The 138,510-nt window shown below is 41.5% G+C and overlaps 8 protein-coding genes, 3 long non-coding RNA genes and 2 pseudogenes across 40 annotated transcripts in view; 5 read left to right on the top strand and 8 right to left on the bottom strand.

The window, feature by feature from the left end:
- Nucleotides 1-24,333, top strand: part of tjp1b (tight junction protein 1b) — a 72,415-nt gene extending 48,082 nt beyond the window's left edge. For 8 of the 17 annotated variants that reach the window (XM_085166310.1, XM_085166314.1, XM_085166306.1 and 5 more), the window contains 27 exons: nt 614-670; nt 1,174-1,298; nt 1,419-1,521; nt 1,741-2,056; nt 2,410-2,516; nt 2,894-3,062; nt 3,171-3,315; nt 5,479-5,609; nt 6,164-6,269; nt 6,965-7,115; nt 7,729-7,837; nt 7,922-8,141; nt 8,293-8,477; nt 8,567-8,662; nt 8,744-8,826; nt 8,932-9,142; nt 9,253-9,353; nt 9,433-9,783; nt 10,118-10,348; nt 11,384-12,250; nt 12,705-12,796; nt 13,094-13,309; nt 13,418-13,554; nt 14,283-14,754; nt 14,938-15,155; nt 16,145-16,288; nt 20,558-24,333. In XM_085166310.1, coding sequence (XP_085022436.1) covers nt 614-670; nt 1,174-1,298; nt 1,419-1,521; nt 1,741-2,056; nt 2,410-2,516; nt 2,894-3,062; nt 3,171-3,315; nt 5,479-5,609; nt 6,164-6,269; nt 6,965-7,115; nt 7,729-7,837; nt 7,922-8,141; nt 8,293-8,477; nt 8,567-8,662; nt 8,744-8,826; nt 8,932-9,142; nt 9,253-9,353; nt 9,433-9,783; nt 10,118-10,348; nt 11,384-12,250; nt 12,705-12,796; nt 13,094-13,309; nt 13,418-13,554; nt 14,283-14,754; nt 14,938-15,155; nt 16,145-16,288; nt 20,558-20,652 — 5,238 coding nt within the window. In that variant the 3' untranslated portion in view covers nt 20,653-24,333. Of the gene's footprint in view, nt 1-613; nt 671-1,173; nt 1,299-1,418; nt 1,522-1,740; nt 2,057-2,409; nt 2,517-2,893; nt 3,063-3,170; nt 3,316-5,478; nt 5,610-6,163; nt 6,270-6,964; nt 7,116-7,728; nt 7,838-7,921; nt 8,142-8,292; nt 8,478-8,566; nt 8,663-8,743; nt 8,827-8,931; nt 9,143-9,252; nt 9,354-9,432; nt 9,784-10,117; nt 10,349-11,383; nt 12,251-12,704; nt 12,797-13,093; nt 13,310-13,417; nt 13,555-14,282; nt 14,755-14,937; nt 15,156-16,144 lie in introns of all 17 variants that reach the window. The other 9 variants (XM_085166311.1, XM_085166307.1, XR_014875086.1 and 6 more) reach the window with 8 other exon arrangements.
- On the bottom strand, nt 20,851-37,319 carry LOC146515350 (long-chain fatty acid transport protein 2-like). Its single transcript, XM_085166359.1, has 10 exons — nt 36,765-37,319; nt 30,591-30,800; nt 28,805-28,963; nt 28,565-28,689; nt 28,281-28,475; nt 27,407-27,497; nt 27,101-27,299; nt 26,763-26,860; nt 26,547-26,677; nt 20,851-25,126 (listed from the first exon to the last, which is right to left on the bottom strand). Exons 1-10 carry the CDS (start codon nt 37,240-37,242, stop codon nt 24,950-24,952), a joined length of 1,863 nt encoding a protein of 620 aa, XP_085022485.1. The 5' UTR covers nt 37,243-37,319; the 3' UTR covers nt 20,851-24,949.
- A 3,881-nt stretch (nt 37,320-41,200) lies between these two features.
- LOC146515349 (long-chain fatty acid transport protein 2-like) lies at nt 41,201-47,248 on the bottom strand. The gene is made up of 10 exons (XM_085166360.1): nt 46,676-47,248; nt 46,323-46,532; nt 46,084-46,239; nt 45,739-45,863; nt 45,448-45,642; nt 45,271-45,361; nt 44,897-45,095; nt 44,727-44,824; nt 43,590-43,720; nt 41,201-43,477 (listed from the first exon to the last, which is right to left on the bottom strand). The coding sequence occupies exons 1-10, from the start codon at nt 47,133-47,135 to the stop codon at nt 43,301-43,303; spliced, it is 1,842 nt and encodes a 613-aa protein (XP_085022486.1). The 5' UTR covers nt 47,136-47,248; the 3' UTR covers nt 41,201-43,300.
- Nucleotides 47,249-52,907: 5,659 nt separating this feature from the next.
- On the bottom strand, nt 52,908-58,787 carry LOC146515348 (long-chain fatty acid transport protein 2-like; annotated as a pseudogene). Its single transcript, XR_014875091.1, has 10 exons — nt 58,203-58,787; nt 57,850-58,059; nt 57,611-57,766; nt 57,270-57,394; nt 56,981-57,175; nt 56,798-56,915; nt 56,425-56,622; nt 56,255-56,352; nt 53,242-53,372; nt 52,908-53,129 (listed from the first exon to the last, which is right to left on the bottom strand). The product of XR_014875091.1 is annotated as a long-chain fatty acid transport protein 2-like (transcript).
- Nucleotides 58,788-62,052: 3,265 nt separating this feature from the next.
- On the bottom strand, nt 62,053-70,166 carry LOC146515346 (long-chain fatty acid transport protein 2-like). Of its 4 annotated transcripts, XM_085166298.1 has the most exons (11): nt 69,627-70,166; nt 69,274-69,483; nt 69,035-69,190; nt 68,689-68,813; nt 68,398-68,592; nt 68,221-68,311; nt 67,847-68,045; nt 67,677-67,774; nt 64,782-64,912; nt 64,448-64,669; nt 62,982-64,302 (listed from the first exon to the last, which is right to left on the bottom strand). In XM_085166298.1, exons 1-10 carry the CDS (start codon nt 70,084-70,086, stop codon nt 64,493-64,495), a joined length of 1,842 nt encoding a protein of 613 aa, XP_085022424.1. In that variant the 5' UTR covers nt 70,087-70,166; the 3' UTR covers nt 62,982-64,302; nt 64,448-64,492. The 4 variants fall into 4 exon arrangements, 3 of the variants coding, with proteins under 3 accessions (XP_085022425.1, XP_085022426.1, XP_085022424.1); XM_085166300.1 differs by lacking the exons at nt 62,982-64,302; nt 64,448-64,669; nt 64,782-64,912 and adding exons at nt 62,115-62,142; nt 62,232-62,307 and having other exon boundaries at nt 69,627-70,165; XM_085166299.1 differs by lacking the exons at nt 62,982-64,302; nt 64,448-64,669; nt 64,782-64,912 and adding an exon at nt 62,053-62,307.
- On the top strand, nt 64,907-68,345 carry LOC146515347 (uncharacterized). Its single transcript, XR_014875085.1, has 2 exons — nt 64,907-65,962; nt 66,800-68,345. It is a non-coding gene; the product is annotated as an uncharacterized LOC146515347 (long non-coding RNA).
- A 3,829-nt stretch (nt 70,167-73,995) lies between the features above and the next one.
- LOC146515344 (long-chain fatty acid transport protein 2-like) lies at nt 73,996-79,782 on the bottom strand. Of its 2 annotated transcripts, XM_085166302.1 has the most exons (10): nt 79,211-79,782; nt 78,858-79,067; nt 78,619-78,774; nt 78,273-78,397; nt 77,984-78,178; nt 77,807-77,897; nt 77,433-77,631; nt 77,263-77,360; nt 74,362-74,492; nt 73,996-74,249 (listed from the first exon to the last, which is right to left on the bottom strand). In XM_085166302.1, the coding sequence occupies exons 1-10, from the start codon at nt 79,668-79,670 to the stop codon at nt 74,073-74,075; spliced, it is 1,842 nt and encodes a 613-aa protein (XP_085022428.1). In that variant the 5' UTR covers nt 79,671-79,782; the 3' UTR covers nt 73,996-74,072. The 2 variants fall into 2 exon arrangements, 1 of the variants encoding a protein (XP_085022428.1); XR_014875081.1 differs by lacking the exon at nt 77,263-77,360 and having other exon boundaries at nt 74,134-74,249; nt 79,211-79,781.
- On the top strand, nt 75,400-77,158 carry LOC146515345 (uncharacterized). The gene is made up of 2 exons (XR_014875084.1): nt 75,400-75,539; nt 76,378-77,158. It is a non-coding gene; the product is annotated as an uncharacterized LOC146515345 (long non-coding RNA).
- A 5,674-nt stretch (nt 79,783-85,456) lies between the features above and the next one.
- LOC146515342 (long-chain fatty acid transport protein 2-like) lies at nt 85,457-91,194 on the bottom strand (annotated as a pseudogene). Its single transcript, XR_014875082.1, has 10 exons — nt 90,638-91,194; nt 90,285-90,494; nt 90,046-90,201; nt 89,705-89,829; nt 89,414-89,608; nt 89,238-89,325; nt 88,864-89,062; nt 88,694-88,791; nt 85,791-85,921; nt 85,457-85,678 (listed from the first exon to the last, which is right to left on the bottom strand). The product of XR_014875082.1 is annotated as a long-chain fatty acid transport protein 2-like (transcript).
- On the top strand, nt 85,916-90,502 carry LOC146515343 (uncharacterized). Its single transcript, XR_014875083.1, has 2 exons — nt 85,916-86,969; nt 87,808-90,502. It is a non-coding gene; the product is annotated as an uncharacterized LOC146515343 (long non-coding RNA).
- A 2,006-nt stretch (nt 91,195-93,200) lies between the features above and the next one.
- cep152 (centrosomal protein 152) lies at nt 93,201-108,557 on the bottom strand. 6 transcript variants are annotated; one of them, XM_085166292.1, is made up of 27 exons: nt 108,008-108,557; nt 107,781-107,898; nt 105,766-105,875; nt 103,848-103,908; nt 103,403-103,702; nt 102,897-103,044; nt 102,456-102,596; nt 101,954-102,093; nt 101,484-101,684; nt 101,201-101,348; nt 101,009-101,100; nt 100,749-100,912; nt 100,440-100,641; nt 100,223-100,327; nt 100,007-100,137; nt 99,785-99,913; nt 99,384-99,684; nt 99,034-99,291; nt 98,357-98,488; nt 97,900-98,278; nt 97,625-97,863; nt 97,320-97,395; nt 97,015-97,182; nt 96,833-96,917; nt 96,073-96,155; nt 95,566-95,913; nt 93,202-95,479 (listed from the first exon to the last, which is right to left on the bottom strand). In XM_085166292.1, exons 2-27 carry the CDS (start codon nt 107,868-107,870, stop codon nt 94,662-94,664), a joined length of 5,049 nt encoding a protein of 1,682 aa, XP_085022418.1. In that variant the 5' UTR covers nt 107,871-107,898; nt 108,008-108,557; the 3' UTR covers nt 93,202-94,661. The 6 variants fall into 6 exon arrangements, with proteins under 6 accessions (XP_085022416.1, XP_085022418.1, XP_085022420.1 ...); XM_085166294.1 differs by having other exon boundaries at nt 93,203-95,479; nt 95,596-95,669; nt 95,757-95,913; nt 97,625-98,278; XM_085166289.1 differs by having other exon boundaries at nt 93,203-95,479; nt 97,625-98,278; nt 108,008-108,170; nt 108,296-108,557.
- Nucleotides 108,558-109,159: 602 nt separating this feature from the next.
- On the top strand, nt 109,160-113,192 carry galk2 (galactokinase 2). The gene is made up of 10 exons (XM_085166303.1): nt 109,160-109,396; nt 109,476-109,564; nt 109,849-109,972; nt 110,112-110,205; nt 110,328-110,474; nt 110,686-110,784; nt 110,902-111,054; nt 111,293-111,503; nt 111,974-112,175; nt 112,686-113,192. Exons 1-10 carry the CDS (start codon nt 109,347-109,349, stop codon nt 112,891-112,893), a joined length of 1,377 nt encoding a protein of 458 aa, XP_085022429.1. The 5' UTR covers nt 109,160-109,346; the 3' UTR covers nt 112,894-113,192.
- On the bottom strand, nt 113,089-134,446 carry atp8b4 (ATPase phospholipid transporting 8B4). 3 transcript variants are annotated; one of them, XM_085166296.1, is made up of 29 exons: nt 134,147-134,446; nt 133,782-133,910; nt 133,392-133,453; nt 129,960-130,018; nt 129,765-129,878; nt 129,578-129,676; nt 129,420-129,481; nt 127,748-127,820; nt 127,476-127,546; nt 127,252-127,331; nt 126,965-127,123; nt 126,733-126,821; nt 126,252-126,448; nt 125,940-126,148; nt 125,069-125,112; nt 124,812-124,977; nt 124,542-124,730; nt 124,244-124,359; nt 123,959-124,123; nt 123,764-123,875; nt 123,578-123,683; nt 123,273-123,414; nt 122,711-122,894; nt 121,756-121,979; nt 120,763-120,846; nt 118,450-118,683; nt 118,199-118,337; nt 117,989-118,119; nt 113,089-115,753 (listed from the first exon to the last, which is right to left on the bottom strand). In XM_085166296.1, exons 3-29 carry the CDS (start codon nt 133,423-133,425, stop codon nt 115,442-115,444), a joined length of 3,594 nt encoding a protein of 1,197 aa, XP_085022422.1. In that variant the 5' UTR covers nt 133,426-133,453; nt 133,782-133,910; nt 134,147-134,446; the 3' UTR covers nt 113,089-115,441. The 3 variants fall into 3 exon arrangements, with proteins under 3 accessions (XP_085022422.1, XP_085022421.1, XP_085022423.1); XM_085166295.1 differs by having other exon boundaries at nt 118,438-118,683; nt 134,147-134,445; XM_085166297.1 differs by lacking the exon at nt 120,763-120,846 and having other exon boundaries at nt 118,438-118,683.
- Between the last annotated feature and the right edge of the window lie 4,064 nt (nt 134,447-138,510).

The following is a 138,510-nucleotide window of genomic DNA, read 5'->3' as shown; positions in this document are numbered from 1 at the left end:
AGTGTGAAACAAACAAGGGTCCTGATGTGTACCCTGTCTTAATTTTTAGTGGTGAAACACTTCCCCCTTCCACTAGGAACCTTGGTAGAGGACAAAAAATAATCAGTGCTATTATTGTGTGTTCAAATATTCTGTTCATCTTTTTAATTTTTTTTTTTACCAAAGTCTCTCAGTGTGCTTTCACAGTCGATTTGCTGTTTATAATCTTTACATCTTTTATTTGCAGTATGAATAATACAATATGAATAATGAAATGTAGCCTTGATTGCCCAAGTGGCTGATGTTGATAAAGCAGCAGTAGTCCAAACCCTTACCCTCTATTTTTTTTTCAGTATAAGTAGCTTTTGCTTCAAAAGTGGTAAATGCTACTCTACACATTATGCAGACATTTAGCTTGGACAGATAACGCCTACTCTGTTCATTAAAAAAACAACACACTTGACCTTTTATGCAGACTTTGTTAAAGGTTAAACACTGAAGGAGACACTGTCAGATGTATTTTGGGAGCCACTCTTCCACCTTTTATCAGTTGGAATAATGAATTACTTTGACTCTTCTTGTCTGAACTCTGGAGCTTATGTGTTAAGCACTGCGCAATTTTTTTGCCTTTCAGAGTGCAGCAATGGAGGAGACAGTCATTTGGGAACAGCACACAGTAACACTACACAGGGTGGGTATCTGTTATCCTTCCTTTACTCTCTATAATTGTCTATGTTGAAATTATGCCCTATCCTAAAAGCTCTCTGCCCTACCTGGTTTACGTTATTTTCCCTCTATCTCCCATCTCAGCATTTTTCTTCCCTGCTATTTTCAGGATCACAGCATGTAGGGAGTTAGCTCACTGTGTAATTAATTGCACGTGGAACAGACAAAACAGCAGAGTTATCACAAAGCTTTTCTTCAACACGATTCCATGTTTTTGGCTGTGGAGCATAAATAATTGGTATAAATGCTGATCTGGCATCTTTGTGCACATTGTTTGCACGCAAACTGCATCGCTTCAAAGTGTTCGACTGCTGTATTCTGTAGAGGTGGTTTTACAAACAATTATTTTGTTGGATTCGTACCAGGAGGTGGTAATTTAAATACATCTGTCTCTACTCATCAGTTAGTGTCTTGGTCCATCCACACATCCTTATCTTTTTTGTGTTTTGTTTTTATTTCTGTGTGCAGGCACCAGGGTTTGGCTTTGGGATAGCCATTTCAGGTGGACGGGATAACCCTCATTTTCAGAGTGGTGAGACCTCCATTGTCATCTCAGATGTGCTGAAAGGAGGCCCCGCAGAAGGCCTATTGCAGTAAGATTAAGTTGTATTATCGGGAACCCAGTCATGCAGCTCATTTTTTAGTATTAAATTACACTGCTTGCTCCATAAAGACTCCACTGTCTGTCTGTTCTTGGTATCTCATTTCTTTAGGGAAAATGACAGAGTCGTTATGGTCAACGCTGTCTCCATGGATAATGTGGAGCACGCGTACGCTGTTCAGCAGCTTCGTAAAAGTGGGAAGCTCGCCAAAATTGTGAGTGTCACATCCCATTATGAAGTCTTCTTTGAAAGCTCAATTTGTAGTCAGACTTAAAAAGTGTTTGTAGCAGAGATATGTATATTGCTAATAATGTTATTTGGGCTCTCTCATATGTTTTCGTAGTTCACTAGCAGAAGAAATGTGCACGATAAGGGGAGTGCTTGGCTCATGTTGGTTGTCAAGCTCATTTCATGTCTTATTCCCTTTGTTTAGACAATCAGGCGCAAGAGGAAGGTGCACGTCCCCATGGGCCGCCTGGGAGAGAGGGAGACTATGTCAGAGCATGACGAGGAGGAGGATAGCTACGACGAAGAGATATATGAAACGAGAAGTGGACGCAGTGGCGCGTACAGCGGTGTGGGCGGCGCTATGGGCAGGCGCAGTGGGCGGAGCGGCGGTCGCAGGGACAGGGAACGTGAACGCAGCGGCTCACGGGAAAGAAGTCTCTCCCCACGCTCAGACCGCCGCTCGCACAACCTGCCCCCACGGCCCGCCAAGGTCACTCTCGTGAAATCCCGCAAAAATGAAGGTGAGGCTCACAAAGTCGGGGATAAAAAGGGAGTCAGAACAGTGGCCAGTGAAGCAGGGAATCTCCTGCCATTTGCTTTACATGACTATTAACAGACAACCATATTCTCTTTTAGAAGAGAATAAAACCTCCAAATCAGCATTGGTTAACTGCCAGAGCAAACAAAACTTGCCAGCCACAGCAAAATCCAAGTAAACTCAAGTAAATCTAAGTAAAAGAGCAATTAATCTTCTTTAATCAGTACTGTTAATCCCAGTGGGAGAAGCAGATGTCAGCAGAATCGCAGTCAGTGTGGTGTTGTCACGTGAACTCTGTGCTAACGTTGTCTTTGTTGCTGTCATTCACTTTGTAAGCAGAATATGGCCTGCGCCTGGCCAGCCACATCTTTGTCAAGGACATTTCCCCTGAGAGCCTGGCAGCCAGGGATGGCAACATCCAGGAGGGGGATGTTGTACTGAAGGTGAGAGGGGAAAGGCAGAGAATCACTAGAAACATAGAAGATAAACTGAAAATGTTTGATCATGTTCTTTATATAATCTAACCTGATTCAGATAGAAGGATGTGCAGTATGTACTACTTTGTCTCATTGTATTAATGTTTTGGGAACATGCTGTGTAGAAGGACACCGTCACATTTAGCAACATGCACATCTTGATCCTTTCTTTTAATGCATAGACTGGTTATGGGGAGGAACATTAATGTGGTCTCATACCATTAAGATAATAACCCCAGACATGTCACCTTTTATATTGTTTCTCTTTTCATTCAAGTTCTGTGGCTGTGTACGAATGTTTACTTCATGTCATTTCTGATGGCTTGTTTTGCTGATTCTTTCAGATTAATGGCACAGTGACAGAGAACCTCTCTTTGATTGATGCCAAGAAGCTGATAGAAAGGTCAAAGGGCAAGCTAAAAATGGTGGTTCAGAGGGATGAGAGAGCGACCCTGCTGAACATCCCTGACCTCGATGACAGTATTCCCTCAGCCAACGCTTCTGACAGAGATGGTGAGAGTGATGTGAATTCAACTCAAATGAGTGGATACAAAGAAAGTCAGACTTGTCAGGGCTACTTTGAGGCTGCGGCCGTTTAACAGTATCTTTATGTTTAACCAGACATTTCAGATATCCATTCTCTGGCATCCGACCATTCCAATCGATCACATGACAGACATCGTAGCAGCCGCTCCCGCTCTCCAGACAGACGATCTGAACCCTCAGACCACTCCCGACATTCACCTCCACAAATCAGCAATGGCAGGTAAAGAACATCAACCCGGCTTTCAGGAAATAAATAAAATCGTGGGATGTAGTTGCAATAAATATTGTTATTTTTGTATGTATATATTCTGATTTTCTTCTCTTCACAACTTTCTCTATGTTTGATGGAATGAAGTTTAGAACAATACCAATTTAAACTTGAACAGCACCATCGATCACCAAAATGTGGGTGGAGTACAAAACCATATTATTGGTCGCTTTGCTTAATGGTAAATTTAAAAAAAAGTCCCTTAGTGTATTTGGAGAAGTCTGAGCTCTCAGGATTAGGGTTAATTTATGATTAATGTAATAATTGATCTGTTCCTCAGTTCTCCAGGCGGTGTTGGGAAATTGTTTGCGTGTGTGTTTGTAGTTTTGTTTTGTTTTTTGGTAGAGACAGACTGGAAATGCAGGAGAATGCAAGGATATAACCACTTTGATACTGGGTTGTCCTAAGCATCATTTCTCTACTGGTTTTTAGACTGTTTTTGATTAATTAAGACAGTAATTTGCAAATGAGTAAAATTAAAATAAGTTCTATGCAACCACTTAGTAAGACTTTAACATCTTTTAAGTAACCACAACTAATGATATTTGCTTCCAAGCTTTAAAACAAGCTTTTTTTCCTTTCCTCCTTTCTGTTTTTCTCATGAAAGGTAGTGTGTGTTAGCACCAACCATTACTCCATTCACCACTTCTTTTGACTCTAACGTTGTTTGAAAGTACCTCATTAATTCTTCATTTAAACTCAATAGAGCACCACAGTTGTTTCCCTTTCACTCTGCTCACTGACCTGAGAAAAAATAAAAGTCAGCTGTTAAGCCGCAAAAGAGTCGGTCTTGGTCAAAATTACAGTTGAAAGCAGATCAAGAGTCTGCTCTGCTGAGCGTAGAAGCTCACTGCTCTTAACTCTTAAACATGGTGCCATAATTCAAAGCTGTTGCTGAATGGGATTTTTCTGCACTTGGTTATTCCTGTTATACTTCAGCAGCTGGAGAAATCCATACGTTTGGTGGTTTGGTATTGAGGATTTAATAAATGAATTATTCGATTTAATGTAGTTCAGTAGAGTTGCTGGGACTTTGACAAACGACTGTATATTCACAGCCCTCAGTCTAAAAGAAGTGATGAATTTGTGTGTTGAAGATCGGTCTTTTGTGTAACAGCAAATTATTAACTGATGGATGTTGCTGTTAATATCAGACATCAATTATTTAGAGACATTTCTTCTCAAGATGAGAGAGTCATTTGAATGTGTCACTGGATCTTCTTCTTTTCAATGTTTTGGTGGACAAAACTGCATGTTCACCACAAAGGAAATCATGACACGCGGTAATAAAAGGCCACCTCCAGCTGCCTGTTTTAAGTCGCTCTCTATTTTTTCCTATTAGGCTCATCATTTCTTGTCATTTTTAATATGCAAAAAGCGAAAATCTCTATAATGTTCTAAACAGTGGCACGGGCACGCTACCTTGTGTATTTTAGTTAACAGGAAGGAGTTCTTGTGACAGGATGCTATTTGATTTGTTTGTTTGAACCTGATCAGTGATCTGGAATCCTTTCTCTCAGCTCGTGAAGTTGGCAGTTAAGTGCAGCCTGGGATGAAAAGTAGTTTGTTCCTGTCCAGCCAGTTCAAGCAGGATCCTTTGTGGTTACTTTGTCACACAGTCTGTGAACAAAGCAGCTCTCTTCCCAAAAAGTTAGCCATGTGACCAGGAGAGCCACAGATCTATGCCACTGGGAAGCCTGTCTTTATCCCTCCTGTTCCTATCACTTGTTAAGAAATCACAATCAGCATCTGAAATTTCTGTTTGTCAAAATGCATGGAAATTTGGACATCATATGTCACTGTATATTAGTTTATACAGTAAGCTGGTCTAAAGCCAGAGCCTCACAGTGAAATTCACCTGGAGGACAGAACCCACTCTGACACCTTGGATAAGCTGCTCTAAAAATAGAGCACAAAAGACTGGAAAGACAAAGTGATGACCTTCAACACTAAGATGCAGGCGTAGAAAGAAGCTATTCTTAGCAAATGCATGTTCTGTTTAAGAGACAGTTTCATGTTGCCTTGCAGCACTACATCTGCAGAATGCATTATTCATGATCTCGTGCCTCATGTTCTAAAGAGAGGTTATACAAAAACATCTTTTTGCATCTTTAGTCACAGAAGTCGTGATGACGAACGGGCCTCAAAACCGGCTTCAACACCAGCGAAGCTAGCGGAAGAGGTACCTCTGCCCAAACCGAAGGAGTCAGGAGGCAGAGAGGAGAAACAGCTCCCACCCCTCCCAGGTCAGATGTAAATCAGTTAGCCAGAAAATTACATGTTGGTTTGTATGTCTAAGAAGAGTCATTTGTAAATCAGTGTGAATCTTGAGAAACGGTGTGTAATGGCCCTGTCTATCGTTTGCAGCAGAAAATTTACATGAATTCATGAACTCTTATTCAAAACAGTTATTTTTGCCCTTTTTTGGTAGTTGCGCTTTTAAAAAGTTAGATCCAGACGCCTGCCGAGCCTGGCTGAGTCAGCCTGGAGCCAAGTGAAAATAAACCATATGAGCTGATCGAGCCTGACGTTCCTCCCCAGCCTCCAGCAGTCTGCTGCCTCTCTCTTTGACTTCCTAGCTCAGGACACTGTGTGCCTTGAGTGTGCGTGTGTGCACACAAGAATGTGTGTGATAATATTTTGCTTATATGTATGCACGCTGTTGTTGTTTTTGTTCTTATTCTCACTCATTTTCTGTCTGTGTGTGGGTATTCCTTTGTTTATGATGATGTACAGCCAGTGTTACATGTTCATCATCTGTCTGCCGTAATAACATGAATCTCTGCACATCTGTATTTAGAACCCAAGCCAGTCTATGCTCAGCCCGGACAGCCAGATGTAGACCTGCCTGTCAGTCCTTCTGATGCTCCTGTGCCAACTACTGCCCATGATGATAGCATCCTACGGTAAAGTTTACAATATAGTAATATCCTACACGCACGCACGCGCACACACACACACACACACACACACACACACACACACACACACACACACACACACACACACACAGTGGGGAAAAAAGTACTTTTGACTACATCAGGAGAGCTGTTATTTAGAAAAATGTTTTAAAATGCTTCCATGCACAGTCTTATCTGTAAAGCGCAGTATCTGCAGGCTTCAGACTGCTCTAAACACTCAGTGGCAGGTTTTTTTTCTCTACTCTTGGGTCTCATTAGCCTCAGATAAAAAGGATACCCTAAATGTGGTCATCTCAGAAGTGTAGGTCTGACTGTGAGCACAGCAGCCCCTCCCACCTGCTGTTCACATGTTTTGTTTTCAAGGTGCAGCCAGTCAGGAGAAAGTACAACAGGGAGGGTGGTCTTGAAGGGAACAGTTAAAAGGGCTTGTGGATTATTTTGAGCTGTGAAGTGTGCTGTAATGAAGATTTGTAGCTGAAAACGAGGGCAACGGGACCCCCATTAATGGTTAGCTGCCAAGTTGAATGAGCAGGACGCGGAGTGATCAGTGGTTGTGTCTGAGAATGTTTACTGTTGTTATTTTTGTTATTAGCAAAAATACTGAAATCTCTGTAGAGAAATCTGGCTGACATTTAAGTCATATCAAAAGAAATGAACTTGGCAATTGTTTTTATTCTCAGGCCAAGCATGAAGTTGGTGAAGTTCAAAAAGGGGGAGAGTGTGGGTCTGCGGCTGGCTGGGGGGAACGACGTGGGCATCTTCGTAGCTGGAGTGCTGGAAGATAGTCCAGCCGCTAAGGAGGGCCTAGAGGAGGGCGACCAAATTCTCAGGGTAAGATTATTTTTAACATAAGCTGATTGTGAAGTGAGACAAACTGCAACACATATGATGTAAAAAAGAACAAGAAAGGGGAGCTGTTTAAGTTTGGGGAGAAAAGGGGAAAAAAGGGATAAGCCATTTTGTTTTAACAGTGGGCACATCATAGTGCGTGTAAACAGTAGTGTTTTATGGGAAATGTTTCTGAAACATTCCCTTATTTATTCATGGTGTTACACTCTGGCTGCTCCAAAATTCCTCTATCTTCAAGCTGGTCTCTTAGCAATAGCCCTGAGGGAGCATACACAAAAACACCGTTTCCTCTCGCTGTGTTTGTCCCATTCCCTCACAGTCGTATATCTCACTGTTTGTTCCTCCTCCTCTATTCTCTGAGTATATTGAGGAATGACTTGACTTCTTGTAGTGCAATAAAACCTGCAGTTACCCAGGCATTTCAGAGAACAGGAAAAGCTATGCGAACCTCTGTTTAAATGGAGATTTACATTTTCTGAGATGTACTCCTTGAACAATAAAAGCTTCTGCTTAAACTTGAAAATCCAAAATAAAATTTTTTTGTATGAAAACCATAAAAACATAAACCAGAAACATGCTTTTTTCCAAATTCTAGGTAAATAATGTTGACTTTGCAAACATAATCCGAGAGGAGGCGGTGCTCTTCCTCCTGGACCTTCCTAAGGGTGAAGAGGTCACCATTCTGGCCCAGAAGAAGAAAGATGGTAAAGGAAGTGAAAAGAGAACTAAGAACTATCTAATAAGCTGATTGGTTTGCTGATACTGACTTAACGCTCTGTACTGTTCAGTATATCGGCGGATTGTGGAATCAGATGTTGGTGACTCTTTCTACATCCGGACACACTTTGAGTATGAGAAGGAATCGCCGTATGGTTTGAGCTTTAACAAGGGCGAGGTGTTCCGTGTGGTGGACACCCTCTACAACGGCAAATTAGGCTCCTGGCTGGCTATTCGCATTGGCAAGAACCATCAGGAGGTGGAGAGGGGCATCATCCCCAACAAAAACAGGTGAAAGCATCCCTTCTCATCTCCTTTCGAGTTGTAGTTAATCTCCATATTTGTGGAGTTTCTTGTTTGTTGTGTGTGTGTGTGTGATGTCTTTGTGTACTGGCAGTGTTGATATTAGTCCTAACGACAGTATCTCTGCTTTTGTCTACAGAGCAGAGCAGCTCTCCAGTGTGCAATACACTCTCCCCAAAACAGCAGGTGGAGACAGGGCTGACTTCTGGAGGTTCCGTGGTCTTCGCAGTTCAAAGAGGAACCTGAGGAAGAGCCGAGAGGATCTTTCTTCACAGCCAGTCCAAACAAAGTTCCCAGCTTATGAAAGAGTTGTGCTGAGAGAGGGTGAGGTGTCTTGACATGTCTGTTAGCCCATTTAAGAGTAACAGCACAGTTTTATAAGTCTGTTAATGGTTTCTTTTCTCCTTGTGCAGCTGGCTTTCTAAGACCGGTTGTAATATTTGGACCTATTGCTGATGTTGCTCGTGAAAAGCTTTCCAGAGAAGAGCCAGATCTTTTTGAGCTTGCAAGTATGTCGGTAAACTGCATAAAACACATTTAGTACTCAAGAAAATGTATTTGTCTTAAAATTGTCTTACCTCGTTTTCTAGAGAGTGAACCGAGAGATGCAGGAACAGACCAGCGTAGTTCAGGAATAATTCGTCTTCACACTATCAAGCAGATCATCGACAGAGTGAGCACACCTCTCTTTATGATACATGCATGGATTTTAAAAATAATATATCATTGTTTGTGTGCGTGTATTTGTTAAAAATAACTCTTTCTTTTCTTAATGAAGGACAAACATGCTGTACTGGACATCACTCCAAATGCTGTGGACAGGCTGAACTATGCTCAGTGGTACCCGATTGTAGTCTTCCTAAATCCCGATAATAAACAGGGTGTGAAGAACATGAGGACCAGGTTGTGTCCAGAGTCCAGGAAGAGTGCCAGGAAGCTCTATGAGCGAGCCATTAAACTGAGGAAGAATAATCACCACCTGTTCACCAGTAAGTGTGAGAGAGTTATAAAAATACCAGTAAATGAAAAATGTAAATTGTCTTTTTTTTAACATGCTTTGTACTTAATGAGCTGCCTGTAATGTAAACTATTCCCTTAGCAACCATCAACTTGAACAATATGAACGATGGTTGGTATGGAGCGCTAAAGGAAACCATCCAGCAACAGCAGAACCAGTTGGTGTGGGTGTCAGAGGGCAAGGTGAGTCTATTCTGCTGTGCTGAACACCATTACTGTGAATAAATGAGCCATCAGGTAACTGTTTCTCTGCTCTATTCAGGCGGATGGTACTACAGAGGATGACTTGGATATCCATGATGACCGCTTGTCCTACCTTTCAGCACCAGGTAGTGAATACTCAATGTATAGCACAGACAGCCGCCACACTTCTGACTATGAGGACACAGACACAGAAGGTGGAGCATACACAGACCAGGAATTAGATGAGACTTTGAATGATGAGGTGGGTCTGCCCACGGAGCCTGCCATCACCCGCTCCTCAGAGCCTGTGCGAGAAGATCCTCCTGTAATTCAGGACACCCCTGGTTACCCTGGATACCAGCACCCCGTGCAGCCTGACCCAGCCAATCGCATAGACCCTGCTGGGTTCAAGATGGCTGCTCCGCAGCAGGTAAAGTTCATATCTGGCATTGCAGACAGGCTTTGCCTTTCAAAGATGGATGCATGGGTGAAATTATATGACTGAAGAGCAGAGGAATTGCTCCTTTGTATTTAGTGATGTGTCCTGACCTTTTTGTTAAGATTAAAAGTTTCTTGACTAAGTAATGAATATTTTTAGAAGCTACTGGTATGTTATCGATTCTAATCACATTTCTGCAAGCGATTTCTCTGGCTGGTGTAAAACTGATTCAGTGTAAGGAAGAAGATCACGGTGTTGGGGTAAGCTGTACTTTCTGTGCCCTTGGCAGGCTGTATTATAAATGTCTCTTAACAATACTTCACAGCAAGGTGAGGCTGCTGTGCCCATGCCCTCGTTGCCTCCGACGTCTGTAGCAACCCCTGCTGCTGAGCAGTCTGTACAGCTAGAGGGTGTGCACCTAGAGGAGCCGCCTGCTGCAGCCGCAGCTCCTCAGGCTGACTCACTTAGCAGCCCCAGCCCTGCCCCTGAGCTTATTCAGCCCCCACCACCACCACATGAACCCCACCCGTCTGGACTGCCTGGTCCAGAACCAAAGGTACCCGCTGTTTCACCAGCCACTCGGACCGGGCCTGGGCCCCAGCCTGCTGTTTTAACTGCCTGTCTTCTCACACATGCTTTCCACTTGCTCTCTGCATGACACGCCCACACTGTGTGACTCACTGAGCCCACTGTGTGCCTCTGGCTTCCAGAGAAAATGTGTGACAGACTAGTCCACATGCACCACAGTGGGCTGGGAGACCAGAAGGACTGGTACATCTGAGTCTTTGACCAGGGTGAAGACATCCACAACCAGCCCTAACTGTTGCCTTACTTCCTTTGCATGGCTCCTAATGTTTTTTGGGTTCCTTTCAGCTTTAACTTTTCTTCTGTAGATGAAAAATAGTGTCACAGTAGCATCGTAGTGGGTAGATGTGTCGTCTGTCGTAGTGCCAGTAGTTTGACATTGCATTATATGCAAACTGAATGTTTTTTGCATGATGAAAGCTAACCTGCAGACAGTACTCTTGGTAATAAATTCCTTTCAATGAGCAATTCTCCCTATGGAAAAACAAACTTGCATCTGCACACTGCATTATGTCTCTCTTGTGTAGTTACGCCCTCTGTATATGCCAACAGATCAACCTTCCATAGGAAGTACTGTAACTAGATTTGCTGTCTACAGGCTACACATCATTTGTTTGAAACGAGGCCTTTCAGAAATGTACAAATTACTTGCTGGTGTGCCATTTATCAAACTTTAAAGATGTAAAATTCACTTGTGTTTATATGGATAACCACCATTCTTGAAAGGCATCTTGTCAAACAGGCATTCAGAACTGTTTTTAAAAATGGGAAAAGGTTTGCCTGAGTAAATGCACTTTGACTTAATCTTGGTTTAATTCATCAGTTGAGAGATTTTCTTTGGTTAATGTTATTGTCAAACTTTTCAAGGTTTTAGTTTATTTCCTGTTAATTAATTTAATCTTAATCTGGTGTTGGGAGAATATTGGCTGCCTTCTGTCCTGCAGCACTGGTTTGTTAAAAGTTTGCAATGGGATGGATGCATTCATTTAGTTCTTTTTCTTCACAGATGTACAAGAAAGATCTTTACAATATGGAGGACCCTGTGCGAATCAACCATAGCCTAAAGCAGTCTGTGAGCTATAGTCACCAGCCGCCGTACCAGGACAAACAGCCATACCGCGAATACGACCACCCGCCTTACGGATATGATGGAGGCGGCTACACGGAACCAAAGCCTCACAACACTGATTCTCACCTGCACTACGACAACCGTGTGCCTCATTACAACGAGCAGTGGCCCCCCTATGACCAGCAGACCTCGTCCTCCCAGCCCGCGGGGTACCAGCCGGGCCACCAGCAACCCATAGGCTACAATCCCCGGTCCCCCTATGAGGATGGACCGGGAAGGGACTACAGCCCCCCTCAGCCACGCTATGATGAGGCCCCACCAGTGGGCTATGATGGCAGACCTCGCCACAGTAAACCTGGACCGATTCGTTACGATGAGCCCCCTCCACCACCTCTCCCTCCGGCAGGCTACGATGCACGTTCCCCATATGAAGCAGAGACCCACAGCTTCCCCATTAACTCCCCTCGATCACCAGAGCCTTCGAAGCAGTATTACGGTGACTCTGGTCTGAGGTCGACCTACATGCCTGGGCCTCCAAACCGGGGTTTTAAGCCAGGGATGCATGATGCTATGAGAAACTCTGAACCCACCATTCCTCCACCTAAACCAGAGGCCCTGCCCTCCCCAGGCGATCCAGCAATCACCCCAGGGTCCAAACCTCCTCCACCTCCACCCCAGGAAGACCCGGATGAGGACCCAGCCATGAAACCACAGTCAGTGCTCAACAGGGTCAAGATGTTTGAGAATAAACGGTCGGTTTCTATGGACAGGGCTAAAGAGGGAGTTGATTCATCAGTACTCCGGGTATGTTTATCTCACCTTAGTTACAATAAGGATTCTGGCTCAGTAACACAACGACGTTAAAAACTTGATGTTAGAACTCTGTATTAACTTCATCGCATTTCAAATATTTGTACTTGTATTGCTAACAGCAAACTGGTTAGAGTCCTAGTTTAAATACAGATAGCTATAATCTTGAATAAAAATCCTATTTTAAAAAACATTTATGTATGATAATAAAATATACAAGGTAGGGTGTAAATGGAGTCCAACAGGATATGGTACGTTGTTATGTTTCATTGATATGTAGTTATCTTGAAAACGCAAGCTTGTTTCTATGAGATTTTTCCTCCTTTTTTTTTTTTTAATCTTTTGTCTGAAGAATTTTACATCTTTCAGGCACAATAATAGATATGTGTGCAAAATCTAAATCTAATTCAAGAATCACTAAAGCAGAGGACCATGTTTGTTTTTTCAGCCTGCAGATATTCCTAAGCCTGTGATAGCACCTGGACCAGTCCTTAAAGCCAATTCCCTCAGCAACCTAGAGCAGGAGAAGTCCTCCTATAGGTATGTAACCCTCGCTGCAAAACCCCAGACTACAGGGTAGGTGAGTGAAGGACAGTCGCTCATAAGATCCTTGAAAAGGAGTCTTAGAATTCATTCGTTGTAGTTTGAGCTCCATCTAGTGGATGCCGCAAGCCCTTTAGGTTAGCCTCAGTGTCATTGGCTGCCTGAGCTGCCCAGCTGTAAAGATTCATATTGATTTAAAAGATATCTGATAAATTAATCTCATAGACTCTACTTTAAGTTAGTGTACAGTTTCTGATTTGCCTCAATCATTCTGCTGTTTGTCTTTTTCTGCAGGGCTCCTGAACCACAGAAGCCCCACACCAAGCCCCTGGATGATGTAGTCCGTTCCAACCACTATGACCCAGATGAGGATGAGGAATACTACAGAAAGCAATTGTCTTACTTTGACCGTCGCAGCTTTGACAGCAAGGCCATGGGCCAGCCCGCTCCTGGCATTAACCGCTTCCATGATGTGCCCAAACCACCTCAGCTATCCTACCCATACAACAGGTATAACAGCTCAGCCTGTGCCAAAAGTGCTGCCTGTTGTACAATATTTCTCAGGTTTTAAGTCGTCGCAGCTGTTGAATAATAATTGTTTGTGCCATCTAACTGCAGAGTTGAGTCTGTGGAGAAAGTGAGTCCAGTGGAAAAAAGATACGATCCTCTGCCACAAATCAGTCCCTCTTCACAGTATGGGCCCCCGGCCTCCGCCATTCCACCCGCCACACTGCCCAAACTCAGTCCTGGCGATGGTAAGCTTCCTAAACTTTCTGCTGGCCTTCAAACCTTCGTCTGTACGTTATTACATGAATAACATACACATGACATGAATTATATCTGTGCCATGACATGCTTTCTCCAATAAGCTTTGCCTTTTTCGGCCACTTTTTTTCTTCTGTTCTCATATACAGTCATATACATATCTTCATATTTCTTTTCCTACTGTTTCCAGTTGCTTCCTCTCACATCTTTTTGTTTGTTCTTAAATTGATTTCTTAAACAAGACCTTGGTTTCCAAACTAGCATTGGTTGTCTAGAATGTTTTGGGGGTTTTTTTTAGCCTTTTTTTGTGCACACATGCATTGTAAAGTAAACATAGTGCCTCCTGCTACTGCTACCTCTTTGTGTTTATGTAATTTTGTAGGACTGTCCCTGAAGTGATAATGGCTTTAAAAAAAAAAAAGACTTTTCTCTCTCTCCCTGTGAGATCAGACTGGCTGCATGGTAGTCAGACCAGAACTGTAAGCAAAACTATCTGTGGCAGGACCTTTTGTGCTTGTTACTGATGAAAGATATCCAAGTGTCAAAGCTCGGCACAGTACTGTAAATCTAGCAAAAAAAAATCTTGATTTTGTTCATTTGTTGGTAGTAGCTAAACTCTTCAGTACATATAGAAAGTGCATAACTGTATATATAATCTCTTGTGTATGTTTAATCAAGACTGTATTTAAATTACTTGATTTATTATATCCTCTTTCAGCTAACTCCGTACCTGAACCATTGACCTCACCCAATCCTAAACCTGAGCTGACAACTCTTAGGCCGACCAGTAGGGATGAACCCACACCGGGCAGTTACCTGCCCCCGAGGGGCCTTCCCGACAAATCCCCGGTCAATGGCACTGATGCAGCACACCCAAAAACCCTGAGCACTCCTGCACCAACTAGCTATAACCGCTACGTCCCGAAGCCTTATACCAGTGCAGCCCGACCCTTTGAGCGCAAGTTTGAGAGCCCCAAGTTCAACCACAATCTGCTGCCCAATGACACACAGGCGAAGACGGACCTCCTCAGCAAGCCCAGTGTGGTGAGCAACAGTAGTGGGAAACCTCAGTTGTCACCGCAGCCCCTTGATCACGACAGTGGCCTAGACACTTTCACACGCACTATAGACAACAGGCCCAAATACCAGCACAATAACATCAACGCCATTCCCAAGGCCATCCCTGTAAGGTAAGACATGTTCTCACCCCTAGTAGCATCGAGTTCTCAGAGAAAGTAATTACGGAGCTGCTGAGAAAGGGAGAGAAACCTGTTTGCGCACAGGGGGTTTGCTCTCGTGCCCTCTGCTGTACATTATTCTCTGCCTACACTGATTTGACTGATGATGTTCTCCTCTCTGCTTCTGTCCCTCAGCCCCAGTGCACTGGATGATGACGATGAAGATGAAGGGCACACGGTGGTGGCCACTGCCCGTGGGATATTCAACTGTAACGGAGGGGTCCTGAGTTCTATTGAGACGGGCGTCAGCATCATCATTCCCCAGGGTGCGATCCCGGAAAGTGTTGAGCAGGAGATTTACTTCAAGGTGTGCCGGGACAACAGCATCCTGCCCCCCCTCGACAAGGAGAAAGGTCAGTTCCTCAGTGCTGGACAGAGATCCTCCCTAACCTAGATTTATCAACTTATGAGATGGTACAGAATCTGAGGAAACTGGTGAAGGTTGTGAAATGTTGACTGTAGTAGTGCAGGGGCTTTGTCTTCCTAGATGAGAATAAAGTTTTTCAAACTATGCATTTTAAGTGATGTAAGGCTTGGTGATGTGTTTGCCCATGGAAGCAAACACATCACACACACTTCTTACCACCTTATGCATCACTAAGAAAACTAGTCTCATGAATTGAAAATTGAAAAATGATTTCTGTATTACTGAATATAGATGTTTTCCTCTAGATCAGATTAGTCTGGAGAGAATGCCTGCCACCTCTGAAAAACTCTCTGGTCCCCAGTGATCAATTACATTACTTAGTGGGTTTGTGTAGAGAGCTGTTTTGGGGTATGTATTTGTTTGTTCTGGTGGTGGTGGGGCCTGGCCCGGATGGCTGGCCAGGCCCCACATGGGGATGTCCTGCCTGTGCTTTGTGATTTCTGGGGTACCTGCAGACAGTTTGAAGGTTGTTCAGTTGAGAGAACACTTGTCACTTGGCTGTGGTGTGGATTGGGAATTGCTTGTGTGGGACTCAGGCAGACTGAGTGGGTGACTGAGACTTCTCTGTGAGGTGCAAACAGTGGGTGCTTCTGTTTGTTTTGAGTACCTGTTTGTATTTTATGTGGTTTTTTTTGTATTTATGTGAGCTGTCCGACATGAAAAGCTTAAAAAACAAAGTTTAAGCTTTGCTTTTCTTGGATAGTTGTAGAAATTCTCTTTGAGTTTCAAAACCAATATAGAAACTACTACAGAAAAAAGACCCTGAACTAGATAGGGAAATAAACAGTGGTTATACTGGTGGTTACGCACTTTTAAACAAGCATATATTTCTTATTTACTACGATGGCCTAATAACAGACTATTAAATTGGGTGTTTGGTTTGTGAAGTTTAACTCTGGTTGTATATCTGTGCAGGAGAAACGCTGCTTAGTCCGCTGGTGATGTGTGGCCCACATGGACTCAAGTTCCTGAAGCCGGTGGAGCTGCGCTTACCTCACTGTGCGTCAATGACCCCTGATGGTTGGTCTTTTGCTCTAAAATCCTCCGACTCCTCGTCGGGTACGCTGTCCTCTCTCTGTCCTTTTGGGGTCTGTGTGCAGACTTTGGTGTTCAGCAAAGCGAGTTCATTGCTTTCTGAATCAGTTTAACACTCACATCTGTTTTCTGTTTTTCCCCCTCACCTTTTTATCATGCATGTGCTGTTTGTTGGTGGTGTTATTTATTTTGGGCTCTCTGTTAGTTCCAATTAGTTATATGAACTATAAACAGACATAAAGAGCTAGTATTTGACAAATATCAAGTATTTTTAATCTTGAAAATCTTACCAGCTGACTCTGAATCAGTTTTCCGACAGAAGCGGTTCCACATCCAGTTTAGTGTGGATGAAGGTGCTGCTGTAGACAAACACCAAGTCTGTGGGTTGGATGACATTATAAAACTATCATTAGACTAGGGCTGCCACGATTAGTCGACTAGTCACGATTACGTCAACTATCAAAATCGTCGACGACTAATTTAATAGTCGACTCGTCGTTTGAAGCTTTGTAAGATCACAAAAGACGCAGGAATAAGTAGTAGGATTTAAGAGTGTAATAACGGACTTAAACAGAAGATGGCAGCACTGCATGTACAAGGATGCCAGCTGCTGTTAAACCCCGAAGAAGAAGAAGCTGCATCCCAGAATTCATAGAATTCAGCTCAGTTGTCAACAATGGTGGCAGCTAGTTAGTTTTAATGTTACTCTTATTATTCTTTCTGGGTCACAAAATAAACGTTTAACATGTTTTCAGGCGAGAATGTAGCTGTGTAAACCTCAAATATCTGCTCAGTTTATCAAGACACCACATATTTTCAAAAGCGCTCCGACGTTTTCGGAGACGTCTGTTACCCACTAGCTCGATAGCTAGCCGGGGGCAAGGCTCACTAGAGCCCGTGAGAACACCGGACTCCCGGCAAATCGTTTTTAAACCCACCGCCGTCTTTCACTACTCAGGTTAAACATATATAAGTCACTTGGATAACTTTAAAATGTTATTGTTTGGCTTTTTTTTTAGTATTTTATTTGTTCCTGAGTAAATCGGTTTGGCTGAGATTAAAGTTATAGTTTTTACACAGCTGAATAAACGTCAAGCAGACAACTGATTATCAGAAGTGTGAGATGCTCGAGAATATACTCCGGTGTCCTGTTTTATTTTAGATAGCAAGGAGCAGACAGCTGAGTTTATTAAACTTCACCGAAACAATCTGCAAATTTCATTCAAATTTAATAAACTATCATCTTGTCTTTATTTTTAGTTAGCACATACCTTAAACACTTCAAGCTGTAAGCTAATGATAGTTATATAAGAGCAGATGCTGCTGGTGCAATAATCTGTACGTTTTACGTCCAATGGATGCATGATCTGATTAGTCGACTAATCGCAAAAGTAATCGGTGACTAGTCGACTATCAAATAATGGTTTGTGGCAGCCTTACATTAGACCAAACGTTAACATTGCTGGCCACAAACAATTCACTTTGATCTTAAGTGGGCCATACCAATAAAACTTACCTCTGTTTAACTACACATTTAATGTCTGTGATGTCCTATTATAATTTTTAAAAATGGTCATTTCAGCAGTATTTCTCAGTTTTTCTACAACATCATAAAAAGCTGCTGCAATAAATGAAAGTAATCTGTTAGCACAACTTTTGCAAAAAATAAATATGTAAAATAACAGTAGTATAAATGTCGATTGGAGAGGTCTTTATCAGTAGGAAGAGCTGTTAAATGTATGAAAAGTTAAAAGTAAAAAATTCATGCCGTCTTTCACATTTTCCAAAGCCGTCTAGTGCACCTCATTGGAGTCTTTGATTCGAGCCCTTATGTTTGAGGCCCCTGGTCTAAACTGTTAGATAAGAAGTGATACCAGTGATACTGGATTTCTATTTGTTTGGAGCCAACACCCAATATACGTCAATTAAAAGGAATTATTAAAGGAGCTGGCATCATTATGTTTGGATGTCTCCATAATTGTGAAAACTGAGAGTTGTATACTATAGAAAATGAGTGCTTTTCTCCTGGTGCTTTTCTCAAAAGTATCATGAGCACGTGTCCGACCATATCAAGCAGATACATACCAAATATGAGCTCACAACCACACATTGAACTTTTCTTTGAGGAAAATTCCAAACAGGACCTCATTCCAGCTGCTTATTTTGGATGGATTTGCTGCTTTTCCTATGGAATATTAAACAGGATTTCTCAGAAATGTTGAAATTTTACAGTTACAGAACAAATGCCCACTTGTTTGATTCTTGGTCTTCATTTGCTGAATTTTTATGTTTAATGTCACAGTTTGTGATGTTTTACATGCCAGATAAGTGTTGTGACCAGTAAAAAGATGTTTTATGAAATGAAAGAAATTTATAGGCATGTTAACTGATAGATCTAGTTTCAGAAACCTTTACATGAGTATCCTATCATCTATACTGTGACTGTACTTAAATTCAGATGTAAGTCAAGATGTAGGAAATAGGGTAATGGTTTATAATCATGGTATAAGATAAGTGCTTGGGAGATCTTGTGTTTAAATATAATCTATTGAGAAGTAGGGCTGTTCGATATATCGGATGACGATATAAAAACATCTATCGTTTCATTTTACGCTATCGTTTGTTTCGTGGTGTCGCAAAATAAACAGTTTACGGCAATATTTTTTCATTATTTTGATGGTCACTGTAGTGGTTATATTAATGTCTTAAACTTCTCTCTTTCTCTTATATGTAATATAACCACACTACAGATGGACAAGCGCCTGTTTTTATGCGTTGTCGTTAGCAACAGCGACGGTAACACCTTCGCGTGACCGCTTGTTTATGTTCCACATAAACCTTTCACAATAAAGCTCAAGGTCCTGTTGAGACTTTTCAAAATAAACTGAATCACGTGAAAGAGCAGATTATTTACGGATGAGAAGTAAAAAAGAGCCGCCAGGTGCTAAAAAACAAACCTTAGACTCAAACGTTAGAACAGGCTTTTCCCCGTAGCACGCTGTGTAATAAATACAAAGAAAACGGCGGCCGTTACAACTTATGTCTAAAAATGTATAGTTTTATGCATCGGTTAAAACACTCGCCTCCAGGTAAAGGACGCGCAGAATTCTTATATCGGGATATGAGATTTTGGTCATATCGCACATTGAGAAGTCACTATGAGTTGTATGTGATTAGTTTGTATATAGTGAATGTCAGCTATGATTTACTTAATACTTAATACATTATTATTGTCACCAAATAAGGTACAATCCAGCTATGTAGAAACCAATTTAAATAATTTCCCCTAGTGATCAATAAAGTATTCTGATTCTGATGCAGCTGTTTAATTTGCCCCATTTCATAGTTATCTGTTTACCATAGTTCCCACAAACCAGGAGGAAATTAAAGATCGATAGTCATCATGTTCCGCATGAACAAGTAAAGGCTCGTCTTCAGTACAGGAAGAAAATGCAGTATAGGACTGAGCTCTGTGGTAAAGATTGAAATAAAATATAAAACTTCCTCCAGAGCTGCGTTAATTCATGGCACAGATTCAACGAGGTGCTGGAAACATTCCTCAGAGATTTAGCTTCATATTGACATAAAGTCTAAAGAGGTTAAAGCAACACTTCTAGTATCTAGAACAACTCGAGTCCTTGACTGATGCAATTCAGTTTGTAGCCTGAAACCACCTCTTGGTTTCTGCTCCATACTGACATGATAGCATTGGATATTTTCTCTTTTTCAGATCATTCCCTGTAAACTTGAGGTGATTGTGCGGTAAAATCTGAGTTGATCAGCAATTTTGCAAAATGCCCAGACCAGCCCCTCACTGAGCAGTTGAACAGGTGCACCTAATGAAGTGGCCAGTTGGTGTATATTTAGACACACACTCAGGGTTCTTGCTTTTAGTAAACTAAAGTAATTAGTTTTTGATTTAAAAATGACAGTAAGGACTTCAGATCACGAGGCAGCACGTAGACGCTAACTTGGCGCTGAATGCTTTTACAAAGGTCAGCCAGGTGTACATGACCTTTCAACTGAAGTCCTGCTAGTTTGGTTGCTTCTAAATTCACGTGTGGAATAAGTATGTTGAAATTCATTAAATGAATTAAGTATTACTTAATTACATTCACTCATCTGAGGAACATAAATTCATGAAACACCCTTCATTAATTTGTGCACTATCATTTGAAATCACCAGCCTTTGCATTTTTATTAAATCGCGTGTTTCGAGTACCTTCAGTTTCAGTTTTCTGTATTTTAAAGCTGCTCTCCATCAGCTGACGTCACGTCTCTTGTTCCCCGCAGGTGATCCCAAAACTTGGCAGAACAAATCTCTCCCCGGAGACCCAAACTACCTGGTGGGTGCAAACTGTGTGTCTGTGCTCATTGACCACTTCTGAAGAGGGCAACAGCTGGCCTGTTACTGAATGTGATAAAGCAGGGGACCCGAGACTCCCCTGCCGTGCCCGCTCCGCGGTGCAAAATGCTCGATGAAGTATGAACTCAAACTCACGTTGTTTACTGTGCCCAAAATTTAAAAAACTTAAAAAAACACACACAAGGAGAGTCAGAGTCCAGCATCCCCAAGGCTGTTCTCGTTCTTTCTTTTCTTTCTTTTTTTTTTGGTTTGGTGCTTACAAGGCTTGCAAAAAATAAAGATGAAAACGTTATTTAAACAAAAGGAACTGGAGTTGGAATGCATGACCAGTGCCACAGACTGAATAATCACATTTTGACATTTTTAGCTAATTTTGTAAAAGTTCAGAGCGGTGGAGGAGGTCAAAACAAAACAAAAGAGGATAATTTTGAAAACTTGTTTAATATTGCAGTGGGATTTTTGCATACTGTAAAAATAAAAACAAAAATAAAACAACAACAACAACTCACAAACAGCAAAGTTTGTATATGCAAAACTTTTGTTTGTGAGTTCTGTGGTCATGCGTTTCACTCATGATGGATCTCTGAGGACTTGAGAAATTACTCAGCGTGACTCATGAAGACGTAGGCATCATCGAGATTTAAACAAAAAAAAAAAAACTAATGAAGAATGAAGGTTAAGTATTAGTATCAGACACCCGCTCGTCCAGCGGGGTTCTCTCTGTTTCAAACGTGTTTTTTGTAGAAATGTTTTACCGTAGATAAATATACTGACTTGATTTTACAAACTCCTGCTGTCTAGAGATCTATGCATGTGCTATGACTCAGGTTCAGAAGCCTGCTACTACTAAGTTCAACACATGAGAAATCCCATCGTACACTGCAAGCAGTGATGCCTTATCTGCATATTAACTTTTCAGTGAAACTTTAAAACATCGGTTCCTTCAGTTGTAGCGATCACTACGGAAGAAGCAGAAGAAGAAGAAAAAGAAGTTGTCGTCGTCGTTGTCTCTGCATTTTCTCCTAAAAACGGTGAACTCGGATTTAGCACACGAGAATAATTGAGACTGATGAAAAAGGTATGCTTTCTTTTACTGCTATGCATATGAAGTCTGAGGAAATACAAAAAAACAAAACAACAACAAGCTAGAAGATGTTTAAGTTGTGGCTGTACATAATGCTAGCATATGGCCTTGGTTCTCTGTAAATGAACTTTTGTACATCTTTGTTATTTTGTATAAAAGAGAAAACGTTTGTTTAAAAAAGAGAAAGCGGTTACATTGGTTATGTTTGTATTCTGGTTATACCCCTGAGCCTTGGAACTGACATAAGCAGTAATAAGTCCGACTTTTCTACCAACGTATACACACACGTACACACATTACAAACATACACACTACTTAAGGCATTTTTAACTGTCAGAAAACTTTTTATTCTTATTTACAAAATAGAGAAGTGCTCGGTTTAAATGATTTTAAAAGACGTATTTGAGGGGGGCTGCTGTGAAGAGTGGTCCCTTCCTTTCTTTGTGATACTGGATGCTGTATTGTGTGCCCTGAAATGTATTTTTGTACTAAGACAATTTATTATGGCACATCAGTACTATTTTTCTTTTGATATGACAACACTGCTTCAACCCGACACTAGTTTTTTGGTTTTTTTCCCCGTGTGGCTGACATTTTTATTTATTTTGATTTTACTTTCATTTGTTTTCCTTTGCAACACATTTCTAAGTATACCACTGTATTACGAAATAAATTCATTTATAAAGTAAACGCTGCCCAGATTCCAGTGTTGTGTTGTTTCCCACGTCTTTTTAGGTAGCGACACAGCAACACCAGTTTATTTTCTGCCAAATGGATCCGAGATAATTCCCGCGAGGGTTCAGGAGTTGGCGGCTGTTTTTGAAATAATTTATTGCTCAGTTTTGAGTTTTCGGCACCTGCCTGCTAAAATGTTCCATCTGTAAATGTAGTGAGACGTTGGGGTGGATTACTGTTCACACAGCGATCTTAACTCCCTGTACTGGATTTTCTGGATTTTTGCATATCAGGAGAAAAATCAATAAGAAGCCAAGTTAAAACATGTTTCTAGAAATGTTTGCATGTTTACTAAATGATTTATAGAAACCCTTTAAGCAGCATTTAACACTGAGCACTGCTGAGCACATCTGCAGCCTTTGGACTGCTGGATTTGAGGAACTTCTCGTCTTCTATTTGACGGGAAGCATCTGTTTACCATCTTCCCCAGCCTAGGTTTTCTTCAAGGACACTTTGACTATCCTTTTCTAAATTATGTACACTCATAGCACCATCCCGCCACCTCCTTATTGAATTATGAGGGTTTTATCAGGAATCCATTGACAAGTGCTGTTGATCAGAGTATTTTTGGAATTCGACTCATAAGATCAAGAATCTGTGTGCTGTGAGTTTGAATGCTGTTTAGTAAACTCAAAGTAGGTTGTCAAACTGAATTCATAATCCATTCCCTTCACATAGGTCTTGAATAATCAGGCACCATTTTATCTTAAAGACCCCATAATACCATACCCACCACTCTAGATCAGTTCACTCAGACTGCGGCCTCAGTTGTTGTTCTTATCATATTTAAAAGTAGAAAAGCAGCGCCTTCAGTTTCCAGGATCCTCTTCTGTGGAACCAGCTCCAAGTTTGGATTCATCAGACAGACACAATCTCTCCTTTTAAGATTGGATTAAACTTTACTTTGTGATAATGTAGATAGTTGGCGCTGGATCAGGTGACCCAGAATCTTGTCTTAGTTACACTGCAATAGGCCTAGGCTGCTCGAGGTTACCCATGATGCAATGAGTGTTCATTCACCTTCTTTTCCCCTCACTGTGTTTTTATACACCTCTGCATTTAATCATTAGTTGTTAATAATCTCTTCCACAGCGTGTCTTTTGTCCCATCTTCCTGGTTCTGCCAGTGGTTTCTTCCTGTTAAAAGGGAGTTTTATCTTCCCACTGTCACCAAACAGCTTGCTCACGGGGGGACATTTGATTGTTGTGGTTTTCGCTCTATTATTGTAAGGTTACCTTACAAAAATGAAGCGCCTTGGTCAACTGTTGTGACTTGGCTCTATACAAATTAAACTTGAACTGAATATTACTCTGAAGGCCTGAGTGATGGAGCTGTGGAGATGGCAGTTTTTTTTCCTGCAGCAGTTTAGCTGCAGTCAGGATGGAGTGAAAGGTTGGTCTCCTCCTCATTCAGTCAGCTTTCTGGATCCATCATAAACAGTAAATGTGGTGCTTTTGCATCGTCCCCCCCACTGAAATTCCTGTCAGGGCTCTACCAAAAACCAGTTCCAGTCTGTGGTGCTCTGTTTTAAACATTTTCTGATCAGAGTATCTGGGTGGAAAAGTTCATTGACCTTCTTAGAATTGCATCATTTAAAATCCATACTCTAGTACTATACAAGTGTAACTATTCCACATAAAATATTTTTGTCATATTGCTGTAGGCCCTGTGATTTGTACAAAATAAAGGTCAATAGGATGGAATAACCAAACTTGATTTTTCCTATATAAATTCGATTGGTTTAACCTTTACTCCGCAGTAGCTCAAGGGAGTCATTTAAGACAAAGTTCAGTGTCAGACAACATTTAGAAATATCTTATCAGAGTTCACTGATCTCTGCCTGTTTGTCAAGTTATGTTTTTTTTTAAAAAACAAACAAACAACTGAGTGTGACAGAGTTTGTCTGATTTATGTCAAAGGTTGTGCAGGTTAGTCACCCCGCAAGCCTGCCTGGAGGTTCCTCTTATTGTGCACAAACGTGATTATAAGGGCACAACGGCAGCTGCTACATTAACACTTCAGCACTTCAGGGCAGTGTTATGCAATAAAACAGTGTGTGTCATCAGTACACAAACAGATAACGCAGTGTCTGCTTTTACCTCTGTACAAAAGTCCAGTTAGGTAACAACAAATCCCTACATAAGAAATACAGTAGATGTTGAAAGGTCAATATCCAGACTCTGTGATATCGGACCGGTATGGATTAAAAGAGCTTCAGTCCAATGTAAAAACAAAGGCCATTACAGTAAAATGTGCATGTTATAGTTAACTGTCCAAAGAATTTATTAACGAATTAAGAACACAGTGAGTAGCACATACTCTCTGTATCACATAGTGTCACTGTAAGAGGTGAAGGTAGCTGTGCTAAAGATGAAAACCATCTCTTCAAACGTGACGTGACGTTTCCGAGTCCGTCCCTGAGATTAGTGTCTGTTAAGATCCATTATTGTTATTTCTTTGCAAACAAAGTGGCTCAGCAGTGACTACTTTAGTTTCTGTGTTAGAGTTTGACTTCCTTTGAGACGACTGCTCTGTAGATTTCTTCAGTCAAGGGCACATAAGTCTTTTTTTCAGGATCCAGGAAGTATAGAGGATCTTTGATGTGAGCTGGGTTGAATCCTTCCTCCACCAACTTCACTTTCTTCATCTTGAAGGTTCCTGTCATCTCCAGGCAGGGCTGCAAAACACAGTTTGAAAGATGTTTTTGTGTCAAGCTTTAGTGTAGAACAAAACAAAGAAAACCAAAACATAATTAAGATAAACCGCCAATAACAATGCTGTCAATCAGATCAGATATCCGCTACAAACTGCAAAGCAATATTACACAGTTATTATTAGAGGACGGCAACATTAACTCAAAAGAGAGCGGCATGCAGGGATCGTCAGCATATCTTGAAGAGATAAGAACATGCCGGTGCTTCTATCGGTCAAAAACGGGAAACTGAAGCTATAATTCACACTGACAGATCAAAGTTCACTTGGAAGATTGGAAAAACATCTTCTGGTCTAACGAGCGTCTTATTCTGCTGCAACAGTCAGATAGTAGGGTCACAATTTGGTGGAAACAGCATGTAATCGTTGCTCCTTCATGCATTGGATCAACAGTTAAGGATAGTTTTGGTGTAATAGAGTGGGGGATATTTTCTTGGCTTACTTTGGGACCCTTAGTATCAACAGAGCATCGTTTAAACACTACAGCCCATTGTTTCTAATGTCCATCCCTGTATGACCGCAGTGTATGCATCTTCTGATGGCTTCTTCCAACAGGATAACGCACCATGCCATGAAGCTCATAAGATCTCAATCGGTTTCTTGAACGTGAAAGTGAGTTCACTGTACTCAGATGGCCTCCACAGTCGCCACATCTCAATTGAGTAGTGTGTTTGAGATGTGGTGGAACGGGAGCAGCAGCTGTGTGATGCTGTCAGGTCAACATGGAGCAAAGTTCCTGACAAATGTTTCTGTCACCTTGTTGAATCTATGCCACAATAAATTAAGGCAGTTTTGGGGGTAAAAGGGGGTCTGTGGTGAATGTATATTAGAGTAATTTCCTTGGTACATAAATCCAAATATTTCATAGTTAAAGTAGCTGTAGAACGGTCCTGTACTGCACTTTCTTGGGAACTTTCTTTTTAATCATCTCCAATAATTTTATCTGGAGGGCACATCCTCTACGGTTTTACTAAGTCATGAAAATATTTGCCAGAGTCCGCATTTCTTGCAGCTGTCCCTAACCCTGAAGGAAGTGTTAGGGTTACATCACTGCACTGCCTTCCTGTTTGGTTCAAAGGAAAAATCTGAAATTTGTCTAGAAAAAAACAACATTGGGACCCAATAACACATCTGATTTCTGATCTGCATTATTGGTGATCTTACACAGTAAAAACTCAGACACGGATCCACGCACCGCTTCAGCCATCTGGATTTCAGACACCAAGCGTTTAGCACGTTTAGCCTTTGAGCATGCACTAATTAAAGGTGGAAAGGATGAACTCCGTAAGTACAGCAGAATCAGACCACCAATTAAAACAATATCTTTAAGCCATAGCAGGCCGTCTGGTCTGGATGTGCACGTATTATTTATTTATATTTATTACCTGAATCCTGATGAATCTGGGTCTCGCGTAAGCTGGGAGGTAGTTGACGACCTGCGTGTACGTGGCCGAGCAGTCGAACTTTTGTCCTTCTTCCAAAGTGAGAGCTGCCATGCCGACTCGCCCTTCATGACCTTGATTGAAAAATGAGAGAAATATGAAATGCAAAGTGCAGACAGCTCTGTAAGGTTTTAATATTTATGACCCGAGTGTGTTTACCTTCAACTTTCACACCATAAACATTCGCCTCTAATATGCAGTGAACCATTGTGAGAATGTCTGCAACCTCCGATGTGGCGACGTTCTCTCCTTTCCACCTGAAACAAACAACATGAAAAGACTCCAATGAACAATTTCTGCAGCACAGTTTGAACCTGATCTGCAAGTAAACACCTGCACAAAAGGAAAAAAAGCCATTTTTTTTAATTGGATATTTTTATACTTTTAATAGCTGAGAACTAAACCAGACCAAACGATGACTCAGTCTAGACTAGATCGTCTGGGCAGAACCACAAAAACAAAGCGACATGTCAACACAAAAATGAGTCACAACTTGCCTGAAAGTGTCGCCAACTCGATCCTGAAAGTACACAAAGTTCTCTTTGTCGAACTGAAGCAAATCGCCGGTGTTGAAGTACAGGTCGCCCTTTTTCAGGACGTCTCGAAGCCGCTTCTTCTCCGTCTGCTCCTTGTTACCAGCATAGCCAACAAAGGGGGACCTCTTTGTTACCCTTCCCACTAAAAGTCCCGTTTCACCTGGTTGAGACATCGGGAAACAAAATGAATCAAAACTTCTTTTTAATTTCACTTCTATCAAACTAAAACTCCTTTAAATTTAACCAGGTTTCTCTTTACAGACTCACCTACGGCTGCTTTGATGCACAGACCCTGCGAGTCCCTGACAGGTTCCTCCTTCTCAATGTCAAACTTGATCAAAGTGTAGGGGAAGAAAAACTGGAAAGGAAGAAGGAAAGAAAACCCACCAGTTAAAATGTTTTAAAAGTAGTGGAACAGCCAACATGGCAGCAACTCTGTGAGGACGCACAAACATCAACACGCTTGTTTCATGCTTGTTTCAGGATTTCATAAAAAATAGGATTTAGGCTTATCCATGTAACTTTTCTAAGTATTGCAAAGTTGGTTCACTTCTTACAGGGTTACATCACCACTCTGACTTACACTATAAACCTAATCTGCTCTGGAACAGGTTATGAGATAAAATCAGATATGTCATGTGTATGCTGATCTTGCTTCATAGTACAAGGCCTGTCTCTATCTGAGGTCCAGGTAAGTGATTGCGCCAAGAAATGAGGGTGATTTTTAACAGATAAAGTTTTAGAATGTAAAGTGCTTAGCCAAGAGAAGTGATTTGAATGATCTGATCATTTAAAAACACTGTACACACCATGGCCTTCATCATTTGTGCGTACAGAGAGTCTGAGACTCTTCTTCATGGGGGACAAACACAGTCAAGTTTTGCTTAAAATATCTGTATGCACTGTTTGTCCAATCAAACGGCCACCACAACTTTAAATGTAGTCACCCTTTGCCCGTTTAACATTTTGTATCCAAGAATCCATGTGTGGATGTTTATTTTCAAATTCAACTCACTCCTGTAGCTGTTGATGACATTTTGCTCCAATTTAATTTAAATGTGATCAACCAATGTAAGCTCCAGATATTAACACAGACATTGCACCACACTGTGAAAACATGCGACTTGCTTCCTTTTCCTACCCGGTGCACAAAGTTGACTCGTCCGACTGCGCCGATCTTGGACGTGTAGTTGATGAAGCCGATGTTTCCCTCTGTGGCAGCGTACAGCTCTCTAACTTTAATGTCTCCAAAGCGATGAAGAAACTCGGACCAAACGTCCGTTCGGACACCGTTGCCGATTGCAATTCTCACTTTGTGGTTCTTCTCATCATCTTTCTGCCAAGAGTGGGATGGACACGGAGATATTCCACCATTACGACGGCGGCTGACTGACGTAGCTGCAGACTGATTAGGTTTCCTCTTACCTTGGGCGTGTTGCAGAGATAGCGCAACGTTTCGCCGATGTGCTGCATCACCGTGATGTCATACTTCCTGCAATCATCCCAGAACTGGGAGGCAGAAAACTTTCTCTTCAGGACTATGGTAATACCTGCAAGTCAAATCATATTACACAACCTTTATCTTCCTTAACCACTTAAGCTCCTGACCCAGGCGTGCAGATGCTTTTGCTCTAGCACTCTTGAGAGGATTAAGAGGATCATTACCTCTCTCGATGGCTCCAGTCATTCCGATCAAGAAGCCGGCGCTGTGATAGAGAGGCAGATTGATGTAGAAGATGTCCTCTGCTGTGACTCCACATATCGACTGGAGGAAGGAGGCGGCCCACACCCTCTCATGTGTGACAATGGCTGCTTTAGGCAAACCTTCCAAGGGAAAAGAATAACAGATTGTGCTTTTGAATTAAAGAGGAACAAAGTAGTATGATGCACTTCACTGTGGTTCATTCATTGATCCTGAATCTTCTAATGACTGCACAAAGCAACATTTAATCTTCTCAGCAACAAACAGTCCCAAGTAGATGGTGAATATAATGGACTCTCAGCAGCTATAGATGCTGACTAAATAATCTATCAGGTGAATGATTCTTCTGTTTTTATCCATGCTGTGCCGAAGCCACATTTTGTTTAAATGGACGCACTGAAAAAAAGGTGTATTGAAGTCGAGGAGAAAATTACTCTACTTCTTCTTAAAGTTGTGGTAAATGGACTTGTACCACACCTTTCGGCATATTTGCATAGGTTATCAGTCTAAGGAGCTACATGTAAAGGATAAAGGTCCCTCTGGACTGAGAAAACATTAGCGTGAGCGAGGAGTGAAGGAGGACAGGAACAGCGGGTTTGGCTTGTGAAGCCAACTATTAGCAGGCTACAATTCAGCTTAAAAAAAACAACAACAAAAAAACTTACAAAAAACTTAGACGTCCAGTTGCCTTCTTTTTTCAAACTCCTGAGACCACGCCTTTTAACTCAAGTTCAGCACTCAGAGTGCTTCCTGTCACAGATCTCATTCACCCAATCACACACACATTAATACCGTGCTTTTTTCTAACATGCATACTCCACTAAATGCATCAGGAGAAACTCGGGTTCAGACCACCAGCTCCTGGTTGGTAGATGACCCACTCTACTACCTGAGCCACAGCAGGTTTATAGAGTCTATAGCGTGGTGTTTACCTTTACGATAATTGTATCTTTTAAAAGAATGAATATAAGGCAAAATAGGTAACAGAAGTTGCTAAAGAGTGGACTTATACATCCATCAGGTTTTCTGCAGATCCAAGCTTGTTCAGCACATGGTTGTAAAAGACCGTCTTAAGGACTCAACTGGGACTAAATTTTGATTTAAGCCTATTTTCCACCAGCTAAAACAAGTATACCATTTAAAATGACGGTGAATAACAGATGTTCCAGCTTGCATCATGTGCTATCATGTGCTACTCTTATCTGAAAAAGCTCTGTGGGACATAAAGCATTTCATTTAGGCATATCCCTGTAATGCACCTTGATGGAGCGAAGATCAGCAAGTCTGCATCAGAAAAAACAATTGTGCAGATTTTTTCCCCCTCACCCATTAGTCTGCTAAAATTTAATTACCACAATTAAACATGTGTGCAGGCTTCACACAACCAGGACTTAAAGGTTCAGTGTTTATGTTTTGGGAGAGTAGTGAGAGCATTCACAGTTTGTCTAAATCAGGCATGTGTAAGATGTGTAAGACACACACTCTGTCACTAACACTGGTACTGTGCCAAGACATTCTGCAGCGTGCCAATAAAGGCAGGAAAGAATAAAACTACTGACTAGTAAACTGTGAAAAGAATGCAGAGTGCAGAAAGAAAAAAAAAATCCTGTAACAAGAAAACCCCAGGGTTCACATTTTATCAGTTAGGAAGCTGTGAGTGTGTTTGATGCACCTCATTAGCTTGACTGTTATCATTGCAATCTTATTTTACGTGCCAGCATTTGTTTCAGAGCAGTTTGCTGTCGTTACCTGTGGTCCCAGATGTGTAGATGTAGAGAGCGGTGCTCCTGATATGGATGTTGGCCCTGAGGTCCCGGGACAGTGGCTGATCTGAGGCCTTGGAGATCTTGTCAGACAAAGCGGTGATGCCCTGCACACTGCAGCTGTCCGACATGAGGTACACGCTGATACCCCGCTCCCTCAGCGTCGGCAGGACCTCCTCCACAGCATCCTGCAGCTCTACAAATAGACAGTAGCTTTCAGCTCAACACAGCCCGTCATAGCACTGTAAATGTGGCACATGTGCACCTACACATGTGGGCCTGTATCATGTATCCCCGATCCCACTCGGATACAAGCACATGGGGTGGGAAGTTCAGCTCTCATGCATGCATTTCTTAGTAAAGGCCTTTTAAGTTCTATAATGAGAATGCAAAGAAACACGTCTGCAAGCTGAGATTTTTCTTCCGATGAAGTTGCTCTTCAGTGTGGAGCATAAAGAGCTCCCTTGTTCTTTAATCATTTCTGCTCATATGTGAAGTATTCTTTTTCCTTTTTGCAAATGTTCATCCGTTCAAAACTGCACTGCCACAGTTGGAACTGTCATGATATGAGTGAACAGTTGTTGTTTAAGGTGCAGTTCATGTGGAAGCCACCGGAGGGTGGTGTGGGGAATAATAAAAGTGATGGCTAAAACCTAAGACGGTGTCATGTCTGCTCCCTGAAGTAATATCGTAACATGGTGTCAGAAGTGAACTGATAAGGCTATACAAGAGTGTCGCACACATGGAAGGGCTTAAGCCGCCAGCTGGACTTGATTTGCTGCAAGGGAACCTCTCGGAAAATTGGAGACGGTTTCGGCAACGGTTCGAGCTGTATCTCGCGGCTACAGGAGGTGCTAGCAAGCCACCCAAGGTACAGTCTTCACTATTTCTTCACGTTGCTGGAGAGGAAGCGGTTGAAGTGTACAATACCTTCACGTTTACGGAAAATGGTGATGAGCATAAGCTGACGAAAATAATGGAGAAATTTGAGGAATACTGTAACCCAAAGAAGAACATAACCTATGAAAGGTACAAGTTTTTCACGTGTGTGCAAGGGGATATGCTAATTAGCCAGTATATCACGGAGCTAAAGCTAAGGGCCAAGTCATGTGAATTTGGACAACTGCAAGAATCCCTCATCAGAGATCGCGTAGTGTGTGGAATTACATCTGACGCAATGAGAGAAAGGCTGTTAAGAGAAGATGATATTACTCTCGAAAAAGTAGTTCAGCTTTGCATTGCGGCTGAGACCACAAAAGCTCAAATCAAGCAAATGCATGAGGAGGATCACAATGCTCAAGTCTCTGCACATGAAAGTAAAGACGTAGATGCAGTGAGACATAAGCAGACATGCAAAAAAGACAGACAAAGTAAGATGAAACCGAACGACAAAGACCAAGCAAGCACATTTAATTGCAAACGATGTGGAACTAAGCATGCATCACGCCAATGCCCTGCTTATGGCAAACAGTGCAAGAACTGTGGGAAAATGAATCACTTTGCCAGAATGTGTAGATCGAGAAAAGTGCACACTGTCGCCGATGAAGCCACGGATCAGCAGGCAAGTCTGTTCATTGGGGCTGTAAATGCAAAAACACAGACACGAACAGATGAATGGACTGTAGAAATAAAAGTTGGCCACAAACCTGTGAAATTCAAACTAGATACTGGTGCACAAGCCAATGTGGTTCCCTACAGTCTACTACGAAGAATAGGAAATAAGCAAATGCTTAGACCCACAAATGTCAGGTTGTCAACATACACCGGAGACAAAATAGCAGTTAAAGGAAAGTGCACTTGGGCAGTGAAATACAAAAAGAAAAGTTTTGTTTTGGAGTTCATTGTCGTAAAATCAGAAACCAAGCCAATTCTGGGAATTCAAACATGTGAAGAAATGGGACTCATCAAGAGAGTGATGGCACTGAATAAAAGTGATGAAATGGACATCTTCAAAGAATTTGCTGATGTGTTTGAGGGCATAGGTTGCCTTGAGGGAGAACACACCATTCAAATTAATGATAGTGTGGCACCAAAAGTTCATCCACCAAGAAAAATCCCTGTCACTTTGAGAGAAAAACTCAAAGTAGAACTGGACAGAATGGAAAAACTGGAAGTGATTACAAAAATTGAAGAGCCTACCCAGTGGGTGAATCCAATCGTCATTGTGGAAAAGGCTACTGGACGACTGAGAGTCTGCCTAGATCCACGTGATCTCAATACAGCAGTCATGAGAGAGCACTACCAGTTGCCAACAGTTGAAGAGATAACGAGCCGACTGGCAAAGGCCAAATATTTCACTGTGCTGGACGCAAGCTCAGGATTTTGGCAACTTAAATTGGATGAAGCCAGCTCTCGTCTCTGTACATTCAACACACCTTTTGGTCGTTACAGATTTCTTCGCCTGCCTTTTGGAATTAATTCAGCTCCAGAAGTATTCCACAGGACAGTGAGGCAGCTGTTTGAGGGGATTGATGGCGTCGAGACATACATAGACGACCTCTTGATCTGGGGAGAGACTAAAGTACAGCATGACGACAGACTGAGGCAAGTGCTTGAGAGAGCAAGAGCAAAAAATTTTAAGCTGAACAAGGACAAATGCAAGGTAGGCCTGGAGGAAATTAAATACCTTGGCCACATCTTCTCGGCAGATGGTTTGAAACCAGATCAGAGCAAGATAGAGGCCGTAAAGAAAATGCCTACACCAGAGTGCAAAAAAGATGTGGAGCGATTTCTGGGTATGGTGACATACCTAGCAAAGTTCATTCCAAACATGTCACAACACACAGAGCCATTACGCGGCCTTACCAGAGATGATGTTGCATGGCAGTGGGAAGGTGAGCATCAGCACGCGTTCAACAAATTGAAAACAATTCTTACTGAAGCTCCTGTGCTCAGATACTATGATGTACAGCTTCCAGTAACACTATCTGTCGATGCTTCTAAAAGTGGACTCGGTGCTGTCTTACTACAAGATGGCAAGCCAGTTGCTTATGCATCACGCTCATTAACAGAGACTGAACAGCGTTATGCACAAATAGAAAAGGAGATGTTGGCAATTGTGTTTGGTGCAGAGCGTTTCCATCAGTATGTGTATGGAAGAAAAGTGAACGTGGAGTCAGATCACAAACCACTAGAAGTGATAATGAAAAAGCCGTTGAGCAGTGCTCCAGCAAGAATACAGAGACTCCTAATGAGACTGCAAAAATATCAGGTACAAGTACAGTACAAGCCAGGAAAGGAAATGTACATCGCAGACACATTATCCCGAGCATATTTGCCAGTGACCAGCTCATCTGATAATGAGATAGAAGACCAGGTGCACATGGTAATTTCCAACTTACCTGTGACAAGTGCAAAACTAGAGGAATTCAGAAAGGAAACAAGGAATGATATGACACTGACTAAACTTACAGAGACAGTTCTGGATGGATGGCCAGAAACAAGAAACCAAGCTGCAACAGAAATCCAAGCGTATTGGAATTACAGGGAACAAATTTCAGTAGTGGATGGAGTTCTGTTCAAAGGAGAGCAGCTTATTGTTCCTGCAGCACTGAGAGCAGAAATGCTAAAGCGCATTCATGAAGGTCACTTGGGTATTGAAAGCTGCAGACGCAGAGCGAGAGAAGTACTCTTTTGGCCTGGAATGTCACAGAGTATCACAGAGATGGTGAACTGCTGTGATGTGTGCAGTACTCACCAGAAACGACAGAACAAAGAGCCACTACATCCACATAGTGTTCCAGAAAGACCCTGGCAAAAGATAGGTGTGGACCTATTTACCTTTGACCAGCAGGAATATCTCCTCTTAGTGGATTACTATTCCAAGTTCATTGAGGTTGAGTGGCTGAAGTCGGACACAAGAAGTGCAACAGTTATCACTCATCTTAAGTCACAATTTGCCAGACACGGGATTCCTGAAACGGTGATTTCAGACAACGGACCACAGTTCAGCTCCCGTGAATTCCAAGACTTTGCAAAAGAGTGGGAGTTTTGTCACAACACTACGAGCCCCCACCATGCACAGTCAAACGGAATGGCAGAGAGAGGAGTACAAACAGTGAAACTCTTGTTAAAAAAGGCAAAAGCCGAGGGGAATGACCCGTATCTGTCATTAATGAATCTGAGGAGTACACCGTTGGAGGACATTGGAGCGTCACCAGCCCAGCTGCTAATGGGTCGACGCATAAGAACAAGACTTCCAACAACATCGCAAAGATTGAAACCCCACATGGTCACTAAGACAGTGCAGCAGTTGTTAGAAACAAGACAACAGAAACAGAGAGAATACTTTAACCAAGGAACCAAAGCACTTCAGCAACTGCAGGTTGGTGACACTGTCAGAATGTGGCAACAGGGTGTATGGAATCCAGCTCAGGTGACAGGTTTATCTGAACATCCAAGATCTTATGTTGTTCAGATGCCTGATGGACAGACATATAGAAGGAACAGAAAATTTCTAAGGCAGTCAAGGGACAATCAAAACGTGACACGGCAAAATGTGTGTGATAAAACACAGGGACAAAGTGAGATGGACATGCAAAGTAGAAATGTCACTCCCACAGAGTTTTCAAGTTCCCCACCCAAAACTGCGAGTGGACGCATTGTTTCCAAGCCCAGAAGGCTTATTGAGGAATAAAATGAACATTATGTTTCGAGTATATGCTTTGACAAAAAAAAAAAAAAAAAAAAAAGTTCACTAGAGAGAAATGTGAGTATGCCAAGAAGAATTTTTTTCTCTTTCTTTTTTTCCCCCACTGGTCATGGGCCTTGAGTGGTGTTGTGAGTTACTTTGTTGTTTGCCCCTGTTGTTGAAAAAAAAAAAGAAAAAAAAGGGGGATGTCATGATATGAGTGAACAGTTGTTGTTTAAGGTGCAGTTCATGTGGAAGCCACCGGAGGGTGGTGTGGGGAATAATAAAAGTGATGGCTAAAACCTAAGACGGTGTCATGTCTGCTCCCTGAAGTAATATCGTAACAGGAACCACCAAAATAGCTTAAACACTGCTTCTCCTTTATGTCTAACCATTATAACCAAACACTGGCGTTCATGTAATTTGTATGAAACGTGCTAATCAGGATCGTATCCCCTCCGTATATGCAGATATAGAAGAACAATTAATCGATCCAGCAAAAATGCACTTCCTGCACTTTTTTTTATCTATTTAAGTTTATCCTTACGTCTAACTTTTGGCCGCGACTAAAGCTGATCAATAATAACCTTTAAGCAGAGGTTATTCATTGGGACTGATCTCAAACAAACGTTTAGGTTTATGTCGCAATTTACTCAAAGACCGGCTAGCTCAGTTTTTCCTTTGTGGAAGCACTGAGTTTCTAGCTGGAGGTTTTTATAATTAAGCTGGAAGTGCAGCATTCATGTGGCAGGTGGTGCAAAGCAATTTATTTTTATTATTATCATCCATGTCTTCTAGTTTGATTTACAGACAAAAAGAAAAACAGGGAGAGAGTCCCTGACGCAGGTTCACTGTGCCAATAAAACTGCGATCATCTGAATAAGTGCATCTTTGTTTGGCATTATCGTTCATCACTAACAGATGGTGGAAAAGAGCCAACACTGCACTGTATCTAATCTTAAGAGCGTGAGTCAAAATCTAGTCAGTCTATCGGGTCCTTCCAGCATTTGATCTGATCTCATTATTGCATTATTCAACAATCATTACCTGCAAACTAAATACAGCTGTCAGAGCAATCGGTGCATTTAAGGAATTAATATCCATCTGCGATGCAGTGCGGAATAAAGCTTACTATAAATATAAGACACGAGGAAAGTGGCAGGACAGATGTGACGGGGTGAATTATATTGTCAAGTAGCCTGCAAAGTCTGCACTGAGCACTTTGATGCGTAAAAGGGTTTAATTTAGGATTTGTATTCCCTGTTGGGTAAAACGCTGGAGACTCACGTTTCTCTTCTGCAAGTAATTGCGTGGTCAAAATCATTTTACAAGATGATTTTGATCATTTTACAGGATGAATTGACAACATAATATCTGAGGATAGTTTCCGTACTTGCACAAAAGCCAAGCATTAAGAGGTATCTCTCACTTGCTGTCGAACTTTTAACTTCGCAGTCCTGTGGGAGACGCGTCAAATAACGAGAGCCTCCTCTGATCCGACGCAATAATTAATTTCTCGCTGTATCTCACCTGAGGAGGCGATGATCACTTTGGCCCCGCAGCAGGAGAAGCAGTGCAACAGGGACTTGGATCTGATGTTGAAGTTGAGCAGGGCAGCCGGGCAGCCCAGCTTCGCCAAACCGAGCCAAGTCCAAATGAAACTGGGCTCGTTCGCAAGGAACAGGGCCACCGTGTCCCCCTCCTTCAGCCGGGCTTCAGCCTGCAGGGCTCGGGCCACCTTGTTGCTCTGTTTGTCCACTTCGCCAAAAGTGTACGAGCGACCTTCGAAGTGTACAAAGATCTTTTTGGGGTGCCTCTTCACTGCATCCAAGAAGCAGTCCAATATGCTGTAAAAGGGCTTGATTTTCTTGTATTTGGTTAGTCTGATGCCACATTTAACGCTCCCTAGGATGTACGCGAAATCTTCGCCAAAGTAGGGGCAAAACGTGCTGATGTAAAAGAAACAGAGAACTGCCAGTCCGGCCAAGACGCTGAAACAGATGTACATTTTGCAAAGCGCTGAAAGAATAAGTGGGGAGAGGCAGAGGAGGCGCACACTGTGCTGCTCAGTCAAATTTATGACAAAGTTCACCGTCTCGACCCGGGGCGGTGCTCGGATCTGCCCCGCTGACCCCTCCTTCATTCCGGGGAATATTTTTCAGTTGCCAAATCGAGAATTTCCACTTCCACTTACAACCTAACCTAACTGTTGATGTTATGTTGCATCTCCCCCCCCCCCCCCCCCCCCCCCCCATTCTATCGTGGTAAAAAGTGGGAAAAGCGAGCAAACAAATCAGTTTGGCACTTAATTTTGAAGGGGGACTGAATGGATTGTGTTTTAGTACACCAGAACGATTTATGCGAATAATTTCCTCGTAATTATTTCTAAACACAAACAAGTGGGAGAAGACTGAAATCGCATATTAACAAAAACAGTCATAAACGACGGACAGCGAGTCCGTAAATGGCAACCTTCATCATAAATCCGCAATCTGAGCGGTGGTGGGCGTGCACCAGTGCGTCTGCTGATTTATGGGGAGGAGCGCCTCTGCCAGTTACACAAACGCTCGCTTTTTACTCTCTGGGGGAGAAATAACACAAACATCTCGCCGCACCCTGCTACCAAGTCTGCACTTTCGGGAAAGATTTTTGATTTTAGTGTCAGATATTACCGCTGTCCTGCAGATTTGAGGGGTGTGTGAAATTGCTGAGGCTGTAGTAAACAATGCTTGTTTCCAGTAACAAGCTTGTTTTTCCCAGTAAATCTCTATAATCTGTAATCTGTATTTAAAAAATAGAGATAAGCAGCAACTCATTCAGTGAAAATAGGTCAGGCTTAAAGGTAACACAAAATCTAACTTCACTTGATGTCTTTATAGTGTTTGAAACTAGAGACCGACACCAGAAATCCACCAGGAAAGCTTAATTTACTCATAAAATCAGACTTCTGTTAGCAACCAGAGGAGCCACCCCCTGCTGGCTATTATAAAGAATGCAGCTTTAAGGCCTTAACTTTTCAGATCTGAAGCTTCTCCATAACTAGCAAAACTAGTTTGCCTGTTTGAACAGTAGTCATGGCTACTATTCATTGTGGTGAGCTTAGGTGGTGTGTTTGGAAACAACAGGTATTACCAGCTGTTCTAGTCAGTTACTTTCTATTTAATTCATTTAATGTCATGTGTTGTAAAGACCCATCTTTTAGCACATTCTAGCACACCCACTCACTTCACCAGATGCACCTTGTTTTGATTGGGTGTGGTGCTTGTCCTTAGTTGCACTCACCTGTCACACGTTATATAAGGACTGCATTTACTTTTGGTTCACTCTTTCTTCACTCCCACATGGGGTGGCAGCAGAGGTGAGGTTCTGGTTGGGTTTTTGATTTTCTGTATTGTTTAAGGTAATGAGTAACTTAAATCTCTGTTTTCTTTCAGCATTGGCAGTCCATGTGTGCCTTTCCTTCTTTCCTTTATTGATTTGAGAATAAACGGAGAACCCTGTGAATGATTAGATGACTGCTTATTCTCATTCTAATCAGATGAGCCCATGATGCTGATTACTTAAACCCTGAGCCTTCCTTCATAACATCATGCAAAACAAAAATAAATAAATAACTAGTGACGTGGCCCATGTCATCCTGTCAGAAGTCACACAGATCCACACAACATTCTGCTCAGTGACATTGCAAACTGTGCGCCAGTGCTGCTGACTACAAACGTTGATGTAGAAATAAAACATATTTGCAAGATTATTCAGCCCCACACCCCCAGTCATCCAGATCATCACATCAAATAAATATTGTTTGAAGTGACAATGGGGGAAAAAATCCAGAAAATAAAATTGATATGATTGTTTTTTGAGGTTTAGGCCAGTAATGATGAAAGTGTATTATCAAATCCCAAGAAGGACCCCAAGCTCACAAAAGAAACCGACTTTTCTGATCCTCTAGCTCAGGTGTGTCGAACTCCAGGCCTCGAGGGCCGGTGTCCTGCAGGTTTTAGATAATACCCTGGGTCAACACACCTGAATCAAATGATTAGTTCATTACCAGGCTTCTGGAGAACTTCAAGACATGTTGAGGAGGTCGTTTAGCCATTTAAATCAGCTGTGATGGATCAAGGACACATCTAAAACCTGCAGGACACCGGCCCTCGAGGCCTGGAGTTTGACACCTGTGCTCTAGCTCCAGCTGTTCCTGCTGAACTTGTGATTATTATTTCAGCACAGGGTGGCAGTCACACCACAGAGTAACATCAGGCACGGTCCTTTCCACTCTGACAGAGAGACGTGCCCAGGCAACAGTGCAGCTCATTAGAATTATTGATGTGAAAGTGAAACATGTTTGCCTCATGTTTCAGCCTGTAAGTAAATAACTTGCACAGTACAGCTTCTGCATCACCCCCTGCTGAAAGCTCATGCTTCACTGAGGTTCAGACCAGAGAAAATGTGATTATAATACCTAATCTGGAGAAGGACCCCTGACCCACAAAGGAAGCACTCTCTGTTATGGTTTCAGCTCCTTGTCCTCCTGTTGAACTCACAGAGCAGCCAACAACCATCTTACGCTTCCTTATCCCCAGCTTAGATGAGTTCACCAAGGCCACCACAGTACAAGGCATTGCTGTGGTTCGATCTTCCCTCCTCTTGAACCAGTTATCATTAATACAGACGAGAGTAGAAAGAAGAAGAAAGCAAAGGGAAACTGTCTATAAGAAAAAAATAATTAATTCTTAAGATCAGTTAAATTTGTACCATGACAAAGATTTTAAAACAAAATAGTCAATTACAAATAAAGATTAGTAAGTAACTGTCACGGTCGGAATGGCCGGTGTGTTTGCGGAGTGGACCCAGAGCAGACAAGGGAGAGAGAAAACTAAGGTATAACAAAAAGGAAACCATTTATTTGGCTGATAGGTAAAAAAAAAAACAAAAAAACACAAAACACAAAACAAAGGCAAGGTGAACTGGGGCAAAACTAAACTAGAAACTAAACTGGAAACAGCTAAGACTAACTATGAGAACTATGACTTAAGAACATGAATCTGAGCAGGAACATGAAAAAAACGAGATTTGAGGCAGAGAAGATGAAGACGTGAACATGAACATGGAGCAATGCAGACAATCTGACACTAAACAGAGGGAGACAGAGGACTTAAATACACAGAAGGGTAATGAGGGAAGTGGAAACACCTCGGGAAACACAGCTGAAACAAATGAACGTGACGCCGCAGGAGAAGCAAAATTAAACGTGGTGAACATAAATAAAATCTAAATAAAAACAGGAAACATGGAGAGACAAGAGACAGAGAGAGGGAAGGAGAGAGGCGGAGGGACAGAGGAGAGAGACACAAGGGGAACCTACATAGACGAGGAGATAATACGTCATAAACAGAAAACAAGGAGACATGGACGATAACATAAACCAGACTAAACTTCAACTAAGATGAACTAAAAATAACCCCAGGACTCAACATTAACTCATAAGTAATCAAAAAATACAAAATAACTCAAAATGCTGGGTCACAGACTCAGCCTCCTGACAGTGACAGTATAGAAATAGAAAGCTTTCTGAAAGATCACAAGTTGTGCAAGAAGATCAGCATTTTCTTTAGGACAACTCGTCATCTAATAGGATTTTAAATCCTCTCCAACTGGTCACGGCAGATGGCTGCCCCTCCCCGATCCTGGCTCTTCTGGAGGTTTCTTCCTGTTGTAACAGGGTGTTCCCCTTCCTGCTGTTGCCAAGTGCTTGCTCATAGGGCATCACCTGACTGCTGGGGTTTTCTCCCCTTCGTTCTAGTGTCCTTACCAAAAAATATAAAGTTGCTTGAGCTAACTGTTACTGTGATTTGGCTTTATATTATAAGATAACTGAAATGTAATGGAATTAAGCATCCTAACAACTTCTGAAATCATTTCCAGAAAAAAAAAATGGATAATTTGGCAAAGGTTATAGTTTAAAAAAAAAAGTCCAAATATGAATTCTACAAACAAAAACACAAACAAACAAATTTTTCTACACGTATTTCAGCTATTGTTTGTTTCCGCAACCTGGACAAATTTGCATTGGAAAGGAGGTCACTAAACAAACTGTTATCTATCACAGATAATCCTGATTACCTTCTGCACCACTTACTGGACAGTTAGTGCAGGACTTTCTCCAACAGACCGGCTCAGCTTCGCTGTCACACACACAGGTTGAGGAAATCTTTCACAGCTTGTGCATTAACTCTCTACATTGTGACACATAACAGAGAAATCTGTTCTTTCACATTAACTTTATAAATATATATTGTATATTTAGGCTGGACCCTATCCCACCTCTCATCATTCTATAACATGGCTAAGACATAGGGACTTAACCTTACATACCTATGGCCAATTTATAATCACCAGTAGAGCTAAAATCCATGTTTTGGTGGGGGGATGGGGGTGTTTGGCATTGGCTGCTTTTTATAAGGATATAAGGATATTGTGTGCTCACAGTCAGCTTTCTTAGAGTTTGGGAAGTTCATTGATCCATTTCTTAACCTGTGAAAATGTCTCCCGTATTCGCCTCCAGCTTTGGCTCTCAGATCTAAGATAATTATTTTTATGCTTTTGTCATGTCTACATTTCTCTGTGAGTGTACTATGGATGCATGGTTGTAATTATGCATCGTGTGAGTGAGTGTAAGTGCATTTTTTAAAAAAAAATGGAATATTAAAATGACGTCAGCTCCTCCTGTAGCTCCAAACAACGAAGTAACTCATTTGGATCAAATAAATAAAACAATTTAAAATAATCTTTATCCAATAAAAAAATTTGTGTGGAGATTTTAAAGTATTCACCTGGAAAAACTAGAGATCCGCCACCCCCTTCCCCCTCCACAAAATAATAGCACAAGACAGAGGCAAAGCACAACAGCACACCCGTAGGCACTTTTCATTTAATTATAAAATGTGATCAGATCACTAATATCTTTTTTAAAAAAGAAAGAAAAGACAGATTTGATATAAACATGTTCAAATGCCATGGTTACGGTTAGTTATTACCAGCAGCAAACCAACTCTCGAGTAACCTGACATTTAACTGATGGGTGGCATCAGAAAGGAATTAATAATATAATGAATTTAAATTGTTATATATTTTAATGCATTTCCTGGGTGTCTTACAGCTTATCTGATATGTGAGATGGAAAAAGGAGATGCTTTAAATCCTGACATTCAAATTTGAGCCAGATTCAGAACAATTGGGGTTTAATGCTGCCTAAAATATGCGCGCATCCCTGTCAAACGCTGCACTACAGTTTGCTGTATGTTGACAAAGTATCTTTCTGTGCATGTTCTCGAGGGCCGTGGTAATCCATCGACAGCAAGTCACTGGACAAAAGTGATGGATGGACTATAACAGTGGCAGAAATAGCATAATAAATTATACCACTGAAAGAAACATTTTTTATTCCCCCATTTATGATTCCCTTTTTAACATCAGTGACCCTGTGGTTAATGAGCTTGTTCTCCCCTGCCTGAGCTCCATGGCTTCAATCCAGGCCTCCTGAACACTACGAATCACTCAACCAGAGGGTGAAAAAAGAGCACCTACGCTGGGAGCTGGTGTGAGGTACTGACAAGCTTCTGGGACATAAGACTAGATAAAGTTATTCAGGGTATACATTCTGCATGAAACCAGCTGCATGAGCTGAATTACACCACTGAATAAATCCACTTACAAAAGCACAACCTTTGGGTGTGGAGGTTTTAAATGAATATTAAAGAGAGCAGAATGTGTGACAGAAAGATATGTTTGCTCCCACACTGCCAAAAGCCTAAACGGACCAGAATGCAATGCAGGAAGGAGGTGTACAGCAATCCATTTAATAAACTAGAAAACCTCACTGAGTGAACCCATCACCACACTCACAGATTGGTACATCAAACTCAAACATGGGGGGTGTGCATGAAAAAACAAAAAATAAATTTATGCTTTACACCTTGTCATTAAAATGTGTAGCCAGAAGTGACACACACCAAATGATTCGCTTGTGTGTGAAAAGGTGGATTTTTTCCTTCAAAAGTAAAATCACTTTATATTTTGACGTCTCCTGCTATAACTGAATCAAATACATCCGGCGTGAGTGGAGTATAGTTCTTCTCTTTTTCATTCAGAAAGTAGAGTGGGTCTGTTATTTCATTTGGGTTGAAGCCCTGCTCCACTGCTTTCGTCTTTATTAGCTTGAACGTGCCTGTAATGTCCAGTGACCTCTGTAATAAATCACAGTACAACCAATTATTAGTGGATAAAATAAATCACTATGGCAACAAAGAGGCTTAACCACAAATGCAAAAAAGTGTAAAATAACTGGAGTAAACATACTTGAATCCTCAAAAAGCGTGGCCTGGTGTAGGACGGCAGGAAGTCCTCGACATGTTTAAAAACAGCCGTGGAGTCAAACTTCAGTCCATCTCTCAAAGTAACAGCAGCCATCCCGGCTCTTCCCTCCTGGCCTGAAGACAAAAGTTAAACAGTCACAAAACAGGAGTTAACTGAAGTTCAGTATTGCTAATCTCACAATAGTGTGTCAAAAAAAATCTCAGGAAGCTGGACAAGTGGAGGACAAAAGAAAAGGACAGGGCTAAGAAACCTACAGCAGATGAACAACATCTGAAAGTTATGTGCTTAAGAAATAGAAAATTTGATCCATCTACTGTTCATAGAAGCCTCATCAGAAATCTCAATAGAGGAGTGGCTGTCAAGAAGCCATTCAAAGGATGTGAAACAGGGCTAAGGTATGCCACATTATACAAGAAGTAGACTAAAAATCTGTGGTGACAGGTGTTATGGAGTGTTGAATCTACATATGAAATTTCTGGTTCATGCCATCATGAACATATACGAAGGAGGTGAGGAGAGAAGCACAACAGCGAGTGTTTACAGACATGCGGAAAACACAATGGAGGCTGGTTTGGGGCTGCATTTCAGCCATTGTTCGGAAATTGATGGAATTATGAATGCAGAATAGTATGGTTTGATTTTAATCCACCATGCAGTAGTATTTGGAAAGCATTTGATTGACAAGAGCTTCATTTTTCTGCCTCACAATGACCCCAAACACACTGCCAATGCAGTAAAAACAAAGTTGGATAGAAAAACATACAATGGATCACTATCAGTCATGAATTTGCATCCTCAGATCTTGGACTACAACATTATTGAAGTAGTGCGGGATCATCTGGATAGAGCACAGAGCAACAAGCAGCAACCCCCCCCCCCCCCCCACCACCACCACCCAGTCACCCACCCCCCTATATTTTGTACGGCTATATATAAAGATTCAAAGTTTGGTGAGGTTTGTTAATGCCATCTTAGAGCTCCTTTTTGTTTTAAAAAGAATTAATTTTTATGCATCGCAAAGAAAAAATGCTGGATATCATTGTTAAACAATTTGATCATTGATTCAGTAGCATGTGTTTCTTGGTTTTGGCACAAGCGCAGCAACAAAGCAACATGTACCTGGCACTTTGACTCCGTAAACATTGGCTTCTTTAATGCAGTCAGCCAGCGCAAGGATGTTGGCAACCTCAGCTGTAGCTACGTTCTCTCCTTTCCATCTGTTGACAATTTGTTTTCAGTGCTCTGTGTGAGCTCACGTTTTTAAGCATTATTTTAAAATATGCACTCACCTGAATGTGTCTCCAACACGATCGTGGAAGTACATGAAATTATCCTCATCGATGCACAGCAGGTCGCCGGTGTTGAAGTACAGATCACCTTTCTTGAAGACGTTATGCAGCTTCTTTTTCTCAGTGTGCTTCATGTCTCTCACATAACCAATGAATGGAGCTTTGGCTGTTATTTCAGTCACCAGAAGTCCAGGTTCACCTGATCAAAGTACGGGAGAAATCATCTTTGGGGTTATTATATTTTAAAGTCAATATTAATGAGATTTCAATAAATACTTATTTTTAAAGATGCATGGGTGAGAACTTTAGAAATATAAAAAAAGGACAGGAAAAAAATAATCTTTGCTTTTGTAAGCATCCTGGAAGTAACACACCTTTGTCAACCTCCATGCAAAAACCAGAAGAATCCCTCAAAGGTTCTTCTTTGTCTATGTCATATTTGATCACAGCATATGGAAAAAACATCTGTAAGTTTAAAAAAAGAAGCTAAAACACTGCTTCATGAGTGACAGGTTTTATTTCTTAATGTGAGCTGAAACACGGACTTTTACCTTGTGCAGGAAGGTGTGTCGCCCAAGAGCTCCCATCTTGCTGCTATAATTCAACAGAGAAAAGTTTCCCTCAGTTGCTCCGTAAAATTCTCTGATTTGAATTTCCCCAAATCGTCTCACAAAGTCCCTCCAAACATCTGCTCTGATCCCGTTGCCTACTGCAAGTCTGACCTTGTGGTTTTTATCACTGAGTTTCTGTTTGAAGAGAAAAGAAGAGCGTGCGTTTGTTAGTTTTCTAAACCTTTCTGTGTGAGACAGTAGTATTAATGTTGGTGCTGTGTTGGCACAAACCTGTGGAGTGTTGCAGAGATAACGCATAATTTCACCTATGTACTGTATGACGGTGACATTATATTTTCTGCAGTCATCCCAGAACTGGGAAGCAGAAAACTTACTCCTCAGAACAACAGGAATACCTGCACACAACAATAGATGACAACAGCACACTTTAAAGAGTAGCAGCGGAAGTAGTCAAAATTTTGGGTTTTTCAACAAATATGTAACTAATATGTAACATATAGTTACATATATGTAACTATGGTTTTTATATTACATTGGTTTAAAAAAAAAAAACTAAAGTCATACACCAATCATATATCTAAAAAACACAATAGTATATATCCAAAGAGTTCATACCCCTCTCAATGGCCCCAGTGAAGACAAGGAAGCCGGTGCTGTGATAAAGAGGGAGGGTATCATAAATCACATCTTTGGAGTTCACTCCTGATGAAGGCAGAAGTAAAGACATGGTCCACACTCTGCTTTGAGTGATCACAACTGCTTTAGGGAGACCTGTTAAAGACAAGCCAGAGGCTGAGGGGGTGAATCTTCTGTTTCTTTCACTGATGCATCGTGAATCTCAGTAAGTAGTTTACCTGTTGTCCCTGAGGTGTATATGTAGGCTGCTGGACTCTTCATGGTTACATGGGACCTTAACTCCTTGGGTATAGGCTCAGAGGAAGCCTGATTCATTTTATCGATGAAGCTCTCCACACCTGTAACTTCACATCTGTCGGCTAAGATGAAAACATTGATCTGCTGTTCGTGCAGATGGGGCAGCACCTCCTTCACTGCATCCAGCAAGTCTAGAAAATTGTTTCATATAATTGATGAACTCCAGGCCTGTCAGATTATTTATTTATGTATTTATCTGGTTATTTAATGTTGAGTAAATGAGCTCTCTACTGTCTCCATCGCTTGGAAAAGCAGACAGAAATGCAGGTACTACCTTCAGATGCTACCAGAGTTGTGGCTCCGCTGCAGTTGAGGCAGTGTAGCAGAGACTTGGATCTGATGTTGGAGTTGAGCAAAGCTCCAGCGCATCCAATCTTCACCAAACCCAACCAGAGCCACAGGAACATCGGCTGGTTCCCCAGGAACAGCGCCACCGTGTCTCCTTCTTTTACGCATCCAGCCTGCAGAAACGCTCTCGCAACTTTGTTGCTCAGGACGTCTGCGTCCCGGTACGTGAACGTTTCATCTTTAAAATAAACGAAAGGCTTGTGCGGCTGTGTCTTCACCAGCTCTAAAAAGCGGTCCAGGATTGAGTAATTAGTCTGCACGCACTTTACGATGAACCGCCTTACTTTTATTTTAGTGAGCACGAATTGGACATCCTGGAGGAAGGAAGAATGGCGGAGTAAAACGCCACATGCAATCAAAGCCGCACACACTGTCCAGACCAACATGTTTGTCTCACAGCTGTCCTGCTGAAGACAAAGCAGAGGTATAAAATGGCATTTGGAGCAGGAGGAGGAGCACTGAGAAATTCCAAAGGTTGAAAAGCATTTTGTATTGCTAGAGAACAACCAGGTGAGCTGCATCGATGATTTACCGTATAACCAGTGTTGGGACTAACGCGTTATTAAGTAACTACGTAATTATTGTGGTAACGAGCACGGTAACTAGTTATTATGCCAAAATCAGGAACGCGTTAGTCGTTACTGGGATTTAGATAGGGTCGTTACTCGTTACTTCGTGTGGTGGCTATCGCGGAGCTTCCACAGATTCAATAACATTAGCAAGTGTTGGAGGCCAGCAGGTGGAAGAGAAGGAAACCCAAGGCGGCCGCCGGTCCAAGTGTGAACTGAACTTAACTTAAGTTATGACCCGCAGTCTATCTGGGTCAGATATAAACCAAGTTTAGGTGGAGTTTATTTTCGTTATTCTGACTTTTTCCGTACTGCGTACTAGCTAGTATGACGGAGTTTCTATACAGCTGGGTGGGTGCTATGAAGTTAACGATGTTAAACTTTATTTTGTTCATAAGTTATTAGAGTTGCCAACCGTCCCGTCTGGTATTCAGAGAAAATATTACGCGTTTCTTATTGAGGTGAAAAGGAACAGTTTGTCCCGTAATTCGGCTACATTGAAAAAGGCACAAAGCTGGAGTTATTCTGTGTCTTTGCTGCACAGCTGCCTCTTCTTCTCTCTTTCTCCCCCCTCCCTCTCCCGTTTCTACTTCAATCATGAAAACTGATCAATGATCAGCTGATCGGCTCTCTTGTTTGTTTATCGCCCACTTTGCGCCAGAAAGGGGAAACCAGCCGGTGTAAACAACAGCAGCACGTTTAAGCTTGATCAGCTGTTGTTAAAATTTATTTAATATTAATTCCTAGTATCAGCTGATGTTTGCTGGAGCCACAGCTGCAAAAAAGCTGCTGGTCATGATGTCGGTTTGTTTATCTGGTGAGAGGGAAACATGAAACCAGGAGATGTCCTTACTGAATCATCAGAGCTGAACAGGTGATGGAGATACAGGTTTACCTTTTAGGTGACATAAATGAGTTGAAGGGAAGTTATGAACTGTTTCTGAGAGACAGATAACCCCAGGATCCTTTTTAGGTAGCTGACAGCTGGTAACTGTGCAGGAGCAGAGCTAGCAAAGTTTTGCCAGGGGGGCCAGGTGTGGCATTAACAGGGAGAGGGGGGCACAAAGAAATACTTTTCTTTCTTATTCTCATTTAAAATGTCTAGCTTTTAAAAAATAATTATCTGAATCTTACAACAAACGATTGATGCATATATACCATCAAAACAGTGAACATCACTGTCACAACAGCGTTTGTTTTCATTCAAAGGCTTTATGATTTTTCCTATAATGGCCGGTCTCTAGTCAAAATGCCCGGGCCGATTTTTTGTCCCCGTCCAGCCCTGTATGCAGCTCATCTGCAGTCTGGTGTTACCTACATCTTCCTATTCAGAAGGCAGAATTTCCGAGTTCTGAGTACAATCAAAGCACCACGACTGCAGTTTTTTGTGTTGGATGTAAAAGGCGCACATGATGCTGTGACGTAGGCTAGAATCATGGCAGCAGTCAGTGACGGTCCAGGCGTGGGATTTCTCTCGTGGAAATATGTATTATCTTTTCCTTTCTATTGGTAGGTGGCACAGTGCACTTGTGGCAAGTAAGCAAGCTAGAAGACTGTCAAAGTTTTGGAAGCAACACATTAACAAGAGAATTCTGAGTAAAACCAAAGTTACTTTCCCTAGTAACTAGTTACCTTGAAAGTAACGAGTAACTTGAAGTAACTGAGTTACTTTTGATAGAAGTAACTAGTAATGTAACTAAGTTACTTTTTTAAAGTAACTTACCCAACACTGCGTATAACATACTGCTTTCACGTGTTTTAGGCCTTTCACTGGCTTTAGTGACCACTTTAGATTGTGCTAGTGGACCAAAATGAAGCCCAAACAGACGGTGAGAGGGTAGCACCTGATGACCTGAACATGAAGACAGGCTGGAGACTGTCAGATCTCAACTAAGCTTTTGCTGGGCTGTGTTTGCTCACACAGAAGGGCAGGTGCTGTTCATAACCTTTAACTTGTAGTTTTGCCAAGAGCCTCTGGTGAGTCTGTTGGGGCACAAGGCAAAACTTCAGAGGAACCCTTTAACTAGCACCAAATACTCTGACTATCAACAATAACTGTCTAGAAGGAAAGTGGAACCAGTGAAACCCTTTTCTGTGTCCGCTGCATCAGCCAGCAACATCGGGGAATTAGGCAGTCTCAGATATAATGAGATTGCTAAGAAGACTCCTCATACCGAGACGTTTGTGCATACAAAGAGGAGTATGCACAGAGAGCCTACTCCTGGCTCTGAATGTGAGAAGCTGCAGAAAATCTCGTCGAGGCCTCTGTTTTATGACTTGAGGCAGCGCCAACAGGACAGCAGCTTTGACAGTCCCTCCTAACAGCAAAACATTCTAAACATTATGATCCCCAGTTTATGTTTTTCCCAGTGGTCCTAAGTTTTTGGGGCGACCGTGGCTCAGGGGGTTGGGAAGCGTATCTGTAACCGGAAGGTCGCCGGTTCGTTCCCCGGGCTCTCTGTCCTGGTCGTTGTGTCCTTGGGCAAGACACTTTACCCCACCGCCTACTGGTGTTGGCCAGAGGGGCCGATGGCGCGATATGGCAGCCTCGCCTCTGTCAGTCTGCCCCAGGGCAGCTGTGGCTACAACTGAGAGTGAATGAATAATGGCATTGTAAAGCGCTTTGAGTGCCTTGAAAAGCGCTATATAAATCCAATCCATTATCATCCATTATCAACTGTATATATTATAACATGTATCTGTTGTGGAAATATTAGTAATAGTAACGAGAAGTTGTGTGCCAGAAAAGCCAGACAGAAGCTGTTAATTATTGAGCTTCAAAGATGTCAGACTGGATTTCGTAACCTGCTGCTGGCTGGAGTTTACATAATGACAAAGTATGTATAGAGGACGTTCCTGATTAACTCTAGTGAATATGTATGTTTCTTACTGCTTTATTGCCTTGTGTAAACAAATGCAGGCTAAATTCCAGTCTATTCTATTACTTTAGCAGTATAGTTTATTACTGTGTGTGTGTGTGTGTGTGTGTGTGTGTGTGTGTGTGTGTGTGTGTGTGTGTGGTCAGATTTATAGATGTTCAAACAAATTTTTAAACACTGACAAATCTTTAAACGTGCATCAAAAGATTTGTTACTCTTGAGATGACTCACCCTCGAGTCAAAATTCACAAGTTACAAACAACTTTACACCTGTTTTAATATCTGCTGCAGCAAAAAAAAGAAGAAGAAAAATCAAGATACAAAACAAAACAGTTTATATGTTGGGTTTATGTTATCCACAATTTATTGGAAGCTTAACTTGTGTTCACAACTTGCTGCTGTTGCCCAGGGACTACAGACGATCTCTATGGATATAGATATGGATATGGAGGGTGTGTATATGAAATCACAGCTTTAATAAAATTATTATGAAGGCAAATATAATTTAAAACACCTTGTCATTAAAATGTGCAGCCAGAAGTGCAACGCTGTCATCTCAATAATTTGCATCCTGGCTCTTCCCTCCTGACCTGAAGACAAAAGTTAAACAATCACAAAACATGTGAAACATGACAAACACACTACAGGACAAAGCATGATGTCATGGGCTGGGTTTTTGGACCTAGCATTTTAAATTTCATGTCCCTTTTGTATTATGATGTTCTTGTTTGTATAGTTTAGGCTTCATTTAGTTCTGTTGATAGTGAGCTCTGTTTCCCTATTTAGTTGTCATCTGTCTAGGCTCATCCCAGGTCTGTGTCTTCCCTAATATGTCGGTTATGGTGTTGTGTCTTCAGTGTGCAAGTCTGTCAAGTCCCCTTTAAGTCTCCCTCGCTCTTTGTGTGTTTCAGCAATGTCTTTGTCCTCCGTCGTCTTCCCTATTTGTCATGTGTAATCTCCTTGTCCATTTAGGTTCCCCTTAGGTCCCCCTGTGTCCCTCTCTGTGTTTGTGTGCATGTGTCCCTTTTTTGTTCACATGCCGGAAGTGATAGCAGAGCTGTACATCTTACTTTGATTCAGAAATCCCTCAGTCAGAACATGGTATATTATATTTAGATGGAAACTGGTGTATTCATAATTGTCCCTGGTACATTTGTTGTATGGGCAGTATGTGTTTATTGTTCGATTGTGTAATTACGTGTTACGCACTGGCAATGCATGCCGGGAGGCGGTAATACAGTGAGTAAAGAGTTGGTCCCGCGTACTTATTCAGATTCAGAGTAAGAATCACACATGGTGTCAGAAGTGCTGTGTGACTTGTAAGACTCCATACATCTGCCGAGTGTGAGGAGAAGGGGAAGGTGAAAACGAAATGCCAAATGACGCTGAAAACAGAGGCAATTACAGAAATGACGGAGCCAACTAATGTGTCCGAGTTGCGCAGTTTTCTGGGCATGGTGAATCAAGTGGGCAAGTTCATCCCCCATTTAGCTGAAAAAGACAAAGCCCTGAGAGATCTTCCCACAAAGGATGCATGGTATTGGGGAACTGACCAAGCGAGAGCTTTCAAAACATTAAGAGATGCCCTGACCTCACCCCCAGTGCTCGTAATGTATGACCCCAACAGAGACATTAAAGTATCAGCAGATGCTTCATCCTTTGGTCTCGCAGGTGTTCTTTTGCAGCTGTGGGAAGAAGGATGGCGACCACTGGCGTATGCATCGAGGTCCCTTTCTCCTACTGAACCACGATACGCACAAGTAGAAAAAGAGGCACTGGCGTCTAGTCTACATGGGCGTTTGAGCGATTTCGTGATTTCCTGATTGGTAAACATTTTTGTCTCAAAACGGACCACAAACCTCTCGTTTCCTTACTGGGGGGACAAGCTCTGGATCTCTTGCCACCCAGGATCTAGCGATTCAGAATGAGACTCATGCGTTACTCGTACAATGTGCAGTACGCCCCAGGGAAATCGCTCTGGACAGCAGATACTTTGTCCCGCTCGCCTCTGAAAAAGCCAGTGAACATGTCAGACAAAGAGCTAATGGAAAACAAAGACATATAATTGGACAGTATTGTAACAAACACGCCTGTCAGTTCCTCCTATATGCAAACACTGAAGGAACAACTGAAAAGTGACAGTGTGTGTGCTCGCGTCATGGACATGTGCACCCAAGGCTGGCCAGAACGTGCAAAACAAGAGCCTTTACTGAGAAATTACTGGCCTGACAGAGCCACACTCACAAGACGGCCTTTTGCTAAAAGATACACGGCTTGTCATTCCTTCAGCGATGAGAAACAAGGTTTGGGTGACCGATGTCAAAACTCCAGGCACTGTTATCCAAAAATCACTCTACACACGATCATACACAGTGGAGTTACCACAAGGGACTGTTAGGCGTAATCGCATGCATTTGATTCCTTTAAGTTCACCCGTGCACAAACCTGCTAATGTGCCTGTGTTGCAGAAACCACAAACACCCAGTGTAATCCCTGCTACACCTGTTAACACTGATGTTGTCTGAACCAAGTCAGGGAGGGCAATAGTTAAAGCTAAAAAGTTAGATCTATAAGAGAAAAAAAAAAAAAGGTTGTTATATAACTGTGTTACAATGGTTTTGTAGAGCACAGTAAAACGAATCAAAAAGAGTTGTCAAAAAAAAAAAAAAAAGAAAAAAAAGGAGAGAAATGAAAAAAACGATTTGCTTACACGTGAAAGAGGTGATTTTATTTCCTTTAAAAAGTAAAAATCACTTTATATTTTGATATTTCCTGCTACAATTGAATCAAATACATCTGGTGTGAGTGGAGTATAATTCCTCTCTTTTTCATTCAGAAAGTAGAGTGGGTCTGTTATTTCATTTGGGTTGAAGCCCTGCTCCACTGCTTTCGTCTTTATTAGCTTGAACGTGCCTGTAATGTCCAGTGACCTCTGTAATGAATCACAGTACAACCAATTATTAGTGGATAAAATAAATCATGCGAGCAACAAAGAGACTTAACCACAAATGCAAAAAAGTGTAAAATAACTGGAGTAAACATACTTGAATCCTCATAAAGCGTGGCCTGGCGTAGGACGGCAGGAAGTCCTCAACATGTTTAAAAACAACCGTGGAGTCAAACTTCAGTCCATCCATCAAAGTAACAGCAGCCATCCCGGCTCTTCCCTCCTGGCCTGAAGACAAAAGTTAAACAATCATAAAACAGGAGTTAAATGAAGTTCAGTATTGCTAATTAAAAGTGTCAGTACTAAGTAAAAGTCTTGAGCCACCACTCATCTCTTCACATTCTGACTTTGTCAACTGTTCTTATGCAGTAGTTTTCCAGGCTTCCTTAAGATCTATCAAACTCTTTCTTTAGACATTGGCTGCTTTCTCATTCATTTTTAGTCCAGTTCTTATCTCTGACCATTTTAAGAGGAATGTTTTTTTTGGTTTGTTAAGCCATATGACTGTCATGGTCCTCCAGTCCTCCTGTGCTGGCTCCCCATTTCTCTCTCCACTGCTTCTATCCTTTGTGTGTGTTGCGTGCATGAGAGAGAGAAAAAATACACACTTTTTGATACAAGGACAGGTCATTCCTCTGCATCCTGTCTTTTAGTCCATCATGCCTGTGATGATGAACTCACTTGTTGGTAATCCTGTAATCAGCTGGTCACTACTTAAGGAGAAGGAAGGCGTTCATTTGATGCCTGATTGTTAAATCTCTTACCTGACAAATTGTAGGGCTGCGTTTGTAAAGCTTTAGCGTATTGCGTTCTCCTCTGTGCAGATTTTTGAACATTCACTGTAAATAAATGCACTAAGCCTCCCAAGTCCACATCTTGAATCCAGAAGTTTGCATTAGTGATGACATTAACACTGACTTATAAATCATTCAAACATAAAAAAAAGGCAGAAGTTGTATTTAAGTTACTTTAGAACCTGGTAAGGGTTAAATTCAGCACATATGAATTTGTTTAGTATGTAAAACAACCCTTCGCCACAGTTGGCACGCGAAGAGTTAACTGATGGCACGACCATAGCTGGACTGGCCATCGGGCATACCAGGCATTTGCTCGGTGGGCCGATGATTTTTTTTTTTGGCTGTGGCGGAGCTTCCAGATTCAGTAAAATTAACAAGTGGTGGAGGCCAGCAGGTGGATGAGGGAGAGGGGAAGCAGGAGGAGGAGAGACCCGAGGCAGCCGACGGTCCGAGTGTTAGGTGAACTGAACTTCAGGTAAGAAGTTATGACCTGCAGTCTATCTGGGTCAGATATAAACCAAGTTTAGGTGGAGTTTATTTTTGTTATGCTGACTTTTTACAGTCAGTTACAATAACTCATACTGCGTACTAGCTAGCATGACAGAGTTTCTATACAGCTGGGTGGGTGCTATGAATTTACTGATGTTGAACTTTATTTTGTTCATAAGGTTAGTTAGTAGAGTTGCAAACCGTCCCATACAAACGGAATCGTCCCGTATTGAGAGAAATTATTACGCGTTTCGTGTTGAGCTGAGAAGGGACGCAGTTTGTCTAGGATGGAAAAAGACACAAAGGTGGATTTATTCTGTCGTTATGCTGCACAGCTGCCTCTTCTTCTCTCATGAGTAGAAGACCAAAGATCACATTAACATGTGTGTCTCTGTATTAAACAGACATGCCATATTGGCTTAGTTTATTTTTCTTATCATTGTTGTGAGGAGACCATAAATAGCATTTGTATTTTCTGTTGTACAGTCCATCTGCTGTTATGGAGTTCTTGTTATGGATAAAAAGTGTCTTTTTTTGTTTCAAAATAGCTGATAACTATTCACTGATAGCTGCCAACATCTGCAAACAAATATAATTCTATAAAGTGGTTCTATATATTGTGTAACTGTTAATATAGAGCGTTATTAAATTTATTGCAATCATATGGCACACTGACTTCTGAGGAAATTTTAAATGGCACTCGCCATCAGAAAGGTTGCCTACCCCTGATGTAAAAGATGGAAGCCACTGATGTCATCCAGTGCTCTTTGGACTGTTTGTTTTATGGAGATAAATGTTTAATCTCAGTTTGCTGCTCCGTTTGGTCCCATTTCATTAACCCTCATAATGTCCTCCCGATTTTCATACACCTGTGGTCCTCAGGGACAAAAAAATGACCCAAGGACAACACAATTAAAGCTTGCTTTACTTTTTCTTCAGCGGCTTCTCAAGTTGGTTATGGTCCATTCCATCACAGCCGACGGCATTTCCTGGATCGTGTTATCTCCTGTCCGGTTCCCGTGGTGGGCTTAGGTGTCCAAAACCCTGCTCGCTGCTGTTTTTTACATCTTGGGAGTCGTGGAATAAACCTTTTTTGTGCCTATTAACCTGGGCTTTACAGACAACGGGAGATTGAGAGACCAGTGTTGGACTGTAGAACTGCTTTGAAATTCATATGAGCTGGGGGGTCCCATTTCACTGCAGGGCAACCTGCATGTGGCAAATAAAGCTTTGATTGATTAATAAAAAAAGTACAAAAGTCAAAACACTGGGTTGATGACGACACTGTCTGTTCTTTTCTGTCTGTGCTGGTGGCGTGCCGCCTTCCTTAGGACAAAAGGAGCAGAATGAGCAGTTGGCTAACAGGATTCCCACCCGATCCTACCAGGTGGGCTGCTAACATGAAAATTCACAATATTTTTCACGTGTCCCAGTTGAAGCTTATTTGGACCAATCCCTGGCAGTTAGTGAAACTCAACTCCTACTTTCGTTGTTGTTTAGATTTATTGCCAAGTAATATTTACCAGTATATCCCTGTATTCAGCACCAGCTGCCCGAGTAGTGTGCGAGGTGCATTCCACCATGGCACAAACTCTTTGACTGTATATCCTTTACCCCATGTGTTTACTACTCTAAATAAGCTATATTGAAATAAAGGTACAATCTTCTGGAGAGAAAAAAAACAATAAAATAATAAAATCTTGATCTAGATTTTAAAAAATGCTTGATTGTGGAACAATTTGATTACTGATTGACTAAACAAACTAAGTGTGGTGTACATTGTTCTGAACATTTTGTTCTTGATTTTGGAGCAGCAACATGTACCTGGCACTTTGACTCCATAAACATTGGCTTCTTTAACACAGTCAGTCAGCACAAGGATGTCGGCAACCTCAGCTGTAGCTACGTTCTCTCCTTTCCATCTGTTGACAATTTGTTTTCAGTGCTCTGTGTGAGCTCACGTTTTTAAGCATTATTTCAAAACATGCGCTCACCTGAATGTGTCTCCAACACGATCGTGGAAGTACATGAAATTATCCTCATCGATGCGCAGCAGGTCACCGGTGTTGAAGTACAGATCACCTTTCTTGAAGACGTTATGCAGCTTCTTTTCTCAGTTTGCTTCATGTCTCTCACATAACCAGTGAATGGAGCTTTGGCTGTTATTTCAGTCACCAGAAGTCCAGGTTCACCTGATCAAAGTACGGGAGAAATCATCTTTGGGGTTATTATATTTTAAAGTCAATGTTAATGAGATTTCAATAAATACTTATTTTTAAAGATGCATGGGTGAGAACTTTAGAAATATAAAAAAAGGACAGGAAAAAAATAATCTTTGCTTTTGTAAGCGTCCTGGAAGTAACACACCTTTGTCAACCTCCATGCAAAAACCAGAAGAATCCCTCAAAGGTTCTTCTTTGTCTATGTCATATTTGATCACAGCATATGGAAAAAAACATCTGTAAGTTAAAAAAAAAAAAAGAAGCTAAAACACTGCTTCATGAGTGACAGGTTTTATTTCTTAATGTGAGCTGAAACATGGACTTTTACCTTGTGCAGGAAGGTGTGTCGCCCAAGAGCTCCCATCTTGCTGCTATAATTCAACAGAGAAAAGTTTCCCTCAGTTGCTCCGTAAAATTCTCTGATTTGAATTTCCCCAAATCGTCTCACAAAGTCCCTCCAAACATCTGTTCGGATCCCGTTGCCTACTGCAAGTCTGACCTTGTGGTTTTTATCACTGAGTTTCTGTTTGAAGAGAAAAGAAGAGCATGCGTTTGTTAGTTTTCTAAACCTCTGTGTGAGACAGTAGTATTAATGTTGGTGCTGTGTTGGCACAAACCTGTGGAGTGTTGCAGAGATAACGCATAATTTCACCTATGTACTGTATGACGGTGACATTATATTTTCTGCAGTCGTCCCAGAACTGGGAAGCAGAAAACGTACTCCTCAGAACAACAGGAATACCTGCACACAACAATAGATGACAACAGCACACTTTAAAGAGTAGCAGTGGAAGTAGTCAAAATTTTGGGTTTTTCAACAAATATGTAACATAGTTACATATATGTAACTATGGTTTTTATATTACATTGGTTTAAAAAAAACAAAAAACAAAAACTAAAGTCATACACCAATCATATATCTAAAAAACACAATAGTATATATCCAAAGAGTTCATACCCCTCTCAATGGCCCCAGTGAAGACAAGGAAGCCGGTGCTGTGATAAAGAGGGAGGGTATCATAAATCACATCTTTGGAGTTCACTCCTGATGAAGGCAGAAGTAAAGACATGGTCCACACTCTGCTTTGAGTGATCACAGCTGCTTTAGGGAGACCTGTTAAAGACAAGCCAGAGGCTGAGGGGGTGAATCTTCTGTTTCTTTCACTGATGCATCGTGAATCTCAGTAAGTAGTTTACCTGTTGTCCCTGAGGTGTATATGTAGGCTGCTGGACTCTTCATGGTTACATGGGACCTTAACTCCTTGGGTATAGGCTCAGAGGAAGCCTGATTCATTTTATCGATGAAGCTCTCCACACCTGTAACTTCACATCTGTCGGCTAAGATGAAAACATTGATCTGCTGTTCGTGCAGATGGGGCAGCACCTCCTTCACTGCATCCAGCAAGTCTAGAAAATTGTTTCATATAATTGATGAACTCCAGGCCTGTCAGATTATTTATTTATGTATTTATCTGGTTATTTAATGTTGAGTAAATGAGCTCTCTACTGTCTCCATCGCTTGGAAAAGCAGACAGAAATGCAGGTACTACCTTCAGATGCTACCAGAGTTGTGGCTCCGCTGCAGTTGAGGCAGTGTAGCAGAGACTTGGATCTGATGTTGGAGTTGAGCAAAGCTCCAGCGCATCCAATCTTCACCAAACCCAACCAGAGCCACAGGAACATCGGCTGGTTCCCCAGGAACAGCGCCACCGTGTCTCCTTCTTTTACGCATCCAGCCTGCAGAAACGCTCTCGCAACTTTGTTGCTCAGGACGTCTGCGTCCCGGTACGTGAACGTTTCATCTTTAAAATAAACGAAAGGCTTGTGCGGCTGTGTCTTCACCAGCTCTTAAAAGCGGTCCAGGATTGAGTAATTAGTCTGCACGCACTTTACGATGAACCGCCTTACTTTTATTTTAGTGAGCACGAATTGGACATCCTGGAGGAAGGAAGAATGGCGGAGTAAAACGCCACATGCAATCAAAGCCGCACACACTGTCCAGACCAACATGTTTGTCTCACAGCTGTCCTGCTGAAGACAAAGCAGAGGTATAAAATGGCATTTGGAGCAGGAGGAGGAGCACTGAGAAATTCCAAAGGTTGAAAAGCATTTTGTATTGCTAGAGAACAACCAGGTGAGCTGCATCGATGATTTACCGTATAACCAGTGTTGGGACTAACGCGTTATTAAGTAACTACGTAATTATTGTGGTAACGAGCACGGTAACTAGTTATTATGCCAAAATCAGGAACGCGTTAGTCGTTACTGGGATTTAGATAGGGTCGTTACTCGTTACTTCGTGTGGTGGCTATCGCGGAGCTTCCACAGATTCAATAACATTAGCAAGTGTTGGAGGCCAGCAGGTGGAAGAGAAGGAAACCCGAGGCGGCCGCCGGTCCAAGTGTGAACTGAACTTAACTTAAGTTATGACCCGCAGTCTATCTGGGTCAGATATAAACCAAGTTTAGGTGGAGTTTATTTTCGTTATTCTGACTTTTTCCGTACTGCGTACTAGCTAGTATGACGGAGTTTCTATACAGCTGGGTGGGTGCTATGAAGTTAACGATGTTAAACTTTATTTTGTTCATAAGTTATTAGAGTTGCCAACCGTCCCGTCTGGTATTCAGAGAAAATATTACGCGTTTCTTATTGAGGTGAAAAGGAACAGTTTGTCCCGTAATTCGGCTACATTGAAAAAGGCACGAAGCTGGAGTTATTCTGTGTCTTTGCTGCACAGCTGCCTCTTCTTCTCTCTTTCTCCCCCCTCCCTCTCCCGTTTCTACTTCAATCATGAAAACTGATCAATGATCAGCTGATCGGCTCTCTTGTTTGTTTATCGCCCACTTTGCGCCAGAAAGGGGAAACCAGCCGGTGTCGCGTTAAACAACAGCAGCACGTTTAAGCTTGATCAGCTGTTGTTAAAATTTATTTAATATTAATTCCTAGTATCAGCTGATGTTTGCTGGAGCCACAGCTGCAAAAAAGCTGCTGGTCATGATGTCGGTTTGTTTATCTGGTGAGAGGGAAACATGAAACCAGGAGATGTCCTTACTGAATCATCAGAGCTGAACAGGTGATGGAGATACAGGTTTACCTTTTAGGTGACATAAATGAGTTGAAGGGAAGTTATGAACCGTTTCTGAGAGACAGATAACCCCAGGATCCTTTTTAGGTGGCTGACAGCTGGTAACTGTGCAGGAGCAGAGCTAGCAAAGTTTTGCCAGGGGGGCCAGGTGTGGCATTAACAGGGAGAGGGGGGCACAAAGAAATACTTTTCTTTCTTATTCTCATTTAAAATGTCTAGCTTTTAAAAAATAATTATCTGAATCTTACAACAAACGATTGATGCATATATACCATCAAAACAGTGAACATCACTGTCACAACAGCGTTTGTTTTCATTCAAAGGCTTTATGATTTTTCCTATAATGGCCGGTCTCTAGTCAAAATGCCCGGGCCGATTTTTTGTCCCCGTCCAGCCCCATATGCAGCTCATCTGCAGTCTGGTGTTACCTACATCTTCCTATTCAGAAGGCAGAATTTCCGAGTTCTGAGTACAATCAAAGCACCACGACTGCAGTTTTTTGTGTTGGATGTAAAAGGCGCACATGATGCTGTGACGTAGGCTAGAATCATGGCAGCAGTCAGTGACGGTCCAGGCGTGGGATTTCTCTCGTGGAAATATGTATTATCTTTTCCTTTCTATTGGTAGGTGGCACAGTGCACTTGTGGCAAGTAAGCAAGCTAGAAGACTGTCAAAGTTTTGGAAGCAACACATTAACAAGAGAATTCTGAGTAAAACCAAAGTTACTTTCCCTAGTAACTAGTTACTTTGAAAGTAACGAGTAACTTGAAGTAACTGAGTTACTTTTGATAGAAGTAACTAGTAATGTAACTAAGTTACTTTTTTAAAGTAACTTACCCAACACTGCGTATAACATACTGCTTTCACGTGTTTTAGGCCTTTCACTGGCTTTAGTGACCACTTTAGATTGTGCTAGTGGACCAAAATGAAGCCCAAACAGACGGTGAGAGGGTAGCACCTGATGACCTGAACATGAAGACAGGCTGGAGACTGTCAGATCTCAACTAAGCGTTTGCTGGGCTGTGTTTGCTCACACAGAAGGGCAGGTGCTGTTCATAACCTTTAACTTGTAGTTTTGCCAAGAGCCTCTGGTGAGTCTGTTGGGGCACAAGGCAAAACTTCAGAGGAACCCTTTAACTAGCACCAAATACTCTGACTATCAACAATAACTGTCTAGAAGGAAAGTGGAACCAGTGAAACCCTTTTCTGTGTCCGCTGCATCAGCCAGCAACATCGGGGAATTAGGCAGTCTCAGATATAATGAGATTGCTAAGAAGACTCCTCATACCGAGACGTTTGTGCATACAAAGAGGAGTATGCACAGAGAGCCTACTCCTGGCTCTGAATGTGAGAAGCTGCAGAAAATCTCGTCGAGGCCTCTGTTTTATGACTTGAGGCAGCGCCAACAGGACAGCAGCTTTGACAGTCCCTCCTAACAGCAAAACATTCTAAACGTTATGATCCCTAGTTTATGTTTTTCCCAGTGGTCCTAAGTTTTTGGGGCGACCGTGGCTCAGGGGGTTGGGAAGCGTATCTGTAACCGGAAGGTCGCCGGTTCGTTCCCCGGGCTCTCTGTCCTGGTCGTTGTGTCCTTGGGCAAGACACTTTACCCCACCGCCTACTGGTGTTGGCCAGAGGGGCCGATGGCGCGATATGGCAGCCTCGCCTCTGTCAGTCTGCCCCAGGGCAGCTGTGGCTACAACTGAGAGTGAATGAATAATGGCATTGTAAAGCGCTTTGAGTGCCTTGAAAAGCGCTATATAAATCCAATCCATTATCATCCATTATCAACTGTATATATTATAACATGTATCTGTTGTGGAAATATTAGTAATAGTAACGAGAAGTTGTGTGCCAGAAAAGCCAGACAGAAGCTGTTAATTATTGAGCTTCAAAGATGTCAGACTGGATTTCGTAACCTGCTGCTGGCTGGAGTTTACATAATGACAAAGTATGTATAGAGGACGTTCCTGATTAACTCTAGTGAATATGTATGTTTCTTACTGCTTTATTGCCTTGTGTAAACAAATGCAGGCTAAATTCCAGTCTATTCTATTACTTTAGCAGTATAGTTTATTACTGTGTGTGTGTGTGTGTGTGTGTGTGTGTGTGTGTGTGTGGTCAGATTTATAGATGTTCAAACAAATTTTTAAACACTGACAAATCTTTAAACGTGCATCAAAAGATTTGTTACTCTTGAGATGACTCACCCTCGAGTCAAAATTCACAAGTTACAAACAACTTTACACCTGTTTTAATATCTGCTGCAGCAAAAAAAAAAAAAGAAGAAAAATCAGATACAAAACAAAACAGTTTATATGTTGGGTTTATGTTATCCACAATTTATTGGAAGCTTAACTTGTGTTCACAACTTGCTGCTGTTGCCCAGGGACTACAGACGATCTCTATGGATATAGATATGGATATGGAGGGTGTGTATATGAAATCACAGCTTTAATAAAATTATTATGAAGGCAAATATAATTTAAAACACCTTGTCATTAAAATGTGCAGCCAGAAGTGCAACGCTGTCATCTCAATAATTTGCATCCTGGCTCTTCCCTCCTGACCTGAAGACAAAAGTTAAACAATCACAAAACATGTGAAACATGACAAACACACTACAGGACAAAGCATGATGTCATGGGCTGGGTTTTTGGACCTAGCATTTTAAATTTCATGTCCCTTTTGTATTATGATGTTCTTGTTTGTATAGTTTAGGCTTCATTTAGTTCTGTTGATAGTGAGCTCTGTTTCCCTATTTCGTTCTCATCTGTCTAGGCTCATCCCAGGTCTGTGTCTTCCCTAATATGTTGGTTATGGTGTCGTGTCTTCAGTGTGCAAGTCTGTCAAGTCCCCTTTAAGTCTCCCTCGCTCTTTGTGTGTTTCAGCAATGTCTTTGTCCTCCGTCGTCTTCCCTATTTGTCATGTGTAATCTCCTTGTCCATTTAGGTTCCCCTTAGGTCCCCCTGTGTCCCTCTCTGTGTTTGTGTGCATGTGTCCCTTTTTTGTTCACATGCCGGAAGTGATAGCAGAGCTGTACATCTTACTTTGATTCAGAAATCCCTCAGTCAGAACATGGTATATTATATTTAGATGGAAACTGGTGTATTCATAATTGTCCCTGGTACATTTGTTGTATGGGCAGTATGTGTTTATTGTTCGATTGTGTAATTACGTGTTACGCACTGGCAATGCATGCCGGGAGGCGGTAATACAGTGAGTAAAGAGTTGGTCTTACGGCACACAGTGGTCCCGCGTACTTATTCAGATTCAGAGTAAGAATCACACATGGTGTCAGAAGTGCTGTGTGACTTGTAAGACTCCATACATCTGCCGAGTGTGAGGAGAAGGGGAAGGTGAAAACGAAATGCCAAATGACGCTGAAAACAGAGGCAATTACAGAAATGACGGAGCCAACTAATGTGTCCGAGTTGCGCAGTTTTCTGGGCATGGTGAATCAAGTGGGCAAGTTCATCCCCCATTTAGCTGAAAAAGACAAAGCCCTGAGAGATCTTCTTTCCACAAAGGATGCATGGTATTGGGGAACTGACCAAGCGAGAGCTTTCAAAACATTAAGAGATGCCCTGACCTCACCCCAAGTGCTCACAATGTATAACCCCAACAGAGACATTAAAGTATCAGCAGATGCTTCATCCTTTGGTCTCGCAGGTGTTCTTTTGCAGCTGTGGGAAGAAGGATGGCGACCAGTGGCGTATGCATCGAGGTCCCTTTCTCCTACTGAACCACGATACGCACAAGTAGAAAAAGAGGCACTGGCGTCTAGTCTACATGGGCGTTTGAGCGATTTCGTGATATCCTGATTGGTAAACATTTGTCTCGAAACGGACCACAAACCTCTTGTTTCCTTACTGGGGGGACAAGCTCTGGATCTCTTGCCACCCAGGATCTAGCGATTCAGAATGAGACTCATGCGTTACTCGTACAATGTGCAGTACGCCCCAGGGAAATCGCTCTGGACAGCAGATACTTTGTCCCGCTCGCCTCTGAAAAAGCCAGTGAACATGTCAGACAAAGAGCTAATGGAAAACACAGACATAAGTGGACAGTATTGTAACAAACACACCTGTCTGTTCCTCCTATATGCAAACACTGAAGGAACAACTGAAAAGCGACAGTGTGTGTGCTCGCGTCATGGACATGTGCACCCAAGGCTGGCCAGAACGTGCAAAACAAGAGCCTTTACTGAGAAATTACTGGCCTGACAGAGCCACACTCACAAGACGGCCTTTTGCTAAAAGATACACAGCTTGTCATTCCTTCAGCGATGAGAAACAAGGTTTGGGTGACCGATGTCAAAACTCCAGGCACTGTTATCCAAAAATCACTCTACACCACGATCATACACAGTAGAGTTACCACAAGAGACTGTTAGGCGTAATCACATGCATTTGATTCCTTTAAGTTCACCCGTGCACGAACCTGCTAATGTGCCTGTGTTGCAGAAACCACAAACACCCAGTGTAATCCCTGCTACACCTGTTAACACTGATGTTGTCTGAACCAAGTCAGGGAGGGCAATAGTTAAAGCTAAAAAGTTAGATCTATAAGAGAAAAAAAAAAAAAAGGTTGTTGTTATATATTGTGTTACAATGGTTTTGTAGAGCACAGTAAAACGAATCAAAAAGAGTTGTCAAAAAAAAAAAAAAAGAAAAAAAAGGAGAGAAATGAAAAAAACGATTTGCTTACACGTGAAAGAGGTGATTTTATTTCCTTTAAAAAGTAAAAATCACTTTATATTTTGATATTTCCTGCTACAATTGAATCAAATACATCTGGTGTGAGTGGAGTATAATTCCTCTCTTTTTCATTCAGAAAGTAGAGTGGGTCTGTTATTTCATTTGGGTTGAAGCCCTGCTCCACTGCTTTCGTCTTTATTAGCTTGAACGTGCCTGTAATGTCCAGTGACCTCTGTAATGAATCACAGTACAACCAATTATTAGTGGATAAAATAAATCATGCGAGCAACAAAGAGACTTAACCACAAATGCAAAAAAGTGTAAAATAACTGGAGTAAACATACTTGAATCCTCATAAAGCGTGGCCTGGCGTAGGACGGCAGGAAGTCCTCAACATGTTTAAAAACAACCGTGGAGTCAAACTTCAGTCCATCCATCAAAGTAACAGCAGCCATCCCGGCTCTTCCCTCCTGGCCTGAAGACAAAAGTTAAACAATCACAAAACAGGAGTTAAATGAAGTTCAGTATTGCTAATTAAAAGTGTCAGTACTAAGTAAAAGTCTTGAGCCACCACTCATCTCTTCACATTCTGACTTTGTCAACTGTTCTTATGCAGTAGTTTTCCAGGCTTCCTTAAGATCTGTCAAACTCTTTCTTTAGACATTGGCTGCTTTCTCATTCATTTTTAGTCCAGTTCTTATCTCTGACCATTTTAAGAGGAATGTTTTTTTTTTGTTTGTTAAGCCATATGACTGTCATGGTCCTCCAGTCCTCCTGAGCTGGCTCCCCATTTCTCTCTCCACTGCTTCTATCCTTTGTGTGTGTCGCGTGGATGAGAGAGAGAAAAAATACACACTTTTTGATACAAGGACAGGTCATTCCTCTGCATCCTGTCTTTTAGTCCATCATGCCTGTGATGATGAACTCACTTGTTGGTAATCCTGTAATCAGCTGGTCACTACTTAAGGAGAAGGAAGGCGTTCATTTGATGCCTGATTGTTAAATCTCTTACCTGACAAAAATTGTAGGGCTGCGTTTGTAAAGCTTTAGCGTATTGCGTTCTCCTCTGTGCAGATTTTTGAACATTCACTGTAAATAAATGCACTAAGCCTCCCAAGTCCACATCTTGAATCCAGAAGTTTGCATTAGTGATGACATTAACACTGACTTATAAATCATTCAAACATAAAAAAAAGGCAGAAGTTGTATTTAAGTTACTTTAGAACCTGGTAAGGGTTAAATTCAGCACATATGAATTTGTTTAGTATGTAAAACAACCCTTCGCCACAGTTGGCACGCGAAGAGTTAACTGATGGCACGACCATAGCTGGACTGGCCATCGGGCATACCAGGCATTTGCTCGGTGGGCCGATGATTTTTTTTTTTTTTGGCTGTGGCGGAGCTTCCAGATTCAGTAAAATTAACAAGTGGTGGAGGCCAGCAGGTGGATGAGGGAGAGGGGAAGCAGGAGGAGGAGAGACCCGAGGCAGCCGACGGTCCGAGTGTCAGGTGAACTGAACTTCAGGTAAGAAGTTATGACCTGCAGTCTATCTGGGTCAGATATAAACCAAGTTTAGGTGGAGTTTATTTTTGTTATGCTGACTTTTTACAGTCACTTACAATAACTCATACTGCGTACTAGCTAGCATGACAGAGTTTCTATACAGCTGGGTGGGTGCTATGAATTTACTGATGTTGAACTTTATTTTGTTCATAAGGTTAGTTAGTAGAGTTGCAAACCGTCCCGTACAAACGGAATCGTCCCGTATTGAGAGAAATTATTACGCGTTTCGTGTTGAGCTGAGAAGGGACGCAGTTTGTCTAGGATGGAAAAAGACACAAAGGTGGATTTATTCTGTCGTTATGCTGCACAGCTGCCTCTTCTTCTCTCATGAGTAGAAGACCAAAGATCACATTAACATGTGTGTCTCTGTATTAAACAGACATGCCATATTGGCTTAGTTTATTTTTCTTATCATTGTTGTGAGGAGACCATAAATAGCATTTGTATTTTCTGTTGTACAGTCCATCTGCTGTTATGGAGTTCTTGTTATGGATAAAAAGTGTCTTTTTTGTTTCAAAATAGCTGATAACTATTCGCTGATAGCTGCCAACATCTGCAAACAAATATAATTCTATAAAGTGGTTCTATATATTGTGTAACTGTTAATATAGAGCGTTATTAAATTTATTGCTAATGCAATCATATGGCACACTGACTTCTGAGGAAATTTTAAATGGCACTCGCCATCAGAAAGGTTGCCTACCCCTGATGTAAAAGATGGATGAAGCCACTGATGTCATCCAGTGCTCTTTGGACTGTTTGTTTTATGGAGATAAATGTTTAATCTCTTTTCTTCAGCGGCTTCTCAAGTTAGTTATGGTCCATTCCATCACAGCCGACGGCATTTCCTGGATCGTGTTATCTCCTGTCCGGTTCCCGTGGTGGGCTTAGGTGTCCAAAACCCTGCTCGCTGCTGTTTTTTACATCTTGGGAGTCGTGGAATAAACCTTTTTTGTGCCTATTAACCTGGGCTTTACAGACAACGGGAGATTGAGAGACCAGTGTTGGACTGTAGAACTGCTTTGAAATTCATATGAGCTGGGGGGTCCCATTTCACTGCAGGGCAACCTGCATGTGGCGAATAAAGCTTTGATTGATTAATAAAAAAAGTACAAAAGTCAAAACACTGGGTTGATGACGACACTGTCTGTTCTTTTCTGTCTGTGCTGGTGGCGTGCCGCCTTCCTTAGGACAAAAGGAGCAGAATGAGCAGTTGGCTAACAGGATTCCCACCCGATCCTACCAGGTGGGCTGCTAACATGAAAATTCACAATATTTTTCACGTGTCCCAGTTGAAGCTTATTTGGACCAATCCCTGGCAGTTAGTGAAACTCAACTCCTACTTTCGTTGTTGTTTAGATTTATTGCCAAGTAATATTTACCAGTATATCCCTGTATTCAGCACCAGCTGCCCGAGTAGTGTGTGAGGTGCATTCCACCATGGCACAAACTCTTTGACTGTATATCCTTTACCCCATGTGTTTACTACTCTAAATAAGCTATATTGAAATAAAGGTACAATCTTCTGGAGAGAAAAAAAACAATAAAATCTTGATCTAGATTTAAAAAAATGCTTGATTGTGGAACAATTTGATTACTGATTGACTAAACAAACTAAGTGTGGTGTACATTGTTCTGAACATTTTGTTCTTGATTTTGGAGCAGCAACATGTACCTGGCACTTTGACTCCATAAACATTGGCTTCTTTAACACAGTCAGTCAGCACAAGGATGTCGGCAACCTCAGCTGTAGCTACGTTCTCTCCTTTCCATCTGTTGACAATTTGTTTTCAGTGCTCTGTGTGAGCTCACGTTTTTAAGCATTATTTCAAAACATGCGCTCACCTGAATGTGTCTCCAACACGATCGTGGAAGTACATGAAATTATCCTCATCGATGCGCAGCAGGTCGCCGGTGTTGAAGTACAGATCACCTTTCTTGAAGACGTTATGCAGCTTCTTTTTCTCAGTTTGCTTCATGTCTCTCACATAACCAGTGAATGGAGCTTTGGCTGTTATTTCAGTCACCAGAAGTCCAGGTTCACCTGATCAAAGTACGGGAGAAATCATCTTTGGGGTTATTATATTTTAAAGTCAATGTTAATGAGATTTCAATAAATACTTATTTTTAAAGATGCATGGGTGAGAACTTTAGAAATATAAAAAAAGGACAGGAAAAAAATAATCTTTGCTTTTGTAAGCGTCCTGGAAGTAACACACCTTTGTCAACCTCCATGCAAAAACCAGAAGAATCCCTCAAAGGTTCTTCTTTGTCTATGTCATATTTGATCACAGCATATGGAAAAAACATCTGTAAGTTTAAAAAAAGAAGCTAAAACACTGCTTCATGAGTGACAGGTTTTATTTCTTAATGTGAGCTGAAACATGGACTTTTACCTTGTGCAGGAAGGTGTGTCGCCCAAGAGCTCCCATCTTGCTGCTATAATTCAACAGAGAAAAGTTTCCCTCAGTTGCTCCGTAAAATTCTCTGATTTGAATTTCCCCAAATCGTCTCACAAAGTCCCTCCAAACATCTGCTCTGATCCCGTTGCCTACTGCAAGTCTGACCTTGTGGTTTTTATCACTGAGTTTCTGTTTGAAGAGAAAAGAAGAGCGTGCGTTTGTTAGTTTTCTAAACCTTTCTGTGTGAGACAGTAGTATTAATGTTGGTGCTGTGTTGGCACAAACCTGTGGAGTGTTGCAGAGATAACGCATAATTTCACCTATGTACTGTATGACGGTGACATTATATTTTCTGCAGTCATCCCAGAACTGGGAAGCAGAAAACTTACTCCTCAGAACAACAGGAATACCTGCACACAACAATAGATGACAACAGCACACTTTAAAGAGTAGCAGCGGAAGTAGTCAAAATTTTGGGTTTTTCAACAAATATGTAACTAATATGTAACATATAGTTACATATATGTAACTATGGTTTTTATATTACATTGGTTTAAAAAAAAAAAAACTAAAGTCATACACCAATCATATATCTAAAAAACACAATAGTATATATCCAAAGAGTTCATACCCCTCTCAATGGCCCCAGTGAAGACAAGGAAGCCGGTGCTGTGATAAAGAGGGAGGGTATCATAAATCACATCTTTGGAGTTCACTCCTGATGAAGGCAGAAGTAAAGACATGGTCCACACTCTGCTTTGAGTGATCACAGCTGCTTTAGGGAGACCTGTTAAAGACAAGCCAGAGGCTGAGGGGGTGAATCTTCTGTTTCTTTCACTGATGCATCGTGAATCTCAGTAAGTAGTTTACCTGTTGTCCCTGAGGTGTATATGTAGGCTGCTGGACTCTTCATGGTTACATGGGACCTTAACTCCTTGGGTATAGGCTCAGAGGAAGCCTGATTCATTTTATCGATGAAGCTCTCCACACCTGTAACTTCACATCTGTCGGCTAAGATGAAAACATTGATCTGCTGTTCGTGCAGATGGGGCAGCACCTCCTTCACTGCATCCAGCAAGTCTAGAAAATTGTTTCATATAATTGATGAACTCCAGGCCTGTCAGATTATTTATTTATGTATTTATCTGGTTATTTAATGTTGAGTAAATGAGCTCTCTACTGTCTCCATCGCTTGGAAAAGCAGACAGAAATGCAGGTACTACCTTCAGATGCTACCAGAGTTGTGGCTCCGCTGCAGTTGAGGCAGTGTAGCAGAGACTTGGATCTGATGTTGGAGTTGAGCAAAGCTCCAGCGCATCCAATCTTCACCAAACCCAACCAGAGCCACAGGAACATCGGCTGGTTCCCCAGGAACAGCGCCACCGTGTCTCCTTCTTTTACGCATCCAGCCTGCAGAAACGCTCTCGCAACTTTGTTGCTCAGGACGTCTGCGTCCCGGTACGTGAACGTTTCATCTTTAAAATAAACGAAAGGCTTGTGCGGCTGTGTCTTCACCAGCTCTAAAAAGCGGTCCAGGATTGAGTAATTAGTCTGCACGCACTTTACGATGAACCGCCTTACTTTTATTTTAGTGAGCACGAATTGGACATCCTGGAGGAAGGAAGAATGACGGAGTAAAACGCCACATGCAATCAAAGCCGCACACACTGTCCAGACCAACATGTTTGTCTCACAGCTGTCCTGCTGAAGACAAAGCAGAGGTATAAAATGGCATTTGGAGCAGGAGGAGGAGCACTGAGAAATTCCAAAGGTTGAAAAGCATTTTGTATTGCTAGAGAACAACCAGGTGAGCTGCATCGATGATTTACCGTATAACCAGTGTTGGGACTAACGCGTTATTAAGTAACTACGTTATTATTGTGGTAACGAGCACGGTAACTAGTTATTATGCCAAAATCAGGAACGCGTTAGTCGTTACTGGGATTTAGATAGGGTCGTTACTCGTTACTTCGTGTGGTGGCTATCACGGAGCTTCCACAGATTCAATAACATTAGCAAGTGTTGGAGGCCAGCAGGTGGAAGAGAAGGAAACCCAAGGCGGCCGCCGGTCCAAGTGTGAACTGAACTTAACTTAAGTTATGACCCGCAGTCTATCTGGGTCAGATATAAACCAAGTTTAGGTGGAGTTTATTTTCGTTATTCTGACTTTTTCCGAACTGCGTACTAGCTAGCATGACGGAGTTTCTATACAGCTGGGTGGGTGCTATGAAGTTAACGATGTTAAACTTTATTTTGTTCATAAGTTATTAGAGTTGCCAACCGTCCCGTCTGGTATTCAGAGAAAATATTACGCGTTTCTTATTGAGGTGAAAAGGAACAGTTTGTCCCGAAATTTCGCTACACTGAAAAAGGCACGAAGCTGGAGTTATTCTGTGTCTTTGCTGCACAGCTGCCTCTTCTTCTCTCTTTCTCCCCCCTCCCTCTCCCGTTTCTACTTCAATCATGAAAACTGATCAATGATCAGCTGATCGGCTCTCTTGTTTGTTTATCGCCCACTTTGCGCCAGAAAGGGGAAACCAGCCGATGTCGCGTTAAACAACAGCAGCACGTTTAAGCTTGATCAGCTGTTGTTAGAATTTATTTAATATTAATTCCTAGTATCAGCTGATGTTTGCTGGAGCCACAGCTGCAAAAAAGCTGCTGGTCATGATGTCGGTTTGTTTATCTGGTGAGAGGGAAACATGAAACCAGGAGATGTCCTTACTGAATCATCAGAGCTGAACAGGTGATGGAGATACAGGTTTACCTTTTAGGTGACATAAATGAGTTGAAGGGAAGTTATGAACTGTTTCTGAGAGACAGATAACCCCAGGATCCTTTTTAGGTAGCTGACAGCTGGTAACTGTGCAGGAGCAGAGCTAGCAAAGTTTTGCCAGGGGGGCCAGGTGTGGCATTAACAGGGAGAGGGGGGCACAAAGAAATACTTTTCTTTCTTATTCTCATTTAAAATGTCTAGCTTTTAAAAAATAATTATCTGAATCTTACAACAAACGATTGATGCATATATACCATCAAAACAGTGAACATTACTGTCACAACAGCGTTTGTTTTCATTCAAAGGCTTTATGATTTTTCCTATAATGGCCGGTCTCTAGTCAAAATGCCCGAGCCGATTTTTTTGTCCCCGTCCAGCCCCGTATGCAGCTCATCTGCAGTCTGGTGTTACCTACATCTTCCTACTCAGAAGGCAGAATTTCTGAGTTCTGAGTACAATCAAAGCACCACGACTGCAGTTTTTGTGTTGGATGTAAAAGGCGCACATGACGCTGTGACGTAGGCTAGAATCATGGCAGCAGTCAATGACGGTCCAGGCGTGGGATTTCTCTCGTGGAAATATGTATTATCTTTTCCTTTCTATTGGTAGGTGGCACAGTGCACTTGTGGCAAGTAAGCAAGCTAGAAGACTGTCAAAGTTATGGAAGCAACACATTAACAAGAGAATTCTGAGTAAAACCAAAGTTACTTTCCCTAGTAACTAGTTACTTTGAAAGTAACGAGTAAAACAATCACAAAACATGTGAAACATGACAAACACACTACAGGACAAAGCATGATGTCATGGGCTGGGTTTTTGGACCTAGCATTTTAAATTTCATGTCCCTTTTGTATTATGATGTTCTTGTTTGTATAGTTTAGGCTTCATTTAGTTCTGTTGATAGTGAGCTCTGTTTCCCTATTTAGTTGTCATCTGTCTAGGCTCATCCCAGGTCTGTGTCTTCCCTAATATGTCGGTTATGGTGTTGTGTCTTCAGTGTGCAAGTCTGTCAAGTCCCCTTTAAGTCTCCCTCGCTCTTTGTGTGTTTCAGCAATGTCTTTGTCCTCCGTCGTCTTCCCTATTTGTCATGTGTAATCTCCTTGTCCATTTAGGTTCCCCTTAGGTCCCCCTGTGTCCCTCTCTGTGTTTGTGTGCATGTGTCCCTTTTTTGTTCACATGCCGGAAGTGATAGCAGAGCTGTACATCTTACTTTGATTCAGAAATCCCTCAGTCAGAACATGGTATATTATATTTAGATGGAAACTGGTGTATTCATAATTGTCCCTGGTACATTTGTTGTATGGGCAGTATGTGTTTATTGTTCGATTGTGTAATTACGTGTTACCCACTGGCAATGCATGCCGGGAGGCGGTAATACAGTGAGTAAAGAGTTGGTCCCGCGTACTTATTCAGATTCAGAGTAAGAATCACACATGGTGTCAGAAGTGCTGTGTGACTTTTAAGACTCCATACATCTGCCGAGTGTGAGGAGAAGGGGAAGGTGAAAACGAAATGCCAAATGACGCTGAAAACAGAGGCAATTACAGAAATGACGGAGCCAACTAATGTGTCCGAGTTGCGCAGTTTTCTGGGCATGGTGAATCAAGTGGGCAAGTTCATCCCCCATTTAGCTGAAAAAGACAAAGCCCTGAGAGATCTTCTTTCCACAAAGGATGCATGGTATTGGGGAACTGACCAAGCGAGAGCTTTCAAAACATTAAGAGATGCCCTGACCTCACCCCCAGTGCTCGTAATGTATGACCCCAACAGAGACATTAAAGTATCAGCAGATGCTTCATCCTTTGGTCTCGCAGGTGTTCTTTTGCAGCTGTGGGAAGAAGGATGGCGACCACTGGCGTATGCATCGAGGTCCCTTTCTCCTACTGAACCACGATACGCACAAGTAGAAAAAGAGGCACTGGCGTCTAGTCTACATGGGCGTTTGAGCGATTTCGTGATTTCCTGATTGGTAAACATTTTTGTCTCAAAACGGACCACAAACCTCTCGTTTCCTTACTGGGGGGACAAGCTCTGGATCTCTTGCCACCCAGGATCTAGCGATTCAGAATGAGACTCATGCGTTACTCGTACAATGTGCAGTACGCCCCAGGGAAATCGCTCTGGACAGCAGATACTTTGTCCCGCTCGCCTCTGAAAAAGCCAGTGAACATGTCAGACAAAGAGCTAATGGAAAACAAAGACATATAAGTGGACAGTATTGTAACAAACACGCCTGTCAGTTCCTCCTATATGCAAACACTGAAGGAACAACTGAAAAGTGACAGTGTGTGTGCTCGCGTCATGGACATGTGCACCCAAGGCTGGCCAGAACATGCAAAACAAGAGCCTTTACTGAGAAATTACTGGCCTGACAGAGCCACACTCACAAGACGGCCTTTTGCTAAAAGATACACGGCTTGTCATTCCTTCAGCGATGAGAAACAAGGTTTGGGTGACCGATGTCAAAACTCCAGGCACTGTTATCCAAAAATCACTCTACACACGATCATACACAGTGGAGTTACCACAAGGGACTGTTAGGCGTAATCACATGCATTTGATTCCTTTAAGTTCACCCGTGCACAAACCTGCTAATGTGCCTGTGTTGCAGAAACCACAAACACCCAGTGTAATCCCTGCTACACCTGTTAACACTGATGTTGTCTGAACCAAGTCAGGGAGGGCAATAGTTAAAGCTAAAAAGTTAGATCTATAAGAGAAAAAAAAAAGGTTGTTGTTATATAACTGTGTTACAATGGTTTTGTAGAGCACAGTAAAACGAATCAAAAAGAGTTGTCAAAAAAAAGAAAAAGAAAAAAAAGAGAAATGAAAAAAATGATTTGCTTACACGTGAAAGAGGTGATTTTATTTCCTTTAAAAAGTAAAAATCACTTTATATTTTGATATTTCCTGCTACAATTGAATCAAATACATCTGGCGTGAGTGGAGTATAATTCCTCTCTTTTTCATTCAGAAAGTAGAGTGGGTCTGTTATTTCATTTGGGTTGAAGCCCTGCTCCACTGCTTTCGTCTTTGTTAGCTTGAACGTGCCTGTAATGTCCAGTGACCTCTGTAATGAATCACAGTACAACCAATTATTAGTGGATAAAATAAATCATGCGAGCAACAAAGAGACTTAACCACAAATGCAAAAAAGTGTAAAATAACTGGAGTAAACATACTTGAATCCTCATAAAGCGTGGCCTGGCGTAGGACGGCAGGAAGTCCTCAACATGTTTAAAAACAACCGTGGAGTCAAACTTCAGTCCATCCATCAAAGTAACAGCAGCCATCCCGGCTCTTCCCTCCTGGCCTGAAGACAAAAGTTAAACAATCACAAAACAGGAGTTAAATGAAGTTCAGTATTGCTAATTAAAAGTGTCAGTACTAAGTAAAAGTCTTGAGCCACCACTCATCTCTTCACATTCTGACTTTGTCAACTGTTCTTATGCAGTAGTTTTCCAGGCTTCCTTAAGATCTATCAAACTCTTTCTTTAGACATTGGCTGCTTTCTCATTCATTTTTAGTCCAGTTCTTATCTCTGACCATTTTAAGAGGAATGTTTTTTTTGGTTTGTTAAGCCATATGACTGTAATGGTCCTCCAGTCCTCCTGTGCTGGCTCCCCATTTCTCTCTCCACTGCTTCTATCCTTTGTGTGTGTCGCGTGGATGAGAGAGAGAAAAAATACACACTTTTTGATACAAGGACAGGTCATTCCTCTGCATCCTGTCTTTTAGTCCATCATGCCTGTGATGATGAACTCACTTGTTGGTAATCCTGTAATCAGCTGGTCACTACTTAAGGAGAAGGAAGGCGTTCATTTGATGCCTGATTGTTAAATCTCTTACCTGACAAAAATTGTAGGGCTGCGTTTGTAAAGCTTTAGCGTATTGCGTTCTCCTCTGTGCAGATTTTTGAACATTCACTGTAAATAAATGCACTAAGCCTCCCAAGTCCACATCTTGAATCCAGAAGTTTGCATTAGTGATGACATTAACACTGACTTATAAATCATTCAAACATAAAAAAAAGGCAGAAGTTGTATTTAAGTTACTTTAGAACCTGGTAAGGGTTAAATTCAGCACATATGAATTTGTTTAGTATGTAAAACAACCCTTCGCCACAGTTGGCACGCGAAGAGTTAACTGATGGCACGACCATAGCTGGACTGGCCATCGGGCATACCAGGCATTTGCTCGGTGGGCCGATGATTTTTTTTTTTTGGCTGTGGCGGAGCTTCCAGATTCAGTAAAATTAACAAGTGGTGGAGGCCAGCAGGTGGATGAGGGAGAGGGGAAGCAGGAGGAGGAGAGACCCGAGGCAGCCGACGGTCCGAGTGTCAGGTGAACTGAACTTCAGGTAAGAAGTTATGACCTGCAGTCTATCTGGGTCAGATATAAACCAAGTTTAGGTGGAGTTTATTTTTGTTATGCTGACTTTTTACAGTCACTTACAATAACTCATACTGCGTACTAGCTAGCATGACAGAGTTTCTATACAGCTGGGTGGGTGCTATGAATTTACTGATGTTGAACTTTATTTTGTTCATAAGGTTAGTTAGTAGAGTTGCAAACCGTCCCGTACAAACGGAATCGTCCCGTATTGAGAGAAATTATTACGCGTTTCGTGTTGAGCTGAGAAGGGACGCAGTTTGTCTAGGATGGAAAAAGACACAAAGGTGGATTTATTCTGTCGTTATGCTGCACAGCTGCCTCTTCTTCTCTCATGAGTAGAAGACCAAAGATCACATTAACATGTGTGTCTCTGTATTAAACAGACATGCCATATTGGCTTAGTTTATTTTTCTTATCATTGTTGTGAGGAGACCATAAATAGCATTTGTATTTTCTGTTGTACAGTCCATCTGCTGTTATGGAGTTCTTGTTATGGATAAAAAGTGTCTTTTTTTGTTTCAAAATAGCTGATAACTATTCGCTGATAGCTGCCAACATCTGCAAACAAATATAATTCTATAAAGTGGTTCTATATATTGTGTAACTGTTAATATAGAGCGTTATTAAATTTATTGCTAATGCAATCATATGGCACACTGACTTCTGAGGAAATTTTAAATGGCACTCGCCATCAGAAAGGTTGCCTACCCCTGATGTAAAAGATGGATGAAGCCACTGATGTCATCCAGTGCTCTTTGGACTGTTTGTTTTATGGAGATAAATGTTTAATCTCTTTTCTTCAGCGGCTTCTCAAGTTAGTTATGGTCCATTCCATCACAGCCGACGGCATTTCCTGGATCGTGTTATCTCCTGTCCGGTTCCCGTGGTGGGCTTAGGTGTCCAAAACCCTGCTCGCTGCTGTTTTTTACATCTTGGGAGTCGTGGAATAAACCTTTTTTGTGCCTATTAACCTGGGCTTTACAGACAACGGGAGATTGAGAGACCAGTGTTGGACTGTAGAACTGCTTTGAAATTCATATGAGCTGGGGGGTCCCATTTCACTGCAGGGCAACCTGCATGTGGCGAATAAAGCTTTGATTGATTAATAAAAAAAGTACAAAAGTCAAAACACTGGGTTGATGACGACACTGTCTGTTCTTTTCTGTCTGTGCTGGTGGCGTGCCGCCTTCCTTAGGACAAAAGGAGCAGAATGAGCAGTTGGCTAACAGGATTCCCACCCGATCCTACCAGGTGGGCTGCTAACATGAAAATTCACAATATTTTTCATGTGTCCCAGTTGAAGCTTATTTGGACCAATCCCTGGCAGTTAGTGAAACTCAACTCCTACTTTCATTGTTGTTTAGATTTATTGCCAAGTAATATTTACCAGTATATCCCTGTATTCAGCACCAGCTGCCCGAGTAGTGTGCGAGGTGCATTCCACCATGGCACAAACTCTTTGACTGTATATCCTTTACCCCATGTGTTTACTACTCTAAATAAGCTATATTGAAATAAAGGTACAATCTTCTGGAGAGAAAAAAAACAATAAAATAATAAAATCTTGATCTAGATTTTAAAAAATGCTTGATTGTGGAACAATTTGATTACTGATTGACTAAACAAACTAAGTGTGGTGTACATTGTTCTGAACATTTTGTTCTTGATTTTGGAGCAGCAACATGTACCTGGCACTTTGACTCCATAAACATTGGCTTCTTTAACACAGTCAGTCAGCACAAGGATGTCGGCAACCTCAGCTGTAGCTACGTTCTCTCCTTTCCATCTGTTGACAATTTGTTTTCAGTGCTCTGTGTGAGCTCACGTTTTTAAGCATTATTTCAAAACATGCGCTCACCTGAATGTGTCTCCAACACGATCGTGGAAGTACATGAAATTATCCTCATCGATGCGCAGCAGGTCGCCGGTGTTGAAGTACAGATCACCTTTCTTGAAGACGTTATGCAGCTTCTTTTTCTCAGTTTGCTTCATGTCTCTCACATAACCAGTGAATGGAGCTTTGGCTGTTATTTCAGTCACCAGAAGTCCAGGTTCACCTGATCAAAGTACGGGAGAAATCATCTTTGGGGTTATTATATTTTAAAGTCAATGTTAATGAGATTTCAATAAATACTTATTTTTAAAGATGCATGGGTGAGAACTTTAGAAATATAAAAAAAGGACAGGAAAAAAATAATCTTTGCTTTTGTAAGCGTCCTGGAAGTAACACACCTTTGTCAACCTCCATGCAAAAACCAGAAGAATCCCTCAAAGGTTCTTCTTTGTCTATGTCATATTTGATCACAGCATATGGAAAAAACATCTGTAAGTTTAAAAAAAGAAGCTAAAACACTGCTTCATGAGTGACAGGTTTTATTTCTTAATGTGAGCTGAAACATGGACTTTTACCTTGTGCAGGAAGGTGTGTCGCCCAAGAGCTCCCATCTTGCTGCTATAATTCAACAGAGAAAAGTTTCCCTCAGTTGCTCCGTAAAATTCTCTGACTTGAATTTCCCCAAATCGTCTCACAAAGTCCCTCCAAACATCTGCTCTGATCCCGTTGCCTACTGCAAGTCTGACCTTGTGGTTTTTATCACTGAGTTTCTGTTTGAAGAGAAAAGAAGAGCGTGCGTTTGTTAGTTTTCTAAACCTCTGTGTGAGACAGTAGTATTAATGTTGGTGCTGTGTTGGCACAAACCTGTGGAGTGTTGCAGAGATAACGCATAATTTCACCTATGTACTGTATGACGGTGACATTATATTTTCTGCAGTCATCCCAGAACTGGGAAGCAGAAAACTTACTCCTCAGAACAACAGGAATACCTGCACACAACAATAGATGACAACAGCACACTTTAAAGAGTAGCAGTGGAAGTAGTCAAAATTTTGGGTTTTTCAACAAATATGTAACTAATATGTAACATATAGTTACATATATGTAACTATGGTTTTTATATTACATTGGTTTAAAAAAAAAAAAACTAAAGTCATACACCAATCATATATCTAAAAAACACAATAGTATATATCCAAAGAGTTCATACCCCTCTCAATGGCCCCAGTGAAGACAAGGAAGCCGGTGCTGTGATAAAGAGGGAGGGTATCATAAATCACATCTTTGGAGTTCACTCCTGATGAAGGCAGAAGTAAAGACATGGTCCACACTCTGCTTTGAGTGATCACAACTGCTTTAGGGAGACCTGTTAAAGACAAGCCAGAGGCTGAGGGGGTGAATCTTCTGTTTCTTTCACTGATGCATCGTGAATCTCAGTAAGTAGTTTACCTGTTGTCCCTGAGGTGTATATGTAGGCTGCTGGACTCTTCATGGTTACATGGGACCTTAACTCCTTGGGTATAGGCTCAGAGGAAGCCTGATTCATTTTATCGATGAAGCTCTCCACACCTGTAACTTCACATCTGTCGGCTAAGATGAAAACATTGATCTGCTGTTCGTGCAGATGGGGCAGCACCTCCTTCACTGCATCCAGCAAGTCTAGAAAATTGTTTCATATAATTGATGAACTCCAGGCCTGTCAGATTATTTATTTATGTATTTATCTGGTTATTTAATGTTGAGTAAATGAGCTCTCTACTGTCTCCATCGCTTGGAAAAGCAGACAGAAATGCAGGTACTACCTTCAGATGCTACCAGAGTTGTGGCTCCGCTGCAGTTGAGGCAGTGTAGCAGAGACTTGGATCTGATGTTGGAGTTGAGCAAAGCTCCAGCGCATCCAATCTTCACCAAACCCAACCAGAGCCACAGGAACATCGGCTGGTTCCCCAGGAACAGCGCCACCGTGTCTCCTTCTTTTACGCATCCAGCCTGCAGAAACGCTCTCGCAACTTTGTTGCTCAGGACGTCTGCGTCCCGGTACGTGAACGTTTCATCTTTAAAATAAACGAAAGGCTTGTGCGGCTGTGTCTTCACCAGCTCTAAAAAGCGGTCCAGGATTGAGTAATTAGTCTGCACGCACTTTACGATGAACCGCCTTACTTTTATTTTAGTGAGCACGAATTGGACATCCTGGAGGAAGGAAGAATGGCGGAGTAAAACGCCACATGCAATCAAAGCCGCACACACTGTCCAGACCAACATGTTTGTCTCACAGCTGTCCTGCTGAAGACAAAGCAGAGGTATAAAATGGCATTTGGAGCAGGAGGAGGAGCACTGAGAAATTCCAAAGGTTGAAAAGCATTTTGTATTGCTAGAGAACAACCAGGTGAGCTGCATCGATGATTTACCGTATAACCAGTGTTGGGACTAACGCGTTATTAAGTAACTACGTTATTATTGTGGTAACGAGCACGGTAACTAGTTATTATGCCAAAATCAGGAACGCGTTAGTCGTTACTGGGATTTAGATAGGGTCGTTACTCGTTACTTCGTGTGGTGGCTATCGCGGAGCTTCCACAGATTCAATAACATTAGCAAGTGTTGGAGGCCAGCAGGTGGAAGAGAAGGAAACCCAAGGCGGCCGCCGGTCCAAGTGTGAACTGAACTTAACTTAAGTTATGACCCGCAGTCTATCTGGGTCAGATATAAACCAAGTTTAGGTGGAGTTTATTTTCGTTATTCTGACTTTTTCCGTACTGCGTACTAGCTAGCATGACGGAGTTTCTATACAGCTGGGTGGGTGCTATGAAGTTAACGATGTTAAACTTTATTTTGTTCATAAGTTATTAGAGTTGCCAACCGTCCCGTCTGGTATTCAGAGAAAATATTACGCGTTTCTTATTGAGGTGAAAAGGAACAGTTTGTCCCGTAATTCGGCTACATTGAAAAAGGCACGAAGCTGGAGTTATTCTGTGTCTTTGCTGCACAGCTGCCTCTTCTTCTCTCTTTCTCCCCCCTCCCTCTCCCGTTTCTACTTCAATCATGAAAACTGATCAATGATCAGCTGATCGGCTCTCTTGTTTGTTTATCGCCCACTTTGCGCCAGAAAGGGGAAACCAGCCGATGTCGCGTTAAACAACAGCAGCACGTTTAAGCTTGATCAGCTGTTGTTAGAATTTATTTAATATTAATTCCTAGTATCAGCTGATGTTTGCTGGAGCCACAGCTGCAAAAAAGCTGCTGGTCATGATGTCGGTTTGTTTATCTGGTGAGAGGGAAACATGAAACCAGGAGATGTCCTTACTGAATCATCAGAGCTGAACAGGTGATGGAGAAACAGGTTTACCTTTTAGGTGACATAAATGAGTTGAAGGGAAGTTATGAACTGTTTCTGAGAGACAGATAACCCCAGGATCCTTTTTAGGTAGCTGACAGCTGGTAACTGTGCAGGAGCAGAGCTAGCAAAGTTTTGCCAGGGGGGCCAGGTGTGGCATTAACAGGGAGAGGTGGGCACAAAGAAATACTTTTCTTTCTTATTCTCATTTAAAATGTCTAGCTTTTAAAAAATAATTATCTGAATCTTACAACAAACGATTGATGCATATATACCATCAAAACAGTGAACATCACTGTCACAACAGCGTTTGTTTTCATTCAAAGGCTTTATGATTTTTCCTATAATGGCCGGTCTCTAGTCAAAATTCCCGGGCCGATTTTTTGTCCCCGTCCAGCCCCGTATGCAGCTCATCTGCAGTCTGGTGTTACCTACATCTTCCTATTCAGAAGGCAGAATTTCCGAGTTCTGAGTACAATCAAAGCACCACGACTGCAGTTTTTTGTGTTGGATGTAAAAGGCGCACATGATGCTGTGACGTAGGCTAGAATCATGGCAGCAGTCAGTGACGGTCCAGGCGTGGGATTTCTCTCGTGGAAATATGTATTATCTTTTCCTTTCTATTGGTAGGTGGCACAGTGCACTTGTGGCAAGTAAGCAAGCTAGAAGACTGTCAAAGTTATGGAAGCAACACATTAACAAGAGAATTCTGAGTAAAACCAAAGTTACTTTCCCTAGTAACTAGTTACCTTGAAAATAACGAGTAACTTGAAGTAACTGAGTTACTTTTGATAGAAGTAACTAGTAATGTAACTAAGTTACTTTTTTAAAGTAACTTACCCAACACTGCGTATAACATACTGCTTTCACGTGTTTTAGGCCTTTCACTGGCTTTATACCGAGTGACCACTTTAGATTGTGCTAGTGGACCAAAATGAAGCCCAAACAGACGGTGAGAGGGTAGCACCTGATGACCTGAACATGAAGACAGGCTGGAGACTGTCAGATCTCAACTAAGCTTTTGCTGGGCTGTGTTTGCTCACACAGAAGGGCAGGTGCTGTTCATAACCTTTAACTTGTAGTTTTGCCAAGAGCCTCTGGTGAGTCTGTTGGGGCACAAGGCAAAACTTCAGAGGAACCCTTTAACTAGCACCAAATACTCTGACTATCAACAATAACTGTCTAGAAGGAAAGTGGAACCAGTGAAACCCTTTTCTGTGTCCGCTGCATCAGCCAGCAACATCGGGGAATTAGGCAGTCTCAGATATAATGAGATTGCTAAGAAGACTCCTCATACCGAGACGTTTGTGCATACAAAGAGGAGTATGCACAGAGAGCCTACTCCTGGCTCTGAATGTGAGAAGCTGCAGAAAATCTCGTCGAGGCCTCTGTTTTATGACTTGAGGCAGCGCCAACAGGACAGCAGCTTTGACAGTCCCTCCTAACAGCAAAACATTCTAAACGTTATGATCCCCAGTTTATGTTTTTCCCAGTGGTCCTAAGTTTTTGGGGCGACCGTGGCTCAGGGGGTTGGGAAGCGTATCTGTAACCGGAAGGTCGCCGGTTCGTTCCCCGGGCTCTCTGTCCTGGTCGTTGTGTCCTTGGGCAAGACACTTTACCCCACCGCCTACTGGTGTTGGCCAGAGGGGCCGATGGCGCGATATGGCAGCCTCGCCTCTGTCAGTCTGCCCCAGGGCAGCTGTGGCTACAACTGAGAGTGAATGAATAATGGCATTGTAAAGCGCTTTGAGTGCCTTGAAAAGCGCTATATAAATCCAATCCATTATCATCCATTATCAACTGTATATATTATAACATGTATCTGTTGTGGAAATATTAGTAATAGTAACGAGAAGTTGTGTGCCAGAAAAGCCAGACAGAAGCTGTTAATTATTGAGCTTCAAAGATGTCAGACTGGATTTCGTAACCTGCTGCTGGCTGGAGTTTACATAATGACAAAGTATATATAGAGGACGTTCCTGATTAACTCTAGTGAATATGTATGTTTCTTACTGCTTTATTGCCTTGTGTAAACAAATGCAGGCTAAATTCCAGTCTATTCTATTACTTTAGCAGTATAGTTTATTACTGTGTGTGTGTGTGTGTGTGTGTGTGTGTGTGTGTGTGTGTGTGTGTGGTCAGATTTATAGATGTTCAAAACAAATTTTTAAACACTGACAAATCTTTAAACGTGCATCAAAAGATTTGTTACTCTTGAGATGACTCACCCTCGAGTCAAAATTCACAAGTTACAAACAACTTTACACCTGTTTTAATATCTGCTGCAGCAAAAAAAAGAAGAAGAAAAATCAAGATACAAAACAAAACAGTTTATATGTTGGGTTTATGTTATCCACAATTTATTGGAAGCTTAACTTGTGTTCACAACTTGCTGCTGTTGCCCAGGGACTACAGACGATCTCTATGGATATAGATATGGATATGGAGGGTGTGTATATGAAATCACAGCTTTAATAAAATTATTATGAAGGCAAATATAATTTAAAACACCTTGTCATTAAAATGTGCAGCCAGAAGTGCAACGCTGTCATCTCAATAATTTGCATCCTGGCTCTTCCCTCCTGACCTGAAGACAAAAGTTAAACAATCACAAAACATGTGAAACATGACAAACACACTACAGGACAAAGCATGATGTCATGGGCTGGGTTTTTGGACCTAGCATTTTAAATTTCATGTCCCTTTTGTATTATGATGTTCTTGTTTGTATAGTTTAGGCTTCATTTAGTTCTGTTGATAGTGAGCTCTGTTTCCCTATTTCGTTCTCATCTGTCTAGGCTCATCCCAGGTCTGTGTCTTCCCTAATATGTTGGTTATGGTGTCGTGTCTTCAGTGTGCAAGTCTGTCAAGTCCCCTTTAAGTCTCCCTCGCTCTTTGTGTGTTTCAGCAATGTCTTTGTCCTCCGTCGTCTTCCCTATTTGTCATGTGTAATCTCCTTGTCCATTTAGGTTCCCCTTAGGTCCCCCTGTGTCCCTCTCTGTGTTTGTGTGCATGTGTCCCTTTTTTGTTCACATGCCGGAAGTGATAGCAGAGCTGTACATCTTACTTTGATTCAGAAATCCCTCAGGCAGAACATGGTATATTATATTTAGATGGAAACTGGTGTATTCATAATTGTCCCTGGTACATTTGTTGTATGGGCAGTATGTGTTTATTGTTCGATTGTGTAATTACGTGTTACCCACTGGCAATGCATGCCGGGAGGCGGTAATACAGTGAGTAAAGAGTTGGTCTTACGGCACACAGTGGTCCCGCGTACTTATTCAGATTCAGAGTAAGAATCACACATGGTGTCAGAAGTGCTGTGTGACTTTTAAGACTCCATACATCTGCCGAGTGTGAGGAGAAGGTGAAAACGAAATGCCAAATGACGATGAAAACAGAGGCAATTACAGAAATGACGGAGCCAACTAATGTGTCCGAGTTGCGCAGTTTTCTGGGCATGGTGAATCAAGTGGGCAAGTTCATCCCCCATTTAGCTGAAAAAGACAAAGCCCTGAGAGATCTTCTTTCCACAAAGGATGCATGGTATTGGGGAACTGACCAAGCGAGAGCTTTCAAAACATTAAGAGATGCCCTGACCTCACCCCAAGTGCTCACAATGTATAACCCCAACAGAGACATTAAAGTATCAGCAGATGCTTCATCCTTTGGTCTCGCAGGTGTTCTTTTGCAGCTGTGGGAAGAAGGATGGCGACCAGTGGCGTATGCATCGAGGTCCCTTTCTCCTACTGAACCACGATACGCACAAGTAGAAAAAGAGGCACTGGCGTCTAGTCTACATGGGCGTTTGAGCGATTTCGTGATATCCTGATTGGTAAACATTTGTCTCAAAACGGACCACAAACCTCTTGTTTCCTTACTGGGGGGACAAGCTCTGGATCTCTTGCCACCCAGGATCTAGCGATTCAGAATGAGACTCATGCGTTACTCGTACAATGTGCAGTACGCCCCAGGGAAATCGCTCTGGACAGCAGATACTTTGTCCCGCTCGCCTCTGAAAAAAACAGTGAACATGTCAGACAAAGAGCTAATGGAAAACACAGACATAAGTGGACAGTATTGTAACAAACACACCTGTCTGTTCCTCCTATATGCAAACACTGAAGGAACAACTGAAAAGCGACAGTGTGTGTGCTCGCGTCATGGACATGTGCACCCAAGGCTGGCCAGAACGTGCAAAACAAGAGCCTTTACTGAGAAATTACTGGCCTGACAGAGCCACACTCACAAGACGGCCTTTTGCTAAAAGATACACAGCTTGTCATTCCTTCAGCGATGAGAAACAAGGTTTGGGTGACCGATGTCAAAACTCCAGGCACTGTTATCCAAAAATCACTCTACACCACGATCATACACAGTAGAGTTACCACAAGAGACTGTTAGGCGTAATCACATGCATTTGATTCCTTTAAGTTCACCCGTGCACGAACCTGCTAATGTGCCTGTGTTGCAGAAACCACAAACACCCAGTGTAATCCCTGCTACACCTGTTAACACTGATGTTGTCTGAACCAAGTCAGGGAGGGCAATAGTTAAAGCTAAAAAGTTAGATCTATAAGAGAAAAAAAAAAGGTTGTTGTTATATAACTGTGTTACAATGGTTTTGTAGAGCACAGTAAAACGAATCAAAAAGAGTTGTCAAAAAAAAAAGAAAAAAAAAAGAGAGAAATGAAAAAAATTATTTGCTTACACGTGAAAGAGGTGATTTTATTTCCTTTAAAAAGTAAAAATCACTTTATATTTTGATATTTCCTGCTACAATTGAATCAAATACATCTGGTGTGAGTGGAGTATAATTCCTCTCTTTTTCATTCAGAAAGTAGAGTGGGTCTGTTATTTCATTTGGGTTGAAGCCCTGCTCCACTGCTTTCGTCTTTATTAGCTTGAACGTGCCTGTAATGTCCAGTGACCTCTGTAATGAATCACAGTACAACCAATTATTAGTGGATAAAATAAATCATGCGAGCAACAAAGAGACTTAACCACAAATGCAAAAAAGTGTAAAATAACTGGAGTAAACATACTTGAATCCTCATAAAGCGTGGCCTGGCGTAGGACGGCAGGAAGTCCTCAACATGTTTAAAAACAACCGTGGAGTCAAACTTCAGTCCATCCATCAAAGTAACAGCAGCCATCCCGGCTCTTCCCTCCTGGCCTGAAGACAAAAGTTAAACAATCACAAAACAGGAGTTAAATGAAGTTCAGTATTGCTAATTAAAAGTGTCAGTACTAAGTAAAAGTCTTGAGCCACCACTCATCTCTTCACATTCTGACTTTGTCAACTGTTCTTATGCAGTAGTTTTCCAGGCTTCCTTAAGATCTATCAAACTCTTTCTTTAGACATTGGCTGCTTTCTCATTCATTTTTAGTCCAGTTCTTATCTCTGACCATTTTAAGAGGAATGTTTTTTTTGGTTTGTTAAGCCATATGACTGTCATGGTCCTCCAGTCCTCCTGTGCTGGCTCCCCATTTCTCTCTCCACTGCTTCTATCCTTTGTGTGTGTCGCGTGGATGAGAGAGAGAAAAAATACACACTTTTTGATACAAGGACAGGTCATTCCTCTGCATCCTGTCTTTTAGTCCATCATGCCTGTGATGATGAACTCACTTGTTGGTAATCCTGTAATCAGCTGGTCACTACTTAAGGAGAAGGAAGGCGTTCATTTGATGCCTGATTGTTAAATCTCTTACCTGACAAAAATTGTAGGGCTGCGTTTGTAAAGCTTTAGCGTATTGCGTTCTCCTCTGTGCAGATTTTTGAACATTCACTGTAAATAAATGCACTAAGCCTCCCAAGTCCACATCTTGAATCCAGAAGTTTGCATTAGTGATGACATTAACACTGACTTATAAATCATTCAAACATAAAAAAAAGGCAGAAGTTGTATTTAAGTTACTTTAGAACCTGGTAAGGGTTAAATTCAGCACATATGAATTTGTTTAGTATGTAAAACAACCCTTCGCCACAGTTGGCACGCGAAGAGTTAACTGATGGCACGACCATAGCTGGACTGGCCATCGGGCATACCAGGCATTTGCTCGGTGGGCCGATGATTTTTTTTTTTTTGGCTGTGGCGGAGCTTCCAGATTCAGTAAAATTAACAAGTGGTGGAGGCCAGCAGGTGGATGAGGGAGAGGGGAAGCAGGAGGAGGAGAGACCCGAGGCAGCCGACGGTCCGAGTGTCAGGTGAACTGAACTTCAGGTAAGAAGTTATGACCTGCAGTCTATCTGGGTCAGATATAAACCAAGTTTAGGTGGAGTTTATTTTTGTTATGCTGACTTTTTACAGTCACTTACAATAACTCATACTGCGTACTAGCTAGCATGACAGAGTTTCTATACAGCTGGGTGGGTGCTATGAATTTACTGATGTTGAACTTTATTTTGTTCATAAGGTTAGTTAGTAGAGTTGCAAACCGTCCCGTACAAACGGAATCGTCCCGTATTGAGAGAAATTATTACGCGTTTCGTGTTGAGCTGAGAAGGGACGCAGTTTGTCTAGGATGGAAAAAGACACAAAGGTGGATTTATTCTGTCGTTATGCTGCACAGCTGCCTCTTCTTCTCTCATGAGTAGAAGACCAAAGATCACATTAACATGTGTGTCTCTGTATTAAACAGACATGCCATATTGGCTTAGTTTATTTTTCTTATCATTGTTGTGAGGAGACCATAAATAGCATTTGTATTTTCTGTTGTACAGTCCATCTGCTGTTATGGAGTTCTTGTTATGGATAAAAAGTGTCTTTTTTTGTTTCAAAATAGCTGATAACTATTCGCTGATAGCTGCCAACATCTGCAAACAAATATAATTCTATAAAGTGGTTCTATATATTGTGTAACTGTTAATATAGAGCGTTATTAAATTTATTGCTAATGCAATCATATGGCACACTGACTTCTGAGGAAATTTTAAATGGCACTCGCCATCAGAAAGGTTGCCTACCCCTGATGTAAAAGATGGATGAAGCCACTGATGTCATCCAGTGCTCTTTGGACTGTTTGTTTTATGGAGATAAATGTTTAATCTCTTTTCTTCAGCGGCTTCTCAAGTTAGTTATGGTCCATTCCATCACAGCCGACGGCATTTCCTGGATCGTGTTATCTCCTGTCCGGTTCCCGTGGTGGGCTTAGGTGTCCAAAACTTTGCTCGCTGCTGTTTTTTACATCTTGGGAGTCGTGGAATAAACCTTTTGTGTGCCTATTAACCTGGGCTTTACAGACAACGGGAGATTGAGAGACCAGTGTTGGACTGTAGAACTGCTTTGAAATTCATATGAGCTGGGGGGTCCCATTTCACTGCAGGGCAACCTGCATGTGGCGAATAAAGCTTTGATTGATTAATAAAAAAAGTACAAAAGTCAAAACACTGGGTTGATGACGACACTGTCTGTTCTTTTCTGTCTGTGCTGGTGGCGTGCCGCCTTCCTTAGGACAAAAGGAGCAGAATGAGCAGTTGGCTAACAGGATTCCCACCCGATCCTACCAGGTGGGCTGCTAACATGAAAATTCACAATATTTTTCATGTGTCCCAGTTGAAGCTTATTTGGACCAATCCCTGGCAGTTAGTGAAACTCAACTCCTACTTTCATTGTTGTTTAGATTTATTGCCAAGTAATATTTACCAGTATATCCCTGTATTCAGCACCAGCTGCCCGAGTAGTGTGCGAGGTGCATTCCACCATGGCACAAACTCTTTGACTGTATATCCTTTACCCCATGTGTTTACTACTCTAAATAAGCTATATTGAAATAAAGGTACAATCTTCTGGAGAGAAAAAAAAACAATAAAATAATAAAATCTTGATCTAGATTTTAAAAAATGCTTGATTGTGGAACAATTTGATTACTGATTGACTAAACAAACTAAGTGTGGTGTACATTGTTCTGAACATTTTGTTCTTGATTTTGGAGCAGCAACATGTACCTGGCACTTTGACTCCATAAACATTGGCTTCTTTAACACAGTCAGTCAGCACAAGGATGTCGGCAACCTCAGCTGTAGCTACGTTCTCTCCTTTCCATCTGTTGACAATTTGTTTTCAGTGCTCTGTGTGAGCTCACGTTTTTAAGCATTATTTCAAAACATGCGCTCACCTGAATGTGTCTCCAACACGATCGTGGAAGTACATGAAATTATCCTCATCGATGCGCAGCAGGTCGCCGGTGTTGAAGTACAGATCACCTTTCTTGAAGACGTTATGCAGCTTCTTTTTCTCAGTTTGCTTCATGTCTCTCACATAACCAGTGAATGGAGCTTTGGCTGTTATTTCAGTCACCAGAAGTCCAGGTTCACCTGATCAAAGTACGGGAGAAATCATCTTTGGGGTTATTATATTTTAAAGTCAATGTTAATGAGATTTCAATAAATACTTATTTTTAAAGATGCATGGGTGAGAACTTTAGAAATATAAAAAAAGGACAGGAAAAAAATAATCTTTGCTTTTGTAAGCGTCCTGGAAGTAACACACCTTTGTCAACCTCCATGCAAAAACCAGAAGAATCCCTCAAAGGTTCTTCTTTGTCTATGTCATATTTGATCACAGCATATGAAAAAACCTCTGTAAGTTTAAAAAAAGAAGCTAAAACACTGCTTCATGAGTGACAGGTTTTATTTCTTAATGTGAGCTGAAACATGGACTTTTACCTTGTGCAGGAAGGTGTGTCGCCCAAGAGCTCCCATCTTGCTGCTATAATTCAACAGAGAAAAGTTTCCCTCAGTTGCTCCGTAAAATTCTCTGATTTGAATTTCCCCAAATCGTCTCACAAAGTCCCTCCAAACATCTGCTCTGATCCCGTTGCCTACTGCAAGTCTGACCTTGTGGTTTTTATCACTGAGTTTCTGTTTGAAGAGAAAAGAAGAGCGTGCGTTTGTTAGTTTTCTAAACCTTTCTGTGTGAGACAGTAGTATTAATGTTGGTGCTGTGTTGGCACAAACCTGTGGAGTGTTGCAGAGATAACGCATAATTTCACCTATGTACTGTATGACGGTGACATTATATTTTCTGCAGTCATCTCAGAACTGGGAAGCAGAAAACTTACTCCTCAGAACAACAGGAATACCTGCACACAACAATAGATGACAACAGCACACTTTAAAGAGTAGCAGCGGAAGTAGTCAAAATTTTGGGTTTTTCAACAAATATGTAACATAGTTACATATATGTAACTATGGTTTTTATATTACATTGGTTTAAAAAAAAAAAAAAAAAAAAACTAAAGTCATACACCAATCATATATCTAAAAAACACAATAGTATATATCCAAAGAGTTCATACCCCTCTCAATGGCCCCAGTGAAGACAAGGAAGCCGGTGCTGTGATAAAGAGGGAGGGTATCATAAATCACATCTTTGGAGTTCACTCCTGATGAAGGCAGAAGTAAAGACATGGTCCACACTCTGCTTTGAGTGATCACAACTGCTTTAGGGAGACCTGTTAAAGACAAGCCAGAGGCTGAGGGGGTGAATCTTCTGTTTCTTTCACTGATGCATCGTGAATCTCAGTAAGTAGTTTACCTGTTGTCCCTGAGGTGTATATGTAGGCTGCTGGACTCTTCATGGTTACATGGGACCTTAACTCCTTGGGTATAGGCTCAGAGGAAGCCTGATTCATTTTATCGATGAAGCTCTCCACACCTGTAACTTCACATCTGTCGGCTAAGATGAAAACATTGATCTGCTGTTCGTGCAGATGGGGCAGCACCTCCTTCACTGCATCCAGCAAGTCTAGAAAATTGTTTCATATAATTGATGAACTCCAGGCCTGTCAGATTATTTATTTATGTATTTATCTGGTTATTTAATGTTGAGTAAATGAGCTCTCTACTGTCTCCATCGCTTGGAAAAGCAGACAGAAATGCAGGTACTACCTTCAGATGCTACCAGAGTTGTGGCTCCGCTGCAGTTGAGGCAGTGTAGCAGAGACTTGGATCTGATGTTGGAGTTGAGCAAAGCTCCGGGACATCCAATCTTTAGCAAACCCAACCAGAGCCACAGGAACATCGGCTGGTTCCCCAGGAACAGCGCCACTGTGTCTCCTTCCTTTACGCATCCAGCCTGCAGAAACGCTCTCGCGGCTCTGTTGCTCAGGACATCTGCGTCCCGGTAGGTGAACATTTCATCTTTAAAATAAATTAAAGTCTTTTGCGGCTGCGTCTTCACCAGCTCTAAAAGGCGGTCCAGGATTGAGTAATTAGTCTGCATGCACTTTAAGGCAAAGCGCATTGTTTTTATTTTAGCATGTACAGGACATCCTGGAAGAGATAAGAATGGCGGAGTAAAACGCCACATACAATTAAGGCTGCACACACTGTCCAGACCAACATGTTTGTCTCACAGCTGTCCTGCTGAAGACAGAACGGAGGTATAAAAAGGTGCAAGGAGCAGGAGCGCAGACACAACTTATATGTAACTACTGAACAACCAGGTGATCTACATCAAAACAGATGAGCAGGAGGGGCAGCATCCCCTCCTGCTCAATGGTTGCGTCGGAATACATGTACCGACGTTACGTATTTAAAATACAAAATATGAGTAACTGTATTCCGTTACAGTTACCTTTTAAAAAGGTGGTATTTAGAATACAGTTACTTTGTTGAAATAAATGGATTACAAGGCGGTATTTCCCTGTTTCATATTGTGGCGGGTCAGGACTGTTTGGGTTTTGTTTAATAGCTACGTTCTGTTGTTCCAGGTGGCAGCGTTACGGTTGCCATGGTTACAAGGTGACGCTCTCTCTCTGCGTGTTTCCTGGGTGAGAGAGCGCCTTGTTGTTGTTGTCGTGCTAAGCTAATATGCAGAATGCTACAGGTATAGCTCTAAAGAATGTAGCATCATAGGCAGTGTAGTCCGTGCTGCAGGGAGAATGGACTGCCATACACGTTATGTGTCTGTGAGCGAGGGAGGGAGAAAAAGTACAGCTGTCATCAAGCAAAAACGGGAGCTGGAAGCATGTAAATATAATAATAACCACTGCAGCCAAGAAGAGTGGCTGACGAGCCCACTTGTAAGTAAGCTATTAAGACTGGACTGTACACCGTGTTCGTGTTTTCCTCCAAAAACAATAAGTTCCATTGGAGCAGCCTTTCAACGCCTCTCTTTGTCTCTCGCTAGCAAAGTTGACCCAGACAACAAAGTAAAGCTAGTTTTCGGCTATGAGCCGACACAGAGCCCACCGTATTAGCCAGAGGTCCCTTTACTACGGTTCGGAGCCATGGACCTTCAGTAACAGTAATAAATCACAGCAATAGTACATTTATGTAGTTGTAAACAGCATGATAATATATTAAGTAATCCAAAGTATTCAGAATACGTTACTCTCATTAAGTAACGTAACGGAATACGTTACAGAATACATTTTAGGGCATGTATTCTGTATTCTGTAATGGAATACATTTTAAAAGTAACTTTCCCAACACTGTGTAAGCCTTATGTAAATGCTTAGAAAGGACAGGGAGCTGTTAACCCTCCTGTTATGTTGCGGTACAAATTGACCCAGGACCATAATTGGTGTTCCTGGAAACCAACATAACAGGAGGGTTAATTATTAAGCTTCAGGCACCTGCAGACGATAATGGTAATGGATAATGGCGAGACCATAACAGCAATGCACAGTGTCTTGTGCGGTCAGAGCTGCTCTTCTGCCTTCCTTGGTAACAAGTTGTTTTTGTTTTGTTTTTTACTTACTGTTGCCTTATTAGCTCAAAGCAGTTTGGTCATTCTCCTCTTGTATCAATAAAACATTCATCCAGAGAACTGCTGATGGCTGGATATGTTCTTTTTCAGAACTTTTTCTGCAGGACCTAAAGACAGTTGTGATGGAAATTCCCAGTAGATCTGCAGTTTCTGAAATACTCAGATCAGCCTGTCTGGTACCAACAACCACGCCACATTCAAAGACATTTAAATCATCTTTCTTCCCCATTCTGCTCAGTTTGAACTTCTTGATTGTATCAGCATGTTTAAGTGCATGTAGATGGGCACTGCTACCATATGACTGCTATCAATAGGTAGTGGAACATGTACACGTATAAAGTTGCATGATACTGGTGTGTGGAAACAGCTAAAAGTTCGTTTTTATCTGTAATCCCTGGGAAAAAGCAGCTAGTTTTGGACATGAATGGATGAATGGCGTGAGCCGGTGTAGACAAATAGATGAAAGCAAAAATCATTGTAAATTTGTAAGTCCTGCACGTGCTGATACATCTGAAAAAGGAAAAAAAACAAAACATAGTCTAAACATGGACAATGTCTGCATTTAATATATTAATATATGTAAATAGATTCATGTTTATTCATTTTCACATATCTACCAAATAAATAAAGAGGAATAATAGATCAGCTGCTTGTTTGCTTGTAACGTTTAGCTTTCATAATAAATTAGCTTCCCAGTTTTCAGTTAAATAAGATTTATTAAAGGAAGATTTCAAGCAATATACACAAACACAATATAGAAACATTTATAATTATGCTCTGCAGATCTTAAGAACATAAACATTATATATAAACTTTTTTTTAAAAGTAAAAAACACAAACTGACTGGTTTTAAAAAACCTAACCCCAGACTGAGAAGATGTGACCCAGTAAGGATCCAGTATTTGACTGAGTAGACTGAGTATCTCTGATTCAGTGAACTCCTGTGTGCCAGTTACAGCCTATGACCGAAATAAATGTACAATGTGTACTAGATTATACCGTAGCACAATTCTTTTCAAATGTGTGTCAAAGGTTGTTTGTTCTTCAGTCTGTGTGTTTACTCAGATTTGTAAATGTGTAACAAATACTGTGTGTGCGCGATCTCTGGGTGCAGATTAAAAAAAAAACAACCCTTTGCAGATTTGCAAATGTTGAAATAAATTTTGCTGGAGTGCTAGAAATACAGAAAAGTTACAGCACAGACAGGCCTCTTGGGTGGCTCTCATATTTTGATGTGATTTTTGCTGTGGCAGATATTAAAACAGGTGTTGAGTTGTTTGCAACTCATGAATTTTGACTTGAGGGCCTAGAGTAACACATTTATTTGTACATATTACAATAGATACAGATATTTAAAGGGACATTTAAATAAGTGTCACTTACAAAAGGAGACTTGAAAATGTTTTAAACAGAAAAAAAAAGGTCCATTGCTTCACTGGACTTTGCCATTTAAATCCTTATATGAGATGCAGCCTGCGTTTGTTTACACAATGCAATAATTCAATACTAAACATACATAGTCACTTTCTGCAGAGTTAATTATGAACCTCCTCCATACGTACTTTGTAAATATGAAACAGCAGGTTTCCTGCTGCAGTCAGCAGCAGGTTGCGAAATCCTTCTGTCTGATATATCTGAAGGTCTTCACCTGTCTGCTTTTCTGGTCCACAACTTGTCCTTACTATTACTAATATTTCATCAAAAGATCACATGTTAATTGGTGAGTTTATACAGATGAGGATCAAGGCCAGATTGGAGAGGGTTATGAGTATTTTACCCCCAGAATTTAAAAAAACAAGAAAGAAACACACCCAAAAATAAAAATGTATGTATATATATTTTTTTTCAATGGCTAATGCCAGATCCTCTTCTGTAAGCTTTAAACATGTGAGCACACCGATTTTGTTAAGACTTAGAGCCAAACTAACAGTTTAGTTAATTTTCAGATTTTTTGCTGAACTCAGATAACCTGCTGCTGCTGTAGCTTCATACTTAAGTACAATCATCAGCCTTCACATCTTCCTCACCAAGCAAAGAAAAAAAGCTGCCAACAGATCAAACTCTGCCTAACAAATAACTCAACAAACACAAAGTTCAAGCACCTTCAGGACAAAATTTTATATAATGTAAACACTTGACACTGTAAGGCACCATTTGATGAGCTAACTGAAACTTTACCTCATGTCTGCCCTTCGCTTGTTATTTCTGTTGGTAGAAGGGACTGTCAAAGCCGCTGTCCTGTTGGCGCTGCCTCAACTCAGAAAACGGAGGCCTTGACCAGCCTTCCTGCAGCTTCTCACATTCAGAGCCAGGTGTAGGCTCTCTGTGCACACTCCTCTTTGCATGCACAAATGTCTCTGTGTCAGGAGTCTTCTTAGAAATCTCATTATAAACAGTGAGGTCAGAAACATCAGGGCTGAGACTGCCGAATTCCCCTATGTTGCTGGCTGATGCAGCCGACACAGAAAAGGGTTTCACTGGTTCCACTTTCCTCCCTGAGTAGGACAGTCTGGGGACTTGGAAGTCTGTGTCAGAGTCACCACTAGTCATGCTCCAGTCGTTCTGTTTCTCATCCCTGACAGGAGCCTCCTGGATGAGGACAGGTTTCCTCTGACGCTGTGAATCCAAATGGTTTTTGGCTTTCCTCGAGTCACCTCCCTGCATGTACATCTCCCTGCTCTTACACCTCACAGACACATTGACCAAATTTATGTGGGATGGAGAAACCGTCTGATGAGAGGATTTGTACGACGGCTGGGTAGTATAAACATTTTGGGGCTTCATCCCTTCATCCACAGAGGTCTCCTCCCTCCTTGATGCAAGAATGTCCAGATGGCTCAAAAGTTTAGTTCTCACATCTGCGGTTGGCTTCTGTTCTGAATCAGCACAAGTCTTTTCCCTGTGGCATCTCTCCTCTGTCCTGAAGTCAGGAAGCTCAGTGAGGGTTGGCAGGTTCTTAGTGAAACCTGCGTTTCTACCTGGAGGGCAGCCAGTGGTGGATACAGCCATTGAACATCCTGTCAATGCAAAACACAGATGCAAACCACACTGGCATGGTGAAAAAAAAAATCCCAGTAAAACAGTTTAGCACATTAGCACTCACTCTGTAAACTCTGGTTCTTTGCTGATTTACTTTTGATTGGAGTCTCCAGCACTTTGGCCATGGCAGCCAGCTTGCTTGCAGCATTCATTATTTTCTTTTCAGCACTGCAGAAGACAGGAAAATCGATACAATTAACAAGAGGAGCCATGATGAACCAAGCAAACAAGTTTAGGATAATTATGGCCTCTTGCCCTGCGGTCTTTCCTCCATCTTCCAATAACTCCTGCAGACAGGTCAGATAATACCGCCTCATCTTTCTAGCAGTGTCCTGCCTCTCCCTCTGCACTTCCCTGCGGATCATCTCGGCTGCACGCTCTCGACTTTCCTGGAGGTAACGCAGCATGTCTCCTGAAAGGAAAAAAAAACCCCAAAACCCACTGTTTTACTTAAAAACGCAACATCCAGATGAACAGAATCAACCTTTTAGGACACATGATTTAACATAAAAAAAAAAAAAAAAAAACCCAACAAGATATGCATATTTAATCCCCCGGCACTAACGCCAACCTCTGATCTTTTCCACAGTCATCAGGTACTGCTGCTTCATCTCCTCCAGGCCTTGCTGAAGCTTTTGCTGCTGACCAGAACTTCTGCAAGCAAAACAGTCAACAATCCTGGTTAAATACATATTTTGTCTTTAATCTCTGTGTATTTTACTGTATACAGTAAACATTTTGACACAGTATATCATTTTGTATAGTATTTTAGCTTTTTAGTACAGTATTTTTCTTTTCAAAATATCTATCTAATTCACCTTTTTATCCTGTCCCCTGTGCTGCTGTAACAAGTGAATTTCCCCAGTGGGGGATTAATGAAGCCATGTCTAATAATGCAGTTCAGAAATTATCAGAGTGTTAACATACAGAAGAGTCCTTGTTTCTTTTGTTTTTTTAGTTTTCTTAATATAAATCAGGTAAAGCAGTCCCACAGTAAGAAGCCTTTAACAGTCCCATGAAGTAGCTTTGAAATCTCTTATTTTCTTTGTTTTTTTTTAATCTGAATTGTCTTGACAGATTATGATGCCAAGATAATTTAGATGCTCCAAGTTTAAAGTAAATGTCCTGCTCAAGCGACTTGTCTCAAGAAATTAAACTTGTAAATTAAAAGATCAAACTGAAGAAACTTGTTGAGAGGTCTAATTGAATACGTAGCTCTGAAATGCATTAGATTTATGAAACAACTTGTTTTTGACATAACTGAAGTGCAGCAAGGCAATAGCAATTTGCACTGTATCATTAAATTAAAGGCAAAAATAAAAAACACAAACCCTGATGATTCTGTTGCTCTCTTCACTTCCTCTAACTGTTGCAGATGTTCCTCCTTTGCCCTCTGTAAGACGCTTTCATGCTCATCTACAACAGACAGCACTTAACCCGTCAGCACACATGCAGTTCCAGCTCATAAAAAATCTTATAAATGAATCTTAATAAGGTCTTTTAAATGCACTACCTTTGAGATGCTGTATGGCAGTTTTGTGCTCTCTAACGCTGTGCTGGAGTTGCCGACAGGTTTTCTCTAAATGTCTCTGGAGCTCCTGATTCTTCTTCTGCAGCTTACTTACACTTTCACTGCACTCCTTCCTGCAATGACACTGCTCCCTCTGCTGGGATAAGACCGCTAAAAAAACAGAAAAAACCCCCAAACCTTGCCATATAATATTGATAACAACCATTTCATGAAATGAACAGAGTATGTCATGTTGATATACAAGCAGAACATTTTCATGTCCTGCTAGAGAGGAGCTCATTACGTACTTTGCATTTTCTTTATTTCTCCTTCGTGCTGTTTTTGCGTTTCCTTCAAAGCACGGCTCAAATTCTCTTCACTCATCTGTGGGATCAAAAATGAAAGCTTCAGATGAAAAACTTTCTAAATAAAAGACAAATCTGTAAAAATATATATATATTACATGCTGTACAAATCATTCATTGCAGTACTTGTAATAAAAATGATGAAATTTCTTACTCATCTCTCTGGCTACTCTAATCTTTTCCTTTTGCACACCAACTTAATTTATACATTTATCATTTATATGTTCTTTAGAAATATAACAACTCACTGTTTTCCATTCCTTCTTAGCTTGGGCTACTGCTCTTTGGACTATGTCTCTGCATGAAGTTTGGATGATGTGTGTTATTGTAGCCTCTGATGTAGCCCTGCTGGTCCTCCGAGTGTCTTCAGTACCCTGATGATCCGTTTTGGTATTCCTGAGAAGTGGTGCCTGGACCTCTGCGAGTGCAGTCTGAAGCTCTGCTTGTAGTTCATCTCTTATCTGCTTTCCTTGGATCATTTCCTTTTCTGCATGCTGGCATCGCCACTCCTCCTCACGGGCACTCACAGTTTGCTGAAGCTTGGCCTCCATCTGTAGGAGCAGCTCATTCTTTTGGAGATCAGCATCTTCTCTGGCTTGGAGTACAGCCTGCTCCAGCTTTTTGTACTGCTCTTGCAGCTTGGCTTGATATACCTGCTCGCTGCGGGCCTGGATGATGGCGATCTCCTGCTGTTTGTCTCTGTTCCAGGCTGCTCTTGCTCCAGCCAGCTCAGCTTTCAATAAGGCAGCTTGCTCTCTGGTCACTTGCTCCAGCTGGCTCTGGAGGGCTGCCAGTTCCTCTTGCAGCTCCTCCATCCTTTGTGGCCCAGAGCCGTTCTCCTCCTGCAGGTTCTTGTGCTTCCTGCGCCACTGCTCTTCCGCCTCCTTCAGGGCTTGGGACACCTAAAACATTTAAATAAATATATAAACCCAGACAACAGCAGTGACACTTTCAAATAAAAGACAAAAACTCTTTCATACCTTCTGTTGGGTGTGTTTCTCTTGCAGTTGTTCCCATTTCTCCTTCTCAGTTTGTAGAGCAGCTTGATATTCTGGCAGTGAAGTGAGATCCTCAATCCAGCGATTATAGGCTCTGGTTACTGCCCCTTCAACCTGAAACAAACACAAACGCATTTTATGTCCATTAACTGAACCAAATAATCATGTCAAAGAGGAAAAGAAATATCATTATGATATAAACATTTTTACATAATGTTGGAAAATAACTTAACCAAGTCTTGTGAGTAATATACATTAAAATTGATGGTTTAAATCTCTGTACCTAAAATAGATGAAGGTGACTTTAAGGGTCTGAAATGTCATATTCCGCACTCTGGTGATTTTTTATGCGTCGATATCTGGTGAAATGTTTAACTATTTACCCAAGTCTTGGTCTGTACGGGATGCTAGTCCAAATCAGTCTATCAGACTGTGATCATAGCACAAAAACAAAGCCAAAGACCTCAAACTGCGTTGCCGGTGGGTTTTTTTGTTTGTTTGTTTGGTTACAGCCCAATCACTTGACAGTCATCGAGCCTTTTCAAATTAAAGTAGGTCTACTTTAATAATTCAAAACACATGCACATGTATTTTGATGACCATTAAAATATGTTTAATATTTCTCTTGAAATACAATAATAAAACAAAAATGCACTGACTTGTTTAGCCATGTCGTCCAGGTGTTTCTCCTGCAACTCTCTCTGGACTTGTTTCCTGGCTTCCTCCACAGCTTTCCTTCTGACATTTTCAGATTCCAGTTGCAGCTGCTGTCTCTGGGCACTGAGCCTGGAGTCCAACTCCTCAGCAGAAATTGTCCAACTGACCTCATTCTCATCCGTCTGACAGCTCGTCTCAGCAACCTCTTGATGTTCCTCTCTTGTAGCCTCCTCCAACCTCTGGGCCCAGGTCTTCTCCATCTGTATAAAAAGTAGAACAGAAGAAAATAAGTCTTGTATGAAACCAATATTAGTCAAATGAGGGAGATAGGAATACATTTTAATAGTCATACCTTTTGCAACTCATCCTTCCATGCAGCCTCAGCGGAAGCTAAATGAGAAGTCAGTGTTTGCTGGAACTCAGCCTCTTTCTCTTTGGACCAGACAGATTTGAGCTCCATAACTGAGGCCTGATGCTGAGCCTCAAGCTCACTTCTCAGCTTCTGCATAGCTGTGCCACTCTCCTCTCTGATCAACTTCTCCTCCTTCTCTCTGCTGCGGATGCTTTCTTCAAGCAAGTCCTTCTCCTTGCAGACAGATATGTAACATTCTTGTACCGCCAGCATCTTATCATTAGCTTCAGAGAGCTGGCTTCTGTGGAAAAAATAAAAAAAAATACCCACAAAAGTCTGAAAACAACTATATTTTTAGATATTTATATATATTTATATTTTTAGAGGTGCAGGAGACTTACTGTAACTGCTGAAGCTGCTGCTGGTGCTGTGTCGTCAGCCGCTCTACCTGAGCATCGTGTTCCAGCATGAGTTCTGTTCTGATCCTGTTAACCACATCATTCCTGTACTGCTGATGAATCCGCTCAGATCTAAGCAAAAGAAGCACATATACTTATAAATACACATAACAGGAAAATACACGTGCCCCAAGAAAGAGGAGGAAGAGAAAGAGTCAATTTTACCTCTCAGCAGCTTCTTGCTTTTCTTGGTCGAGCTCCTGGATCATCTCCCTCATTTTGGTGCACAACTCAGAATTGGCAGACTTCAGTTTTTCCTCGTTTTCTTTCAGCTCCTGATTCTTCTTTTCTAGCAGCTGCAGTTTGGAGAAGACAACAGTCTTTTGTGACTTAGCCAAAAAACTAAGAACATGATTAGTCTGGCAACAAACATCAACCCACCTCCACTTGTTCCTGCAAGTGTGCTTTGTCCTCCTGTAACCTCATCAACTCTTTTTGAGAGTCTCCAGTCATGTCTTGATGTTTCTTCTGGCTGGTTTCTTTCATCTGGGTAAATCAAAAATGTCTGCATCAGTCACCTAATCCCACCAACTTTTAGTCCTTTTATAAAATTAACCAAAGTTTAGAAAAGTAACAATTTTCAGGAGTCAGCGCTCACCTCAGAGTTAAGTTTTGTTTCATCTAATTCAATCTGCATTTCATTCACTCGACGCTGACACTGCTGGAGCTCCTCCTGCAGCTGGTTGATCTTCTGCCGCTTCCCCTTTAAACTACCCAGGCAGCGCTGCATCTCTACTCGTAGCAACCTTAAAGCCTCATCCTTGGGCAGCTTGGAGTCTGACAGGTGAGCCAAAGCAGTACTGACAAAAGAACAGAAAAATGTGTTTCCAAAGGTTACTCTGGAGAGTTCAGCCCAAGAGGAGAAGAGATACAGATCACAATGACTGGTCTGTGTTCACACTGTTACCTATTAAGTGTGCCATTTTTCCTGTTTGTTTTCTTCAACCCCAAATCCACACAGGATTCAGACAGCTGGTTCTCCCAGTTGCTGCTTAGGTCTATCGCAATGACACCGTGCTTCACTGCAGATTCATACAGAGCGATCTGCTCCTTCAGATCAGCCATATCCTCCTTTAGGGTGAAAATGGAAAAACACAAAACATTTGTGCAGCTTGTTCATCAGAAGTCACAGAAGTAGTTGTGCTTTAGAAAAATCTGAGGACAAACCTGTAAAACTTTGTTCATGTTCTCACTCAAGGCCTTGGCTGACAGTGCTTGCTGTAGTTTGATTTGCATTTGACTCATCTCTTGCACTGAATCTGAAAATAAAAAACAGATAATTAGATCAATTAAATGTGAGCAAGAATAAGGTAATGTGGGTGTCAGCTGCTCAGTAATGTTCATGTGGAGTTCACACACTTGTCTGCAGCAGCTTGGCACATTGTTGTTGACTCTCCTCTAGACGCTGAGTGAGTGCATTCACCACTCTGGCTCTCTCCAGCTGCTCTTCTTCTCTCTGGCGCTCCAACAGCTTCACATGCTCCCGTAACTTCTGACCAATATCAAGCTGGAAGCCACAAAACAAAAAACACTCTCGGACTTAACAATAATAATAATATAATCAAAATTTGTCTGATGACAAACAATGGACTTATGGTTAACTTGTTCCATTTTCTAATACTATGTCAATAAAACTCCAGACCTGTTCATTCAAAGCCTGAGAGGTAGAGTCCAGCTTCTGTTGCAGGGCTAACAGAGCAGCCTCATGCTGCTCCTTTATGATGGCAAGGTCTCTGTCATGCTGTTCCCGCGCTCTGGACAGCGTGTCAGAACGGCGAAGCTCCAACATCTGTTGCTTCATGCTGTCTACCGCAGCATCTGCCACCCTCTGTTTCTTTATGTTCTGCAAACAATAGAAAACCTTTGCTGTATACACTAAAAAGAAGCATTCTCATACAAAGGTTTCAGTCATGCATCATGTTTCAGTAAACAGAGCTGGTTTAGACACATTTGTAAGCAAAATTTCATATTAAATAAAGCTGACAAAGCTTTTGAATTTCTTAAGTGCATGTTTCTTTAATAGTTATACTTAAATATTATTACTGTCTTAAATTTAGCATTAAATAACTAAGAAAATAGAATGAAAACAGTGTTTGTCAGCACAGAACACACCTCGTGGTCTCTCTCAGTGAGGATCTGTACTTGCTGCTCCATTGCCTTCAGCTTGTTTTGCATTTGGACCTCTCTTTCCTTGGCTTCTTCAATCAATCGACTCGCTTCCTTTAAACTTACTGCTAGGCCGTCCTTTTCATCTATGGACAATATTTTTTAAAAGGACCATCAGTACATCTAGCAAGAAGTGCTACATCACTAACAGCCACAAGAGGGCAGACGTTTTAACCAACTAAAGACAAACTTACATTTCCTTCTACTAATCTCAGTTATATAAACTGACAATCCCTCTCAAGTATCAAGTGCCCAAGGTTTTGAGTGGATTACTATTATTATACTATACTATAATTATTATTATTATTATTATGATGATGCTTGTAAAAAAAAATAAAGTACCAACATTAAATGTTCTTCCTGAAAGTATTAAAGAAATCTCCAAAATCACATCACTGTTCAAGTACTGCAACAAAGTGAGATGTCCCTCATTTAAAGTTGAACATGCCTTTGACAATTACAAACTGATGCTCGAGGTATCTCATGTTACGCCGTGAATCCTCAAGTTTTCGCTCCAAGTCTTCAATTTGCCTCTGTTGAGCTTTGTTCAAAATCTGCACCTGGGCAAGCTGCTCCCGGTCAGCATTTTCTGAAACAAAGATCATTTAGTGTTTAATTTTAGTTATTTTTAATTGTGAAGACATTTTCAATTTAAGCAATGTCAGTTTTTGTTTGTTTTTTTTAAACCACTGGCGATACAAATTACACCTTTCTGCAGTACAGCTAGACTATGCATACAACTAGAAGAAAGAAAATGCCTTGTAACAGATTAAGCTACTTGACAATCTCCACCTACAGTCCCGAAACAGGCACACATCTCATCAAATGGTTTATATTTACATGTCAGTGTACTCAGTTATATTATTTAGTCAATGAAAGTAAGACTTACGTTGTGTCGAGTCAAGGAAATCTCTCTGCAGATGGTTATACTGACCTTGCGGAGCAGCCTGTGGCTTAAACATGTTTGGCTGATGGGCAGGATGATGAGGATTGTAGCTCACCTTGTACTGATTTGCACCTCTGTCACATACTTCAGACTTTAAACATAGAAACATAGTATGATAGTAGTGAAAATGTTGCTGTATTTAAAAAACACAAAATACACAATTTTTATTTTTTTTACAAACATAAAAAAATAAAAATGCACAAACTACAAATTGGCAGATAACAAGATGTTAATTTAAAATGACATTTGAGGAAATTTCATACACACAAGTAATGTATGATTCTTTTGGAATAAAATGCTGCTTTTTTAAAAACAATACTAGAAACCCTTTCATGTTACTATTTATTCAAATGATTTGGAGGCATTAAGACCTAAAACCTTAAAGGAAAGAACAGCACAATAACAGCTACAACCTTCTGGATGCTTTTGAAATTAAATGGTCCACTCACTTGAAATTGGTGGTTTTGCTTGTCTATGTATCCTCTTTCTCCATTATATTCCACGTGATTACTGGCACCCTGAGGGTATGGTTTAGACTCAAACTCAGTGGAAAAATCACTGGTCTCTGTCATTTTGTCTGTGCCCATGCTTGTGCATGTATAATCTGCTTGTGTGAACTGATGATCCTGGTTCCAGGTGTGAGGCAGTGGTTGACTTTGAGGGGGACTCCGATGTCCATTAATACGAGCAGCTCCGTCCTTATATGCATACTCATTGTTCAACCCTTCATCATAGTGATCTTCATAGTTCTTTAGAGAGACAATAACAGAGAGTGATTCTTTCCCTTTTGAACTTTTTTTGTATGCACCATTTATGAGTTGTATTTTTTTTTTTTAAATGGCAAAAATATTCAAGGCCCCTAAATCTACTACTGAACATAAACTAACACTTTACCTGTGTATGAGGGGCTGGCCTCGGATGATCAGACCATTGCCGAGTCCAGCTGGACTGTGGGCTAAGTAGAGAAAGCACAACAAATGATAACTAATGTTGCAGTGACAACAAATCTGCTTGTCTTTTTTTTTTGCCTGTCCCATTTGGTTCTTTAGCCGTCAGAATTGTTGTCTGAAGACCAACAAGGATACCCAATGGATTTATTTTGCCAAATGGATCATCATGGCATTGCCGTATTGGTCCATTTGATCGACTTTTGTTTTTATTATTTATTTTATTTTATTTTCAGTTGTTACAGACGGGACAGACATGAGTGAGGGATAGGAAAGGGAGAAAGAAAGAGGAAGGAAAAGAAAAACAGAAGGGGAGAGGGACAGTGAGAAAGGGGGGAAGACAGCGCACAATGTGCTTTGAAGTAGCAGCCAAGAAAGGTGTGATTTAAGTCTACGAACAGTGAACACCCATGTGCACACCTGTGTGGATCGGCGCGCTTGTATTCAAATGGTTTCCCCATGTAATGGTCTGCAAGAGGGTGTAGAGAGCCATAGCCCTGTCCCCCAGGGCATGAAGCAGGCATGGAGGAGATCCAGGCCCCAGACATCCAGAGGCCCCAGAGTGCAAGAGCCGGCGCCAGAGGTAGGTTTGAATACACAGACCGTCTACTGGACGCCGTTAACGTGCCCACCCTCAAGGCCCTATATATATATATATATATATATATATATATGTGTGTGTGTGCGTTATGAGAGTGTAAGTAATGTGTTAAGAGAGTGTAAGTAATGTGGATGTCTAAGTTGTGAGATAAAATTGAGGCACGGGTGGCCAGAAGAGAACAGAGGGGGTGGGAATGTCTCCTCTGCACCCTGGTGACACACCCGCACCCCAAGGCCCTGTGTGGGTGGGTGTGGTGGAGCGGGAAGAGGGGGTAGCCGGGGATGGGGAGGAAAAGAAGGGAGGGGAGGATGCCCCTCCCTAGGGCCAGCTCTCTCGCTGACCCCAGTAGGCACCCCCGTCCTCTGGTACCCACCAAGGCAAGGGAGCCCAGGCCCATCCAGACCGGGGCCTACGGCAGCAGCACCGCCAAGCCCCACAGGACCCGGGGCAGCCCACCCTACCCCACCGCAGAGGAAACTGTATCCACCCCAACATTCAATCATCTCCCAGACTACACAGGACAACAGACACCCAGATTAAGTTTATTCTCCACCTCTCCTATGTCTCTCCCCCACCTGCAGAGTGGACTCCTGCAAGGATGGAACAACCTCCCTGCCAGTTGAAGAGCCCCCCAGTTAGGCCGATGCACAAGAGGCCCCCTGCACCAGGGCTGAGCCCCCGTGCACCCACCCGCCCACAACCTCGGCGACACACCGACGAGGGCCGAAGCCCCCAAGGCCCAGCCAGAGCCCCAGCACGGAGGCGAAGCACCCCCGAACCCCAAACCCCCACGCCTGCCCCGGATCCACTCAGGGGCAGCCAGGCCACCAGGCCAGTAACCTACGTCCGCCAGCACAGACCATCCTCCAGCCCCGCTGCATGCAGCCACGAGGAGAACAACCTCTAAGAGCGACCAGAGCCACTAACCAGGTTATGAACACAACCCCCGGGTTAAGCCCTCCAGGGAGAACGTCTCTAGGGGTCCTCCAGGTGCCCTAAGCCCGTCCCAACCTCCACATCAACCACAATAGCTAAGGCGGGACCAAACCACGACCCCCTACCCCCACTAGGTGATGGAGGCGATCAAAGGAGCCCTGAGGGATTTATCTAATGTGGTGGCAGAGGCTATATCGAGATTAATGTGATCTATTAGATGGTTTCTATATTGGCTAGAATTAAGATTAAATCTGCTTGTCTTGAACCACACCCAGAGTTCTCGAAATGTGACATTACCAATAGTGTCATCAGCAGCAACATGTGTTACCTGTTGCCAGTGTTTTTATTACTGCAGGCAGTGTAATCCAGCTCTGGGGAGGAAGAGTCAATGCTGTCCTCAAGCATGTCATCAGGCAGGTCTGTGAGCAGCTTGTGCAGCTGCAAGAAAGGAAAAAAAAAAAAGAAAGAGAGAAAATAGCACATGGAAATGAGTCACCATGGTTGCTTCGCAACTGAGTTATAAAGTAACAAAGATAGAGGAAAAAACACCAGAGCTAAGCAATCACTGACAGCTTAAAAGGCTGTAAAAGTCTTATGCAGTCTGTTTTTATTATTTAGCTGCAGTTTTGAGAAATACTTGTTATATTAAATATCATTACATTATGCTGTGCAGATTTACTAAATCAAAATGACTCAGGCTATACCTTAAAACACTTTCAGAAGCTTTTTGTGTTTGCATGTGAGATTTAAGGATAAACTTTGATTAAATGATTAATCATGGAAGTATTTGCACTCTCTGATTGTATTTTGCACAGCACTGCACAGTGTAGCCCAATCTTTATATGGCAAAAAACCTTCTACTATTTAAATATTTGCATATTGTGCTCATATGGCAGTATTTGTATTTTGTGACCTAAATGGGTGAATTTACTCCTATGTTAATCACTGGTTTAGAATCCATATGTGTAAATTTACTTTGAAATAAAACTGATTCTCATTAAGGCTTTTCAAATGTACCCTTGTTTAATATTTTGACACTTACAAATAAAATGACACAAAAAAACCCAAACTCTTCAGTAACAGACTAACCAAAGTTACATAACAAACAGCCATGTGTGTTGAAACAAGCAGAGCCAGCTGGACTTACTTCCCATAAGGACCGCTGAATACTCCTCAGATCCTCCACTGTGTCCACAACCGAAGGACCCATATTATCCAACTTACACAGTCAACAAAATTTGAAAAGGCATTTCTACTTTAGCTGTGAAACCACGAGATAACCCCCAGCCTAATCTGCCTGTAGAGAAGGCCTTCTGTGTAAAACATCCAAAATGTGCCTGGCATGTTGTCGGCTCCCTGTGGTATTGTCTTGTTTGCCTCCCAAAGACCTCCATTGTTTAGACAAAACATATAGCAAAGTTAACTGGAGCAGAAACATTCCAGTTACTGCTGGCAGACATTATCCATAACAAGCTAGTGTATTATAAGTAGGTTATAGCCGAAAAAAAGAAAAAAGAAAAATAAATGAAATGAAAATCTATTTAATTAATACTATTTAAAGCCCATTATGCTGAGCTCTATAAGATCAGCAAATGCTTCTTCACTCTCTCTCCTGAAGCCAAGTAACCCAAATAGAAAGTGGGGAAGCCAAAGGGCTGAGCTGGTTTCAGTGTGACACACCTGGAAGGAGGCCTTTTCCTTGAGCCAATAATAGCTCAAGCTCACAGCACAACAGATTGTAGATGTGAGTAATAACAGTGAGTAACTGTGAAGCAGGCAGTGCTTGTGAAATTCAAACAATGCACTTGTCAATGATTCCCCAGACAGCACTACAAACTCACAAAGAGAAATGTAAGATTAACAGTAGTCCAATTTGGTAAACATACAATCACTGTACACAGTGATAGTAAATGTAAAGTAAGCTGAGATAAATAATGGCTTCTTATCATTTTGTAATTTTAGCATTAGCTGGACATGTTGTTGTGTTCTTGCATGTTGAATAACATACACAGGCTTTCTACTGTGTTGACTAATATCAGCAACTATGATGGCTGTAGCCAATGCGTGATGAAACAAGCAGAGTCAGCTGGCTAAATATGTTTAAAGACAATTAGATGAAGAGCCGAAAGACAAATCGTGTTTTCACAATAGGCTTTCTCAGTTACCTAAGTGGGCACCAAATAACAAAGTAAATAAAAAAATATCCATCAAATTGTTGTTGTAAATATCCTAAGAAATTCAGGGTGCATGCCGAATGTGAACTCAGTCCAACAACTGGATGCACAACTATCAGACAGATGTTATCTGAATAATTCTGAAAAGCTGTAGATCTGAGTGTTGCACCTCTTGCTCTCTGGCGTAGTCCTCTTGGTCGTATTCCTCTTCATCGTGTTGGGTTTGAAGAGCAGCACTGTCAAAATCAATAGACATCATGCACACCCTCCTGGTCGTTTAGGGGATCCTAGGAAAACAGGAACAACAAAACTTAATTTATCTTTGACAGCAGTTAAAAACTCAAGTTAACTAAAATTACGCATTGATATCAGCTAGAAATATATATCAAAGCTTACCCGTTAGTTAAAAGACGCCAGATGTCTCCTTTGCTGAACTGCGTATCCCTTTATTGAGTATTAGCTTTAACTGTTAGCCATGCTGCACTGTTTATTACAAAACAGTGAGGCTTTTTAGCCAGCGGTAAACCCGGACATGCCAAACAAACGATCCAGTCGAGCTCTGGAAACATGTGCCCAACACGTTTAACAAGACACGCAGGTTTAATGCCAAATTATAGGCCAGTTTACGAGCATTTAAGATGGAAGCTAACTTTGTAGCGAACAAAGCTAACTCCTGCTAGCTACCTTGTTAGACTCGCCCACTTTGAAAACTCGCGCGCGTTAGCAGCGCCAAACCACTGAGGCTCTTTGAGACAGAGCAGATTTAAGAATCTGATTGTACACAGACTTACTCATTATCACCACAACTGACGCTAATTCACCGACACAAAAATATTAATTTAAAAGCTTTTTGGCGTAACAAAACATACCAGGTGAAGCTATTTACAAGATTTATTTTCTTGCTGAGAACCCCGGAGCTAGTTAACCCCGTGTCCATGGTAACAAAGTTGTTAGAATTATGGGTAATGTAGTTATCGAGAATATTTGGAAATTATATATAAAATGTTATGTTTGCTGTTGCTCTTTCATGTTATTTTTTGTTTTTCTTTCTTCCTTTTTATTCATGGTCAACATGTATTAATTTTAAGCGCAAACAAAGCCACAGTTTTATGAAAACTTTGTTGTCGCTGGCATTTTTAAAAAGCAATCTGATGTTCCCATCGTGTGGTTAAACAGTGACATAGCAGCTAATTTCAAGATAACCGTGAACAGGGTTACTAAATAGATATTATAATCAGGTTAGTCAAACCTGGGAATTTGATCACAAAAATATGGCATTACATTTCTGTTATTCTAATTACCTTTTTTGGTTTTTGTTTCTTTTTTTTACTGAAGTTCATTGACGTTAACATTAAAGCTAATTAATTTAAAGTAGGCTACTGTAAAGAAAGAAAGAAAGAAAGAAAGAAACTTTGTGCATCAAATTTATGAATGGCCGTTCTCATCAGTATATGGAGTTATTCCGTTCAGATTTGTGGACGTCGACTCATAAGACCCGCCTCCTTTCCGTCTATTAACTTCCGCATTTTGCCTCTGCTGCTGCCTCAGCTGCTTCAGAGTCAGCTCTTCCTTTGTAGACACACGCTAAACTCAGCTGAGCTCCGACCAGAGTTCAGCATTTTGGTATCCGGGAGCCTCTTGTGACAGTCAGCTGATCTAAACCCGGATATGTGAAAGCTCTGAGCTCTCCTGTCTGACAACAACTGGACTCACAATTACTTTGAAACGGGTAGAAATGGCCACAAACCCGCCCAAGTTAAAGACAAAGATAGCTGCTAACGAGAGGTGAGAAGCAACGAGGTTACGCAGTGATTCTCAGAGTATGATATTATGATACTTAATTGCTTTTCTTGTCATTTTGCAGGATGAAAAACTTAAAAGAAACCTTTGAGTCAAAGTATGGGGAATCTCCTCTCTTCTATGCATTTGCACCTGGAAGGGTAAACCTAATAGGTAATTTCATAATTTATGTGGCATTTGTATACTGATTGCATTATTGTATATGCTCCATCTATTTTGTATCTGTTGAATAAATACAGTGTATACCCATATAAATATCCTCTGGAGATAATAGTAGTTCTGCCAGTGGGTGTTCTTAATATTTTGACCTTGTTTCAAAGTAAAACATTTGTGGTAATATTATGATTTTGTTTGCAGCTTTTATCCAGAAATTTTTTAGTGGTACCAGTCAAACACGGTCTGTCACATACGTCTTTTCATATTTGTCACATTAACAGGTGAACATATTGATTACTGTGGCTATTCTGTGCTTCCAATGGCCATCGAGCAGAATATCCTCGCAGCTGTGTCAGTGAACAATTCAGGGAAGATCCAGCTGGCCAACGCAAATCCTAAATACAAGTGAGATGTGAACACTTATAGTAACGGCCCCAAATATATATTTTTTGTTTGTTTGTTTTTGGCCTGTGTAATTTATTCAGCGGTAGCTGTACATTATGAGTGTGTGTTCTCAGGAAGCTTGTTGTTTGTCATTATACAGGGATTTCAGTGTGTCGTGTTCAGAGGAAATTGCCATAGATAGAGACGATCCACAGTGGTATTATTATTTTCTCTGTGGGGTTAAAGGTATTCAGGTAAGCTTTGTGATGAGTTCTATACTCTTAAATTATGGAATGGCAAAAAATGAATATTATAACATGTACTAAATGCGTCATAAGTCGTAACATGATACATTTAGATTTTTTTTTTCTTTCAGGAGAAGTTTGGGCTAAACCATTTAGCGGGGATGTCCTGTGTCATAGATGGAACGATCCCTCCGAGCTCCGGCCTGTCCAGTTCTAGTGCCTTAGTTTGTTGTTCTGGCCTCGTAACAATGGAGGCAAACCAAAAGTCCCTCTCCAAGGTGAAGCTTCTTTGTAACCAAACCAAAAACATGTATTAATTTCTTTTGTTAATAGTCAAAAATTATGCTTTCAACAGGTAATGAACAATTAATCACAAAGAATGTGACTCCTAATCCATATTGTCTTTAATTTGTTATAATGTGAATCCTCATGAGTTAGACATTCTCCTGGATTTGTTGCTTAAACAAGGAAAACTTTGTATTTCACCAGGTGGCTCTTGCGGAGATTTGTGCCAAAAGTGAGCGATACATTGGCACAGAGGGAGGAGGCATGGACCAGTCAATTTCATTCTTGGCAGAGGCAGGAACTGTATGTAGCCCGACCGCCTTTGACCTGTGTTTGACGAATATGGCACATCTAAAATACACCAAATAAACAAATAATAACTTCAGTATTGCTGGCTAAACTTTTTGAATTGTCTGCCAGGCAAAGCTGATAGAGTTTCAGCCCCTACGTGCTACCGATGTCAAACTCCCCGATGGTGCAGTGTTTGTGATTTCCAACTGCTGCGTGGAGATGAACAAAGCTGCTTCTTCTCACTACAACATTCGTGTGGTGGAGTGTCGGATTGCCACAAAGGTGCTCTTTGTTGCCATGATGCATTCCTGAAATATCTGTTTATATATGTTGTTTTGTTTTCTGAGGTTCAATTGAATATTGAATTTAGTTTGACTCGTGTGCACTTTCAAAGGCAACGGAGCACAACATTTAACCCAAGAACACAGCGATGAACAGCCTCACGCTTCGCTGTAAACTTTAAACATGTGTGATAAGTTTGTAATATTCAAAGTTAACATCACGGTGGATGTGTACTCAGATGCTGGCCCAGGCGCGGGGTGTGGACTCGAGCAGGCTGTTGAAGCTGGCTCATGTTCAGATGGAGCTGAAGGCCTCCCTGGAGGAGATGCTGGCTCTGGTGGACAAGGTGCTGCATCCTGAGCCTTACAGCCGAGAGGAGATATGCAAGGTGCTGGGCATCACCTCGGAGCAGTTTTCAACAGAGCTGCTCAGCGCTAATACTCAGGACAGTAAGTAAAACCTGTGTGGGCGCTGATAAAGCAGGCGCTCTATGTGAAATACTCCATTAATGGAGCGCAAAAAAGCGTGTTGCTAGTTTAATTCCCCACCCCATCTTTCTAAATCTGATATATTTTGACATTGACAGATTATTGTAGTACATTTGCACTAAAATGCATCATATTTTATCAATATTGCAACTAAAATGTGGTATTTATATTTTTTCTGTGCATTTTATTTAGGTGAACTAAATTTCCAACCAACCAAATTCTTCTACCTGAGCGAAATGAGCTACATTTCTTTTTTTCAGAACATTTTTCTTACTTGTAAATACTAAGCAACTCTTTATATATTATTTTCTGCTGATAGTCAAGTATTTGGTTATTCCATCACAGTAGATTTTTTTTTCATTTCCAGTCTCATGAAAACAGGTTTACGATTAAGGTTTTTGCTGGAACACTTTTCCTGTTATTTCTCTCAGTGACGCAGTTCAAGCTTCACCAACGAGCCCAACATGTGTACGGGGAAGCTGCACGAGTCCTGCAGTTTAAGAGCGTGTGCGACTCTGAACCCGCTGATGCCAAGCGGCTACTGGGAGAGCTGATGAACCAGAGCCACGCAAGCTGCAGAGACCTCTATGAGTGCAGCTGCCCTGAACTGGACCAATTAGTTGATATCTGCCTGTGAGTACTGCAAACCACTGTAAACCACTACTGCACAGCCTGGGAGAGAAACCTGGATGTTATCCAATGAATGTTTAGAGGCATTTAGGTTCATTTACCAAAAAAAAGATCTCAATTAATAAAAATCCACAATGCAAACTACAATATAATAACTATAACTATAATCCAGTTTGCATACAGTCTCTCATGTGTCCCAGTTCTAATTATAAAAGACAATCTATTAATCAAGTGCATCAGAATAGCAGAACCAGGCTGCTACTTGCCCTCTCAGTTCCTTTGGAAGCAGTAAGGGTGGACTTAGTCATTCAAGGGCTGTATGATTTCTACTCGTGTTAGCATTAGCTCTTTGCTGAGTGCTTACAGTAAGTAGAACTTCACACCACTAGCATGACTGTAGATGTACATGCAACTCCTTCCTCACATCTTTCCTGGAGGAATAATAGTATTAAAGTGTCATACTTAGCACTATACTGAAATATGTTGTCTTTTTGTTTTTTCTCGTGGTTGCAGGAAGTCAGGGGCTGTGGGTTCCCGCCTGACAGGAGCAGGGTGGGGAGGCTGTGCCGTTTCCATGGTTCCCAGTGAGAAGGTGGAGTCTTTCTTACAAGCTGTTAGAGAAGAATACTACCTCCCTGATCCACGCAGGGCAGCGATGGAAAAACAAAGTCTGTTTGTATCAAAGCCAGGTGGTGGAGCTTCAATTTTCCTCGAGGAGTGATCTTCATAATCCATTTCTGATTTTATACTGCAGTCATTCAGTTTCAGTTTCAGAAATAAATGGGTTTTTCTTGCACTTGTGACTAATGATATGATGACTGATAAATTTACCTTTTTCCTCTATATAGATCATGCTGGAAAATAAGGGCCAAAATTTGCTTCCGGGGTGCATTCAAACATGTTCTTTTTTTTTAAATTATTATGTTCTAATGTAAGATTTTGTTGAGAAGCCATTGTCTGTCTGCACATTTTTCTCATAAACAAAAAGAAAGCAAATTTAAGAACAACAAGAAAAACAAACTTGTGCTGTATAAAATTAATCTATATTAAAATTTCAGACACTAACATTAAAAGGCAAACAAAACCCTCTCTCCATGTGCATCAATGGAAACGCAGACTGTTGGGGTTGTAAGTGTATTAAAGACATTCAAAAGGCTCAAATGCTGGATGTTAAGTTCTGCACAGTAACATTTTTTACTTCACAAAAGAGCAGTGATTGTTGGAGGCTTAGAGGTCTATGCATCATATGCAAAAGAAATGGGGGTTGAGGGTTCGTAGTTTTGTAGGACATAAAAGTGGCCCCTTTTACATGTTATTCGTGTAAAATGATAATAAAAAATTAAGTATGAATCAAGTAAATGGTTAAAATGCAAATCCAAATAAGTTTGTGAGAGAGGCAAGAGATGGTTTGGAGATGTGGAGGAGAGAGTGGTTATTTTATAATATGAAGCTGCCAGGCAGGAGGAAAAGACGAAGGAGGTTCATGAATGTGGTGGAGGATGACATGCAGGGGGGTTGGTGTGACAGAGGAAGATATTAAGGATAGGCTGAGATGGGGGCAGATAATCTGTGGTGACCCCTAATGAAAGCAGTCTAAAGAAGAAGAACACTATGTGAGGGTTTTCAGCTAGGGGTATATCTCATTCTTTCCTTATGAATCCATCAATGGCAAAATGCTCAAAAGCCTTTATTATATCATATTTTACCTGGCCTGTGTTTGCATCTCTTTTATGAACAATTATCTACTTCAAAAAACTGATGGTTTAAGTAATTTTTTACATTTAAAACTTCTCCACTTATTCGATGTTTCTATGATCAAACCTCCCTTAAATCCATATGTCTTACTCAAGCCATGCATTTCAGTTTTACTTTGTCCTTAAATATATACTCAGGCCAAATCAGAGATGAAATATTAAATAGAAAAGAACCGTCTTTAACAGAAACTATTAAAGGCACAGCACAGGGCAATGGATCTCAGAGCAGTGTCATTGTGGCATGCTGTATGCCACAAACTGTAAAATATATTAAAAGTTTAAAATCTGTAATTTATTGTGCTTACCATCCTATTCAGCAGCATTACTTCAGTATTTACAATACTTATTTTTTAAGTATTGGATGTATGTTAAGACAAAAGTGTGTTTCAGTGCATAGTTTTTAAATATGATGCTTTTTGTACTTGTGCCCAGGGCGATCTTCCCTTTTGTAATTTACAAACCTGGCCCTAAAAAAGTTGGAGCACTGAGTAAGATGATTGGATATGAAAAAAAACTGTATACAAATTGTGGAAAATTTTCAGGATAATGTTCCTTGATGTAATATCACAAAGACTTTGAATGTCTCATCATCTACAGTACATTATATCATCAAAAGATTCAGAGAATCTGGAGAAATCTCTGTGCGCAGGGGGTGAGGCCAAATATCCTGCCACAGAAATCACTGCACAGTTTCAGAAATCATTGTGTGAGAACACAGTTCACTGTGCCATCGATAAATGTGAACACGATCTAGAAACGCTGCCATCTCCTCTGGGATATATTAAACTAGAGTGAGACAATATCCCAAAAGTTCAGCAGCTGGTCAGTTCCCAGATGTTTAAGGACAGATGCTACATTGTGATAAACATGGCCATGTCCCAGCTTTTTTGAGATGTGTTGATGGCATCAAATATAAAATCAAATGTTTTTCTTCAAATGTTTCCTGAGTTTAAACATCTGATAAGTTTTCTGTGGTGTATTGTGAATACACTATGGGCGTGTGAGATTTGCAAGTGATTGCCATTCTGCCGTTGTTTACATTTTATACATCGTTCTGACTTTTCTGGGAACTGGGTTTGTTTTTAATTGCACAAAGGTATGTTTGGTAAAAGCTAAAAGTACTGAAAGGTCTTTATTAATCAGAAGAGGACATGCCATTATAATAGTACAAAACTGAGGTCAAACTGGATTATTTCTGAGCAACTATAAATGTTCCTTTAACTTTCGCAATTCATGCAAATATTGTCATGAATGTCAGAGTGAGAGTTTGCCAATTTCTTTGTTCGTTTGGGAGTGGTTCCTTCGTTTAATTATGTTTTGGCTGGCATTTATAACATTCAGTGTCCGCACAACTCACACTTTAAAAAAACAAAAATAACCGAGGTACATTTGTGTAGCTGATTTGAGCAAAGATTCACCCAAAATTGTGCTTGGTCTGTAGGATCCATGCATACGGTACCCTTTACTCTATGCAGCGTCTTAAACGTCGAGTTCAGTCTGCGTGCTTTTTTTGCTTCAAGTCTGTATTGCTCTGTTGCTGCTTTCTGGTGCTCCACCTTCACTTTCAGGTGAGGCACAGGAAACTTCATTCTTCCTCTTTAACGTGTTTTCTATCCAGCTGGAGCTGTGGCTTTGTGCTGTTCTTTCGGGGGAGCAAAGTGAAGAGACTGTGCTCCTCCTCATGTTTTTGCCTGAGGTAATCAGCTCGCCGAAGCCTTGTTGGTGGGAGAAGGCGTAGGCAGAGCGGCGGGAGCTTGTCCTGCGTACTCGCCTCAGGTTCTGTTCCTGAGGTCCTTGTTTCTTCCTGGACTGTTGGAGACGACGAACCTGCGGAAATACATCATGGAAAAGTGTGTAAATACACAACACGTGTGTATTAAATATAAAAAGTCCCCAATGTATAAAGCAAAGACCTAAATCTAATCTAGAAAGTACAAAGTATTTATTACCAAAGTATACACTATATTGCCAAAAGGAGGGATTAATAAGTCGTCACCTCACCCTTTTCAGCTATAACAGCTTGAACTATCTGAGAAGACTGTCCACAAGGTTTAGTGGTGTTTATGGGAATTTTTGGCCATTCTTCCAGATGCACATTTGTAAGGTCAGACATTGATGTTTGAGAAGAAAGCCTGGCTCACAGTCTCCACTCTAATTCATCCCAAACATGTTATGTCAAGTTGAGGTGCAGGCCAGTCAAGTTATTCCACACCAAACTGGATCATCCATGTCTTCATAAAACTGCTTTGTGCACTGGCATGCAGCAAACGGTTCCCACAAAGTTGGGAGTGTGAAATTGCCCAAAATGTCTTTGTGTGCTGAAGCATTAAGAGTTCCTTTAACTGGAACTAAAGGGCTGAGCCCAACACCCGAAAACCCAACACCAAACTTTATACTTAAATTTATACCCTCAGATAAGTGCTGTTCTCCTGGCAACAGCATCAAGCATCACCCCAGTGTGCGTTACACCACTGCATTTCACAAGGGTCTAAAAACTGTCCTTAAGCAAATCTGAAGGCAACATGAAGCTTGGAGGTCTGTAGCGATTGATTCTGCAGAAAGTTGGTGACATCTGCGCAGTATGTGCCTCTGCATCCGCTGACCCTGCTCTGTTTTACGTGGCCTAGCTCTTTGTGGCTGAGTTGCTGTTTCCATCACTTCCACTTTGTTATAAAATTATATAACATGTATAACATTATAACATTAACTTTGTTATAACTAACAGATGGAAGTACTGTGTAATGTTTAATAGCGGCAAAATTTAATAATTGGACCTATCACAGTACCGTGTTTCACTTCACTGAGCTCCTGAGGGCGACCCATTCTTTTCCAAATATTTGTAGAAGCAGTCTGCATGCCTAGGTGCTTGATTTTATACACCTGTGGCCGTGGAAGTGATTGCACTCTTCGATGATTTGGTTGGGTGAGTAAATATTTTTGACAATATATTGTATGTAAAAGTGCTAATTCTGCAGAAACTCATATGATAAGTATAAACTTACCAATACTGTAAACAGCATTTTACTGCTGCAGTTGGTTTGATTCTTAAGTCTAGTTGTTTTAGTCGTAGAGGCTGGTTTACAGATGAATTTAAGGAGTCTAGAGAGGATATAGGGAGGATCTGCTTCACTGATTTCTATTTATTATTTGGAATTTTCCTTAGTTATTACTTTTTATGAACAACCGGATAATTGTCAGTAGGCTTGTTTTTTTGTTTTTTTTTTGTAAAAAATCTTAATCCGGAGAGTTACTATTAACTACTGCTGTCAGATAAATATAGTGAAGTACTATTTGCCTATTAAATTTAGTTGAAGTATGAAGCTTCATACTTTACTATACTGACATAGTTACTTCCACCAAGTGTTCATTGTTTTGCTCAAACTTGCAGTTGCTGTAACTTCAGCTCCCTCTGAAGGCCTTAAATCCACATGAGGAGAAGAGTTGGGTATATGTCAGATGACATTTTGGATTGAGTCCTTACTGTGGTAAATTCCACATCACTCTGCGTTCACCACTCCCTATTAAAATTTAAAGTAGTTCATAGGGCCCATTTATCTAAATCCAAATTATCTAAGATTCATCCTGGCTTAGACCCTCGCTGTAATAGGTGCGGGTCTGATGATGCCAATCACACCCACATATTTTGGACCTGCCCTGCCTTCGCAGATTTTCGGGAGGAGATTTTTGTACTCTGAACAAGGCTACTGACCTGAAACGGGCTCTTAACCCCCTATTTGCTCTCTTTGCTACAGTGGGTGAGGATGATAAGTATATTATCGGGGCAAAACATCATTTGCTGTCCTCTGGTTGCCTCTCGGTTAGACGTGCCATTTTGGTGAAGTGGAAGGCTGCTGCCCCGCCCACCCATGTTCAGTGGCTTGCTGATCTCATGTTGTGTCTTAGTCTTAAAAAGATCCACTGCTCCATCCAGAATCATGGTGGCAAATTTGATCAAATCTGGGGTCTTTTTCTGACAAACTTCTCTTGCGTTTACCTTTTTTTTTGGTAAACTATCTACAATGTCTCAATAAAGTATTTTGAGTAAACTTGCAGTTACTGTACCTTGTCTGTCAACGTCGGGAAAAGATCCACTCTGAGGAACTTGACGACTAAGCCAGGCACAACACACACCACAGTGGTGAGCAGAACAACCAACCACACACTCTTCTCTGACAGACAGTTACGAGCCGTGCCTGAGGAGGAATAAAAGGAAATGCAATTTTCTCATATCAACGTAATTTTCTTGCGTCTGCCAGACTGAACCAGACTCACCGATAAATGGGAAGCTGCTCGGAAAAATGCCAAATAAGCCGTCGCTCTGCATTGCAAATAATATGGCAAAGTACACCATCAGGCTCCCCCATATGAAGAGGTGATTGACTGCAGTCCAGTAGTGCGTATCGAGTCCAATCTTGAAGCAGACGTGCATCAAATCATAACAATAAAAATAAGACCCTCTTTTCATTTAGCAGTCCTGTTTTGGCAGTATTTTGCGACATTTACAGTCTCACCTGAACACTTACAACAATGACCAAGGACGTTGCTATGGTGACGGCAAACGCCTGTTGGTCTGAAAAGGGCGAGCCGTCTTCTTTCACCATGAGAGGGAAAGCCCCGTAGGGAATGAAGAAAAGCAGGAATGACGTGGCCACCCCCTGCAGTGTGCACAGGAAAAACTGACGCTTGTTGAAAAGAAGGTTTTGCTGGCCGGGTTTGTACAGACTTGGGTAGCGAAGGCTGTTCTGGTCATTGACGTCCTTTAGAAAACAGACAAAGCATGAGTATGATATTATAGACTCTTTTGTTTATTTTAATAAGAAATAAATGGGAGGATAATGAGGAGAATGTTCTGCAGCAGTTTTATGACAAATGGTCAGTTAAAGCAGATGAGTGTAAAGTATACAGTGGCTTGCAAAAGTATTCGGCCCCCTTGAACTTTTCCACATTTTGTCACATTACAGCCACAAACAGGAATCCATTTGTTGGAATTCCACGTGAAAGACCAACACAAAGTGGTGTACATGTGAGAAGTGGAACGAAAATCATACGTGATTCCAAACATTTTTTACAAATAACTGAAAAGTGGGGTGTGCGTAATTATTCAGCCCCCTGAGTCAATACTTTGTAGAACCACCTATTGCTGCAATTACAGCTGCCAGTCTTTTAGGGTATGTCTCTACCAGCTTTGCACATCTAGAGACTGAAATCCTTGCCCATTCTTCTTTGCAAAACAGCTCCAGCTCAGTCAGATTAGATGGACAGCGTTTGTGAACAGCAGTTTTCAGATCTTGCCACAGATTCTCGATTGGATTTAGATCTGGACTTTGACTGGGCCATTCTAACACTCGGACATGTTTTGTTTTAAACCATTTCATTGTTGCCCTGGCTTTATGTTTAGGGTCGTTGTCCTGCTGGAAGGTGAACCTCCGCCCCAGTCTCAAGTCTTTTGCAGACTCCAAGAGCTTTTCTTCCAAGATTGCCCTGTATTTGGCTCCATCCATCTTCCCATCAACTCTGACCAGCTTCCCTGTCCCTGCTGAAGAGAAGCACCCCCAGAGCATGATGCTGCCACCACCATATTTGACAGTGGGGATGGTGTGTTCAGAGTGATGTGCAGTGTTAGTTTTCCGCCACACATAGCATTTTGGTTTTTGGCCAAAAAGTTCCATTTTGGTCTCATCTGACCAGAGCACCTTCTTCCACATGTTTGCTGTGTCCCCCACATGGCTTGTGGCAAACTGCAAACAGGACTTCTTATGGTTTTCTGTTAACAATGGCTTTCTTCTTGCCACTCTTCCATAAAGGCCAACTTTGTGCAGTGCACGACTAATAGTTGTCCTATGGACAGATTCCCCCACCTGAGCTGTAGATCTCTGCAGCTCGTCCAGAGTCACCATGGGCCTCTTGGCTGCATTTCTGATCAGCACTCTCCTTGTTCGGCCTGTGAGTTTAGGTGGACAGTCTTGTCTTGGTAGGTTTACAGTTCTGCCATACTCCTTCCATTTCTGAATGATCGCTTGAATAGTGCTCCGTGGGATGTTAAGGTTTGGGAAATCTTTTTGTAGCCTAAGCCTGCTTTAAATTTCTCAGTAACTTTATCCCTGACCTGTCTGGTGTGTTCTTTGGACTTCATGGTGTTGTTGCTCCCAATATTCTCTTAGACAACCTCTGAGCCTGTCACAGAGCAGCTGTATTTGTACTGACATTAGATTACACACAGGTGCACTCTATTTAGTCATTAGCACTCATCAGGCAATGTCTATGGGCAACTGACTGCACTCAGACCAAAGGGGGCTGAATGATTACGCACACCCCACTTTGCAGTTATTTATTTGTAAAAAAAAAATGTTTGGAATCATGTATGATTTTTTTGTTCCACTTCTCACGTGTACCCCACTTTGTGTTGGTCTTTCAGGTGGAATTCCAATAAAATTGATTCATGTTTGTGGCTGTAATGTGACAAAATGTGGAAAAGTTCAAGGGGGCCGAATACTTTTGCAAGCCACTGTAAATTGGGATTAGGAACGCTAATCGCATGGGTTAAATTTAAGCTACAACCTACTGTAGGGTTAGACTTTTAGGTACGTCTGATGGGTTTATCAATCATGACACAGTGAAAGAGGTCAACAGTAATAAAATATTCACCTGAATGACTTGACAGTATCTTGAAAAGAAGAAACAAAATGAAACTATGAAACGGCTCTGGATCTTACCATTAGAGAGAGATTACTGAAATAAGAAAAAGTTAGCTTTTTGTGCAATTTTTTTAAAATATGCATAGCCACATTGAAATAAAACTTAAGTATGCTTTAACTTTGTACAAGAGCTATTATCACCTGATCAAAAAGTCCCATCGCTAGTACTGGCAGCGATGTATAGACAATGTTGAAGAGGGTGATGAACCACTGGTCATACACAGTCTATGGAAAGTGGACATTTTGTTAGAGCAGGCTTTTTTCCAACCATACAGCACAAACATTCAGAAGAGCGAGAGGTCTCGTGCATGAAAATTTCTTCCAGCTCAATATCGGAGAGAACAAAGGAAAGATCAGAGCAGAGAGGAGGACAGAGGCATCAAGGAAAACAAACGCTGGAGGTATTTGACTTTATGTGTGGAGGTAAAGTTATGGAGCCGTAAAAACAACCATTCTAAATTGTAATTGTATAAATATGTATATATATAGCTTTTTTCTAAATTACTTTCTGTATGTTGTTTACATGATCACAACAAAATGGAAAAAGCAAAACAAATACAGTAGCAGTCTGAGCCTATACATTCATGACTACAGGATGTTTCAGGATCACCTGAAACAGCCGTAATTTTAAGAGCTATGTAAAAGTTTAACCTTAAAAGCAGAGAGGGTGTCTGCCTGACAAAGTGCATAGTTGTGCCTGATAGCTGAAGGCTCTGCCTCTTCTACTTTTGAAAACTCTACACAGGTAAGCCTATCTGTGCTGGTGTACCAGGAGAAGGTTTGACAGACTGTATTGTCCCCAGTTGCGAAGACTGTCCTCCAACAGGGAACACTTAGATTATTTCTTCTGCTCACTACTCTTCCTTCCAGACAAAGTGAACACATCTCCTTCACCTTTAGTCTATTAGGAACAAAAGGGACTAGGTCTGTTCCTAAATTAGATAAAAGACACTCCTGACAGGCCTTGTGGCTTCTACAGACTCTGAAGGAGACACATTTACTCCAGTGGTCCTGAGGTCAGCCTCAGTGACCTCACCACAAAACCAGACCTGACAGTTGGCATGCATAATTGATTCAACACAAACATAAAAAAAGCTTCAAATATGCTTGAAGGCTTCATTACAGTTTTCTCACCTGAGCTGAGAAGCCGCAGAAGAAACCATACCAGAAGTGCACCAGGGTGAAGGCGAAGTTCTTGTAGAAGAAATATCCCAGAAAATTACACATGCGGAAGTAAGACCAGCGTCCGTGAACCAGCAACAGCCTCTGCAGGTACCGGAACTGGGCAAAGGAGTAATCTGAGGCCAGAACAGCCTGCATCCCCTCCTGTCCGCTGATCCCAACACCGATGTGAGCAGCTGAGTAAGAAACACAGTGTGTGAAGCAATGCCCTTCATAACTGAAATATTCGTCATTACAAACAGCTTTTGCTAGTGACTGAAATGACAAGATTCTGGAAATATATTCACAAACATCGTTAAATAACAGTCTGGACTGAGTTTTCTATAAATGAAGAAATGTTTTTACAACCAGCCTCTTACGCAGTGTGTGGCTGGTTGTAAGGTGTTGGGGTAACGGAGGTAATTTCACTATTGTATCGTATACCCCAAAAAAATCTATTAAGCAGAAAATATGAACAAACTGAGTTTTGACACATTCATCCAAGAATCATCCCAGTAAGTACTCAGCAGTTTGACTGCATAAGTCATATAGTATGATTCACAAAGTTTATAAAAATCTTTCATTGATCCTTATGCCCTGTGGATGTGGGCATTCTCATCCTGCAAGAGAGTGCTCCCTGTGATCTTTAACCTTGGCAGCAAAATTTCCCTTCGAAGCATAACAGAATTTCCAGCTCCCCTCAGGTTTTTCCTTTAATTTGTCACCTCTGGCAAGGCTGAAAATTCCCTCTACACACACATGAACGGAGTCCTTGGATGCAGAATTGTGTGCATCCACATCAGTTTGTGATATTTTCTTCAGAATTCCTGATATTTCTTTTCAAATGTTTACTTGTAAATGTTATACTTCACTTTGTAATAGTAATACATACTGCATGCACGCCACACGTGGATGATCTGAAACTTACTCTTGATCATGCTGACATCATTGGCTCCGTCTCCTATGGCCAAGGTGACAGCTCTCTTGTGCCTCTTCACCAACTCCACCACCTGAGCTTTCTGCATCGGCGTGACCCGGCAGCAGATCACTGTTTTACATAGACAGGCCAAATCCAACAGGATGTGCTCCAGCTGGGGCTCCAGAGCGTGAGCCTGAAGGGCAAAATACCCACACCACACCTATTAAATCTATCATTACCGCGGTGTAACATCAACCCCCTGCGGAGGGGACACTAAGCAACATCCCTGTGTGCATCACGCACTCTGCCCTGGGCGCAGCAAGAGAGCAGCTCGCGTGCAAAATGATGTTAATAAAATCCTGTAATAGAGCCGAGGGCAGAGCTTAGTGTAGACTTTGTTCAGTCGGCAGCAGGCACAGATGCAGCAGACTCAACAAAGAACATCGGAGCCATTTAGCAAACAGCGTGAAACCAACGGGCATCAGTAACAAAACAAAAACAAGCGCAGAAGTAGAAATGAGCATTTAATTAAAGGCAGTCTCCGTGAAACCACTTTTCATTGTTATCTTACCAGACTGTGTCCATTGATAACTAAGGCATACTCTGCAATTATAGCTTCTTCAAACACAGTATCGTCTGCAAACGCATCCGTCTTCTCAACATGTCCTGCACTGCTCACGCGACTCAGGCCGAGGATGTGCTCTTTGGCGCTCCTGAGGAAAGATGCAAGGCAGTAAAAGTGAATCACACCAGAATTCTCTTCAAGAAGGTTTTTTAGCATTTTAAATCCACAGATTTTCTATAAATGAGACATTTAATATTCGGAGAATACCAACCTGAATGTGAATTAAATGCAAAAAATATATAACGTGTCACCTGAGCTGCTGCTGCACATCCTGCAGGGTGTGGCCGGAGATAACAAACACCTCATTCATGTCATCTCGCAGCATGTTGCAGGAGTAGCCAATGTTCATTGCTGTCTCTAATGAAATTAAACAGTTTACAGTCGTGTGTCTTTCCACAGACAATCCAGCCAATATTAAAGTCATCATTCACAGGTACCTAGTTTATCTCCTGTAAGGACCCAGATTTTAATGTCAGCTAGATTTAGGCAGGCGATGGTCTCTGGAACTCCCTCCTGAAGTTTGTCTTCAACCGCCGTGGCTCCTAGAAGCTTCAACAAAGTCAGCAGTGAGTCAGCAGGACTAAATGGGATGGATTGCTTTAGGAATGTAAACAAAAGCATGTCAATTTTACCTTCATGCCCAGCTCGATCTCGTCGTAAAGGACAGCAAGCTGATCTTCGCGATTCTCTATTACAGTGCTGGCAAAGAGAAGCCTCTTCATCCAAACTTTAAAATAATCTTCATCGAGGTCTTTGTAGGACAGAGCTAATGTTCGAAGCCCTTCCCCAGCAAATTCCTGCATGAAAAACGATGGAAAAATAAACATCTGACTAAGAGAACAAATCATTAAATCTGCAATCCACAGCGCAATTATTTACAAAAGAGACATTATGTTATCCACTGTGATAACACCTACACTGAGGTGTTCTGAGGTAGTGTACATGAGGTTTTCACAGGATGGATCCAGACGTTCAAAAATAATCGTGTCAGCGCCTTTGGAGTAGAGTTTAATCTGGCCTTCTGGGCTTCTCACTATATAACAAGACAAAGCACAGCAAGAGGAAAAATAAAACATGGATTTTTTGGCTGTCAACTAAATTGTCAGTAGATACAAAATAATCAGACATGTTGCCTCGTGTTGCTATTTCGTAATTATCGTCCACAGAGTTTCACGATGACTACTTGTGTGTTGCTATTATAAGTGAAGACCTAACCAATGACACTCATTCTCTTGCGCACGTTGTTGAAGTCCAGTATGGCCAGAAGCTGGTAGGTGACGGTTCGTCCCATCTCACACAGCGTGACGGTTTCTGGGGTTCGCGCCCGGAAGACAAACCCAAAGTTTCGCGCCGCAGTGACCAGTGCTCCCTCATCGGGTGACTGTGCCTGGTACACCAAATTTCCTTCATTTGAACATAAACACATCAGTGAATCAGAGTTATTTGAATTATTACAGCTACAGTTTCTGGATGATGTATGTTTACCTTCACTCTTCTCCTCTGGCATGACAGTGTGACACAAAGCCAGCAGCCTGAAAAACTCCTGCACTGCAGGATCCTCCATTTTGATGGCTTCAACCAAGCTGCTGTCGTAAAACTTGAACCTTCTGTCGCAGAGAGGGTTGAAGGAAAAATCCACGCAGGCTGTTTTCTGAGGGCACAATAAAGCACCAGCGCAATGATTGTGTCACATCTGTTTCACTAGAAAGAGAAAGAATTTCTGCTTTTTTCAATCTGCTCACCTCTGTAATTTCCACCTTCTGGTCAAACTCATCGTAGACATCACCTAAAAACATAAAAGTAACAATGACAGTTTTATTTATATAGCACATTTGATTATAAGTGAACACAGTGTGCTTAACACAGAAGAGAAAAACATAAAAACCTCTGCAGGTTTACAATTCCCCCTAACCCCTTAAAGCCTGAACCATGAAACAATTGCCAGAAAATTCAAGTTTTTTAAAAATGTTGTTATTTATTGCTGAAAAACATATCATGCAATCTATTTCTTTTCAAGGGAGGGGAGGGAAGATCTCACTCACTAATGATGTAGAAGTCTCAAAACCCCATGTTTCAAATATGATAGGCGTTAAGGGGTTAAAGCACAAGCACCCAGCTATTGACTGGAGGCCTGTGTGGACAAAAAGGCTTTGAGCCTGTTTTTGAATGTAGCCGCAGATGTGATTGATCACTGATCAGCAGGTAGCTGGTTCCACAGAACAGGAGCGCGGTAACCGAAAGCAGCCTCAGTGCACTTGCATCTGATTCTAGGAACACTTAAAAGGGAGATAGCTCTAACTGGGTTGTAAACACCGAACAAGTCGGAGATCTGGTGGGAAAGGCGAACAATCGAGAACTTTATCATTAATTATTTTGTCAAAGATTGAGAAGTAATTGCCTCTGTAGTTGGACCTGGCTCCCAGCATTACCCCTGAAGTCTGCTACAGTAAATTTGACCAAACAATTTTTAGGGTGAACAAACTAAAAAAAACAAAAAAAACATTTAGGTCCCATGCTTAACTGTTCAGCAGTTTTTGTTGAAGAGTAGCCCAATTTAACTGAGAGGCTAATTAGCCCAGTGTTTTAACCCGATGTAGTACTAACGCTTCATACCATACATCTGTCCATTAATGGAGCACTTGCTGAAGACCATGATGTTCTGGGTGAGCGTGCCTGTCTTGTCAGAGAAGATGAACTCCACTTGGCCCAGCTCCTCATTCAGGGTGGTGGTGCAAGCTTGGGCTGCAGTGCCCATCGGGCTGTGGTACATCTTCCGGTCCCAGTTAATGAAGTAACTGTGACCAAGTCGCAGGACTTCCACACTGATGAAGGTTTATTGAGCAATACAACTATTTACCAACTTCCTAGTAAGTGTGACTGGCTTAATTTGAAAATGACTTTTACAACGACTGCATAGGTGCTTACCTGACATACAGCGAGATGGGCACAACAGTGTTGAGGATGATGATGTAGGACCAGAAGGTGAGGAATCCAGAGAACACAGCGCTAATCTGGAACGTGTCCCACGGCAAAAACACTCTGAAGTTTGTGCCGACATACGTTTCCCAAATAGTGTGTCCAACTGCCAAAATAACTCCCATACAAATAAGGAAGGCGAAAATCTGAAAAAAAAGAGAAGAGTACATATTTTTGTTCCCAAAGATGCATCGAATAAAGTGGTATGTTTTATATGCTTATATGAGCATATCTGTAGTAAAAGGCGCAAAATGTGACATTTAAAACCAGGGAATGTAACTCTGGACTGCCAGCTTTTAAAGAGAAATTTATCATTTATGCAATTTATTTACAACTAGAACGGCTGCCTATAAAATAGCCATCCAAGCCACAATCATCAGCCCATGCTAGCATCGTAAAATGCATAGCAGAGTTACAAAAATCAGCCTACCCACAAAACCAGAGTGTTCATGAGTTTGTCAATACTGGTCCTTTTCAGTTTCGTCCTTCCACAGTTCTGCATCAGTTTGGTTTGTGAGCCTGTTGGGCAGATGTACAAACAACCGTCAGTGTTGATAGAATATTAATAAGACTGTCCGTGACCTTTCCATCGAGGCAAAGAAGAAAAATATAGACGCAGCTAATGGATGTGGAGAATAAAACCATTAAAAACCAACTATTACCAGCAAATATGACCATTCCAAAGCACCACTCAGTGTTTCTGAGTACACAGCCCCGCAGAAGCATTTTTTCATTATCCAGAGGATATTTATTGCCTTTCCAGTATAATGTTCCAGTAAACCTATCCAGCTTGTTGTTTGGAGGCTCACAAATGACTTCCCCTGAGGAACAAAGGAAGAAAAAGAAAAAGATTCATCAGCCATGACTGATCAAACCGTCGCAAATAATTAGATATAAGTAGACAAAAATGAGAGAAAATGTGAAAATAAAAACTTTGTCATCATCTCACCATCAAAGTCCATCAGTTTAGAAATGTCTCCCAAATCTGAGGTAACGGTTAAAGCCTGACGGACTTTTAGATTGGTCTCTCTGGAGGGAAAAAAAGGAAGACAAAGAAAAGTTGGTTATTTTTGCTAAACATCAAATTAAATATACGCGTGCACTTTTTGTGCTCATATGAATGCCTTGTGCAATTGCTCCCGTCTTACTTTTCATACCTTGCGCAGAACTTACCCGTCTAGCTCTGCAGTCTCAACATAGCACAGACCGTAAGGCTCACTGCTACAGAGAAGGAGGATGTCTGCCTGTGTGTGAATCCAATACAAAATTACTCAGCAGTGGGGAAAAAAGGCAATAAATCAATTTCTGCATCACTGAACCTGCAACAGCACTCAACTGGCCCCATTTCTCCCAAAAGAACCTATTTTCTTTACTACATGTTAATCTAAAAGGCTGATATTACAGTCTAGCATGTAGTGTGAGTGTCGTAGCAATGCTTTACTCACAGCAACAAACTGATTGTTCTCTAGTTTGATGATATCCCCTACTCGAACGTTCATCCATTTTTCATTCTGCAAACTTGAAAAACAGGAAACACAAAAGGTTAGGAATAGCTGTAAATGTAGCCTCTGCAGGAAAGCATCTACAAATCCAATTCCAGAGTTGAGTTGGGACGCTGCTTGAAATGTAAATGATCACAGAATGCAATGATTCCAAAATGGGAAGTGCACAAGGTAAAATCTAAGCAGACATGATTTTTCCTGTCCATGATAAGACAGCAGTCCATTTTTAATGTCTCATATTACCACGACACGCCAAATCCCCCCATAAAGCATGTCTTCTCTTCATTCTGAAACAGTTTGACTTTTGTCTCCAGCAGAAACAGTAACAGAGTTACAGTTATTTAATAAGTGCTCAAAGGTGCCCATGGTAAATAAAGGATTGACTGAAACATTTTTGTATTTCATGAAAAATATTAGCTTCTTTGGAATTCAGTGTCAGCAACACATCTTTAAAAAACTTAAGATGTGATCAACAAAGGCCAGAGAGGTAAGTGGTGCTAAACTGAAATAGCTGGAGGAAGATTTTGATTTGGCAGCAAGTCAGTAACATGAATGGGTATAAAAGACATCTTAAAGAGGCAGAGTTTCTCAGAAGTAAAGACAGGCGGAGGTTCACCAAAGTACAAAAAAACAAAAATAACAAAAAACTTAAAAATAATGTTCCTCCATGTAAAGTTGTGAAGACTTTAACATCATCTACACACATAATATCATCAAAAGATTCAGAGTATCTGGAGAAATCTCCAGGCCACAGATCAATACTGTATGTCTGAGATCTTCAGGCCTTCAGATGCCACTGCATTAAAAACAGGTGTGATTCTCTCATGGAGGTCACTGTGTGGGCTCAGAAACACTTCCAGAAATCACTGTCTATCACCCACTGTATCACCCACAAATGCAGGTTAAAGTTCGATCACACGAAGCACACACGCCTTTGTCTCTTGGAGGCAAATCTCATTCAAAATGGACTGAAGCAAAGTGGAAAACTATTCTTTGGTCAAATGAATCAAAAATGGAAATTCTTTTTGGAAAACACGGCCGCCACGTCCTTTGGTCTAAAGAGCAGAGGGACCATCCGGCTTGAGTTCAAAAGCATGCATCTCTGATGATATGGCAGCGCATCAGTGCCTATAGAACAGGCAGCTTTCACATCTGGAAAGGCAACAGGAGGACTGAAAGGTACATAAAGGTCTGCTGCAACAGCATGACATCATAATAGAAGAGCCTGGGTTGCTGATCTGGCATGCCGGCAGTCCAGACCTTTCACTAATTTCACATATTTGGTGCATTATGAATTGAAAAATACAACAAAGCTGACAAGAATGGGATATTCCTCTCCCGAAAGTCCATCAGCTGGACTCCTCACTTCCCAGACATTTATGAACTGTTGTTAACAGAAGAGTGGATGCTGCACAGTTGTAAACACGGCCGTCACAACCTTTTTATCCTTGTTGCTGTCATCAAATTCGACACCGTCTTGTTTTGTTTTCTTAAAGTTCCTTCTTAAATATTTTCTCAGCTGAAACATTTTTATTGCATTCTGTTTATTTAAATTTTACATACACATCCCAACTTTTTCAGAACTGGGTGTGTAAATGAGAATGTCATAGAGTACCTTCCTCTGATGAGAACCTGTGACTGCCGATTGTTGACTTGTTGGTCGCTCTTGTATCGGAACTGAAATTTTTTTAAAAAAGGGGTTACAAATTTGAAGAAGAGACGTAAAAAGAATAGCATTCAAACAAATTGTAAGAGATAAACAATGAAACTAACATAGTCATCTGTGGCGTCCTTAACAGCTGTGATCACGAGCACAAAAACCAAAGGCACGATGGTTGTGAACCAGGACAGGGAGGATATTTCTGGAATTAACTGTGAACAAAGTTTGCATTAGCCCTCTTTGTTTCCTACATCAATCAAATTATAGTTTAAGGACACAATCAGTAGCACTTTTTCCTACCTGCAGTATTAAGAGCACTGAGAAGTAAGCGTTTGCCACCCTCTGGAACTGCTCAAACAAGTTGATGGGCAGGAAGGTGAAGATATTGTACTTTGAGGTTTTGATGCGATTATCCTGAAGATACACATCATTAGAAACAGCGCCGATGAAACCCCGCAGCCAACACTTAAAGCAAATTTAATGCAGGTAACTTACGGCATAAGAGAACCTGTCATTGTAGTCCCACGCGTTGGCTTTCACGCGGCGCTCTTTCTCTACAGAGAAGACAACACAGAGGAAAGGAGAACTTAAAATAAGAGCTCCTCATTCTAAAGTCTGCCTCTCACACACATAGCAGAGCAAATTTAACATCAATATGAGATTTTGGCCATTTGCCTATATTTCCTTCCGTTTAAAATCCTAAAATACTTTTTTTCCTTTCAGACTGCCCTAACATTTATTTTCCTTCCAAATCACCTCTTGAAATGAGAGCCAAATCCTAAAGAAAGCTTAGTTAGCTTAGGGTAAAGTTTCATAACTGTGTATTTTATCTTTTTTTTAATTCTCAAGATGAACACAGTAATTTGTCTTCGATTGATTTTTTTTCCTTTTGCTCTTTATTTATTGTAAGAGAAGGGACACAGAGGTCTCGGTTCACTTATCTGCAAATAAAAGGATGATTTATTTATGAAGAGACAAAGTAAAAGACTGTTTCAAGCACCAATGTGTTCCTCTGGTGTGGTGATTATTGAAGATAAGGATGATGAAACCTTTTCCTGCATTGCAGGATTTCACATGATGTTGCAATGTCCCACTTATAGTTCTGTAAGCTTGACTGTGGTTGATAAAACTTCCTTTAAAAAAAAAGTTTGACTATATTTACAATGGAGAGCTCACTCTCACGCTGGTACAAGAAGAGGTACCAGTGGAGTGGAGTGTGGAGATATGAGATTGCCACTAGTTGCACGATTTCAACTTGATATCTCTCTGCATTGAGAATGCCTCCAAGGATGGCAAGCCTTGTTTTTCTAGTGAGGAAAATGCCATCACACACCTCCACACTGCCTCGACCAAAAGCTGTCACCTATCAGTTCACCAATGAGCATAGTGTTCTCTGCATCTTCTCCACACTAGAATCTGGACTTATTGCTGGATATGACATTCCTCCACATGTTCAGGTTCAAGTGCACATGTTGCTGACACCAGCAGAAACAAGCCTGATGGTGAAATGCAGTCATGGCAGGCCTCCTGGCAGTGCTAGGAGACCGGACTTTGTGGGGTCTTTTCCAGATCGTCCGGGTAGAGACCTATAATGGTTATAGGTCTTAAAACCATGATTGCAAATCTGTGGAAGACTGCCTACAGGGTGCTGACAGGGTGAGGAAACAGTCTTCTTATGTTCTTGGGAAGCCCACTTCCAGCTTGTCACATTCCCTATTATATAGAACGGGGCCATAAATTTAAAGGGCTCACTCCAAATAATGGTGCAACTTGTTTTTGTGGAACATCGGCTTGAAATTTCCCAGTGGCACGGGCACTATGCACATCAGTCAAACATGGCATGCTTGCAGCAGACACCAAATGACCCCTGTAGCAGGATCCATGTTCCTGTACCAGAAGCTCAAAACAAGAGTCAATAGCAGAATAAGCTGTTTGGCATAGGCAGAGAAGATGTGGCAAGTTTTTCGTGGGCACAGCCCACACATTCAACTCTGCTGCTCAACCCACAAATACAAATCTGGCAATAAACAGGCTTCCCAATGATATAAGATTTATTGACAAGAAGCAGAATTGTAACAACAAAGAAATAATTGACCAAACACAAATTTCCCTACTTTTTGTGCGAAGTTTAGTTCAAAAACTCCTTTGCAAAAATTCAGCTACTCCAACACACTTGGAAACTGTAAAGTGAGAAGACTAGAAAGGCTCTTGTAAGTTAATGTAAAACTCGCTAGCCGTTCACTTAGCTTCACACTGATGGTGGAAACGAGAAAAGGGAAGCCTTTACTTTGACTAAATGAAATAAAATCCTACCAGCCCCTCAAGAGCTCATCAGTCAACATGATACAACATGTTTAACTAATCTATCAAATTAAAGTGCACACCCTTTTTTTCTCAGAAGCTCAAAAAAACTCTTCTCTACCACTTCTTAGTGAAATTGTCATGCAGTTTCACTCATCTTTTCATCCTGCGTTCCATGCTTCTCATGAGCGAGACTTTGTGTATGTGACATCTATAGAGGGATAAACGGATTAACCATGGCATATTAAAAAAGGCTGACTTGGTAAAAGCTACTTTCAGTTGCTCCCTTATTCACAAGGGGTCACAGCAGCAGGTAGCTCTGCATATTTGATTTGGCAGCATTTTAATGTCTGATGTCCTTCCTGACCCACCCCAAAGGGATTTGCGTCTCCGCCCAGGATCGAGCACTTGCCAAGTGAAACTACAAACCTCTAAACTTGATAATGTTTCAAATGATGTCTTTTTGCGTGCGTCTACTTCAAACACACCTTGTCTTGGCCTGCCCGTCTTACCCAACAGCTGAAGACTTCATCTCCCAACTTTGACATTCTTCTCATGGATCATACATAAACACAATGCAATAAGGGTGATTAATATGTCTGGCCACCCTTTCTAATCAGTCTCGATGTGAAAAATGTTGACTCTTAAACAAGAGCCGGTGTATTTCCCGCAAATGCTGAGATCATTTATCAGACCATTTTAACTTTTCACACAAAGCAGCTCCCGAAAGAGCATGTGCACTGAGAAGATCTGCTGTTTCCAAACAAGGTTAAAACATTGTTGAATTATGCATAGCGCACCCGCACAGAGCTGCAAAAGGATAGAGCATCTAACACGACAGCTGGGATCATCCTGCTATCACTTACTATAATACTTAATTATTAAGGGAGGCCACTATTGTTCAAACCATTTGGTCTGCTTAAGCATATAATTAGGGAAATATTTAAATTTTTTTCCAGGGAATTTCAGTGGACTTAAAAAGAGATGCAAGTCTGAACAGCTTACAGTGAAATGATTCAGGAAATATTTCAGGTAGTCAGTCACTCTGAGGACTCTAACAGAAATACAGGAAGCATTAAGATGAGCTGTCTCGCTAGCAATGCCACATCTTTCTTCCTAAAAAGATAATAACACCTATTGTTGAGGAATTGAAATCCCATCCAAAGTGCAAGGAAATACACACGCCTTCACTCAGCATAAGGTCACCTTGCGTTATGTGTGTAATGTTGCGCTCAAGGATGCCGCAGATGACACACATGCAATCTGCATACACAGAGCACATGAAGAGCACAGATAGCGCAGGCGCACACCAGCACAGAGAAAGAGACAAGTTATATTAAAGCGCGCACCCTTTTTTTTTTCTCAGATTTCATCTTTCCCATCTTTCCAAAGCAGTACACTGCACCATAGAGAACATCTGCGAAGTGAGGAAGGCACAAGCTCCGCCTTCTGCTTTTAAAAGTTAAAAAAAAATAACTTATGTGAAAAAAAAAATTATGTGCAACTGGCCTGCCTGAAACCTCACAGTTTAACTGCATTTTTGTCCTACTTTTAAGACATCCTCACTGTGGAATGTATTGTAATGTTGTTATAAAGAAATCAATTACAACTACAAATCAGTCTTACCAACATGAGGTTTTCTTCTCCAGAATGCCTCCATCTTCTCCTGGGAACTCCCGAGGGTTTCCCTGAAAGGCAGATGGAGGACCCAGGCTTAACAAACAATATACCCTGCACTGGCAGAGGTGTAGGAAAGAGCAATAAATGCACCATAATGGCATTACATGTGACTGTTTATCAAGGCGCTTTCAAACTACTGGTGCAAGCAGCAGAAGGCAAATCCCCAGTGGACTGTGTCTCCTTGGGGTTTCCAGGTGAGGTGTAACCCCTGGCTGAAGTGCACATCTAGGCTCTTTGTTTTCAAAAGAAGGGGCCTGTCTTTATTGAAGTTTTCTCTATCTGTGCGTAGAATAAAACACAAACGGTGAAGTGTGACCGCATTTATCCACTTCTTACCTTGCACAGGTTTCTCACAGGCGCAGACTTGTGTTATCTCCATGTATCCTGTCATTTAACGGCGACCGTTTATTTCAAGTAGCGCCTTCCGCAGATTTTTTCGAAGCAGCTAGACCCTATCGCCTCTTCCTGAACAGAAATCATCAGAGATAAAAACACACACAAAAAAAGCAGTTCAGCTGTGGTGATGGTGCTGATGTCGCTGCTGCCGTTAGAAGCTTGCTAATAATAATAAAGAAAGCAGGACAGCGGGCGGCGTGGGCTGTGAGGATGGTGCAGGCAGGCAACAATAAGCAGCCCCGCTCTTCTGAAACAAATGAGCGGAGAAATAACGAGGCAACAGAAATCAACCGACGATCACTCACCAAGAACCGCGACATGGTGATGAAGCTGCAGCCCTCTTCTTCTGGGAGAAGTGGAAGTGAGTGAGTGTGTGCTACAATGAACACCTCTTTCTCTCCCCCTCTCTCTCTTACTCAGCCTCAGTCTTGGCAAAACACGAAACAGAAAAAAAGAAGTATGTTTACTGTGTGGCGCAGGTACGCTTTTCAAACGTGCCACCTTGGCAACCAAGTGAAATAGAGCTAAACAGGAAGGTAACAACCTTTCTCCAAACTTAGCCAACAATAATAAGTGCTGTTGCTGTTTAACACTAGCCTAGTTTTAATGATCTAAATCTAATCTAAGATGCTTTTATTGCCTTTACCACCTTTGCATTTGCAGAACTTACACAGAGCACTTAAAAGAAACAACATAGTTGACGTGAAGTGCTTTCCAGTTAAAGGACAGTAATAGCATACAGAAAATACACGTTAAACGAAAAGAAATAACAGTTTTTAAAAGGTCAGTAAAACACATAAAAAGATGAATGGACAATAAATAAACCTAACAATAAAGAAATGAAAAAAGATTAAAAGTGACTGTTTAAAAAGTCATACTTTACATTATATTTTTAGTTTATTGTCCAACTTCATCTCATTGTTTTTAATACCTAATTGTTTTTAAGACCTAACATTACCTAGTTGCATTTAAAAAAAAATCTGTTTCTTTCTTTTTTTTTTTTTTATTGTAATAATAAAATTTAGCAGGTTTTAGTAAACAGGCTTTGTGTCAAGTTTATTTCCTGTTTTGTAAGTATATTTCTGACTCTGTGTTATTGTATCTTCTCTGGGATCTAAAGTGCCATTTTTCTCAATCACTTTGATGCAATCCTCACATCAGAAAAGTCATTCTCACCACTCTTTATGCAGTTCTCAGCACAGCAGTCCCCCACCTACGTTAGCCGCTCTCATTGTTTTTAAAAACACGCTGTTTTCAATAAAAATACCTCAAACATTTTTCATATATGTAAGAACAATACACTGTAATGCACTGTCAGAGGCACCAGTGAAACTGTCCTTCAGCTGAAATATAGCAAATATAGATACGTTCTCAGATGAGGGTTAGTTGCAACAAACAGAGTTCAGTACTACCAGTCTGTCACAGGTGCGTGTCATGGCATGTCATGCTAGTACAAGGTTGAATCCCCTAATGCCTTCAGAGTTGCCTTAGATTCAACAAGATGCTGGAAACATTCCCCAGACATCACACGGTTGCTGCAGATTTGTCAGCTCTGCTGAGATCTGTTGACTTTGGAGGCCATTGAAGCTCTTCTGCATACCTTGTTTGTAACGAGTGCTTGACTGAATTACTTTTGCCTTCCTATCAGCTTAAAGTAGGTTGGCCATTGTCATCTGACCTCTGACATCAAGAGGCAGAGATAATTGTACTGGAAATTTCCCCCAAAGGTCAACAGTTTCTAAAATACTCAAACCAGTCTGTCTGGCATCAAAACGATGCCACGTTGAGTCACCTTTCTTCCCCATTGTGACGCTCTATCTTTACCGTATTATATAAAGCGCCTTGAGGTGACTTTTGTTGTGATTTGGCGCTATATAAATACAATTGAATTGAATTGAATACCGTATCCATGTGCCTAAACCCAAACCCTAACCTTTTTTTGAGTTGCTGACATGTGTGCATAACTGAGCAGTTGAACAGGTATACCTAATAAAGTGACCACTGAATGTTTGTCGTTGGATTTTACTGGACTATGTCCTCAGATTGTATCTATATTTTCTTTGTCTGTTTTCTGATGCGTATACATTCATATACACATTTTTGCTTTTCTTCATTTCAACAGTTTCGTAAAGTTTCAATAAATCTTTCACATTTTATTTTTTGTGTCTGAACACTTTTTACTCCAACTGGGAGAAAGTCAGTAATGTTGTGATAAAAGGGAAATGGTTGTGAAAGAGTTTTATTCATTGCTCACAGAGATGAAGTGACTGACTGACTTGTGTTCTGACAAATGTCAGAAGCTCTGTATGTTGATAGAACTGTTATCTTATATTTGTCTCAATATCTGTTGCTGTCTTAGCCAGATCTCAGTTGGAAAAAGACTTTTAATCTCAGAGAGACTTTTTAACTGGTAAAATAAAAGATATGTAAAAGTGAATTTGCCAAAACTGATTTCAGCTTCTACCTCATGACAGGAATGTATTCTCTTTGTTGGAGTGCCCCTCTCTGGTGTGTTGGTAAAAGCTCCTGCACTAAGCTGATGTCATTTCTTATTGTCAGGGTTTCTGTGAGTCAGCTTTGATACTGGTTGGTGCTGTTGGGCTGATTGTGCTGCGGCTGCCATCTGGAGCAAAGAAAGCGAAATTCAAGCTCAAAACAAACAAGCCATAAAAAATAAATTATACAGAGGGGGCACTATTGCACCTGCTTCATCCTCTAAATGGCATCTAGTAGTCCATTATGTTTGCCATGCTAACCGTTATGTTATCTGAAGATAACATAACCGTTAGCCATCTTTCAATTTGTCTGCTAATGTAGCACATACATGTTATGTTTGCACTGTTACCACAGATCTCTAAAATTACTGTAAAAGAGATAATTTAATACAAAGCTCAAAGGACATTGTCACAGTGTGGGATTGCAAATTCTAGAAAAATAAATGTCCTTTACAGTTAACACAAACAACTGGGAGGACAGTAGTGTTTTCTAATCATGTGGGTTAATGCTGTGTTGTGTAGGTCAGGTGACTATTTATCTGTTGGATTGTTAGTTTAGGCAGACCAACTATATTCACTGTAGATTAGATTTAAATATTTATGACATTGGGTAAACCTGCGCACAGACAAACCCCTGACTTCTAAAACCTGCGTACAGACACACCCCTGACTTCTAAAACCTGCGCACAGAAACACCCCTGACTTCTAAAACCTGCGTACAGACACACCCCTGACTTCTAAAACCTGTGTGATGACACACCCCTCACTTCTAAAACCTGCGTACAGACACACCCCTCACTTCTAAAACCTGCGTACAGACACACCCCTCACTTCTAGAACCTGTGCACAGACACACCCCTCAATTCTAAAACCTGCGCACAGACACACCCCTCAATTCTAAAACCTGTGTACAGACACACCCCTCACTTCTAAAACCTGCGCACAGACACACCCGTCAATTCTAAAACCTGTGTACAGACACACCCCTCAATTCTAAAACCTGTGTACAGACACACCCCTCACTTCTAAAACCTGCGCACAGACACACCCCTCGCTTCTAAAACCTGCGCACAGAAACACCCCTCATGTCTAAAACCTGCGCACAGAAACACCTGTCACTTCAAAAAAACCTGCGTAATGACACACCCCTCACGTCTGAAACCTGCGCACAGACACACCCCTCAATTCTAAAACCTGCGCACAGACACACCCCTCACTTCTAAAACCTGCATACAGACACACCCCTGACTTCTAAAACCTGTGTACAGACACACCCCTCACTTCTAGAACCTGCGCACAGACACACCCCTCAATTCTAAAACCTGCGCACAGACACACCCCTCAATTCTAAAACCTGTGTACAGACACACCCCTCGCTTCTAAAACCTGCGAACAGACACACCCCTCACTTCTAAAACCTGCGCACAGACACACCCCTCACTTCTAAAACCTAGGTAAAGACACACCCCTCACTTCTACAACCTGCGTAATGACACACCCCTCGCTTCTAAAACCTGCGAACAGACACACCCCTCACTTCTAAAACCTGCGCACAGACACACCCCTCGCTTCTAAAACCTGCGTACAGACACACCCCTCGCTTCTAAAACCTGCGCACAGACACACCCCTCGCTTCTAAAACCTGCATAATGACACACCCCTCACTTCTAAAACCTGCGCACAAACAAACCCCTGACTTCTAAAACCTGCGTACAGACACACCCCTGACTTCTAAAACCTGCGCACAGAAACACCCCTGACTTCTAAAACCTGCGTACAGACACACCCCTCACTTCTAAAACCTGCGCACAGACACACCCCTCACTTCTAAAACCTGCGTACAGACACACCCCTCACTTCTAAAACCTGCGTACAGACACACCCCTCAATTCTAAAACCTGCGCACAGACACACCCCTCAATTCTAAAACCTGCGCACAGACACACCCGTCAATTCTAAAACCTGTGTACAGACACACCCCTCACTTCTAAAACCTGTGTACAGACACACCCCTCACTTCTAAAACCTGCGCACAGACACACCCCTCACTTCTAAAACCTGCGCACAGACACACCCGTCAATTCTAAAACCTGTGTACAGACACACCCCTCAATTCTAAAACCTGTGTACAGACACACCCCTCACTTCTAAAACCTGCGCACAGACACACCCCT

Source organism: Neolamprologus multifasciatus, chromosome 7 (assembly GCF_963576455.1).
Source record: "Neolamprologus multifasciatus chromosome 7, fNeoMul1.2, whole genome shotgun sequence".
In the NCBI taxonomy this organism is placed as follows: Eukaryota; Metazoa; Chordata; class Actinopteri; order Cichliformes; family Cichlidae; genus Neolamprologus; species Neolamprologus multifasciatus.
Note: the sequence above shows the minus strand (reverse complement) of the source record. Positions and strands in the feature narration are given on the sequence as shown.

Excerpts from the sequence above, each read along its gene's own strand:
- LOC146515350 (XM_085166359.1), bottom strand. The coding sequence starts at position 37,242 with ATGTACATCTGTTTCAGCGTCTTGGCCGGACTGGCAGTTCTCTGTTTC. Across the intron at positions 28,690-28,804 it reads GACTGGAGCCATCGAGAGAG|GTATTACCATAGTCCTGAAG; the intron begins GTAATGATCCTC and ends TTTGACTTGCAG. Across the intron at positions 26,861-27,100 it reads CGAGTTGGCGACACTTTCAG|GTGGAAAGGAGAGAACGTCG; the intron begins GCAAGTTGTGAC and ends TGTTTGTTTCAG.
- LOC146515349 (XM_085166360.1), bottom strand. The coding sequence starts at position 47,135 with ATGTTGGTCTGGACAGTGTGTGCGGCTTTGATTGCATGTGGCGTTTTA. Across the intron at positions 46,533-46,675 it reads AACTCTGGTAGCATCTGAAG|ACTTGCTGGATGCAGTGAAG; the intron begins GTAGTACCTGCA and ends ACAATTTTCTAG. Across the intron at positions 46,240-46,322 it reads ATACACCTCAGGGACAACAG|GTCTCCCTAAAGCAGTTGTG; the intron begins GTAAACTACTTA and ends TGTCTTTAACAG.
- LOC146515346 (XM_085166298.1), bottom strand. The coding sequence starts at position 70,086 with ATGTTGGTCTGGACAGTGTGTGCGGCTTTGATTGCATGTGGCGTTTTA. Across the intron at positions 69,191-69,273 it reads ATACACCTCAGGGACAACAG|GTCTCCCTAAAGCAGCTGTG; the intron begins GTAAACTACTTA and ends TGTCTTTAACAG. Across the intron at positions 68,814-69,034 it reads CACTGGGGCCATTGAGAGGG|GTATTCCTGTTGTTCTGAGG; the intron begins GTATGAACTCTT and ends TGTTGTGTGCAG.
- LOC146515344 (XM_085166302.1), bottom strand. The coding sequence starts at position 79,670 with ATGTTGGTCTGGACAGTGTGTGCGGCTTTGATTGCATGTGGCGTTTTA. Across the intron at positions 77,632-77,806 it reads TTGCATGGAGGTTGACAAAG|GTGAACCTGGACTTCTGGTG; the intron begins GTGTGTTACTTC and ends TACTTTGATCAG. Across the intron at positions 74,493-77,262 it reads TTATGGAGTCAAAGTGCCAG|GCCAGGAGGGAAGAGCCGGG; the intron begins GTACATGTTGCT and ends TTTTGTCTTCAG.
- cep152 (XM_085166288.1), bottom strand. The coding sequence starts at position 107,870 with ATGATGTCTATTGATTTTGACAGTGCTGCTCTTCAAACCCAACACGAT. Across the intron at positions 96,918-97,014 it reads TGCCATACAGCATCTCAAAG|ATGAGCATGAAAGCGTCTTA; the intron begins GTAGTGCATTTA and ends TGTCTGTTGTAG. Across the intron at positions 95,480-95,565 it reads AAAGAACCAGAGTTTACAGA|GATGTTCAATGGCTGTATCC; the intron begins GTGAGTGCTAAT and ends TTGCATTGACAG.
- galk2 (XM_085166303.1), top strand. The coding sequence starts at position 109,347 with ATGGCCACAAACCCGCCCAAGTTAAAGACAAAGATAGCTGCTAACGAG. Across the intron at positions 109,973-110,111 it reads AACGCAAATCCTAAATACAA|GGATTTCAGTGTGTCGTGTT; the intron begins GTGAGATGTGAA and ends GTCATTATACAG. Across the intron at positions 110,475-110,685 it reads ACCAAAAGTCCCTCTCCAAG|GTGGCTCTTGCGGAGATTTG; the intron begins GTGAAGCTTCTT and ends GTATTTCACCAG.
- atp8b4 (XM_085166295.1), bottom strand. The coding sequence starts at position 133,425 with ATGGAGGCATTCTGGAGAAGAAAACCTCATGTTG. Across the intron at positions 123,684-123,763 it reads CCTTACAGGAGATAAACTAG|AGACAGCAATGAACATTGGC; the intron begins GTACCTGTGAAT and ends TAATTTCATTAG. Across the intron at positions 118,338-118,437 it reads TCATTGTTGTAAGTGTTCAG|ATTGGACTCGATACGCACTA; the intron begins GTGAGACTGTAA and ends GTCTGCTTCAAG.